The sequence below is a fragment of the Halichoerus grypus genome, chromosome 9 (genome assembly GCF_964656455.1).
Source record: "Halichoerus grypus chromosome 9, mHalGry1.hap1.1, whole genome shotgun sequence".
Classification (NCBI taxonomy): Eukaryota; Metazoa; Chordata; class Mammalia; order Carnivora; family Phocidae; genus Halichoerus; species Halichoerus grypus.
In genome coordinates this window covers 16,814,717-16,958,895 of record NC_135720.1, presented here as the reverse complement: position 1 = coordinate 16,958,895, position 144,179 = coordinate 16,814,717, and the positions used below count along the sequence as shown (strand labels likewise).

The 144,179-nt window shown below is 38.4% G+C and overlaps 1 protein-coding gene across 8 annotated transcripts; it reads left to right on the top strand.

The window, feature by feature from the left end:
* The first annotated feature begins 31,643 nt into the window (after window positions 1–31,643).
* TAB2 (TGF-beta activated kinase 1 (MAP3K7) binding protein 2) lies at window positions 31,644–124,533 on the top strand. 8 transcript variants are annotated; one of them, XM_078054587.1, is made up of 9 exons: window positions 31,646–32,018; window positions 58,105–58,253; window positions 65,079–65,165; window positions 77,572–77,762; window positions 87,871–89,371; window positions 110,152–110,312; window positions 110,524–110,617; window positions 111,930–112,010; window positions 122,575–124,533. In XM_078054587.1, the coding sequence occupies exons 4-9, from the start codon at window positions 77,661–77,663 to the stop codon at window positions 122,715–122,717; spliced, it is 2,082 nt and encodes a 693-aa protein (XP_077910713.1). In that variant the 5' UTR covers window positions 31,646–32,018; window positions 58,105–58,253; window positions 65,079–65,165; window positions 77,572–77,660; the 3' UTR covers window positions 122,718–124,533. The 8 variants fall into 8 exon arrangements, with proteins under 8 accessions (XP_077910717.1, XP_077910716.1, XP_077910713.1 ...); XM_036075042.2 differs by lacking the exon at window positions 65,079–65,165; XM_078054586.1 differs by lacking the exons at window positions 31,646–32,018; window positions 65,079–65,165 and adding an exon at window positions 51,464–51,609.
* Window positions 124,534–144,179: the final 19,646 nt, after the last annotated feature.

The following is a 144,179-nucleotide window of genomic DNA, read 5'->3' as shown; positions in this document are numbered from 1 at the left end:
CAACAAATTAAGTTAGAAATTAAGGAAATGGGGCACAAAAAAATTGTCAGTATTAAATGTGTGATATTAAAATGTTACTCACCGCATTTCAGATCAAATTTTAGGACAACAATCAAAACAGATACAAATTCAGCAGGAATTGACTCTCTTTCCACAACAAAGCCCAAGACTGTGTCTGAGTCACGTGAATTAGTCACACACTGAAGGAGTTCTGGTTGCCACTGCTCTTAGAGGAAGCAGCTTTTGCCATGCACAGACAAAAAAAAAAAATTATTGCCTGCATTAAAAAAAATCTCTTCCCACCCACATAAGGCCATAATACATCACAGAAAAAGCATTCTTGACTGCTGGTTCATAGTAAGTTACCACTGACTGGGACTACTTAGGGGATCTTGGGGGTGGAGAGGCAAAAGAGAAAGAAAAAGTTATGTGAAGATTTTATTTTCTACCTTAATAAACAAAAGTCTGACAAGTGACCACATAGAAAGAGTCATCCAGCTCTTAATAAATTAAACATGTTGATAAATTAAACATTTCTCCAATGAACAGTCTTGAGTGGCTGTATTGTGGGAGGCCTCCTGGCTGGGTTGTTTTACCTGCGGCCCACTCTTCTCCCACTGGGCTCTGTTTGCTCCACTTGGCTGATGCTAAGTGGGTGTAGGTAATAGAAGCCATGGATTTCAGGTCATGACCTATGTAAATGGATCGGTAACCAATAGAGGAACTAAAAACATGATACAGATATAATGTGAACTGAGAGGAGGGGAGACAACATGTTATATCTTTGTGTAATATGACAAGAAGTTTACTGATAATATCTGCAGTTGATAAATCACAACATGGGGCAGAAGAACATCATTTCGTGGTATAGAAGTAACCACAAGAAGAAATAACTAGAAGACAAGTGCTGGATTTTGTACAAGAGGACTAGAGTTGACTAAGGGACAACAGGGGGCTGGTTAATAACTGTGTGGTATCTTTGATTTTTAAAAACATGTTTAAAGTATAACAAAAATCCTTAAAATTAATGGGGCAAAGAGTTCCAGATTTCAGAACACAAATAATGACAATCTTGTAGGTGTGTGGTCACTAGGATCTACCAACAATTAACTGCAACTTCTGTCTCTCTCATTTGGTTTCCTCAAACTTAACCCTCATTTGCCAGATCATACACCTAAAATGCAAATTGACCTATGTCATTTCCCATCTTAGAGCATTTAATAGCCTCCTATGGTCTACAACAGAAAGGCAATGCTCCTAAACAGTGTTTAAGAAATTCGTACCTCTCCTGTGAAGTCTTTTTACCCCTTGCTGAATCCCCACTAGCTTCATGCTGAAACAATACCAAAATGCTTTATCTTCCCACAAACCCACGTCTCCCGCTCTGACTTGTATCCACTCTTTAAGAATAAGCAACGGGTTACTTTCACCAGCAGGAACCCTTCTCTGACTTCTCCCAAGCTGGGTTGGATGCCTCTTTTCCGTAATTCTGTTCCACAGTTCTTTGGGAACATATCCATCACTCTTCCACAACAATGTTTTATAATGTTCTATCTCTAGTTCCCCCACTAGACTGTTTCTTGAATTCAGTTTTTATATCCCAATGCCTATCACTGAGTACATAGTAAATGCTCAACAAGTATTTTTTAAGTTAGTTCTGAGAATGCTAATCTCACTAGGATTAAGAAGAGAAACCATAGAACAAAAAATTAGGTCCAATTTTCATTCTAGATTAATCTGCATCTGCCACAGAACTATCCCTTTACACACACACACACACCCCAAAGCATATATACATCTGTCCTTACTCACAGTCAGGGTAGACAGTTGGCTGAAGAGCTTGATTTAGGAAGTTCCCCTTAACCCACTCCAAAATACCTTATCCATTAGCTATACGGGGGAGCAAAATTTGCCACTCTAAAACGTGTCTCGGGCATGTAGATTACTTTAGGCTGATTATTTTTAAGAAACAGGAGGCTCAAGAAGAAACTTTGACCTTCTCCCTAACTGCCTTAAAGAATTTAGATAGAGGACCTACTCCTGGAAGAGAGTTATCACCATAGATCACTACATTATGATACGAAGTAGGAGTGGTAGACAAGGACGAACTTAGCAAAGTCTGTCTGTTAAAATTCCTCCCTGGAAAGATTTGTTTACCAAACATTTACTCTTTCTACTCTTTCTGTGAATTACCTTCCTTCCCTTTGAAGCCCTAAACCCCTATCCCTTTCTCCTTAGTCCGGAATGATATACATGTCTCATTTTGCCTAATTGTCTTTGGAATCTCTCATATTTATGTGGATTCCCCGTACGTATGTAATTAAATTGTATTTTCTCCCGTTAATCTGTCTCATGTCAATTTAATTCTTAGACCAGCCAAAAGAACCTTAAAGGGTAGAAGACAATTTTTCCCCAACAGCTGCTATACTGCTAGAGAGGCCACCCCAAACTGTTCACAACTAAAAAGCTACCTCTCTGAGCATTCGCTTTTCAGACACAAACAATCCTGAAAGAGGTTGCTGAATTATGGCTGCTACCCCATTTAGATAGCCACTTCCCCACACGCACTGCCCCCACAGAGCCAGGAGCAGCAAAGATCACAATTTGAGTGGAAGGTGACTAAAGGGAGGAGGAAGGCACTGTTCTGGAATCTGGGGCACTGCTCAGAGACACTGTCGCACAGAGATAAAGAGCATGACCTTTGGAATCAGGCAAGTCTAGTTTGACTTGTCTCTGACTCTTCTATTTCTGATTTGGACAGATTATTTTACCTCCATGAGTCTTGTTGTTTATAAGAGGCCACATTCTCCTGGGATCATTGTGAAATTAAATGGTACAATGCTCATTGAGCTCTTCAAGTAGGTGCAAGATAGGCTCTCAGTTAATGTGAGTTATCACCCACACAACCGAAGTGGGTAAACCAAGAGCACGAGACCCCTGGGAGAGAAAAACAGTAGACACTAAAGACAACTCTCAGATATTTCTCAATTGTGCCTGGAGACTTGTCTCATACAGTTCCCAGAATCTCTTTATAGAGGAACAGCTTCCCACACCTCCCAGGGGTAGCCTTAGCCTATCTCAAACAAAGTGATCCACCTCCTTTTCTTAACTTTTTCTGCATTTCCACCTATTATTCCTATTAACCATATGAAGTCTGGGAGGAACAAAGAATCTTTCCTTCCATAAGGTAAGAAATGGGGAAAAGGTCTAAAACCTGTATTTTAATATACTTACATACCCTCTTTTTTTTTTTTAATTTTGTACACAAACCAACATTTTATTAGGGGTTATTCTCATCTGTAGAATGAAAATTCTATCTAATGAATTACCCAGGAGTTAGTAGTAATACTTTGAATCTTACTGGAGCCACTCTCCAACTGTATATAGAGTAACTACAATTCTAAACCCTTTTATTTTTTTATTATTTAAGTTTTTAATTTTAATCCCAGTTAGTTAACATACAGTGTTATATTACTTTCAAGTATAGAATTTAGTAATTCAACACTTACGTACTTCACCCAGTGTTCATAACAACAAGTACACTCCTTAATTCCCATCACCTATTTAAACCATTCCCCCCAGCTACCTCCCCTCTGGTAACCATCAGTTTGTTCTCTATAATTAAAGTTTGTTCCTTGGTTTGTTGCACTCTCTCTCTCTCTCCTGTTTTATTTTTCCCCTTTGCTTGTTTATTTTGTTTCTTAAATTCCACATAAGGGTGAAATCATATGTTATGTTTATCTTTCTCTGACTGACTTATTTCTCTTAGCATATATTCTCTAGCTCCATCCATGTTGTTGCAAAGGACAAGATTTCATTCTTTCTTATGACTGAATAATATTTCATTGTATATACTTACATACCCTCTTAATCACATACACTCATGTCATAAGCACATTGAGTGACATCTTCAAACACATGTCGATAAGCACAACCTGTAAGGCAGAAATGTCCCTTATACACGTCTGACTGGTTGCTACACAGACTCACGTGGAGGTGGTTGGGGAGGTGGGCAAACTGATTTGCTTTTAAACCCTGAATCAGTGACTCTCAAACTTGGGAATGTAACCGAATCACCCGAAGAGCTTGTTAAAACACTTTGCCAACCCACCAAGCACAGGGCCACTCAGCCTGCTACTGAACTCATTTTCATTGTGGTGGTAGGCCTGGTTTTATTTTCTATATGGGTTAAAATAGAGACATTGTGTTCACTTGAACTGCCAGTTAACACTAATCCCTGTAGACAGAAATTCGGGAAAAGGTAGATTAGTCCTGAACACTTTCTGAAGTGGAATAGTAAATAAAAGACCCAAAAACCTGTGTATTGGGTGTATTATTTACAAGGAGGTCTTAAGCACTAATCTCACAAATCTCCACAAAGTGGTTTCTCACTGGATGACATTTGGAGCCTTGACGCTGTCATAAAAGTGTGTGCCATGTTTAGGATCAATCATCAAATGACGTTAAGCCAAAGAATAAAATATGGTTATGATGAATTACATTAAATATTTCAGTGTTTAAACATATAATCAACAAACCAATAGTATAACAATAAATATTTTTTAAGTCCTTACTATGTGTCCGGTGCTATGCAAAGCACCTTATGTGGATTATCTCACTTGTCCCAAACTCACTTTATAAGGTAGGTACCTTTATCTCCAGATGAGGAACCTGAGGGATAAAGATCCTAACAAAGTGGTCCCTGTGTCATTTCCATCTCACACCATTGGCCGCTCAGTAGAGTGGGTATTTTTCTGGTTCCCTCTTCTTTTTGTCCCACCTCTCAGCAAAATAGCAAAGAAAGGGACTGTCACCAGCTCAGAGACTACTGCGGGCTCCTCGGCCGGAGCCTGGGCTCTGCACACCTCAGGGCTCAGCCCACACACGCACGTGAGCCACCTCCCTGGCTGCATCACACCCCACCAGCGCCTTTCCTCTGGTCCTGCTCATCTCCAGAGCCCCTGAGACATGAGTCATGAGGGAGAGGGATGTGACATGATAACCAGAGAAAGAAAAGGGCCTTCTCCTCTGAGCCCAGCAAAACCTCTCTAACCCAGACCATTGCAGAAAAAGCTAATCACATATGATTTCCAGCATCCTTTTAGAATGATGCAATTGTATTATGCATGAAGGGACCTGCCATATACTTTATCTGTACTCAGCATGACTAAGACAGTGCTGATAATGTGCTGATAGAGTATCTTGAAATCACCACAGTTCTTTGTAAGACTATTTTTCTTAAGTCAATTGTTTCCCTGCCTCTGCCCTTGCACCTCAACACAGGAACCAAAATGATTCTTTTTAGAAGATAGGTCATGCCATCTCACTCTAAATAAAAGCCAAAGATGGAAACAAGTGTCCCTCCGGGGATGAATGGATAAAGAAAATACAGTGTGTGTGATATATAGAAATATTATTCAGCCGCAAGAAAGAAGGAAACCCCGCCATTTGTGACAGCATGAATGGACCTTGAGAGCATCGTGCGAGATGAAATAAGTCAGAGAAAGACAAATACTGTATGATATCACTTGCACATGGAACTTTAAAAAACTGAACTCATAGGAACAGAACAGATTGGTATGGCCAGAGGTGGGGCTGGGGGGTAAGGGCAATGGGTGAAGGTGGTCACAAAGTACAAACTTCCAGTTGTAAGATAAGATCCGGGATGTAATGTACAGCACAATACTGTATTGTAGATTTCAAAGTTGCTAAGACGGTAGATCTTAAATGTTCTCATCACAAGAAAATAATGTGTAACTATATGAGGTAAAGGATGTGAAGTAAACTTTCTGTGATCATTTCATGGTATGTATATGTGTCAAATCATGATGTTGCACATCTTAAACCTATGAGATAGTACATGTCAATTATATCTCAATAAGACTAGAAAAAGTTAAAAAAAAAAAAAAGAAGCCGAAGTTCTCGGTGGATCTTCAGTGGATCTTCAGTGGATCACCTGGGCAGCCTTAGAAAACCAGAGTCTCTGGGTTGGGGCCTAAGCTTGAGTCCTTCAAATCCTGATTCATATCCGTGCTGCAAATCTGGGAGTTTTTGAGTAGCCAGTGTGGAGAAGCACAGTCCTACAGGATCTGACCTCGTGTTCCACCCCTCACCTCCTCACCCAACCCACTTCAGGCCGCGGGGCTGCTTGCTGGTTCCAGAATGAGAATCAAATTTAAAGCATGTTCTTCTTTTGGGGGGTTTCGTTCCATTTTATTAAAATCAAGCACTCTTTGCTGCTTTTTACACATGCAGGTTTGCCCATGACTCAGCCATCACCTGCTGCACGTCGTTGTTCAAGCATCACCTTCGCAGGTACACTTACCTAACCACCCTCTCTGTGCTTCCCTCTCATCTTCTCTCTCCTCCCTCCTGACTTTATTTTCCTGAATAGCAACTGGGACTATCCAATATGTTTACTAATTCTTTTAAAGATTTATTTATTTATTTATTTATTTGAGAGAGAGAGTGGGGAGGGGGCAGAGGGAAAGAATCTTCAGGCAGACTCTTCGCTGAGCGCAGAGCCCAATGCGGGGCTCAATCCCACACCCCTGAGATCATGATCTGAGCCGAAACCAAGAGCCAAACACTCAACTAACTAAGCCACCCAGGCACCCCCATTTACTAACTTTTAATTGTGTTTCTGCTGTACTCCTCTCCACTAGAATGTGAACTCCATTTGGGCAGGAATACTTGTGTGTTTTGCTTTCTTATATATCCCAAGATCCTAGAAGAGTATATGGTACACAGTAGGTACTAAATAAAACTTCTTTATGAAAATAATTTAGCAGGTAAACCCTATTTTCATAGCTTCAGCCTGGGCCTTTTTTGACAACTCATCACAAAATCTAAAATAATGAGAACCAGGGGTACCTGGGTGGCTCAGTCATTAAGCGTCTGCCTTCGGCTCAGGTCATGATCCCGGGGTCCTGGGACCGAGCCCCGCATTGGGCTCCCTGCTCCACGGGAAGCCTGCTTCTCCCTCTCCCACTCCCCCTGCTTGTGTTCCCTCTCTCACTGTGTCTCTCTCTATGTCAAATAAATAAATAAAAATCTTTAAAAATAAATAAATAAAATAAAATAAGGAGAATCAAATTTAAAGCATGTTCTTTTGGGGGAGTTTCATTCCATTTTATTAAAATCAAGCACAATCCCTAAGTTCCTCTTCTATGCAGAACACCACATAGTAAACTTCCATTTATTCAGAATGACCGGGGACAGCGTGCTCTGTGTACTGACAGTGACTGCATGCATTCGTCACTCAGAGACTGTCAAATTTCAAAAAATCAGAGTACAGGGTGAAGCTCAGTTTAAACTTCCTTTGATAATTCAGAGGCCACTTCAGAATTTTAGTGTGACTTGATGTCATCATTGGGAATATTATTTGAGCTTTCTAGGTGAATGAGTGCTAGTCTCAGCGATGTTGCTGGTCATATGAGCAATGGAAGACAGGGTCTATCATCAAGGTCTACAGTCTAACTATGAAGATAGATCATAAGAACTAAATCATCAGAAAACAAGTTATAAGGCAACATACCAATGAATGTTACTTAAAATTACATAAATTTAGAACATAAATCCAGAACATAAATGGGTAATCACAGCAGCTCAGAGGAAGTGACTGGCAACTGGGTTTTTCAGAATTGAAGAGTAGAGATGGGGGGCGCCTGGTGGCTCAGTCGGTTAGGCGTCTGCCTTGGGCTCCCCGCTCAACGGGCAGCCTGCTTCTCCTTTTGCCCCTCCCCCCAGCTCACTGGCACCCGTGCACTCTCTCTCTCTCAAATAAATAAAATCTTTAAAAGAAAAAAAAAAGAGTAGAGATGGCAAACAGATTGACTTACTAGACAGAAGCATGATGCTTCTGATTAAAACAATGTCCTGTAAAGAGTGAGGGTTTTAGTAAATTTTTGACAGCATGGACCAATGAAGCTCACTTCCTAGTACCTTGTATCACAGATTAAACTCTATCAACGTTGGCATCAGAAAACTTTCTTCTTTTTTTTTTAAGATTTTATTTATTCATTTGAGAGAGAGACAGAGAGAGCACAAGCAGGGGGAGAGGGAGAAGCGGACTTTCCGCTGAGCTGGAAGCCCAACATGGGATGCGGGGCTCAATTCCAGGACCTGGAGATCATGACCTGAGGGGAAAGCAGAGGCTTAACCATCTGAGCCACCCAGGCACCCCCAGGAAACTTTCCTAATCAGGAGTCCATGAGTACTGGACAAGTCAAGATAAAGAGCAAAATTTTAGAACCAGTGATTGATGCAATTAAAGTTATTAAGGGTTTGGCTATAAAGTAGCAAGTTTAAACAATGAGACTATGCCCGGTAGCATTTCTAGAATTTTTGCTTACTTTAAGAAAAAGCATAAAATAAACCAAGTAGGTTCCTTTTAAATAGAGGAAAAACCAATTATTAAAATTTATTTTTGAAAGAACACTAAACTCTGTTATTGACAGTGTTCCAACAGGTAAATTAAGAAGCACAAAAGTTACATAGTACGAAATCCAGCATATTTCTGATTTGGACCAAGAACACCTCTGAAGTTTCTACAAATCAATATACCTTAATTAAGCAACAATGAGCTTATTCAAAAGTTAGTTATTTCAGAGCGAATCATATGACCTATTTCCTTAACATTCTTAACCTTAATTAAATTCCTTTGTTTTTCTTTAATAAAAATATCATATAACTCGAGTTAATTACAAAAGTTTTCATTGTTACTCAATATATGAGAATTAAATGATAATTTTTTTGAGCAGATGAATAAATTAATTTTTCCAGGCACATATCTTTATTAGTTTCCCTGATTGAAAAGTTGGCAGGTTGGGAGTTTCCAACCGAGTTGTACTTCCCAATGAAAACAACCATGTGAACTCCAGAAATTGCCTTCTCAGGCTAGGCTTCCTGACCGCGGGGCCTCCTTTTGGAGGCTTACTAATGACAATACAGCATTTGAAAACTTCTGAATTGTCCTTCTTTCTCTTAATTTAGAACTGGAGACAGAGAGGATGAGGGACGGGGAGGAGAAATTTGTGGTGAAAAGTAAATGGAATCATTTTATTTAGGAAAAAATCATTGACTATAAAATGTTCTGAAACATTTTCTCATATGTAATGTAGTGTAAATTTGTTTTGTATAAATCTACCGTCTCTTTCAGGATGATGAGTTAACCCACCTCTTTTAATCCTAGAAGAAGTCTGGAAAATGCAATTGGATTTTTTTCTTTTTTGAGTCATCTCCAGTAGGCTGTCATTAATTCACTTCTTATGTGTGTTGCTGTTGTTTATTTGCATGGGTTTTCTGGTTTCAAAATAAAACTTGTCTCAGATGCAGCTGTCCTGGCTTGTTGTTTGAATCTTTGCACATTCCAATAGCATTTTCCACTGGAATGTTGAATTTAATGAATGAAAGACCAGATGTTCCAGGTACATTCAGCCTGAGTTGAGAAGGGCATATATGGCAGGGCCCCAATACCTTTTCAGATAGTTAATAAATTAGTATTCATGTCAACTCTTCAAATTTATTGTCCTTTAAATATAAGCTTAACATGTTCTCTTAAAGAAAAATTTATGATATCTTTCAAAATGTTATCAGGTCCCTTCACAGACAATATGACTTCATTTATATCATCTGATAATATAAAAAGTCATCATAAAAGTGTTCTACTATAGGGGCGCCTGGGTGGCTCACTCAGTTAAGCATCTGACTCCTGGTTTTGGCTCAAGTCATGATCTCAGGATCGTGGGAATAAGTGGATTGCTTTATAGACAATTGTTAATAAAATGTATACCATAGTAAAAATGCCTACAAACTAGAAAAGCTCTTAAAGAGTTAGTAGACCTGAGTTGTCACGCAGGTTCTATTACCAACCAGCCTTGTGACCTGACCTCTCTGAACCTTCCTCATAGAATTAGGATGATCAAATTATGACCATTAATGTAAGACAGCATTGAAAATCATAAAGTGCTATTCAAATACTGTATATGATATTTTTAACCTTGTTAGATTGAACTGTAACACAGATACAGAAAAGTGAATAATCATATTATCTAAATTTCAATTTAGTTTCTTCCTTTCTAGTCATTATACTTTTATTTTTTCCTTCTCACTTTATTGTGTTGCCAAAACCTCCAGTAAAATGTTGAATAGAATTTTCATCATGAGTGAGTGTTATGGTGGACTCTAAAATAGACTCAAGATTCTCTAGATGAATTTACGAAAGATCTGATTTATGTCTTTCATAAATGTTTAGTAGAGCTGCCAGTCAAGCCATCTAAGACTTTTTAGCCCAACTATCTCTCCTTTGAAGATAATCTGTCTTTTTTTTTTTTTCTTCCCTGTGCTTGCCTTTAAGACTTTGTTTATGTCACTGATCTTCTGCTATTTCACTATAATGACTTTAAGTGAAGGTTTGGTTTGGTTTGGTTTACCTGGCTAAGGAATCTATAATCTGTGGATTGTATCTTTCATCAGCTCTAGGAACTTCTCAACCATTATCTCTTTAAATATTACTCTTTCCTGTTGTCTTTCTCCTCTCCTTCTAGAACTCCAATTAAATACAAGTTAGATATTCTCTAGGCATCCTCTGTATTTCTAGTTCTCTTTCTTCCTATTTCTCCATGTTGGTCTCAGGATAATTTCTTTTGACCTATTATACAGTTTACCAATTCTATCTTTAGCTGCTTTTGATCTAGTATTAAAACCATCCACTAAGTTTAAAATTTTCACTTATGTAATTCATCTACTTCTGGTAATTATATTTAATAGTTTCAAATCTGCCATGATTGCTCTTCTCAGTTATCTCTGTGCCTGGTTATCTTTGACCATGTACTGCATTTGTATTTATAGAAATAATTTGAGGCTTAAAGTGAAGGCACTTTTCTCCAGGAAGGATTTGTGCTTGCTTCTACTAAGAGTGACATGCTACCAACCCAAGACCACCTTATACCAAATTCAATGTTAAATTCCTGAAGATCAAAAGGAATTCAAGCTGACCAGAAGATTTCAATAGAGCTGGTTGTCTCACTTGGTGTTTGCTCCAAGTTTGAGATCTCAGCTTATGGTAGGTACCATCACTGGTCTGGCTCCCCATCTTGAGCAAGCTCTAGACTTTGACATTTGTCTTTCAGGTCCTCAAGTCTGTTAAAATGAGTCTGTTCTAATTTTCCAGGATCACAAAATGACCTCAGGCGAAATTGACTTCTTTCTTGCTTTCTTTTCATTGTCCTTCCATGTTTGACCTGACCGTTTCTTACTGTCCTGTCATCTCGTCAATGTTTCAAGTAGATCTTTTAATTATTGTATCCCCTTTTAGTTGTTTTCAGCTGGGAGTTTGTAGACATTTTGACAGTTCACACCTAACACTTCATCATGTGTCCCCTAAAAACAAGGACTTTTTTTTTTTAAGATTTTATTTATTTATTTGACAGAGACAGAGAGATAGCTAGAGAGGGAACACAAGCAGAGGAAGTGGGAGAGGGAGAAGCAAGTGCCCCAAAACAAGGACTTTCTTCCACATCCGAAACAATTATCACTCTGAAGAAAGTTAATATTGATATAATACCATTATTGATATAGAATCAATTTTAAATTCCTAATCATCCCAATAATACCCTTTATAGCTTTTTTTATAGACTTGCTATCCTTTTCTCTTATCCAGAATCTAATCAAGGATCATGCATTATATTTGGTTGTCATGTCTGGTCCTTTTTATTTTAAAAACAAATGACTAGGAGAAGATCTGACCAGATACAGACATACAAACAATGATTTGGAGTGTGAATAGGAACGTAAACTTTTTAGTTCATATTCTGCTGCATTGTTTTAATTTTTTTCAGTGAGCATGTACAACTTACATAATTTTTAAACCAAGATATTTTTTAATGAAGGACTACACTTTTAAATAATTAATGTTGTTCATGAAATTCATGATACTTCTGCTTAACATTTTTTCTTACTATACTACATATTCCCTATTTAGTTAAACGTATGTGGCTTTTTGTGGCAATACATTGGACAATGGAAATTCTGAAAACAATTATTTTATCTTTCACAATATGATTATCAATTTACTTTGTTTTTTCTAAAAACTAGGGCCACCAACTTTCAAAACACCCAAAGAAACCATTGGTACTAAATCACAATTTATTTGAAAGACCAAATTAAACAATTTTAGGGGGCTTCAGGAGATTATGTCCATAGCTGCTTTAATATTTTGTGCTAAAATAGCCACTGTTCTAGATATCTCTAGATAACATATGCATGTTATTCCTTGGAAATGCATTTTCTTTAGGGGTAAGACATGTAGTTTTAAAATCAAAGACATCATTTTAAATCAATATTCTACTACTTACTACATGTACAACCTTGAAACAGTCATTTAAGCTCTTTGAACTTAATGTTTCTTATTTATCAACTGGAGATTATGGTATTTACTCTTCAAGGTTATTCTAGGGAAGAATTCAAATGTGAAAGACATTTTACAAAGTCTAGGACACACACAAACACACAGGAAAGCACTAATTTTTCTCATTTCAGGAGCAAATCCCATACAATGATATTATATTCTCCCACCTGACAGAGCCTGTTTGAGAATTTTGAAGATAATCTCAGCTAGAAGGATTAATTCCATAACTGGCTAAATACACTCCTTCTACTTATGTTGTTTTTTAATTTAAAAAAATATGCTTAGCTCCATTATTACTATCACTCATAACTTTTCCTTAGGGATTTGCTTAAAGAATTTTTTTCATGCTAAATTCATGCTAAATGAATATAGGGATTTTTTTTTCCTTGACTGAACAGCAAACCAAACATTTTTATGTATTTCACACAAAACAGAAAATGAAAAGTATCACAATGGAAGGAAGAAACTATGTTAAGACTGTCTGATTTTAGTGGGAATTCTCATCTATGAATATAATATTGGTTTGAAATATTTAATTCTGGTCAAGAGAAAATAGTTATTACACTGGTGTCTATTGTCAGCTGCCATTATAATTCACATCAGAAAGGAAGTTAATAAGACTGATGATGCAGTGCAAATTAAAGGGAAATTATATCTCCTATACCCAGGTTTTTGCTAGATAAAAATGAAGCTGGGTAAACTAGATAATGTCTTTGCTAGATAAAGATGAAGCTTCTGGATGAAGATGAAGGTTTTTTTTTTTTTTTACTGCTGAAAAATTTTGGTCTCTAAGTATTAACATTATAGGAATAGTATCTTGTATAGAACTAGGAAGAGAATAAATTGAGGATAAATCCTGTAATTCTGATAATTTGTGAGTGAATCAAGGAAGAGGAATCCATTCTAAAATGTCTATGTGCTAATAATTACTCCAATTAAATTTTTAAGCCCTTATCTATATGTTTGACTTGAGGGAACTAAAATGCACTATTTCCCTCACATGTTAGGAAAAATCAGACAGAATAGCTTTGATCAGTAAGCCATGTTGGCTGAATCATTGACACAAGATTGCCTAGAGTCAGATATTCTTGATTGTAGAACTGGTTCTACCAATAACTCTGACCTTGAGCAAATTGCTTAGTTTCTGCACAGGTAAAATGAAGAAGTTGTATGAAATGGTTTTTAAAATCCCTTCCAGTTATAAAATTCTGCAGTTCTGTGGATTATTCTAAAATTCAATACAGGACTGAAAGTGACTCTTTTTAGGATCATTCTCTTTCCTTCAACCTCTTCCTGACTGAATGTTAGTCCTTGAGAATAGAACAGAACTGTTTGTCAGTCTCAGGTCTGAAACCACGTCACCCCCCACTACCACATTCACCCCACCTCACCCCATCCCACTCCACCCCCTCCACTGACTTGGGTTAAAAGTCAGACCCAGTGTCAGACCAGGGGCTCTGGCAGGGAATTAAGGAGACAATGACAGGGAGAAGTGGGTGGAAGGCTGAAAGAGGGTGGAGGGAGTCAAGACCCAGGATCCTTAGCTTCAAGGCCTACGTCATTGGGGTGGAATGTTCCAGACTTTGCATCCTGCTGCATGAAAAGGAAAGATCCTGATTTAGTCACCCAAGTACATTGGATGCACCTTGGCAAAAATGAACCCATGCTTGGGAAGTTTTGCCATGAGCTAACCAGGGTAGAGACTGAGTGAGGACAAGAGGCCACCTTCCCCTCACTCCCGAACTCATCATGAGTAGGGTTAACTGGCAAAGGTCCACAGTGGGGTTGGCCAGAGCCACACCTCTGTGGGACAGTGGGGACTCTTGACAGGGTGGTCAGCAATCATAGAAAATCACCAAAGACACCAGTGGAAAAATCTCTGGCATTTGAGACAACCAAAACCAGAAGGCATGGCAAGAAGCCAACAGTTACAGTTTAACCCCAAAGGGCATTTGAGTTCTCTCTCCTCTAGTGGACAGTAACAGGGAAACTACAATAATCTGGGGGTGGGGCGTGGGCAGTGGGGGAAGGCTGCTAATGAAGTTCCAGGTTCTTGGGACCATTATAATTTAGAGTATTAAGGTAATTGTAACTTATTTATACATTGAGGTTGTTGAAGGCTGCTCTACATAGATTATGTTTTCAACTTTTGAAATTTCTTACAATGAAGGCCAGCAGGAAGTTAATAAGAGGATGAAATGGTCATTTCTGCATATTACCCTTAAATATTCATCAAGAAAACATGGTCAGGAGAAATAAGAACCCATGTTCTTACAAGAACCCTAACTCAATGAATGCCAGTCCACATTTTAAAATCTCCTTTTATTTATTTGCCTTATCACCTGAAAGTCATTCTGTGTCATAAGAACTGTATCTTTATTTGAATGTTTCCATATAATATTCCATCTTCAGTCATGTACATTGTGACTAAAAAGAGTGTATGTATTCAAGGAATACTTGTCAGCAAACACTATACTGAACATATTAACATTCTTTAAAATCTTATTTTTACGATTTCAAAACAAATCACTTTTATAAAGCTATTACATGAAGTAGTCACTGAGCCACTGTTTGAGAAAACGGAAAGAAACTTTCAAGGATTAAGGCATATTTTCCCATTATATTCATATATAATTTAATACAAAGCTGTAAGTGCCATTTGTAAAACAGTTTTGACTAAGACGTATAAAAGGAAACTTATTTTCAAATCCAAGAAGGAAATCATTTTGGCACATATCATGTCTTAAAGTTGTGTATGTTGCTAACCCATCAGCTTCTCTGAATTTGCAGCCTATTCTGTTTCATACAGTCACTCAAAGATCTGCCCAAGACAGGCTCCAGAGCAGATACCATCATTCCCACAAATGCTGGCAAATTATGATCATATGTATATGTGCATATTTTATGCGTGTATGTGTGTGTATACGTATACATTATACATACAAATATATAGGCATATATTATATATATACATATAAATAAGAAGACACATTTTTTAATCTGAAAAGGCATACATCAAAATGTTAATCGTGGCTAATTCTAGGTTTAGAATTATTCAGTAAATTTTATGTTTTTTCAGCTTATTTTCCAGTGTTCCAAAATGGCCAGGTACTACTTGTGAAATAGAAATATTTATTAAAACACTCTAGATGAATATTTTGTGGTTTGGAAACATGTTCATAATGAAGGGTGACTATTCTGACAGCAAACTTTCAACTTCAGGAAGTATAATCGATGAAGGGTCTCGCCTGCTGTGCTCTGAAATATCGTAACATTTGTCCCAAGGCCACTCTCTCCGTGTCTGCTCCCAGCCGGTGACAACCTGACAGGGTGACTAAGACATGGGACTCCTCTGATGGCCAATTTTTATGCAAGGACTCCCTCAGACACTTACTGAACTTTCCCTAGACTACATGGCATGGCAGACCCAACCTCCTGTCCCTCTCTCCTTCACTGGACACCACGGTCTGATGCCTTGCCCAGTTCCTCCCAGCTCCCTCCCCATTTTCTCTTAGAGGTGTTTTCCTATGAAATTCATGTGTATTTAATCCTATCTTGGTGTCTGGGGGCGCCTGGGTGACTCAGTCAGTTAAGCATCTGCCTTCGGCTCAGGTCATGATCTTAGGGTCCTGGGACCAAGCCCCGGTGTCGGGCTCCCTGCTCAGCAGGGAGTCTGCTTCTACCTCTGCCCCTCCACCTACTTGTGCTTGCTCTCTCTCTCTCTCTCTCTCAAATAAATAAATAAAATCTTCTAAAAAATCTTATCTAGGTGTCTACTTCTAGCAGAACCTGAAATAACACAGGCTTCAAAACAATATAGCACATTATTATATTTTGGTTGGAGAAAAAATACACATGTGCATATAGGTGTATGTGTGTGCACGTGTGTATACATGATGTATATACACATATATCTAGGTGTATTTATAATGGAAAAAAGTAGGACGAGTGGCTCTCTCGGGATAGAACGAGTATATATAGGCAATTTTTGGCTTGTCTGTATTTTCTTAAATTTCTACAATAAGTAGGTATTACTGTGTAATATAAAAAAGTAAACCTTTACCTGTTACTAATTCAGTTGAATCAGTGACAGAGTCATTTATACCTAATTTTACACTTTACCTGATTGGTTAAAGAATCCATCCGTTTGTTCATTTCTTCACAGAAACATTTGCTATGCCTGCTCTGTGTAAGCCCTGTGCTAGGGTCCATGGCAGGTACAAGGGTAAAGAGGAATCAGCGAAATGAAGGAAGCAGGAATCTGAATGGAGAGGAGTGGACCTTGGGAAGTGCCTTGAGAAAGGCACAAAGCAAGTGTTAGGATGGTGAAGAAAGGACACCTGTCTGGAGGACCAGGGAAGTTGGTACAGAGGTGGCATTTCATCTAGACCCTGAAGGAACGGGCAATTTTTTTTTCTTTTACTTTGGAATTTTATTAAAACAGTCTCAACTGTTTGGATCACAGTTTGGGAGTGCTTTAAAGTTTGAGCCCCAGTTTTTTGTACTCTCTCATACGTCCTGGTGCAGGTAACATTGTTCATGGTACTTTCCACCCCCACTTTTCCCATCCACCAACTTTCTCCTTCTAGGGGTCTTCTTGCCAGCCCAGGCCTGCACCTGAATCAAGGAGTCATTATCTAAGGTTACTGTACTCTCAGTTTTCTGGCCAGCTAGTGTGGTTTCTTCAAATTCTTCTCTCAGCTTAAAGAAGATCTCATTAATTCAATTTAATTTAATTTTTTAAGTAGGCTCCATGCCCAGGGTGGAGCGAAACATGGGGCTTGAACTCACGACCCTGAGATCAAGACCTGAGCTGAGATCAAGAGTCAGACGCTTCACCGACTGAGCCACCCAGGTGCCCCAAGATCTCATTAATTCGAAAGATGCTTTTGGTTTTTATAAAAAAGTGATCACATCTCCATTTGTACCAATGGGCACAGTGGGTTTTACCAGACAGCCTAGTTTCTGGCCGGCTTTTCCTATTCCTTCCGTAACAGAAGTCTGAGCATCCAATCTTCAAGTATCTGTTTCAGTTGGATCAACTCTCTTTTTGGAGCTTCAAATGTTGGGCATATCCTGTGCATCAGAGGCAGATGTTATAAAACAGGTCCCTTTTTGATAAGTAAAGATGGGGAAAAAATGGTAGGCACAAGAGCAAAAGGCTAGGTCCCGATGCTCTACCTTCAGCTCATGGAAGCAGTCGACTTTACAAATTAATAACATGCACCCGGTTTCTCTGTGGAAAACAGCACAGCTTTACCATGATCAGGAGGAGCTCACCAGATTTCTCATCATTTCACCTAAAGGCCTAGACTCATTTGTTTCAAAGTGGCTTAGTATGGTAGTCTTTCCAGATTCGGAAACACCCGTGAAAATGTTGAAAATTATTTTGTCGTGAACAGAACATCTTTCTTCCTGTTCAAGTATGGTTCTGAAATGTTGATGATTAGTATAAGTGGGGTGGAGTTGGGCAGGAGTGTGCATTACTAACATCATCCAACGTCCAGTTCTGCGACCTGAGCCCACAATGTCCCTTTGGCTCACCACAAGTTTGCAATTCACATACTGCAATTGCTTGTGGCCTTGAATGTATTTCCTTTTTCTAAGAGTTCTATCCAAATCTCACAAAACCGTCCAGACTCGGAACCAGTAAACGTATAAAAGCACCTCCTAATCACTTCCTTATCTCCAACGTCCTGCCTGTTCTTTGTTCTTAATAGATGAGCTGTTAGAAACTAAGAATCTTGACATCACGTGGAAGGGAAAGTAGTTCGAAGAAAAAAACAATAGAACACAAAGTTCATGACATGCTGACTTTGAGTGTAACATAGACAAAGCAGTTATTCATAAATCTGAGGTAACATTCTTTTAGATTTTATTTAAAGAACTGCTATAGTAGCTGAAACTGGAGTCTACAAGTATTTCCTTAACATGTCATTTTTTCCTCTGATTCAGATACATAAACTTATTATTATAAAGTTCTTCGGCATTCATAAGGTTTTCCATTTTATAATAGCAAGCATTTCAACGTTTATTTTGGAAAAAATGCTTAGAAAATGTCGTGAATTTTTCTAGTAAGTAAACCAATCATTAGGTCTAGGAACATGCAGAGTATCCATCTAGGGCCTCTCCTCACCCACAACCACCCCCCCCCCCGCCGAAATGTCAAAAGTTAGTTTTCTTTCTGTTTTTGAATTTATATAGGAATTTTGCATGATGAGAAGGTAAGAGGAAGGGAAAGAAGAGGGGGTACTCTTCTATAGGTCTATAAAATTCGGACGAAATTGTCTTACTGAAAACTTACTATGTGCTTGGCGTCACATTTCTGCTGGGCTTCTCCAGGGGAAGGAAGCAGAGAGGGAATGCCTGCACTCTGCATACACAGACATATGAAGCCTGGAGAGACCACACAAAGTTTATTATCTGAATTTTGTCATTTGTAAACTTTTTGAGAATAAGAACTCCCTTTTAATTGAAGTGTCTTAAAAGGTGGCCCTCTACACAACAGCAATTATACTTTTGTCTGTTTCATTTTCAGACCATACTTGGGACCTTTGTGAAATCATTGACTCTTTACAATCACCCCACAGTCCCCAGAGGACATCCCCTCCTCCTGCCCCAAACTCTGAGGCTGAGACACAGGTCTTTTCTGTTCATTGATGAAAAGCATTGTGAGTCACAGAGCGATTCTGTCGCAAATATGATAAGCATTAGGGCCCTGAGTCTCAGAAAAGAGTGGGTTGAATTAAGGATTTTCAGCCACCTTAGTACAATAATGGCGGCAGAGTGGAGAGGACTTAATGTCCAGATACTAGTGCAAATAAGATCAGGTTCAGCAAGGATGGGAGAAGAGTGACAGGGGCAAGGGGAGGAATTCTATGGCACCCTAAATCCTGATTTATGTGGAAATTTACACACGTTGGGCAAGATTAAGGCAGGATGGCAAACCAAGGAAGAGGCCAACTCTCCACCTCTCTCCCATTCCACTACACCCCCAGCCCTGCCAAAGAACCTACTGCAAATTAAGGCCAATGCTGCTCAGACTTTTTGTCTGCTGCCCTGTCAAGATTCCTTTTTCTTCAATTCTTTTTCACCATCGTGGAATGAGGTCAGTACTCTGTGATTGTCATTTCGTTCCAAATTCTTGAAATATTTTATTATTTACAAAAGATTTCCCTACTGACTTAGGACAGGAAAAAATATGAATGTGCAAACCCTGAGAGTCCCAATAATAAAAATTTCAATTGTCATGGCTTTAGTTAAGCAAAGATTATTCCTGAAGGACTTTTGAAGGAAAATATTTAGGAAACATGGTTTAATTTGTTTGTTTTTATTGAAGAGTTTTATTTTGTTTGTATGTGTATGAGTAACATATCCATTGTTTAAAATTTAGAAAAATACCACCAAAAAAAGTATAAAAAATAAAATGAAGATTATATCTAATGTCACCACCCAATGTTATATTTTGAAGTCTATCTTTCCAGATTTTTTCTAAACATACCCACATTCAGGCATGTGCCCACAGTTTTAAATGTGATCAGAGTATTTTTCATAATCTGGCATGCAGTCTATCTACCTTTTTCACTATTTATAATATTGTGGCATCTTTTGGTTTCAAGGTATATAGATCTACATTATCCTTTTTAATCATTGCATTATATTCTATTGTGTCAAAGCACCAGCTCATTACTTATTAACATATACCAGGGTTGTTTTCTATTTTTTTACTATCATAAAGAAGGTTGAAGTAAACATCCTTGAACATACATCTTCAAATATATGTCCAATTATTTCTTCCTAGGAGCAGAATTGTTAGGTCAAGCAGTTTTCGTATTTAAAATTCCAATACATGTTGTTAAACAGCCTTGTGATGCTTATACCAATTCTACTCCCACTCCTAGGCTATAAAAATACCTCTGTCTCCACTGTGCCAAGGCTGGGGTTTCTCTTTTTTTTAAACTGTAGCATTAATCAACAACAAAAAATTAAATCTCATTGTTTTTTAGTGCAATTGGCTATTGAAAATGAATTTATTTTCTTATATTTATTGACCATTAGCAATACTTCTAAAAATAATCTGTTTATGACCTTTGTCCATTTCCTGCTGGCCTGTGGGGTTTTCTCCTTATGATTTTTAATAACCTTTTGTATGCTAGGGATAGTAACATTAGTCTGTAGAGACTCTAAATTCTGTGAGGCCCAAGACTATCTTCAACACCACACAGCCAGCATTTTAGTGTGATGCCTGATGCAGGGCAGACCCTGCCCATCATATATGTTGTAAGTAAATTCCCCCAGTTTATGTTTCTCTTCATATTTTCTTAAGAATGTTTTTTCTATCCAAAAGTCTTTAAGCTTCATATAGTAAAAATCTATCGATATATTCCTTATGATAGATGAATATTTGAGTCATATATTTCCCATATGAAAATTATAAAAATAACAACAAACATTTACATACACACTACATGTGTCAAGAACTGTTGCAAACACTTTACATATGCTCATTCATTTAATCCTTGGAACAAGTCTTTTGTCCAGTAGAGTATGTCCCAATCTGCTCCCCACCTAATTACTCATCCTTTTAAAAACTATTCTAGCTATTCTTCTCAATTGATCTCATTAATTTTAATAAGCAATGCTTTCACATTTTTCTAAATCAGAAGGAGGAGGAGGGACAAAAGGAGATTTCTTGCTCATTCCCCTTTACTTCAACTGCCCTCATTTTCCTCCCCAGTGCATGTGTGTGATTTTCCCTTTCCTTTACACAAATTGTAGCATGATATACACACTATTCTGCATCCTGGTTATTTGATTCACTTAGTAAAATCTCCAACTGCTCTTTAAAATCACTTTGTCAGGGCACCTGACTGGCTCCTTTGGAAGAACATGCAACTCTTAATCTCGGGGTCATGAGTTTGAGCCCCATGTTGGGTGTAGAGATTACTAAAAATAATAAAGAAACCAAAAAAAAAAATAAAATAAAATCACTTCGTCAACTTTTGATTGTGATTGAATTAAATTTATAAGCTTGGGGACAATTTTCATCTTTAAAATATTGTCTTCCCACTCAAGAATATATTATTTCTGGTTTTTTCTGATTTTCTTTTGTGTCCTTCAGTAGTTTTTAATTTTCTTCTTATAAATCCTATATATTTCTTACGTTTATTTCTGAATAGTTGGTCTTTTCAATCTTTCTTTATCTGATAGGCCGGAAAAAAAATGTCTCCTTTGTTTTTTTTTAACTTGTATTTACATTATTACCAATGAGGTAATACATTTTCATACATTTATTGATCATTATAGTCTCTGTAAGTTGAACTTCTCATCCTTATACATCTGAATTATAGAGAAAGCTTGAGAGGGTCCCCAGGACAACTGAAATAATTGTTCAACACATTAAAAATCTAATTCACCATTCCCACAATGCAATTTCTCCACCTTGTTTCTCTGTTTCTGTTAATAGGATGATAATTCTCCGTTATTCAGGCTCAGAATCACAACACCTTCTTTGATAACTTTGTTCCCCTTCACCCCCATCTTATCTCATTTGCCTAAAGTGATTTTTAAAAATCTACTGTTGCAATTTCTCTTGCTTCTGACTCTTCCTTTTCATCGCCACAGGTTTCTTCATGTTCTCTATCCCTTTACCCAGAAATAGTCAGCTTTCTGGTCTCCCCACCTCCCTCTCCCCTTCCGGTACCTGAGAGAATAGACAAAGTGCGGACCAATTATATTCCGTTGTTCATAAAATTTGAATGGTCTACCTCTGCCTCCTGTATTTGTCTCCTACCACTATCCTACTTTTTTCCTACAGCTCAGCAAAACCAAACTACCTAGTATTCCCAAAATATTCTCTATGATTTTCTGACTATACTTTTTCTTCTGCCATCACATGCACAGAAATGCTCTCCTTTTTTTTTTTTTTTTTTTTTGCAAACCCATTGTTTCCTCAAGGCTCTGAAACATCATCTCCAAGAACCTTTCCTGTGATCTCCAACTCTTCTGAACTCCCAGAGTAACTTTGTTTCTCTTAAACTACTCACCCTATTATTATCACCACTATAAATTGTTTAAGCAAAGAGAATATGTCTTATATGATGGTATGATGAAAAAAATCCTGGGATATGTGGTCAGAGGATCTGTTGAAAGCCTCACTATTCACTTACTAATTGTTTTAGATGGGGTACGTCATGTAACTCTTACCTTAAGATCTTTAGTTGTGAATTGGTGGTGGTACTAATAATGTATATAACAAAAGAAGCTGTGAAGAACAAAGAAGATAATGTATGTGAAAAAAACTGTAAATTGTAAAGCACTGTATAATAAATATTGGCTTAGAATTGATACATTTAGTGTGCCTTGAGTTCCTACCCGTTTGCACATCACGCAATGTATCAAGGTGCCATATTCCATATAAGATAGTAGGAATAATTTGTAATAAGATTTTGCATCACAATCTAGTCTCAAAAATAGAAACTGTCATTATTAAGTGGTTGAGAAAATAACAGACTTTTTAAACACTGGTTTTATTAAAGGTAAAGAAGAGCCTTAAAAATACTGAACACCCATGCCCACGTTAAAGATAGGTGACTGCTGTTACAGATTGTAAACAATTGCTAATCATGCTGACAGAAATCTTTCTGAATGACACATATTTCTATTAAAGAGTCTATGATACATGGGAGAGATAAAGATGAGATTAGCCATTCTAACTCTTGTTTTCAGTTCTAGTCCTGAGGCAAAGAATAGCTGAGTAAATGAAGAAGACTGTTGATTTCCCAGGACTTCATTGTTATTATTTTCCTGAAATAAATTTTTAAATTGTTCATAGTAACAGTGTCTGGTGCTTCTCCCCACAGGGGCATCACACAACACATACCTACTGTATTTCATACACATAAGAGCATGTGCACATAAAGCCACCTTATTTATCCTAAAAGAGATAAGACAAAAATGGATGAGTGATTCTCTTCCTTCATATCACCATCTTCTTTGCATGAATTTGTAATCCTTTATCCAACACTCTGACTCGGAGCAAAAGACCTTGCTTTCCGCATATCTGAAAGGTTGGAGAGCCCCACAACCTTTCTACTGTCCCTCTCTCTCTCTCTCTTTTTAAGATTTATTTATTTATTTTAGAAAGAGAGAGAGCATGAGCGGGAGGGGTAGTGGGAGAGGGAGAGAGAATCCGAAGCGACCTTCACACTGAGCACAGAGCCCAACACAGGGCTTGATCTCACGACCCTGAGAGCACAACCTGAGCAGAAACCAAGAGTCGGACACTTAACCGACTCTGCCACCCAGGCTCCCCTGCCTCTCTCTTTCTGAGCTTAAGTTCTCTACATTGTCATCCATATTTCTTCATTGTTGTAAATGTTTTTATTGAAGTAAAAAATATATTCAGTAAAGTGACAAACTCACACTTAATTTTAGTTGTATAGCTCAATAGATTTTTGCATATGTTTGAATCCAAACAATCACCAGTTAAAAAACCCAGATCAAGATGTGGAACATTTCTTGTACTCCAGTAAGCTTCCTCATGACTCCCCATAATCAAACTCCTTACCCAGTGTCCTCTAGAGGTAACCACTAGTCTGACTTATATCACCATCAATTAGTTTTGCCTGTTCTTAAACTTCACGTGTATGGAATCAAACAATGTGTACTCTTGTGTCTAGCTGTTTTCTCTTCCCAGAATATCTATGATACCTATTTTGTTAATCAGTAATTCATTCTTTTTACATATGTAACAGCTTTATTAAATATAATTCATATGCCATAAAATTCCCCCTTTCAAAGTACAAAATTCAGTGGGTTTTGGTATATTTAGAGTTATGAAACCATCACAATATATAATTTTAGAACATCTTTATCATCCCCACAAGAAACCTTATACCAATTAAGTCACTCCAAATTCCTCCCCTTTCTCCAGCTCCTGGTAACCATTAATCTACTTTCTGTCTATGGATTTGCCTATTGTGGACCGTTCATATAAACAGGATCATACAGTATGCAGTCTTTTGTGAGTGGCTTCTGTCAGTTAGCATAACATGTTCAAGGTTAATCCATGTTGTAGTATGTATCAGTACTTCATTCCTTTTTATTGCCAAATGCTATTCCATTGATGGAAATACCACATTATGTTTATCCTTTTACGGGCTTTAGAGTTGTTTCTATTTTTTGGCTATTATGAATAATGCTGCTATAAATATTTATGTACACATTTTTGTGTGAACATATATTCTCATTTCTCTTGAATATATTCTTAAGTTTCTAATTTTTATGAAGTCCAATTTACCTGTTTTTATAAGTGACAAAAGAAATAATAGTAATTATGGAGGCTGTCAAGTTCAAAATTCTATAGGATGAGCTGGCAGGCTGAAGACCCAGGAAGAGCCAATGCCACAGTTTTAGTTCAAAAGCCATTAGGCTGGAGAACCAGAAAGAGCTGATGTTCCAGTTCAAGTCAGAAAGCCATCTGCTGGAGAATTTCTCCTACTTGGGGGAGAGTTGGTCTTTTATTCTATTCAAGTGTTCAATGATTGGATGAGGCCCATCCACATTATGGAGGGCAATCTGCTTTACTTAAAGTCCACCAATTTAAATGTTAATCTCATACAAAAACACCCTCCCAGAAACACTCAGAATAATGTTTGACCCAGACAAGTGACACATAAAATAAACTAACACAGTTGGGTCATACAGTGGGCATATGTTTAGCTTTAGTAGATACTGCCAAAGAGTTTTCCGACATGGATAAACCAATTTACACTCCCATCTGTATGCATGAGAGTTCAGGTTGCTCTCTATCTTTCTTTGTCAACACTTGGGCACTGTCAGTCCTAAATTTTAGCCATTCTGGTAGGCAGGTAGTGATTTGTCATTGTGTTTGTAATTTGCCTTTCCCCTATAAGAAATTATATTAAACACTTTCCTCCCTATTGGCCATTTGGAAGTCATCTTTGTAGTATACTTCTTCGGGAGCTTTTCCTCATTTAAAAAATTACATTGTTTGGTTTTTCTTATTGATTTACCCAGAAGTTTGGTTTTTTTTTACATATTCTGAATGTGAGTCCATTGTCAATATATGTACTGAAACATATTCTCTCTTCCTTACCACTCTCTTGATAGTGTCCTTTGATTAATAGAAGCTTTTTTGTTTTTAATTTCCCATTTAGGTCTATGATCCATCTTGAATTAATTTTTATATATGGTGTGAGGTAGGAATCAAGTATCTTTTTTTTCCATATGAGTAGCCAATTGCTCCAGCACCATTTGTTGAAAATATTATCCTTTCTTCACTGAATTGCAGCAGCGCCTTTGTCATAAATCAAGTTCTATTTCTGGATTCTCTATTATGTTCCTTTGGTGTATTCATGTATCCTGGTGCCAATACCACACTGTCTTAATTACTGAGTCTTTTAATAAGTCTTTAAATTTGGTAGTATAAGTCTTTTAACTTAGTTCTTGTTTGAAATTTATCTTGGTTATTCTAGGCCCTTATATTTCCATATAAATACTAGAATCAACTTTCAATTTGCATGCACACACACGCATACACACACATTGGGGGAAATTTTCTTCCTTTCTTATTTATTTTTGTCTCAGAAAATATCCCTTCTCCTAAAAAGTTCACACTCTCCTTTTGTGCCTTCAGTGTTAATCTTCGAGGCTTCTCTTGCATGCTCAAGCATCATCACCTCATTCTTCCATCTTCAGTCTTTCACTGTCCTTTGAATTGTTCCCTTCAGCAGATAAACACAGTTAAATGTCTCTTATTTCCTGCCAAAGCAAAACAAACAAGCTAAAACAAATGTTTTTCAACCTTACATTTCCCCCATTTACTGTACTGTCTTTGCCATCTAATATTTTTAAATATATGCATATACAGCTTTAATTATAAAACGCTGTAACATTATACAAAATCTGGAAAACTCATTGTTCAACCAGTCCAAGACAATTATGATTATTTCATAGTATCTTTATATACATATGCATGTATGCTTTTTGGTGTTGTAATCTATGTGTGTTTTTTAAAAGTCTTCTATCTTCTTCCTTCACTTAATATTATAAAAATTTTTCCATACTGTTCCATAATCTTAATAATTACTTTAAATAACTGCATCACACACAATTGATTACACAAATCCTGATTCTTAAAATTATAGTATATTCAGAAATTTTTGTTCCTTCCAATTTTTATTCATGTAAGTAAATATTGCTATAAACATCTTCATTCATGTAGCTTTCCCTTTCATGACTACCAAGCCTTTGAAAAGAATAGTCTGTGTTTCATACTTCTAACCTACCTATCTGCTCATTCCTTGACTCCTGAAATCTACCTGCTCCTACATTACTATTAAAAAAAAACAAACTCTCTTAAAGGTCACAGTGACCTTCTAGTCAGCAACCCAATGCCTCTAAGTCTACATCATCCTGAATCTCTTCATAGCACTAAACACTGTTGGCCTTTTTGAAACTCCATCCATTCTCCTTAATTTCTGTACTATATATAGTCCAATTTTGCCTACTTCTCTTGCTTTCCCTGTTTCTACCTCATCCTCCAGGGTGGTGTTGTAGATCCTCCCCACTCCTCCTCTCCTTTGACAATCTCATGGCTTCATTTATTTTCTCTCTGCAGATGACATCCAGTGTATATCCCCAACTCTGATCTTCTTTTTGAACTCCAGTCTCATGTTTTCAGATGCTGATCATCTCCATCTAGATATCTCTTTAGCATCTCAAATTAGAAGGACTATCGCGAAGATCATCATCTTTCCTTCCACTTTTCCTCTTCCTATGTATGTAGTCATTTAGGCTTAAACCCTGAGTCGTCTTTGACTCTCATCTCTCTGTCTTTGATTCCTCAATACTTGTTCCATCATATAAACCAGGAACTGTTTCATGAATGGGCATGGGATTCAATTATGGCCTAAAAGATGGGGTATGGGTGGGAAAGTGGTTCTGGGAAACATTTTCCCTTTCTTAAGAAGACCTCTCCTCTTCCTCTGGACATTATGACTTCGAGATATGATCATTGGGACTTCCATTACCATCTTGCCATCAGCCACACAATGATGCCAACACCCAAGACATCAGAGCAGAGATGGAAAGAACTTGGTCTTTGGTAATATTATCAAGCTTCTGGATCTTTTAAACCTGAAGTCTACTCTAGTTTACAATATCCAAATTTACAAGATCTAAATTTCCTTATTGCTTAATCCATTTTAAATTGAGATTTGTTACATGCCAGTGAGAACATCCTTACTGATAGACCACTTTATATCAATTCGTCATTATCTCTAATTTGGGCTATTGCAGTGCTATGTGATCTTTATGCCTTCAAACCTAATCTATTTCATACACCTACTGCTAGATGATCCTTCCTAATGAACTATTTGATCATGTCCTTGGTTTTCTCCAAAGACCTTTAGTAACTTCCTATTGCCTAGAGAATAGTTCAGACTCAGCAGCTCAGCATTTGTGGTTTTATGCTTTCCATACCTCGTGTAACAGATACACAGAATTAAGTGCTATCCCTCAAATGTACCTCTCCCTTTCCTGCTTTTTTCCTGCTTTTCTTTCCCTGGAATACTCTTGTTCCACCTACTCCTGTCCATATACAATTTTCTTCTTGAAGCTATCCCTTCCCTATTTCCACTCCCTGAAAAGTAATCTCTCCTTCCCCTAAACTTCTATGGTCTTTATTACTATCTTGAATTGGTATTATTTATCTAGCATAATCTCTTCTACTACCAGTACTGTTCCATGGAATTTGCTGTGAAGATGGTTAATGAGCACTTGAAATGTGGTTAGTGCAACTGATGGCCTGAATTTTTCATTTTGTTTCAATTAATTACTTTGAATATAAATAGCTACAAGTAGGTAGTGGCCACTGTATCAGACAGCAGAGTCCTAGACTAAGAGGCTCTTGAATGGAGCACAGGGATTTTGTCTCTTTTCTCTCTAATCACTACAAAGAGCATTGGAAAGGCACAGTATATTTTATTCTTATTTTCTTCACAGAGCTTTGTGGCCAATAGACACTGTTATTTATTAGATCGTTAAATTTGGAAATCACATTTACCAAATACAGTATATAAGTAAGAGTTCCGAACTATTCTTGTTCTAAATTCAAGTAGATTAAATGGGGGAGAAGGGTAAGCTGAATGGACAAAACTCTCACCTGTTACTGAGATACAATGGCTAGCCCATACTAAAAGGATCTATTTCTATTGACCTGTCTACCTTCCAACTTTACTCTCTTCGTCAAGCAGAACTCTGTAGTTTAAAGCTCTTTGTTTTTGAAAACTTTTAATTTTGCAGTAATTTCCAACTTAGTGAGAAATTTCCAAGAACAGCACATAAATTTCCATATTCACCAGGTTTTTAAAATATTTAAACATTTCTTAGAATTTAAAAATACTCCTGCAGTTGCCAAGGGCTGGGGGAGGGGAGAGGGATTTAGTGTTTAGTTGGGTATAGAGTTTCAATGTTGCAAGATGAAAAAGTTTTACAACTCTGTTGTACAATAATGTGAATATACTTAACACTATTGAACTACACACTTAAAAATGGTTAAGATGGTAAGTTTTATGTTATATGGTGTTTTTACCACACACACAGACAATACACTCCACCACCTTCAAGCATGAGAACAGTTAAACCATCTTTGAAAAATAAGTTATAATTCTATTATAGACCCCAAAAAAGAAAATATCTTTTCTTTTATCCTCCAGAAATCAATCTGTTTTGTGTTTTCAAATCCTTGTATTTTCAAATTCCCTATGGCTCATTTTAAATTCTTTATTTTATAAGGGAACCCCTTTTTCATCATATTCCAACCTCAATAGAAATAAAATTGATTCTTTAATAAAAATAATAACCTAGATTCACCAATCTTTAAATTTTTTTTTAAAGATTATCTGTCTGTGTATGTGTATGGAAGACATGAGAGATGTGTCTGTGTGCATGTGTGTGTTTGTGTGTAATTTCTTTTTTCTGAACCAGTTGGGAGAAAATCCCATACATAATGTCCACTTACCCTTTAATATTTCAGTGTGTTTTCTTAGGAATAAGGATATTCTAGGACATACCATATTCAGGAAATTTAACATTGATACAGTAGTTTTATCTACTCTGCAGTCCATATTCCAACTGCACCAATTATCCCAATAATGTCCTTTATAGCAATTTTCTGCTCCAGAAGAGGATCCAGTTCGGGGTCACATTTTGCATTTAATTGCCATGTTTCTTTAGTTTCATTTAATCTGCGGCTTGTTTTGTTTTGTCTTTTATGACATTGACAATGTTTTAAGGATACAGGCCAGTTATTTTATAAAACTTTCTTCTTTTGGGGTTTGTCTGATGCTTCCTCATAATTAGACCCAGGTTAAAGCTCTTCAATGTATGTTCACACCTAACATACTCATAAGTTTATAAAGCATTCTGTTTCTATTAAAATACACATTTATTTCATTAAATAAGTTTCTAAAAATATTTTTGTATAAAACACACAATTCTACTATTTCAAGACGTTGTTGGCTTTGTGCTTTTTAGTGGTTTCAAGTGAAATTTACTTAATAATAGATCCAATTTCTCTAAACTCATTTATTCAATTACTTTAACATTAAGTATGGAAATAATTCATCAGACAGGACTACTAAAAGTATCAAGGTTTGGTGATTTTTTATTACCCACCAGTGAATAAATTAAAACTATAGCATTTCCATTTTTTATTTCTACATCTCTTAATGATATCAACAGGAGAGAAAATACTTGAATTCTGATATTGTAAATAACAAGTACTTTTGGCTTTTGACACGATAAAGGTTTTGAGTTGGTTCTTTATTCCAAGATTACAGGTATTTTTAAATGATGAGTGGGGAAAAAGGAACTGGGAAAAGTCCCTTAACTGTATAGAAACCTGTACTTCTTAAAAAATATTAAAAAAAAAATTCACTACAGCTATAGCACTCATTCTGGAAACAAAAATAAAAATGGTCCTTCAGGATTTTTCTGGGGAATAAGTAAGAATTGTTTCAAGGAAGAAACTGGCAGGGATGTGGACATTTTGGACAGGGACAGAAAAATGCCGTAGTGTTTTGGACACCATGAAAGTACTAGAATCTTTAAATAAATATTTTACATTGTGAGAAATGTCTGAGTGTTAAACACGTTCCCCCCCCCCCAGGGGAAATTAAACAAATATTTCTTTAAGAAGATAGAAACAAGTCTCCCCTTCTCCCCCCAAGTTAAAGTGTCTTTGGCTCTGCTTCTAGGACTTCTAGGAACGTGCAATTAAAATAAAATCGAAACAACAAAACCCTTGCAGCATTTAGATTTTTTTTTTTTTTTAAGCGCTCTAGAAAATTTAAAGTCCGACCCTTTTCGAGTCTCGACGGTGGGAGTGCCGAGGCTTCCAGGACTTCTCCCACATACTCTAGAGACTCGGGGCTCCGGCCCCACTCACCCCCGTCAGCCGGCAGCCTCGGCGCCGCCGGGCTCCAAGGGGGTGTGTCCCGGCCCCACGGCGGCCGGACGCCGCCTCCGCCGCGGGCCCACCTGCTGCCCCGGCGGCCCGGGCCCACGGGAGGCGCGGAGCGACCGTTGCGCCGGGGCGCCCGCGGCCCCGAGCACAAGGCCCCCACCCGGCGGGCGCCGGTCCCGCCGCCCGCTTCCGGACGGGCCGTGCAGACGGAACTGGAGCTCCTTTCGCCTTTCAGCGCGAACTGCTACCGGCCCCCGTGGAGTGGGGGAATTTGCACTTTCTCCGCGCACACACACACACACACACACACACAGCCCTCCAAAGTATGGGAGGTCGGGATTTAAAAACGTAGGATCCCGGGCCCTCCCCGAGCCCCTTGAGCCAGCGGCCCCTCTTGCACTGCCCCGGCGGCGGCCAGCGCCAATTCGCGTCGCGGAGCAGGGTTCTCCCTCCGGCCTTCGCTAGGCGGGCGTGGAGTCTGCGAGTGTCGGGGGAGGGGTGCAGGGCGGAGAAAGAGCATCCCCGCGCCGCCGCTGCCGCCACCGCCGGCCGGCTGGGGGAGGCCTCGTCACAGCCGCCGCCTCAGCAGTGGCCACAGATCTCGCGGTGTTTGCCGGCGGCTGTGCCGCCATATTGTGTGACAGTATTTTGATTTGCACTGGGCTGGCGGAGCCGCGGCGAGAGCGAGCGAGAGCTGGGGGGGTGGGGGGAGGGCAGGCGAGCGCGAGGGGGGTGGGGGCAGAGGGAGGTAGGGAGGCCGAGCGAGCCGGAGCCGAGGAGCGGGGAGCGGCGACGCCACCCAGCCAGCGTTTTTGATCTGCAGCAGCCGCCGGCGGGGCGACCCAGCCCGACCCCCTCTCCTCCCCTCCCCCTCAGCCACGAGCAGCGGCGGCAGCGGCCGGAGGGAGTTGGCGGCGGCGGCCGATCGGAGGGGCTGAGCGGGGAGGGAGGGAGGGCTGAGGTGTCCCCCCTGCCGGGTGGAATCGGAGGCGGCGGCGGCGCTGGCGGCAGCCGTGGTGGTGGAGGCGGCAGCGGCGACGGTGGAGACGGCTGCCCTAGTGGGAGAGGCGGCGGCGGCGGCCGAGGAGGAGGAGGGGGAAGCGGCGGCGGCGAAGGGTAAACGGACAGCACTGCCGGGCCTCGGCGGGATCCCCAGTCCCGGCTCTCCCCTCAGCTCCCCGCACCCCCCCCTTCGTCTGGAAGGGGCTCTGCTGACTCGCAGGGCCCTTGCGGGGCGTCCGCTTCTTCCTCTCACTCTTCCTCCGTCCGCCTCCTTCCTCCCCCAGTGGCGAGGCAGAGTGGGAGGCCCCCCAAGTCCTCCCGACGGGGTGGGGGTGGGGAGCCTCGGGCCGGGCCTGGGCTCCGGGGAGTATGTGTGTAGGGGGAGGGGGGCATTCATTGGAGTCGGGAGCTGGGGAGAGCCCCGGGTAGGGGAGGGTGCCAGGGGGTGGGGAGGGCCCCTGCCTGCACCGGTGCCCCCGGCCCGCCCCTCAGGCATGTGTGAGATGGGGGTGGGGGAAAGGAAAACTCCTTTTTGGGGAGCCGTGGTCCAGATAAAGATGACTTAGCGAGGGTGTTGGGGGGAGAGACTGAAAGAGTTGTGCGGGGACGCGGGGAGAACTTCGTTCCCTTTGCAGTGTTGGTTTTCTGCAGCCTTCTTGAAATGGGGAGCAAGCCCCGCTGTGATTATGTGGCCCCCTCGTTTTCACTGGATAATTCTAGTGTTCTGTCCATACGACCTCCAACCCTAAGATTGTGGTTGTAGCAGGGAGGCTGAAAGGGTCTGGATATTGCTGAACAGGTGACAGGTGTATCTTTCTGTTGCTGATGCTGTCGGATTGCCCGGGCAGAGTTGTATACCAAAGTCTCAGAGACCGTGTGAGTTTGTATTTATGTGTTTGGCCACGTTTCATTCCATATATAGTATATTTGAGATGTTAGGTTTCCATTCTTCAAGTCCGCTTAATTGTTGTGGAGAAATTCTTCAAATGTTTCTGATAAGAGGGGTTTCCAGGAGAGCGGAGGGAATTTGCAGCTTCACAGGGGTTTCTGAGTAGTTCATGAAATTCAGTCCCCAGTGCGAGGCTGTTTTCAAGAGCTTTTTATTCACTGGAAAGTTCTTGAACGCTAAGGTCCTATTCGAGGCAACAGTGAGGTAGTATAATTTTGCATCCATTTTGTCTGTTTTAGGTAAGTTTGTAAAGTGTCAAATTTTAGGGTCAGGTTGATTCACTTTTTATAAAAGGAACTGGTCTGTGCTTTAGCTCACTCAGAAGAGAATGTTGCTCATTATGCAATATCAGATTTGGCTGGGAATTTTGGTGGGCATGGAATAGAATTTTTGCTTTCAGTTTTTACAGTATTAACTGGTTGCCACACTTTTCTTCGTACAGTAGCAGAGTATTGGCACCCTTTTTTTGTGACAGTGAAATAGTGATTGGTTTTAATAAACCCTGCAGTTTGAAACTTTAGTTTGAAAGCATTGCATTTTCTAATAAAGGAAGACATGCTTTTCATCTTATTGTATGTTTTGGCTGAGCACTTAAATTAGAAACAATGGAAGGAATTGTCAGATAAATGAGCTACAAATTAAATTAGGGCCAAGTTAGTTTAAAAGGGATCCTGAAGCATTTAAAAACGTGTATGGAACAAATATATTGAGTGATGGTACCATCAGTGTGTTAACAGGAAATAGAACAAAAATTCCAGTGATTCAGAACTTCTGTTGGGGTTTTTTTTTTTTTTTAATCTAATCAGTTTCTAATACAGGGTCTTATGATTTAAATCTTTAAAGAATCAACTGAAAGTTGAATGTGTTCATTAGATGAGTAAGTCATTCACTGAATATACACCATTATTTCATTTCTTCTCTTGGGTACATGGAATAACTTTCTGAGTTTAAAAATATTCTCAGAGGACACTGATGAACTGCAGTTATTCACCCCTCTTTAGTGAACTGTCAAGTAGTAGAGCCTGTGCTTTTGTAACTCATTACGAAGTGGGTAAGGGGCACCTGGGTAGCTCAGTCGGTTAAGTGGCTGCCTTGGCTCAGGTCATGATCCCAGGGTCTTGGGATCAAGTCCCGCATCAGGCTCCCTGCTCAGTGGAGAGTCTGCTTCTCCCTCTCCCTCTGCCTGCCACTCTGCCTGCTTGTGTTCTCTGTCAAATAAATAAAATCTTTTAAAAAAAAAAAAAAAAGGTAAATGATGGGAGTCTCATCTGATAACCAGTTTCCTGAAAAATACATTTTGACTTAAATCAATCCTGTTTGATTGAAATAACATCTATATTTGGTCCTCTCTTTAGTGGAAAGAAGGATTTGCCTTCAACTAAGGATTGTTTTAAGACTTGCATACAATTATGACATCTAATGAAATGAGGCTTTTAAACTCTGCAGAGTTAGGTAGACACTAACCAGATCCCCAATTATGTTAATGAGTATTCCTTCGTTAGTATTAGTAACATGGGTAATTGTCTTAACATGATACAAATAAAAGTTTATTCTATTTGTCATTTTCTCTGTAAGGAAAATTCTTTTCTCAAAATACTGTTCAGGATGAAATGTACACATATATCTGTGAACACACTGCATTTTGAAAAATAGGTATAATGTAGATCATTTACATGAAACTAAACATTTCATGCCAAAAATTCCTTGAGGGATGTCTGAATTTTCTAAACATTTTTTAAGATACATAAACTGATTAAGACTAAAAGTTTATTTTTTTAACAATCATCAACATAACTTTAAGCGGGAATTTTTGTCTTTTATAGATCGTTTGGAAAAAAGTATCTGATAATCTTTCCAATATGTAAAGTTTGTAAATTAAACTGTAATTCAGAAAGGCTTCAATTCTGTTATATCTCTACCTGGCCAGCCTCCCATGACCCAGAGAACAGTGGTAGCACTTCTCCTTTGTTTCACTTATGTCATCTTTATTTGATCCATCTGAGATTGGGACTATCTGTAATAGAAGGATTTTGAGGTAGTTACAGAGGCAAATGTGAAGATTGGGGCAAAATAGTAATGAGGAGAAGAAAAGGGATTATTAGATGAACAGTTTTAGGTAGCTAGAAATATGTAGATGTGGGTAGTGGTGGCTGCCAAGCATAGGGAAATGATCATGCTGAACTGTACTAAGGAGATTTGCTCTGAATCTTTTGAAAGACTCTGACCATATGTATGTCATCTTATTTGAAGCCCTCTGTGTCAAGGGATGCCTGGGTGGCTCAGTTGGTTAAGCGCCTGCCTGTGGCTCAGGTCATGATCCCAGGGTCCTGGGGTTGAATCCCGCAGGGAGCCCGCTTCTCCCTCTGCCTGCTGCTCCCCCTGCTTGTGCTCTCTCTCTTTCTCTGACAAACAAATAAATAAAATCTTTATTAAAAAATGAAATAAACCTGTATCAAAGTGGTAAGGAAATTATGTGAAATTTAAATGTATGTATGTTCATATTATTTACCTCTGGCTCATATTTTGAAAACACTTTACAGTAGTTTAATATTTCATTTCTTATGATTCTGGTCCTTTAAAATCAAGGACACTTGCTTAATCAGAAAGCTAAAAAACCTGAGAAAGTACTCTTAGGGTAGCTAGTATTGTACTTTCAGCATTCTCTTTTGTTGACCACTGAACCTGACTGTGATCTTGATGGAGTCATAGATTAAGAATGGCTTTCTTTTTCTTTGTTTTCTAAATATTCCATTCCTCAAAACACAATGTTTAATATCAAGTAATACTACTGACCTTCTAGCATTAAATTTAAGCATTTCATTTACACTTTTCACTCTGATTTTTATTGAGTCACTTTACAGAATATGCTTAGTTTCTAATTTCTTAATCCTCAAAAAAGGAATGAGCTACTGTTAAAAGCACAGTAAAAAGTGTCAGCTGACAAGTTGATATTTCAGGAGATCCAAGTCAGAATTGCCACAAACTAAAATCATAGATGTTAATATCAACAAAACATACCTATGAAAATAGATTAAAGCTTAGACACTTAAAAGTGCATTTTTTCAAAATACAATTTATGTAGACCCCCCCCTTATCTCTTGATGCTTGATAAATTGCTGAATGTCTTTTCTATTTGCTTCTTAATATTTTTAATGTAAAATTTTAATCTATTGTATTTCTAATCACCTGTTTCAGTTCAAAATTTGGTTATCAAGGGAGCGATGAATTTTTTTTTGACCTTCAAGAACTTAATATCTTTTTAGTGTTTCTTTCATAGTAAAGGAAAGAAAAAGACACTAATATGTACCAAATGCCTACTGGGTGCCAAGCTTTCATTCACTTCACAAATATTGATGGAGCACTTACTATGTGCCAGGGACCTTTGCGATGTTGGAGATGGCAGCAGTGACTGACATAGACCAAATTTCTGTCCTTTGTTTACATTTAGTAGTGAAAAACAAATGAGTAAAATGTAGTATGTCTGGGATGAAAAAGTACCGTGGAGAAGAACAGAAAAGTGGGTTGGAGAATGGACATTGTTTATTTGCTGTCTTCAGAACTGACTGATATTATCCTTGATTTCAAAAACAAAAACTTACATAAGTTTTTTCTTTAAGAATATACTTTATAACTTGGGAACACAACTGTGTTTGTACTTTAGAGTTATAGTTTCCAATGATAGCAGTTTCCTATTGTTAGTACTTCAGAAAACTGCTTTGTCCCTCAATAGAAAATCGAGTCCGCTATCCTGGTTTTGCCACTGACTAGCTTTGTGATTTGCAGAGGATTACAATTTTGTAGCCTCTCTGAACTTGTTTTCGTCTCTCTAAAAGGAGTGTAATATCAATAAGATTGATGTGATTACAAATTATACATTTTGTATCAATTATCTGCTATATAGAAGGGCTTGGGTAAGTTGTCACATTTTTGTTTACCGCTTCTCAGAAAGTTCTGTCAAATAAACATAGTTAAAGTTGGTGACCCTTCCAAGAAGCTCTCCTAACACTGTGGGTCATTGTTTAATATATATTTCACTTAAACTAAAACATTCTTGTCTGATAGCATAAGGTTAATTAAAATGCACCTGTAACTTATAGTCACTAGTACTGTCTGGGAAATTGGTACACTTGCCTAGTCAATGTGATATCAGGTGTAAATCTACAGTGTTTTTCTGGTGACAGCATTGTGACATAGCTTATTAAGGTTGATGAGCTGGATCTCAGCATCTTGACAAATACACACAATAGTGTATTAAGATTCCAATTTATGCAAATAGTTGTGAAACATTTAGTACAGCCTGGCATATTGTAAGCATTCGATAAATGCTCTTTTCATTATTTATTACTCTCTTGTTGTGTGAAGGGGGTAATCCAAAGAATTCACAAAGTATTAAGGAAAACTTTTACAAAGATAAAAGTGCAAATTGTTGATGAGTTTTTTTGAGGGGAGAGTAGCCAATCAAATTGAAGTATTTGTTTTTCATTTTTATTCTGGAAGATTACTAACTGAGCTTCTTAGGGACAGACCATGGCTTATTTTCATTTCAGTCTTGACTTCACCATATCTTCGGTGGTTGGTCTCTGCTTAAGAGCTCAAGAAATATTGTGTGTTAATTGTTGAATGGTTCTTAGTTTTTCTGTGTATCACAACTCATTTTGGTGGTAAGCCCCTTCTGAGTTTGAAAAGTGACTACTGGGCTTAAGTCTTTGAATCTCTAGTTTAAGCAGAGACTGAGGTGTCAGGCAAGGTCTCCTGAATGCCATTTTTTTTAATCTAACCAAAAATTAGAAAAATACCATAGAAATTGAAAGGAAGAAATCCGTTATTTGCAGCTAGATTGGCATTTATTAACCTATTCCTTTGAAGTTGTTCACATTCAAGTGAAAAAGTGAACAGCACTGTTTATAAAAAGAATAGAAAAAAAATTCACGCATAATTATATGCCCTTAACTGTTAAAAGACAAGTTTATCTTTCTCTTTAAGGCACTTTCAGTGAAACTATAGAATTATACTGGCTTTATGAATTAAATGGCTCAGTCACGTTGTTACATTCTTATGATGTGGGGAATATTGGTGTTTTCACAGAAAAAACATCCCACCCCACCCTACTTTAACAGTAACCATTTTTCATATTTAAATCTTAGCATCAGCCAGCTTTTTCCTGTTCTGTGGCAAGTTATCCTCTGCCTAATGAATAGTAATTTTAGCTTTCTTAAAACCTAAGATTTCCTCAAGTTCTAAGACATGCAGTCATTTATATAAAATATTTCTTGGCTTTTTAAAAAATGTTCTTCAAAGATATATAGGAGCAAATTGCTTTATATTCAAATTTGATGTGTTACAATACTGTTTTAGAAATGAGATAGAAATACATACAATTGAGTATTTCGATATTCTTGTGGTTTTTTGTTTGCTTGTTTTGAACTGTAACAACCTACCACTAAAAAGGAATATTCCTACAGAGTGTCAGTTTGAGTGGCTTCAGAAAGAAAGTCTGATTTATCCAGAAACGGAGAACATAGATGAGGGCATTGTAAGAATTTATAGTATTTTAATTGTGTTGTTAAAGAAAGTGGCATCGTTGTTTCACTTAAGAAAAACAAAAACAGTCCTAGTATAAGTCACAGAAGTCAAATAATAGAGGTTGGGAAAGTCCTGCAGAGAAAGAGACAGGAGAGAAGCAAGAGTAATGTAGAATTTAACAAAGATTTTGGTGGAAATATATGAATGCTGGTTGTAACTAATAAATTATTCAAAAGAATTAATCCATCAAAGTGTGTGATGCCTGCAACCGGTCCCCCCACCCAATCTTGCCAAAACAGTAAGTCAAAGCAATGCCACATTCCTAGATATATTACAGAGATTAGTGCTACCAGGAAAGTCTTGAACATTTCTGGGGGGGTAATTCGGACCATTTAACCTGCCTGTTTGGCTGGTGCAGAAGACAGGTTCTGGGAGAATGATAGCAAATTATTGCCCCCTCCCCAAAAAAAGTGTGTGAAGGAGTCCTTTTGATTACTAAATTCTACTTATTCCCTGGTTTATTAACCATACTTCTTTTTTTTTTTTTTTAAAGATTTTATTTATTTATTTGAGAGAGAGAGAATGAGAGAGAGCACATGAGAGGGGGGAGGGTCAGAGGGAGAAGCAGACTCCCTGCTGAGCAGGGAGCCCGATGCGGGACTCGATCCAGGGACTCCAGGATCATTACCTGAGCCGAAGGCAGTCGCTTAATCAACTGAGCCACCCAGGCGCCCTATTAACCATACTTCTATCTGAATTAATAGATAATATTATTTTGAGTTTTAGCTTAAAGTTTTACTCTTAACACTTATATTAAGGAAAATTTCTTTTGGCCTATCTTAATGTTAACCTTTTAGGTGTTAGCAAAACTGAGCACGTCACAGGTTTGCTTCTTGTCATTTTGCCAGCTGGGCAGGCCGGAGATACTGCCTGTTTCATCAGTGTAGAGCCAATGGCAGTTCGGTGAATGATTTTCCATTCCCTATCAATGAGAGAAAATACTTGCCAATACAAACAAAAACTTGAAATCAGCAACGTGACCTTGCAGAGAACATGGGTCTCACACCAGGCAAGTTTTGCTTAGTCAGACAAATCAACAAAAACAGTAATTCTGATATGAACTGGAGAAAGAGGAGATGAGGGGAGTTTACTTAGTTTTAATTCTGTCAGCAACTGAAGAAAATATTACTTTTGATTTTGAGTTGGTCTCTCTTAACTTGTCAACTTGTCAATCTCTACCCCTTTAACTAAATATCTTAAGATTACCATGGTGAGGTTCACTGAAGCTTAATAAGAAAAGACGTGGGCTTTAAAGTCAGATGAGCCCAAGTTCAACTGTTGGGTTGTATTGCTGGCTATAAGTATGCGGCCTTAGATTAATCACTCAAACTCTTTGAGCCTAGGACTTTTCTTTAGAAAAATAACGTATACTAATACATGTCTTGAATGGTAGTTTTAACTACATTATCTGTATTTCTTATGTTAGTACGGTACCGACATGGAACCTAGTAGGCGTCAATAAATAGTCAAAATGCAAAATATATCCTATGATATCCTGTGCTTTTCAAGGTAGCTTTTCTTCCCTGTAACTTTTTCATGTTAGCTTCATATTGAGCACCTTCTGTTTAGTCAAGTTTAATTTTTTGAAGTATTAATCTTTCAAATAGAACAAGGCAAATTCTTGTTGTAGTTACATTAGACATATAGCTTAAATAATTGGTAGTAATTTCACGTTTGGAATTTTGCTTTGTTAGGTTTTTTCCTTGGGGGTACTTACTTTATTTTTCCTCAACAAATAGAATGAAAAGGAAATAATTTCTCTACTGTTTAATTTACTGTTACTCTTTAGACCAAGGATGAAATAAACAAAGCATCATCATTTTTCATCACAAAGTAAACATGTGATTTCTTTGTATTTTCCTTACCCTTTCCTGTGAAGAAGCCTACATTTTCTATTTGAAAGTAGTCCGTGCTCATAATTAAGTTCTTTCTAATTAGAAAATTGGCATGGGTCATATTTGAAAACACCTTAAATATGAGGTTAAATATAATACCATAAAACTGATGCTACTTTATGTAAAATGATCTTTGTACCTTTTCTGTTTTAAGTTCCTAGTTAATATTTTTTTTAGTTACTTTGATAATACTCTTCTGTGTCTGTATTTCACGTTCAAAAGGAATATAGTGCTAATTTTCCCGATGTTTATTACTGGATTAACTGTGACTTTTTGCTTTGATTTTTCCTAAAAGTTTTTTATCTTAATCTATTGAGTGAATTAATGTGAATGTTGTAGAATATTTTGCTCTACTAATTAGTATTAAGTGCTATCTGCATAAATAATATTTTAACATATTAATAAATACCATTTGTTTATCAATCACCCAGTGAACTTCAGAACTTTTCCTGGTATTATAAGTAATACAAATAACATTACTAAAATGTAAATCCAACTGCTGTGGTTACAGTTAAACAGTATGAATGAATGAATGAATGAATGAATAAAAAGTATGTTTAGAACATTTTGTAGTGTGTATATGAAATCTCTAACCCGAGAGGTAATAAATACACTTTACTCTTACACACATGTAGTTTTTGTGCAGTTTGTATAATAAAGCCAGAAGCACAAAGAATAATGGAAACCTAACCATTAATCATTAGATAAATAACATTATTGCAAAGAGGATTATGAAGTATAGGTCTTTTCAGTATTGTTTCTATAGCTAAATAGTTCTTCTTTTAGCAAAGTCAATATGTAGTGTGTAGGATTATTTATATACTTTTTGTTTTCCTCAAAGACCATTTTTGTTTTGCTCAAATACCATTATTTTAAAAATTTAACATTTTCAGAACCTTTCAGGTGGGTCACCTAATGCCAGTAATAATTAGGTCAGCAAATTAATTTTGCTTTTTTGCCCTTTGCAACAGAGTTCATCTTACAGGTAGCAGATCAATAATTCCATAAGAATTTAAATTGAAGAAGTCTACCTTTAAAAATTACATTCAAATCTATGGTATAAAGATAAGACACTTGCTTCCATATTCTCGACTTTCTATGGGCGGTTCTGTCTCTCATACTAGCATTTCCTGATCATAGGTTTTTACTGGTGCTAAGTCATCCCTAGAAAATAGTTCTAGAGAAGACAGTAATATAGGCAAAAAAAACCACTTGTTTTTTGAAAGGAATTCAGAACACAGTGTATGTTCCATTTTAATCCATTGAGCACAGGTTGTATAGTTGCAATTAGTGACCTGATAAACATGAACTGAAGCAGATGTATGTAGGCATCACAGTTAAGTCGTTGCTAGAATTGAAGAGAAAAAGTACTTAAGGAGATAACGTAAGATATCATTGTCAAACAAGTTGGTGGAAATACAGATACTAAGAGCAACTTGCTGTTTACCTTATAACTAGCATTTACCAAAATGGTACTTAACTAAGTACTGTTTGCCACTTTATGATGATTTTCTAAGGAAATGGAAAAATAAACTTCCATTTGCACATGGACAATTCTGCTTTTTTACATAGGAAAATGTATTCACATGTATGGTTAAGCTTGCCAGCTTGCCTTTTCCTTCCTTCTTCCTTTCTTTCTTTGAGGTTTGGTTTTTGGGTTTTTTGTTTTTTTCTTTTTTTCTTTTTCAGGGTTTTTGTAGGTGAAGTAATTGGTCAGCCTGAGTGAGACATCCTCATTCTCTTCAGGAGATTTTCCCCTCATGAACAATGGCGTGAATTTACAGGATTGCTGTTCAGAGCCATTCCTATAGGTCTGCAAGTGGAACAAGAAGTACTCTTTTGAGGAAGGTAGCTGGTTCATGGGAAAATTGAACTGGTGATCTTAGCCAAACCAAGCTACACGATTAGTACTTCCAACTTTTATAGGCTGTCACGTGATCAAAGACAGAAAGACACTCCACAGAATTTGTTTCAGATCCTTCTGTGACACACCTGTGCAGAATAGTTGGCTGACCCAGGGAATCTTGCCTGACTCATTCTCCCACTGTGTCTCATCTCTTCATTGTTTATAAGTCAACCTAATTCACTTATCCGATAGTTTTGAGTTAGTTTTGAGTTTCTGCTATGTGCTAGATACTTTGCTAGGTGACAGAGATGGAAAGATGAATAAGATATAGAGGTCTTGCCTTCAGTAGACATGTATACAAGCTGATAGGCTGTTCTGTAACAAATGCAGTGGTAGTGTTAAACATAAAACCCTTAAGGAGTCTATGGGAGGAGTGTTTGACTCAGTGACGGATAAAGGGATACGACAATGAAATCTTCATAGGAAAGGTGATGCTTAATCTGAGCGTATGTCAGACAAGGAACACGAGCTGGGAGAAGAGAGGCCATTTCTGTCAGAGAAAACAACATGTGTGAAGGATGGAGGGAGGAAAGTCCCCACACCTTTAGTAACTGAGTAGTTTCACCATGCATAGGCACTAGTGAGGTGTTATTTGGAAATGAGGTGGAAAATTAGAAGACAGAGCATGAAAATACCGTATGCTCTGTAAGGTAGATTTGCCTTAGTCTAAAAGTGATGGAAGGCAAGTGCTTAAATTAACATTCTAAAAAGATATTTCTGGCTGTAGTGTACAGAATATTTAGAAAAGAGCCAGGCTTGGAAGGGAGGGGCAGGCCTTATAACTACGTATTTGGATAAGGAACTGGATTAATGAATTAAGGCAATGATTAAAGAGAGGAGTAGGTAATGAATTTGAGAAGAGAATACTGAGTGTGAATTAAAACAAGGTAATGGTCACACATGCCCTGGCTTGAGTACCTGAGTGCATAGTGTAATGCCTGTCGTTTACCAGCATAATAACATACCAGGGCAATAACAGGTGAGGAACATATTTGAGTTCTTTTTGTTCGTTTCAAGGTTCCTATGGAGAGAAAAGAGAAGGAAGATATCACTTTATTGGGGAAAGACTGGGAAGACTTCTCTGATTAGATGACATTTGAGTAGATACCTGATGATGTGATAAAGGGAAAGAGCTTTCCAAAGAGAGGCAATAGCAAGTGCAGAGGCCTTTAGGTGGGGGCATACTTGCCATGTTCCAAGAGCAAGGCGGCCACCGTAGTTGGAGCTGAGAGAGAGGGGAAGGGTAGATGAGATCCAAGGATGTATTTCATGTAGTATCTTTAGATTGTAATAAAGAGTTAGATTTTATTCAGGATGTGATAGGAAGCCCTGAAGGGTTTTAAGACATGATCTATTTGCCTTTTTTACCCTCATTTTTTAGAACATGTTTATTTGTTCACGTTGTATATGTATGGCTGTATGTCATTTATCATATGTAAGATTCGTGTAGCCATCGCAGTCAGGATATAGAACTAGAACTGTTCCATCACCATAAAGAAACTCCTTTGTGTTACCCTTACATAGTTATACCTTTTCCCCAACCTTAACCCCTGGCAACCACTCATCTGTTCTCAATCACTATAATTTTGGTGCTTCAAGAGTGTTGTATAAATGGAATCATCCATTATATTATCTTTTGAGATTTTTTTTTTTACTTAGCATTATGCTCTTGATCCATCCAAGTTAATGTGTGTATCAATAGTTGATTCTATTTTAATGCCAAAGAAGTATACCATTGTATGGATCTACCACAATTTGTTTAACCATTGATTGATAGAAGGACTTTTGAGTTTCTAGTTTATAAAAATAAAACTCTACAGGTTTTTGTGAAAATACGTTTTCATCTCTAGAGTAAGTCCCCAGGAGTGCATTTGCTGGGTTGTGTGGTAAATACATGTTTACCTTTATAAGAAACTGCCACTTTTCCACAGTGGCTATACCATTTTACATTCCCATTAGCAATATATGAAAGATCCAGTTTCTCCACATCCTTATCAGTATTTGGTATTGTCAGTATTTTTTATTTCAGAAATTCTACTAGGTTTGTAGTGGCAGCTCATCAAAGCATCAATTTGCATCTCCTTAATGGTAAATGATTTTGAACATATTTTCATGTGCTTTGCTCTCTATATATCCTCTGCAGTAAAGTGTCTGTTACATCTTTTGCTCATATTTTAATGGGATTTTTTTTTCTTCTTGTTTAATCTAGCAAGTTCTTTAAATATTCTGGATACAAATGCTTTGTCAAGTATACGATTTGTAAATACTTTCTCCTGGTCTGTGGCTTATCTTTTAATCTTCTTGGTTAGCCTTTGCAGAGCAAAAAAAAATTAAATCTTGATGAAGTCAAACTTATCCTTTTTCCTTTTGTGGATTGTGCATTTGTTGTCAAGGCTAAGAACTCATTGCTTAACCTTAGATCCCAAATTTTCTTCTCTAAGTTTTCTGAAACCTTTACATTTTGGATATATAGATCTATGACCCATTTTGACTTAATTTTTATTTAAGATGTGGTTTTTTTCTTCAAGAATTTTGTTTTTAACAAAAGATTTTATTTATTTGAGAGAGAGAGCACACAAGCAGGGGGAGGGGGAAGGGCAGAGGGAGAAGGAGACTCTGCTGAGCAGGGAGCCCAATGTGGGACTTGATCCCAGGACCCCAGGGTCATGACCTGAGCCGAAGGCAGATGCTTAACCAAACCAACTGAGCCACTTAGGCACCCCTCAGATGAAGTTTAGATTCAGGTTCATTTTTGTCTATGGATGTCCAGGTTGTTCCAACACCATTTGTTGAAAAATTATATCCTTCCTCCATTGAATTGCTTTTGTACCTGTGTCAAAAATCAGATGGTTGTATTTGTAAGGGTCTATTTCTGGATTCTCTGTTCCGTTCCATTGATCTTTTGTGTCTGTACCTCCATCAGTAATTATCTTGATTACTGTCACTATATATAGTAAGTCTTAAAATCAGATGGTAAAATTTCTTCAGTTTAATTTGCCTTTCTTCAGATTTTTTTTAGCTATTCCAGTTCCTTTCCATGTAAAATTTATAAAATTTTACAAAAATCTTGCCAAAAATCCTGGGATTTTGGTCAGAACTCCATTAAATCTATAGATCAATTTGAAGAAAATTTGCATTTTTACTTTGTTGAGTCTTTCAATCTGTGAACACAGTATATCTATCCTTACATCTAGGTGGTCTTTGATTTCTTTCATTTCAGCATTGTGTAGGCATAAAAGAGAAGTCAAGGATGACTCCTAAGATTTTTGGCCCAAGCAATTGGAACTATGGAGTCGCTGTTTACTGAATTGGAGGAGACAGTGAAGTAGCAGGTTTGGGCTGGGCAGTCAAGAGTTTGTTTTTGGACATGTTAACCTGAAACCTTGTACATGTTTTGTTAGACTTATACCTATGTACATTTTTTTGGAGCATTTATAAATGACAGTGTTTTTAATTTTGGTTTCTAGTTGTTCGTTGCTAGTTTATAACATTGATTTCTGTTAGTTGACCTTGTTTCCTTAGACCTTGGTAAACTAAACAATTTTAGAAGTTTTTTTTTTTGTAGATTCCATGGGTTTTCTAATGTGTCTGTGAACAGAGACAGTTTTATTTCTTCTTTCCAATCTGTGTGCCTTTTATTTGCTTTTCTTGTCTTACTGCTCTGGCTAGTACTTCCAGTACTGTGTTTAATAGGAGTAGTGAGATCAGGCAACCTTGTCTTGGCCTGATCTTAGAGGTAATGCATTCAGTCTTTCACCATTAAGTATATGTTAGCTGTAGATTTTTTGTGGATGCTGTTTATCAGATTGAGAAAGTTTCCTTTCTATTTCAAGAATTTTTATCATGACTGGGTATTGAATTTTATAAAGTGCTCTTTCTACATCAATTAATAGGATCATATTTTTCTTCATTAAACTGTTAAACTGATGGTAACTTTTTCTAAAGATTCACTGAGGCTGCTGTGTGCAATAAACTGTGGGAGTGGGGCAAAGTTATAAGCAGGGAAGCCATATTGGAAATTATTACAGTAGTCCAAATGAAAGATGATAGTGGCTTGGACCAGGGTAGTAACAGGAAAGGGTGAGAAAAGGTCAGATTTTGGATATGTTTCAAACCTTGTGTGGGCAGGAATTGGTGATGAATTGGATCTGAGGCATAAAAGAGAAGTCAAGGATGACTCCTAAGATTTTTGGCCCAAGCAATTGAAACTGTGGAGTTGCTGTTTACTGACTTGGAGGAGACAGTGAAGTAGCAGGTTTGGGCTGGGCAGTAAGAGTTTGTTTTTGGACATATTAACTTGAAAGGCCTATTACACTTGTAAATATCAAGTAAGTGATTCGGTATATAAAATAGAATTCCAGGAAGAGATCCAGGCTAGAAGTAGAAATTTGAGAGTTATCAATTGAGTTGATGTATGAGAAATTTATAGTCATATTTATTAAAAACTGTACCAGTAACCTTTTTCTTTTTACTGTCTGTTATCTAAGGTTTATTTGCAAAATGCCATATTTTCCTACCACATGAAGAACTTTTACCAAGTTTCAATATGGATTGGTTCTATTTATTAGCCTGCTGTTGTGTATCTGACATTATTATGTGATTGGGCTATTTATTTCCTGTAATGATGTATTTAACCATGCTTATTTGATAGGAAGATGACTGTAATAGCAGTATAGACACATGTGTCTTACTTATTTTCAGAGGTTTGTCCTGAACCTTTATAAAAGGAAATACTTCTATGTGTATTGTGAAAAAGGTTTGACACTATTATTTAAATGCCTTATAGGCTTTCTGTGGCAATATTTCTCTTGTAGGTAAAAACAGGACAGCCAGAGAGACAGATCAAAAACAAAAATTGAAAACAGGGATGCAAAATAGCTAGCAAGGAAGAGACTTCGATTTCTGACTTGGACCCAAAAATAAATCAGTAAAGGGAGAGGGTGAGCCTCAATTTACAGAACTGGTAAAAAGACAGATCTTCTGAGTTCCATTCAGATGTGTTTACTTCATACAAAGGTATTTCAGAAAATACTTCTTAAATGTCACAGTCTTTTCTGTTGTAACTAATTAACTTAATATTTTCTTATCAATAACATATATTTCTAGCACTTTGTTTTAGTTCCTCTATTGTAGGATTTACCATATTGTGTTATAATATTCTGTTTACTTTTCAGTTTCTCCCACTAAATATAAGTTTTTACAGCATTAGTACAGTGTCTTGGCACTTAAGCTTTCTGTAAGTATTTGTGAATGAATAAGTGAACACACATACACACGACTAAAGTTTAGAGCTAGTAATCTTGCTTGCTTTTGAAAGTAAATGAGTTTTTGAGTTTCCGGAGTATGGGTTATGGTCATATGTCTCTTCCGAGTACCACATTTTGAGTTGATGCTTTCAAACGAACGTTATACCCCTCAGTATACTCCTACAGAATGCACATAGCAACAATACTAACTAAAGTTAGTGAGGCACAAATTTGCCTATTATTATCTGTTCTTCTTTTCCTTGTGGTAATGGATTTATGCAAAATCATCTCAATTTTGGCCCAGACTTCTTGTATTGAATGGGGCACACATTGCGAACAGTAGGCTGAGCTTAGAGTTTAACCCAAAGTAGCATGTCTCATAGGAAATTCCCTGCACACATTTAAAAAATCTGTCTTTTACTAGTCCTTCTCCCCATTTCTAGGTAGATGGTAGATTTATAGGCCAACTTTCTCTTCAGTAGTAATTATACTTTCAAAAGCATTTTCATATACTTTTATTCCTTTAAGCTTTACAAGACAAAAATACCCTGAGCCTTTATTGTTCCAATACAGATTTAAGTACCCTGAGGATATTTATTTTTGCAGTGATGTATTTTATTTCCAGATCCATAGTGTGTTTGTACATGTATGTGTGTATATATGTATGTATGTATCTATATATACATATATATGTCATGTTAGTTCATAACAAATTAATAAAGTTTATAGGAAGAAGCTTCTCTGATATTGTTGATGCAATAATAAGTGCTTAATAAATGTTAGCTGTTTATAGAAAATTTTTACATTATAAATTACCCAAAAAATTATTATCAAAAAAATATTAAAACTCTATAATCATTATTGTTATGCTTATTTTCATTTGGCTTTCTTGACCCCACTCCTTCCTGAATTTTATCTAACTCTTCTGACTCTTTTGTTGTAAGTTCTTGGTCTTCAAGTCTCTTTTCCTGGTTAGCACGTTTTCCATAATTCCCTAGGTCAGTGTCACCACCTTCTACTGAAACTCAATACTGTCTAATTCTGCAAAACCTGTTAACCTCTCTTGGGGAGGAATGTGAGTAATCCAGTTATGTTTTAAGAGCTAGAAAGTTTGTTACCACTATGAAATACAGCTTAGCAAGGTCTAAGAATAGAATAAGCCATCAGATAAGAGACTGTTGTGTTACTGTGATTGTCCAGGTATCAGACACCTGAACAAGGACATTGCGGATATAGAGAGGGGGGTGAATGCAAGAAATATTTGCGGGAGTAATCAGTGGAACTTTGCTATTGATTGTATACAGGGAGGAAAACAATTGAAGACCCTGAAATTGCCAGCTTCAGAATCATGCTCTGTTATTAAGAATTGACATAGAGGTACATTATTGGATGGAAGGCAGTGAGCTAAGTTTTGGACGGGATAACTCTGGGTGCCTAGCATGGCACTGTCAGCCTGTTAGTTTTACTTGTTCCAGTCCTTCCGCACCTGGCTCTTGCTAGCCTTCGCCCTCACTCACTCTGCATTCCACTACTATTGGTCTAAGAACTTCCCTTTAGGAAAAGTAATTTCTTTTTGTTAAAATCAACAAGAGAAATTGTAATGTGTGGAAAGCAATTCCTTGTTTCCTACCCACATTCCCATTATCCTCATCTTTTGACCCTTCCCTCCAATGAAAAAATTACTTAGAATTATATTTACCACCATCACTACTACCACCTCACCCCACATCCACCCAACCTCTTGGATATTGGTACATAAGTTTTTATATTTTTTGAAATAGTGAGTCAACTTGGTAGAGATCTTTGAAGAAAAACAAAACTTTATGAAGTGTTTGTGAATAAAACATTAATCAATGAGTAGAGTAACACCTCATCTGGTTTCATTAGGTAATAAATATGCTACATAAGATAATTGAAACTTAACCCAAAATATTTTTATAGATTTTATGTACAGAGATTTTTATATTACTTATATATACACTACATAGTTTTACTTACATATGTGTTTGTGTATACATTTAATAGCTCTAAATATGTTTCTTTATAATGTTTTATATGATTCACTACCTTCTGAAATAGGGAACATTCCCCTTGCTCCACACTTAACCTGTTCTGAAAGATAGAAGTAGCTTTTTGTTTCAGAGCTTCAGAATGAGAGTCAGGAGCCCTAGGTTCTAGTCCAAGGTCTAACAGTAAATTCCTACGTGAGATACTTTGTTTTTTTACCATTGAATCTGTGGAATCTGGAATAGTGCCTGGCATGTAGTAGGTGCTTAGCAAATATTTTTGAAACAAATCATTGTTTTATGTCTACTTTAGCACTCCTTTCCTGATTTATGACTTGGACTTCATTACTACTTAGTAAATAAGCTTCTGAGTTTTTAATATAGTAGGGGTATCTAGGTTTTGATTGAAGTGAACTATTAAACTTAATTTATGTTGTCTTTTAGCTGCTTAGTGGAATTTTTGGCCTCCTTGATGTATTTTCTTGTATACTTAAATTTTTCAAACAGATGATCTAATACTCAATTTATTGAGAATAGTCTCCTTACTGAGTACATTCTATGTGCCTTTATTATATGTAAGCAGTGTCTTACTTACAAGGATATATCCTATTACAAGGACATATCCCATGTCCCCAGGGATCTTATAACCTAGATAAAGAGACATAGAAGTGAAACTGTAAGAGAAAAATGTTGGATCGTGAAGCGTTGACCCACAGGTGCAGTGGGAATTCTAGGAATAGAGCGATCCATGTGGGCTGAAGCAGTAGCAAAAGAATTCAAGAAGGAGATGAATCTTGAATTGGTTTTGGAGAGTAGTGAAGATTTTGATAAGCATCAAGATGGAGAAATGACATTCTAAGCCAGGGCAATAGCGTAATCAGGAAAGAAAGCTGGGTTAAACATGTTCAGACAAGCCTGACAGGATTCCTATGGGTGTGAGGACTAGTGGGAAATGAAAGTAGATGGACTTAGTATGAGTTTTATTCCAGGCTCCATGAAACTAAAGGGGTCTGAGGATAGAATTTAACGGAATCCCTCTGTTTAGATGAGAAAAAAAAAAATCGCCTTTATGTTTTCACTAACAGGAACCTGTAACTGAAATTTAGCATTTCCTTCTACTGATAGTCCCTATTTAAAATGGTTCAACTTAAAAATTTTCAACTTTCTGATGGTGCAAATGAGATACACATTCAATAGAAATAATACTTCAAATTTTGAATTTAGATCTTTTCCTTGGCTAGCAGTATGCAGTACTGGACTCTTGTATGCTGGGCAGCGGCAGCGACCCACAGCCCCCAGTCAGCCACAAAATCATGAGGGTGAACCACCAATATGCTTACAAAACCATTCTGCTCCCAAACAGCCATTCTGTTTTTCACAATTCAGTACACTATTCAATAAATTACATGAGATACTCAATACTTTATTATAAAATAGGCTTTGTATTAGATGATTTCGCCCTTTTGTAAGTGTTCTGAGCACATTCAAGGTAGGCTAAGCTAACCTGTGATGTTCCGTAGGTTAAGTGCATTCGATGCATTTTTGACTTACAATGTTTTCAGTTTACAGTGGGTTGGGACGCAACCCCATCATAACTCAAGGAAGATCTGTATTAGGATTTTAAGCAGTAAAGCACAGTAGTATTAGCAGTGCCTATGTACTAATAGTAAAGCACAGATATTTTCATATTACTTTATAATTGTTGATATTTCTGAATATAGTTTATGTAGATTACTACTTCAAAATTATGGTTATTAGACCTGCTAGATTTTATTTTGTTGAGTGCTAATAAAGCAGCATATATATTAACATATCACAGATATAGGTTTTAAAAGAAACTTGGTAATTTTCAGTATAATTACTTTTCTTTGTAATCATTTATGCATTTAAAACCATATTTTTTAAAAATATATTTTTAGTAAAAAAATATATATATATATATTTTTAGTAAAATTGACTTTCTTTGTAATCCTGTATACTGTATTTAATGCATTTAAAAATATTCTGAGAGGATATCTGTAGCCTTCTTCAGACTGCCAAAGGGGTCAGTGACACCAGATCTAGTGAAACCAAATGGGACAAGGCCTTGAAAACCATACCAAAGAGTTTTAGTTGAAATGGTAAGTAGAGAAGGAGTCTAATTAAGTTTTTCATTTGTTTGTTTTAATTACAGAATAAATACAAGTTAACTTGAAAAATTTTTTAATTTCATTAAGTTTAAAAAAGAGAAAGTTCTTTATTTTACAGCTATTGATAAAGTTTACAAGGTAACAAAAACTTGTCTATAATCCCACATTCGTTACCCTTATACTCTTCATGTGTCTGTTCCAGTTTATTAAGTTGTTATGCCAAAGAGTGAAATATTTATTAAAGTGGTTATATAGGAGCATTTTTAATCTGCTGTACTATACTTGATAGGTCAAGCAGGAAGACTGTGGTGGCAGGGAGGTAAGCTATGGGTCTGGTCATTTAGATGTGGGATGATTGGGTAGCGGTAGAGGTGGAGGTGAATTGGCGATACCAAGAGGTATTAAGAAAGAACTTAAAGGGCTTGGTGGTAAACATGGGAGCTGAAATGCATGGAGTGGAGTAAGTGAAAGTAACAAAGTTAAGAATAGAGTACCTAAATCAGGATTCCTGGAATAATACTGTATAGGTTCACAATACTTTATCTGTAACCCGAGGCCATTTGTGTTTTGGAATTCAAAATTTTTTTGGATTTTAGAAAGGAAACATGGTATTTATATTGTATATTATTGTAACACCCCCAGCAAGGTCTGAGGCATCGCCCAGTAATTAAACACTAATATTTCTGCAGTGAAACATGGAAATAGTCACAGTCAGTAGGCTAACTAAAGCCTGTAAGTAGCCCCAAGTCAGCTCAAAGCAGGTTTTTTGCCACTACCAGATGAGGTTTTGTTGTTTGTTTGTTTTTTTAAGATTTTAAGTAATCTCCACACCCATCCTGGGGCTCAAACTTACAACCCCGAGATCAAGAGTCACATGTTCCTCCGACGCCAGGCACCCTGTCCAGATGAGTTTTGACATGAAGTTTCATGAAAAAAATCTTTTAAGAACTTTTTAGATTTCAGAGCTATGGAAGTGATTGTAGACTGTATTGACTAATACATCCAGTGAGGAGAGTCTTAGGAGTTGTGTTTTGAGGAATGTTGATTATGAAATGGTTAAGATTGGAAAGAAAGAGGGGTATAGAAAGGCAGGAGAAGAATTTAGACTAGTTTTCAGGCTAAAAAGAGAATTACTATTTCTGATAAAAATGGGAAGTTAAAGAAGGAAACTATTTTGGTGAGGAGTTTAAGTTTAAACTTCCCTTTTATTTTTCAAGTATTCAAAGCTTACAAGTGGAATATAAAATTTCCTTTTAAAATGATCTCTTAATTTTCACAACCTATGACTGTGGTGTTGAGACATGAAAGTACTTCAAGGTTGAGAGTGGTTGAAGAGGGGTTCCTAGATATTTAAGGGTTGTGGCCCTGCTCACCAAAACAAAACCTGGAAAATAGACCGAAAGAAGTAGAGTGAGGTACTTGTACCGCATGTGGTTGAATCATTGGTATGGCCATGTTTCTAATGATGTGTCTATATACAGTAGTAGTAACTGTTACAGCAGTGGTGGTAGCGGACATGTTTTGTTTGAATGCTTTCCGCATGCCTGGCACTGTTCTAAATGCTCTGCAGCAAGCAGCCTAGTGGTATCTTTCTTCCTCGTAGACTGGGTCATGACCGCAACTAGGAGGGAAGCATTAGCATAGGCAGAGGTATGATTTTGATTCCCAGTTCACTTTAAAAATCTGGAATATAGATAATTCATGGATATATAGAATTGAGTAGGTTGTAACTATTGCCATTCTGTGATTTTTTTTTAAATCTACTTTGATAAATGGACTCATATTATTGTTATGTAAGTAAAATCTCTTAGAAATAGGGACAGAAGTCTAACAAAAATGAAATAAGGTTCAATAATTACTCTTAAAATTAGTTTAATTACTTTAAATCTATTGTATATAAATGTATACGTTTACTTTATGGTTCATAGTTTCAAAAAGGCAAATTTTGTCTTCAGCCTTTATTCAGATTCTGCTACTGACTTAGATAATTCGAACTTCGTGTTTTTATTAAATAAGGATGTCGGACTAGATAATACATAAGGCTCCTTTCAACGTCAATCTCTACGATTCTGAATGTTTAGGTTTCATCAAGTAGAAGAGAAAGATTAAACTAGAACTTAAAGGATACTGTCCTTCGATTCTGCTGTGAGTGCAGCTGAGATGCCTGAGGAAGACAAGCGAGGATGAGTGTCCCACTGCACCTGCATCCTTTTGACAAACGTTAAGAAGCCTAGAAATAACAATCCTAGGAAACTAGGAGAATGTGTACACTGTTGACCAGAAAAAATTTTCAAGAGAAGAATGATCAGTAATCATTCAAGTTAGTAATCAATCAATCAAGTTAATACAACATAGAGGAGGGAACTCTGGACCAGAAATTAGAAAGCCACAAATACATTTCTGGCCCTCACTCTGCCACCGATTGAAGTTTTTGATAATTAGTATATTGCTTAATTTTCTGAACCTTGCAGAGTAAGAGGAATAATTACCTAGCCTTCTCAGTGGTTTTTCATGAAGATCAAATGATACGATGAATTAGAAAGTACCCAATAAAACTTAAAATATTCCATGGAGTTACTGCAAAATGGTGGATGAGGATCCTGAAAAGATTATTGTATTTGATGATCTGAATAAAACGATTATCAAGGGAGGAAACTTGGAGGCAGATTAAAACAAAATTGAAGCTATAGTATAACTACTCAATAGAGAAGTTTCGCAAGGCATGAATGGTAAGAGACAGATGGCCTAGCATAGCATATTCATTGCTTACATTGCTATTGCAGTTTTTTGTATGTTTGTGTTTCTCAGTTGATGAGGAAGAGGCAGAGGGCAGGAACTACAGCTCATTCTCTTTCCTCAGTGCCTTGAATAAAGTAGCTATTTTCATAAATAGCTTTGTGAATAAGTACTTGCTGGACAAGACTTAACTGGTAAGGAAATACTTTGTGGTATGAGTATATACGTGGATGTATGTTTAAGATGGTTAAGACTTAAACATGTTCATAGGTTGAAGGGAGAGATTGAAAAGAAAGGTGTGGGTTTCCTCAAGATGTGAACGAAGGGGGATAGGATCTGGAGCCATAGATGAAAATGATGGTCTTACTAGTAACGGACTATTCCCTGCAAAAAGCACCAGACCCAGGAGGTTTTACCATTGAATTCTTAAAACTTCAAGCCCTAGATAACTATTTGAGAGTGTAGAGAAAAAAAGGTAAGATTCCCAGTTCTTTTTACAAAGCCAGCATAACATGATAATAAAATATGAGCGTAAAAGATTATACACCAGTCTCACAAAAGTTGGTTCAAAAAATGCTTAATAAAACTATCAGATAGAAACTACCATTACATTAACAGAATAATACTGTAATGAAGTAGAATTCAATGTATAAATGTAGAACTGTATTAATAACTTCATATGTTAGTAGGTGAGGAACTGGGTTATGAATATCTTGAGGGTTAACAAAAAGGGGAAGATCAGCATTTATTCCTAATAATCCTTTGTGAAACAGGAATAAATGAATAGATGTAAGATTTTGCATGTCTCAGACCAGAAGTCTACATTTTGTTATTAGAAATGATGAAATAGGGGCACCTGGGTGGCTCAGTCGATTAAGCGTCTGCCTTCAGCTCAGGTCATGGTCCCAGGGTCCTGGGATCGAGCCCCGCATCAGGCTCCCTGCTCCGCGGGAAGCCTGCTTCTCCCTCTCCCACTCCCCCTGCTTGTGTTCCCTCTCTCGCTGTGTCTCTCTCTGTCAAATAAATAAAGAAAATCTTTAAAAAAAAAAAAAAAAAGATGAAATACTAAATTCCTTTTTAAAAGTCATGAATCAAAAAGGTCTGGCCGGCATTAACTATTCTGTAACATTGTCTTTGGAATACTGTCCAATGTAATTAGACCAAAAAACAAAATAAATATTGAAAGGGAGGAGGCAAATTTATTTATAGATGACATTGTATATCTGGAAAAGACAAAAAGAATCTACTTACACTACTGTGTAACCTACTTACATTACTGTGAGTAATGAGATTTCATTATGACAGCTAGTTATAAAAACAGTAATTGTTTGAAGTATTTTTCTTGATGGTCTTTAAACTGAAAGTCCATCTATATGGATTAATGAATGGGGATCCTCATTCTTAAATACTTTTTTTTTTTTTTTGGCCTTCTAGGGAATACACAGACTGAATTTAATCTTATCATCTCTAAGTAGATTATAGTGTGTTTTGAATGAGATACTTTCCATGTTAACTATTTTTTTTAAGATTTTATTTATTTGAGAGAGAGAGAGAAGCAGACTTCCTGCTGAGCAGGGAGCCCAATGTGGGGCTCCATCCCAGGACCCAGAGATCGTGACCTGAGCCGAAGGCAGATGCTTAACTGACTGAGCCACCCAGGCGCCCCTCCATGTTAACTTTTAAAAACTGTTTTTGAAATAAAGTTGTAGCAGTGAATAGAGTGATTTTAAGGAAATCTTTTTTTAAATCCTTGTTACTTTGATACTTGCTGTATTACTTGGTAATGCTAGGGAAGGTGTAATCTGATCTTTGAGCCATATTTGGTAAATAATAATTTTGTATGGAACCCACAGTTCTATCAGTAAGAGGAAAATTATTGCCCAAATGTAAGCTTTTCTTTGCCCTTAAAGCATTTCCTGACTTAAAGACCAAGTTATATCATGCATGGAAATCGTTTTGTTTTTTAAAGTATAGCATATTCCAGATCTATAACTTTTTTTTTTTTAAGATTTTATTTATTTATTTGAGAGAGAGAGAATGAGAGAGAGCAAGCACATGAAAGGGGGGAGGGTCAGAGGGAGAAGCAGACTCCCTGACGAGCAGGGAGCCCGACGCGGGACTCCATCCAGGGACTCCAGGATCATGACCTGAGCCGAAGGCAGTCGCTTAACCAACTGAGCCACCCAGGCGCCCCCAGATCTATAACTTTTTAACAAGAGTGTGTGGACAAAGATATTTTCTACTTTACTTGTAGGGAGAAGAATTACATGTCTCCTTCTTTACCACTGATTCTGTTTATATCCTAAAAGTAGATTGTTTTATTTTTATTCATCATCAGCTCTTGACTTGAGCTCTCTCACACATCTCCTTTATAGCTGTTCTGAAATCAATGTTGATAAATCAGTTATATCTCTTTGGATGTGATGCTGTTATTTAAACCTACAGCGTTTTACGTAGCTGTTGCTTTAGCATATATAAAAATGAAAACTTAAGTATACCCATATGTTTAGAATAAAAAAATGTGTTTCATTCTGTAGTAATGCAGAAAAATGTATTGAATACCCACTATGTGCCAGGTTGTTAGGTACTTCTATACTTTAGCTAATTCTCTTAACAGTCCAGTAAGGTAGGGTGTGGTATCTCACTTAATAGAAAAGAAATTTGTTTAGAGTTTAGTCCAAGGCCATCCTGAAACCAGATTGGAACCTGAATCTGTCCCTTCCAGAAGTTTTCACTGACAACACGCCATCACAAAAGATGGGAAATTTACATTTTTCTTAAAAACTACTTCGATTCTGTTTCACTTTGTTGTGTTGCTAGTCACAAGAAATGCAGGGAGTTAAGTTCTTTGAATCCTCCTCTTCACTGTTTTTTTTTTTTGTCCTGTTACAGTTCTCACAGTCTGCCATCATTTGACAGTAGCAGAGGCATTCAATTTATTTCGACTGCTATGACATTTGTTTCTTAGAGAAATTCCTACGGGTGCCAATTCACCAAGCATAAGGACTTCGTTTCCAGGCCCTTGTACAACAGTCTACTATTTCTAATATCTTACCATTTCTGTAATCTTTGTAGTTACAGTGTTCTTTTTTTTTTTTAATATGGACCTAACGAATTTATACGGAAAAAAAAAAATTGAATCTATTTTGGTAATGGAAAAAAGAATTTCCAGTGTGGTTACGAACCACATCTTATGAGCTGTGCTTTGCCTCCCACTTTAAGAATTACCAAGTATTTTTAAAAATTGGAACCTGAAATTCAGTTCATTGCTTGGATGCATTTCTTAAGAAACCTCTGAGAATTGATTGTAGGAAATTAGGGGAGCAGTTAGAAGATGATTGGAAATAAGATAGTGAGAGAAGAGCAAAATGACCTGAAAATGAGGACTTTACAATTTTAATTTTACCAGTGAAAGTGGATTTGTTGTTTTTCTCTTTCTGTTATACTCTGTGGTCCCATATTGGACAGTCTGTTGCAAAAAGCCATTATAGATTTCATATAGGCCACTGTTGAGTATCTGCAACTGGGAGTCTATAGAGTAGAATTGGGTAAAGTAAGACAATGACGTAACTAATGTAAATAGCATCTTCTGGTATCTTGGAACTTAAGAGATCCTTTTTCCACCTCAGAATATTTTATGTGAGACACACTGGGGACTACCTCACTGCTATTAGATCTCATAATGTTATCTGGTCACATTTCTTATTCTGCCTACCTCTAGTTTACTCTAGTTTCTCTTCTGCTTTCAAGGCTCCAGACCCAGTTCCTGGACCTGCCCTGGAAAAGAAGTATCCAGTAGAGATGAGCTCACTGCAGTTACTTAATTAAAAATTTGTAAGCTACAAAAATGGCAATGGGCCAACCAAGAACAGCTACAATTTGAATTTTTCTATTTCCAGGTATGCTAAAGTCCATGGCACCAGTCAAGCTTAGCCTGCATAACTGCCTTACTATGACATCTATAATAACCAAAACTTTACTTTCAACATCTGTGGTCCTCTTGCTTTCAAGTTTAGTAACATTCCTAACATCTAGGTAACATGCAGCTACTCTTGACTTTAACATACCTTTTGCCTGACTATTTCTAATTTAACTTGTTTGCTAGTAGTAGCAAAGTAATGAAAAAACGATTTAAGAAAAATAAATTTGAAATGCTATTGAGTTAGGCCCTGTAAATGTACAAAAAATACTCTGGTCTTCATTGAAAAGTAAACATTAATGACAACAAAACTGTCTTCCTTTAAGAGGTTCACATATAGTATAAGTAGTACAGGGAATTAAATAAATGATCCTAGTTCTCTCAACTATTGTACACTACAAACACCTTCACATAGAGTTAATATATTCTTCAGTAATTGGAAATCATAGGATTTCTGAATAGAACCAGATAATGTATTATATAGTACTTTTTACCTGAAGAATTTTAAATGTAAGTATATAACTAATATTTGCTGTATTTTTACTTAATTGTTCAAAATTAACCAGATAAGAAAGTCATAGTAGTTGGAATTGTCCTGGAATATAACAACACAACCAAAAACTGAGGTTTCCTGTTGCCTTAGATTTTAATGGAGTAAAAACTACTTATGGATGGTTAGAGGTCAGAGGGCAGTTAGCTTTTAAAGGCTTTTACTGCTTTTACCCATTTGTATAGATTTAGAAACAGGATTAATCCATAAAAGGTGACTTTATTTACTAAATGGGTGGATAGCCATACATACCTTTTGTTTTTATTTTTTTTATTTTTTCTAAAGATTTATTTGAGGTGGGGGGCAGAGGGAGAGAATCTCCAAGCAGACTCCCCACCAAGCATGGAGCCTGACATGGGGCTCAATCCCATGACCCACGAGATCATGACCCAGCTGAAACCAAGAGTTGGACGATTAACCAACTGAGCCACCCAGGCGACCCCCATATCTTTTGTTTTTAAAGTTCAATTCAGAGGAATTGAACAGAGGAATTTTATATCCCAACTGTGATTTTGAAAGATGATTCTAATATCCTAACTTGTGCTTTAAAAATTCTCTCCTCCATTGTTAATGTATAATGAATTTAATATCAGCCAGTGTATTCAGCATTGGGTCACTGATTATGTCCCACATGATTTGTTTGGTATTGAAAGGATTGTATCTCATGGAGTGTTGAATTAGGACTGGGAAGGGAGCTACTGCCAGAGTTACTATAGGATCATTACTGCTGTCAGGGGAATTGGAGGGGAAATTCAAGAGAGAACTGCATTTGAATTTCAAGTCTTATTAGTTATCACTAGGGCTATTAGTAATGGTGAAATTTTTCTACATTCCTGAATGCAATTTTTGTATAAAACACTGTACTAGGTACAGTAAGTATGCAGAAATGAATAAACCTGGTTTTCAGTGACCTTACAGACAAGTAATACCAAAAAAGTACCATAATAGTGGTATGAACCATGTACTGGAGAATACCAGAAAGAATCAACTTTGTGGGGAAGGTAACATTTCTACCGAGCCTTGAAGAATAGATAGAATTCTTCCGAGAGAATGGCAAGAATATTTCTCAGTTATGGAAATGAAAGTATATAACATGTTCTAGAAATTGTGAGCAGTCCAGTGTGCCTAGACAACAGTGTACAGGATATGATCGAAGTTGGATCTATGTCATGCATGCTTTCAAATGTCAGGTGAAAGAGTTGGGACTTCAGTAGTAGGTAATGGAAATCTATTGAAGATTTCTTAGCATTGGTGCACTTAAGTAGGTGAGTCTTTTGAAAAGCTGACTGGTAGAGTAAGGGTTGACTTGATGAAGTCAGATTAGGCAGTAGTAATACCTAACTAAGGACAACATTTATTGTTATATGTACCAGACACTATGTGTGAAGAGTTTTACCTGTAATTTCTCATTTAATCCTTATTACGGGAATGTGAGAAGTAACTGAAATAATACATGCTAGGCATTTAGCACAGGACCTGGCCCAGTAATGCTAAACCATAGTGATTATACTATAAACTCAGAGAAAAGTGTTCTTGTCCACCTTTATGTATGAAAACTTTCTACAAGAGTGTTGTGTTTATTGAGGGACTCTTAAGAAAATAACAATAAACCTTTTTTTTTTTTTTTTTTTTTACTACCCCTACCTCTTTCTTTTAAGCAATTAAACTATCCCATTGGTGGATGAATACTTCTTACTCAGTTTGAGAGCTGAGTATTAGTTGACATTGAGTTAGCCTTTGGTCAAAAAAAAAAGGAGGGGGGGTCTGACTTTTTTGTTTTAACAGGACTGAGCATAGAGATAGTCATGCACCTAAACATAAAGCCCATACATAAGGTTTAAATCAAAGTGTAACTGTAGGGGCGCCTGGGTGGCTCAGTCGTTAAGCATCTGCCTTCGGCTCAGGTCATGATCCCAGGGTCCTGGGATCGAGCCCCACATCGGGCTCCCTGCATCTCCCTCTCCCACTCCCCCTGCTTGTGTTCCCTCTCTCACTGTGTCTCTCTCTGTCAAATAAATAAATAAAATCTTTAAAAAAAAAAAAATGTAACTGTAGATCTCATCTGTCAAGCATCTGGAAAAGTGATAATTGTTGCAGCTGTTAACTATAACGGTAACAGTTTTAGCATAGATAACATAGGCTCGAAGTTATTTGGAAGTATATATGGTTGGCTAAGTACAGTTACTTTCAAATTATTCTACTCACTCTTACTCTCCTACCCATGTAGGAATACAAGTAATGATGGATCGTCTTCCATTCATGTGTCCCTTTACCTGGCCCCCTCTCCAAAATAATTAGTGTGTGTTCTTTTTTTTTAATTAATTTATTTAGAGAGTGAGAGAGAGCATGAGCAGGGGGGAGGGACAGAGGGAGAGGGAGAAGCAGACTCCCCGCTCAGCTGGGAGCCCTAGATGGGACTTTATCCCAGGACCCTGGGATCATGACCTGAGCCAAAGGCAGACGCTTAACCAACTGAGCCACCAGGCGCCCCCAATTAGTGTGTGTTCTTTCAGAACCTTTCCTATGCATTCATATAATAATCTTTTTTAATCTATTTTATATCTTTTTTTTTCCTAACCACAAAGGGTATCCCTATACATGGATTCTGCATCTTTCTTTTTTCATTCATTAAAGTCTTAAAGGTCTTTCCATTTAATTGTTTGGAAATCTTACTCCACTTTAAAAAAACCAAAACAGGGGCGCCTGGGTGGCTCAGTCGTTAAGCGTCTGCCTTCGGCTTAGGTCATGATCCCAGGGTCCTGGGATCGAGCCCCACATCAGGCTCCCTGCTCCGCGGGAGGCCTGCTTCTCCCTTTCCCACTCCCACTCGCCCTGCTTGTGTTCCCTCTCTCGCTGTGTCTCTCTCTCTGTCAAATAAATAAAATCTTTAAAAAAAAAAAAAAAAACAGCTGCATGGTATTCCTTCATATTGCTCTGCAATAATGTACTTATTCATGCCTCAGTAGAGGTTGTTTTTAGTAATACACACTAAGGTGACTGTATGCTCCTCTTTAAGCATGTGTTTGTCTCTAGATTAAATGCTTTAATTTATATAGATAAAGAGCTAGACCTCACATACTTTATTATTTGTAACAGATTTCATTCAGCCCACCTCACAGCTGATTGCAGTAGCAATGGTGGTGACACCCCAGTTGTGAACTGCTGGCTTAGAATACTGATCTGCAACTGACTTAGTGGGAACTGTGTGTTTATCCATGATTCTCTTCCGTTAAAAGGAACGGTATTAACAATTGTCCTCTCTCCCTCGCATGTGGGAAGGATAAAGTGAGATAATGGATATGTGCTTATGGGAAATCCAGTATAAATCTGAATTTTACTAGATTATAATCTTCTCAAAAGCAGGGGCTGTATTTTATTCATCTTTGCATATTTAGAGCACATTGCCTGGCATGTCTTGGGCAGTTTTTGTGGAGTGGATCCCAGACATGAATGTGACCAAAAAGTGGTTCGGGCCAGTAGAATTTTCTTAGATGTATTTTCTACATTACTAGGAATCTGTACAGTTTTCACTGAAAATTACCCACCTTTTCAACCTTATCTTATTTTTCTGCTCCACTCAGCCATAATTCTTCAGATTTGTCATGTTCTTTCATGGCCTTTCCCCCAACACAAACAGTTGTCAGAGATATCCTGTAAGACCTTTATTATTCCTAATGACTAAACTCAAGCACAACATTCTTTGTGATGTTTCTCCTGCCTTTCCTTAGTGTCTAAGTTTTAGGCACTTCTTCCCCTTAACCTTCACTGCAGCTTATACACCTGTAAATGGCACAGTGTTTGTTGCTGTCTGAAGACATACCTGCCCCTGGGGCATGGCAGGGCCTGGAACTTCAGAGATAAATCACCTGCATCGAGAAAATGAGAGGCATGTTGTTTTTGCTGACTTGTGGGATGCAGCGTGTATGATGCAGAGGAGGGCCATTAAAATCTTGTGTGATATGCCCCTCCTTACCCTACTTCTTCAGCCTCATCTTTCATCACATGGTCTGTGAGTCTTTCTCCCTGCACTTCAATGTTAGCCAGCTACCTGTGGCTTCCTGAACTTGCCACGCCATTTCACTCCTTTAAATCTTTCCCTAGGCAACTACCTATGCCTGAAATACCTTTCCCTCTCACCTGTCTACCTAGTGAACACATTTTATCTTCTAAGACCCAGCTTAGGTATCCCCTTGTTTAATGAATCCTTTCCTTAAATCCTCCCCTTCCCTCAAAATTGGCCGGCCCCTCCTTTGTCTCCCCTGTTTACTGCACATTATATCTGTAACCATTCAGTTACTACATTTATTTATTGAATGTTTATCTTCCCCTACTAAAATGTAAATTTCTTAAACATAGGCAACTGTGCTTTTATTAATTTTAATATTTTCACCCACTATAGTGTAGAGTAAGTAGCAGGCACTCAACAAAGCTTGAGTAAGCAGTATATCATACATATGAAAAAATATAAAAATGATAAATTAGAAAATGGGTTATCATAAATAAAAATGTTAAGTGGATCATCACTTTTATATATTTTTCAGTTCAAATTTCCTATTAGGAAAGTCTTTGTTGATTTATGGATAAGTATTTATAGGATGAGATTTCTCGTTCTTTATTTAATTACATTATACAATTTAAAATATTGAATATTCTCTAAGAGTATCTAAATTGGAGAATTGTGAAATAGATTTATATATAATAAATTTGCTGATAAAAGTTTCCGTACAGTTCTGAGATTATTCTTTTTTTTTTTTAAAGATTTTATTTGAGAGAGAGAGAGCACATGAGCAGGGGGAAGGGGCAGAGGGAGAGGGAGAAGCAGACTCCCCACTCAGCAGGGAGCCTGATGTGGGACTTGATTCCAGGACCCTGGGATCATGACCTGAGCCGAATGCAGACGCTTAACCGACTAAGCCACCAGGCACCCCCTGAGATTATTTTTTTTTTTTTTTAAGATTTTATTTATTTATTTGAGAGAGAGAATGAGACAGAGAGAGCATGAGAGGGTCAGAGGGAGAAGCAGACTCCCTGCCGAGCAGGGAGCCCGATGTGGGACTCGATCCCGGGACTCCAGGATCATGACCTGAGCCGAAGGCAGTTGCTTAACCAACTGAGCCACCCAGGCGCCCCCCCGAGATTATTCTTGACTATCTAATTAAAAAATTCATTCACCATTACTATAACAAGACTAATAGCCAACTATATACAACAGTTTCAAAGTGTAATATTTGAAAGACGAGCATATACTAAACAAAATTATTGCATTGTGTTGTCTTTTAGAGACTTGATTCAATTTAATACTGTTTTACCGATTTCACGTTTGCTCATTTTGAATTCTCTGTAATTTCTTTTTAAGGTTCTGAGTACTGTTATAGTAATGAAATATTTTATTTAAATGTTCTTTACAAATAAATTTTTATGTATTTTCTCCATTAGCAGGCTTAGCAGTCTCCATTCAGCACAGTTGTATTACCAATCAAGTGTATGTGTATAATTTTAAAATTGCCAGTTTAACTTATTGTTAGTTCTTAAAACTTTTTGTTATTAAGAGATCACTGATACCTATCTATTTACACTATGTGTAATTCATGAACATAATTGACACACACCCAGTGCTATGACACACACCCAATGCTATGACACACACACACCTCTAGCACCTGGTCAGGAGTCCACTCTGGGGAAAAGTCAGTTGAGGGCCATGACATTAGAAGGAAGATGGGTGAAGTTATATGCGATGTACCACAAAAACATGGGGCCAAGTAAGTGTTTGGAACTGCATGGGAATTAGTTGATGAAACTTCTCATAACTTTCTCTGAATCCTCATATTAAGATGCCATTTTAGATTAATATTTTAACCAGATTATTATAATCTTCACATGCCATTGAGTTCACTGGTTCATTACAAATGTTTATGGTTGATATAAGATGCTAACCGGTCCTTCCAAGTGCTTTCATTTTCTTTTATCCTCTCTTTTTCCCTCTTACCCATAATAGGAACTTATTGTCATATCATTTATTTATATCATGTTTTCTTTTAAAGATATTTATGCACAGGATGGATTATCCAAAAATTACAGTAAAAGGGGGGCACTGAAAAATAACTTTGTGTCTCCCATCTTAAAGCCCTAATGTATTGGGGAAAAAATGAGATATGAATTGGAAAATACACCCAAGGTAGTTAGTTATATAATATGTTTTGATGAATTATAACCATTCTGTCTTAGATTTATTGTGCTTTTCTTGATCCTTAGAAAATGGTAGCACTCACCACAAAACCACAATACATAAATTGCCAAGTGTGGCTGACTTTCACATTCCTTTAGAAGAACTTGTAACTGGTAAGCCTTTTAACCATAAGAAATGGCCAACATTCATGGACTTGATGCAATGTATTAAATGAAAAAACTGGGAAGTTTTCTTTTTAGGAGGAGGTAGTATGGATCATTATGTACTTTAGCCTTTGATGTTTATTTTTTCCTTTACAAAGTAAATTATTGCAGGGGTATAAAGTTGAGGAATCGATTTTCTGCTAACATGATTCTTTGCTCCTTTCAAGCTTTTAAATAACACAAAAGCTGAACATGATAGCTAATTTAAAGTAGTAGCATTTAGATGACTGATTTGGTATGTTTCTGTTACTTTATTTTTGTAAATAACTGGCTATGTAAAATGACTCAATATTACCACTGTTTCATGCCGAAATTTATGCTAAAGATGGATTATAATTATCTTGTTTTTAGGCTTAAATGGTGATAGTATTTGAATTTTAGATTTTTAATTACATAGCTATAGTTACTGTTTTTTTTTTTTTTAAAGATTTATTTATTTATTTATTTGACAGAGACACAGCAAGAGAGGGAACACAAGCAGTGGGAGTGGGAGAGGGAGAAGCAGGCTTCCCGCGGAGCAGGGAGCCTGATGCGGGGCTCGATCCCAGGACCCCGGGATCATGACCCGAGCTGAAGGCAGACGCTTAACGACCGAACCACCCCAGGCGCCCCTATAGTTACTGCATTTTAACTATTAGGAAAATAACTTGATATTATATATTTGGTTGGGGGTGGGGTCTGCTTTGCCTTAGTAAAGTTGTAACATCATGTTCCAAGAAATAGAATTCTAATAATTTGCTGTTAAAATTTTTTTTTAATTTTTCATGTTCAATTAGTGGCATTTGCAAATTCTTTTGAGGTTAATCAGATGTGAAGTGCATCAGCTGTTACCTAACTAGCATTTGATGAGATGCTTAGGTAATGTATCACTAAAGTAAAAGGTATTTAAAATAGTGTATGTAATTAGGCAGGGAATATATATATATATATATATATATATATATTTTTTTTTTTTTTTAAGGTTTAATTCTGAAATCATATTGAGGCTAAAAGGTTTCAAAATCTGCTTTGATTTTAAAAATTATAGCATCTTTCAGCTATTACTGCCTATCAGTGCTTCTTTCTCTGATGAAGATACTCTTTAAGAATAACTCACTGCACAGTCTGATAATGTCAGCCAATCCACAGAAGACACACAAATTGTAATTAGTTATGAGAAACTATTAATATCATTTTGACAACAAAGAGATAAGTTGAAACATTCTGCCTTTCCAGTAGGCATCCTGGGGAAGTTAGTATTCACAGTTGTTGAGGTCAGAGGGGCTTTGCAGTACAGACAGTTCTGTTAAAATTTAACATACGTGTTTCTAAAAATCACCATGCTATGCAAATCATGGGGGAAAAAACCACAGGGCTTAGGGAAAAAGCAGAATTTGGGATGCAACACTCAAAAACTTTATCAGAGAACAATTAAAAAAGATAGGAACCTTAAAAAAATGACAGAATAGTTTTACACATGTTAACGACTGAGCCACCCAGGCGCCCCAGTTTTACACATGTTAAATGATTAAGAAGTATGTACTCGTATACAATATACAAACAAATGTTGTACTTTGAAAAAGTTCTGAAGTTTGCTTATGGAAATGAGCATAGATGTGGCAGCTTTTTATTGTGAAGTGGTCAAGGAAGGGTTTTCTGAAATCAGAAGGAAAGTTGTAACACAAGATGTGGATAAGTGGGACCATGCGGAGATAGGGTGAACTGAGGTGGCTGGCAGATGTTTAAAGTGTGTTCATATTTACATTTTGTTTATTCACACACAACTTGTTTCAGCTGAGTGTGGTTTTTCTGTGTTCAGCTAGTGTTTCTTGCTGGCGAAATCACAGCAAAATTCACTTAATGCTCAAATTGTTCCCTATTATATCAGTTGCATTAGAACAAATTCTGAATTTCCAAACAAGTACAGCAGCATGAACTTAGAGCTGAAGGTAAGGGAAACACTTGTTTGGACAGACAGATGCACTTTTTGTAGTAGTCTTCAAAATCTAGGCATTTTCTGATGGACAGAGATTTATTGCAGCAAATATTTACTGAGCGTCTACTATTTGGCCTACACTTTTTAAGTATTTAGGATACAGCAGTGAACAAGGTCGTCTTTCCACTTTGGGACTAACGGGACTTGTGTAAAGAATTTTGTTTGTCATCAAGGTTTGGTTTTAAGAAATAAAATTAGGTAGATGAAAGAGAAGTCTAATAAAGGAGTCTACTGGGCAACAGGCTTTTCTCTAACTTTTTAAATTGTATACTTTTACAAGATAATTTCCTGGGATCCTGTCCCACTCAAGATTCCATTGTTCACAGAAAAAATTACCATCTCTCGAGGTTATTAAGCAGAATTAAATTTTGAGATGGTACATATGTTAAAATGGGAAGACCTCCTTACCTTCTGGTCCATAAGCTAAAGGAGAATCCTAATGCAATTGAGAAGTGAATTGTAGTTGTATATATTTCATTCTATTTCTTTTTGATATTCAACATGAACTATATTCTTCTTTGTTAGAATAATTAAATTTGTTCCAGTAAAACTCAATCATGTAAGAATGGGGCAAAGATAAAATATGTATATAGTTTTATATAATAATAATAAAACTTTAGTGTTATTGTCTCTCAAGGAAGGTCTTCTATAATAAAGGCCTTTCTCATCTTCTCCTGTAACTACTCCCCACCCCAAACTCCTGCTTCAAAATCCCCTTCTTCCCTTCTGTCCCTCCTTTCTTCTAGCCAGATAGGTGACTGATTCACCATCTCCAGGATCTGCCTCCTATTTGGTTGTCTTGCCTCATACTTTAACTTTTTTAAAAAATGTTAATTTCCGTTTAGTTAACATACAGTTGGATTAGTTTTAGGTGTACAATATAGTGATTCAGCAGTTCTGTACATTACTCAGTGCTCCTCACAATAACTGTACTCTTAATCCCCTTCACCTATTTCACCCCTCCCCCTCCCCACTGCCCTTCTGGTAATTACCAGTTTGTTCTGTATTGTTAAGAGTCTGTTTTCTGGTTTCTCTCTTTTTTTCTTTGTTCTTTGGTTTCTTAATTTACACATATGAGTGAAATCATTTGGTGTTTGTCTTTCTCTGACTGACTTCATTTAGTATTATACCCTCCAGATCCGTCCATGTTGTTGCAAATGGCAACATTTCATTCTTTTTTATGTTCTTAAACTTGTTAAGTACCCATGATTCTAGAGCCTCCCATTCTCTCCCTCAGCCCAGAGAGCCCTTTAAACACATACAGCACAGTTTATACCACTTATCTGGCACTCATGTACAGCCTAGTACTGTTTGCTTTCTCAGGGAGCTTTGCCTGAGTTTTAGTTACACAAGGTATTTGTCCATATACATGGAAGGGGAAGGCTTCAAAGGTTCAGTCAGCTTTCTCGATATTCTACAGCCAGGGTAGCATGCAGCCGTGTTTTTGCTGAGGTTTTGTTCCTTTGTACCTTGTGGGAATTCATGGTATTTAGAATGAAAATTACTACCAGTGTGTATTGTTTGCTACAGGTCAGGCAGGTGCAGTGCAATTTACTTTCACTGTGTTATCACTAATCCTTAAAATTCCTTGAGCTGTTTTCCCCATTTTACAAAGAAGAAATGATAGTATTAGTGACTAGCACTTACATAGGCTACTTTATTGTGCACTTACTCTGTGCTATTTTTAATTATTTTACATGTATTATTCATTTAATTTCATAATAATATGAGATAGCTACTCCATCATCACCATTTTATAGATGAGGAGACTGAGACACAGAGAAGTTAAATGATTTGCCCAAGAAGACACTATGTAAGTGGCAGATTCAATTTCATAAGTAAGTGAGCACAAATTATAGCATCCTGGAATTTATACTTAAGCAGCCACCACTATGTGTCAAATGCTGTGCACTTTATGTACATTATCTCATTTGTTTATCTCATTAAATGGACAGTGCCCACTAATACAGAATTCAGGTTGAAATATTTAGCAGTGTTATCTCTGCCTTTAACCATTAACATGCTCTTTTGCCTGAAAATTTTAGAAACAAATGGCTAAAGTGTAGAATACGGTTTCTTGAAATTCTACTTTTTGGGAAAATTTTAAGCCTATCTCAGAGTGACATTTAATTTATTCACTGATGTCTTTTTTTGATAAGACTTCAATAGTAAAAGCCAGTACTTTGATTGTCAAGCTTAAATTATACAAGGTACATTACGAGTTACTCATTTTATTTTAAAAGTTGGATCTCATCATTTGTTCCTTTCATTTTAAAAGTTTGCTCCATCATTGGGTGCCTGGGTGGCTCAGTTGGTTGGGCGACTGCCTTCGGCTCAGGTCATGATCCTGGAGTCCCGGGATCGAGTCCCAAATCGGGCTCCCTGCTCAGCAGGGAGTCTGCTTCTCCCTCTGACCCTCCCCCCTCTCATGTGCTCTCTCTCATTCTCTCTCAAATAAATAAATAAAATCTTTAAAAAAAAAAAAAAAAAAAAAAAAAAAAGTTTGCTCCATCATTTACTTTGGTACCTCCTGGTCAGGAACAGTCAACCTTAATCTTTGATACACTTTTTCATATCTCCATAGTCATTGCTTTAGGGTTTTTGTTTATCTTATCAAGGCAGTTTGCTTGCTAGAAAGTAACATATCTCATCTAAATCTGTAACTTCAGTAGAATGGTAGTGTCTCCCCTTCATCCCACCTCACCCCATTTCACCCCCTTTTCCTCATTTCCTGTGGGGTGAGAATTGCAAAAGCTTTGTTTATTGTACTTGATGGAAAACTAGCTTTTGGTCACATATGATTAATATTCTACAGTTTTTTTATTAAGAACTCTCACACTTTTCTTCCCCAAATGCTAGTGTGGGAAAGCACCTTGGAGATAGAGCTCATCCCCCATAATAGACCAAGTGGCTAGGCTAATACTACTTACCAAAAAAAGTAATAGAAACACTAAATACGGATTTAAGCAAAAATTGTGAAATAAGTAATTGGGCAGATGGGCATAGGATTCGAGAAGCACGGTTGTGTGTGTGTATATGGGAACTGAATTACAAAGCTAAATCTTCATTTTCCACAATAGGAAATCCATAGATAATGTGTAAAATTGGAAAATCAAGAAATAATCCTCTAATCACCTTGTGTAGGAATGTGGAGAAACAGCCCAGTGTTGACAGTGATTACTCTATAGAGTAGAATAAGAGTAGGAAGGCATGACGTAGGGAAGTTGCTGGTTTCCCTGATAAATTTTGTAGTACTCTTTGGCTTTTAAACTGTGTACATGTTTTTGTCTTTACAATTTTATTTAAATTTTTCATTATAGGATATGTCATGTTAAAATATTGCCTGGACAAATGATGATTAAGATTTTTTAAAATCATTTTTTTGTATATACTGTTTAGTTGTTGAGGCTGGAAGGAATGTTGGCTTTTAGGGAAAAATTAATGACTGTATAATGTTTTATACTTAATATAACCAACAATATTTTTCTTCAAGTGTTCTTAAATTATATGGTAGGATTATCTACACTCAGATTTTAATTAATGTCAGCACCAGAGATGCCTCTCAAATGTTTATCTGCAGCCCAGACCTGCTCTCTGAGCCCTAGACCCATCAATCTCTACTCCATCTGTGATATATCTATTTGGATATTTTAAAGGTGCCCGAGACTCAACGCATTCAAAACCAAACCTGTAATCTACCCCCTTGTTTTCTTGGTCCTGTTCTATCATTTACACATCAGAAACCGGTCGTGACACCAACTTCTTCACCCCAATATTTAATCCATCAACAAGTTCTATTAATTTTTACTTCCTAAATAACCCTTCAGTTTTTCCTTCTCAGCCTCCACTGCTGTTTCTACAGGGATGAGCTATTAGCATTTCCTAGCTAGCCTCCAGCAGTGGTTTCTAACAGGGCTTCTCCTATATTTTACCCTTTTCTCTATACTGTAGCCATTCTTCATACATACATGATTTCTAGATCAGGTCTCCTTCCCCGCCTCTGAGCCTAAATCTGCAGTGGCTTCCCATTACTCTGAAAATAAAACTTCCAAATTTTAATGGCCTCTAAGGCACATCATGACTTGGGCCCCACATTTTTCTTGCTCTCTGCTCTCTACAATTTTTCCTCATGTACCATGCTCCCTTCCAATCTCTTGCTGAATATGAAAGAGGCGAAACAAATACGGTAGCAACAAGCTAGACTGAGCTAGCAGCAGGAGGCAGACAGAAGGTAAATTAGTGCACAAGTTCAAATAGCTATCTGAATTAAAAACTTGGGTCAGTGTGCCTCTAATCTAGGAACCTCTGTGACCTGGAGAACAAGGGCACGACTCCTACTTGTATCTTCAGCACAGTTATCTGCTGCATTCTAGGCACTCCTTAAATGTATGGGTTGTGGATAATTAGAGGATGATTGTCTGATTTTAAATACTCTTCATATCTAGTTGCCTCATAAATGCCCAAATTTTGATCAGACCTGTAAGTCCTGTTGCTTTTCTCTTTGTTGTTTTTTTAATTGGGAACTCCCAACTACAAACTCTGGGTACAATTAAACAGCTGTGTTACATACTCTTACAGTCCTGGAAAAAATCACCATGACAAATGATGGTGAACGTGAAGACTTGCTAACTATCAGAGCTTGAGGTGTCAGTGAGCCATGTTCCCATACTTGGTACTCTGCACTGTCATAATTATTGAGGGGTCAGAAATAAATTGTTTACGTATTCTTTAAGAAAGGAAAGAATAAGGCACATTTTATAAGGCTTTCCAGTATATTTACTGTTAGATTCTGTAGTAGTGTATATATTCTGCTACTATTTAGAATTCTTAAGAAATTAATCCTCCTACATCATTTGAGGTGGTGACAGTTTAGGTGCCAAAAGTTTGCACCTGATGCTAGAAACATTTCTAGCAAATATGATTTCTTTATTTTCTCAAAAGAGCAGTCATGTTGCATCTTAACTATAGAAAATATGTTTCAGGGCGCCTGGGTGGCTCAGTCGTTAAGCGTCTGCCTTTGGCTCAGGTCATGGTCCCAGGGTCCTGGGATCGAGTCCCACATCGGGCTCCCTGCTTGGCAGGAAGCCTGCTTCTCCCTCTCCCACTCCTCCTGCTTGTGTTCCTGCTCTCGCTATCTCTCTCTCTGTCAAATAAATAAATAAAATCTGTAAAAAAAAAAAAAAAAAAAAAAAATATGTTTCCATTTATTATTAGAAATAATTTTCCAGATTAAGTTATATTGCATGGTTTTCCTTTTGAAATTAAATACCACCTGCTGTTTGTTTGTTTCAGCAATGAATTTATTTGTAAAATTTATTTACTCACCACAAAGGCTACATTAAAAACAGTTATCTTGCCATGTTCTTAAAGTTTCCCTTGCTGGATATAGAATGTGGGTTGATGTTTTTTCTTTCAACACTTACATTTTGTCATTTGACTGTCTCCTGGCCTCCACAGTTTCTGATGACAAGTCGACATTTGAATTATTCCCCTCTGTCATTTCTTTTGCTGCTTTCAACATTTTCTTTGATTTTCAGCAGTTGGACAGTTATGCCTATGTGTGGTTTTCCTGGGCTTTTCCTGTTTAAGGTTTGAGTCTAACCTGTTTAGGTTTTGATATTCTTCAGTAGGATCTTTGTTTGTTTTTGTGTTGTTGTTGTTGTTTCAAACAAGCTCTGGCCGGTTTTATTAAACATTTTGCATGATTTACTTTTCACCAGTGTGTTCTGACATGCTTCTAGTGATATCAGAATCACCTGGATCAGTGATAGCCAGCGCATACTCGCAGAATGTTCCACATGCTATGCCCAATCCAGTAGTATTGCCACTGTAGTGACGGACACCATTTTTGGCCTGTGCGGCTTAGTACAATTTCAGATTTCCTCAAGGCTCGGGTGGTTGTTACAGATGGCGACCGGTTTTGCTTTGCCTTGCTGATAGTCTTTAGAGTCTGCTCCTGCCCCAGCGAGGACTTTCCACTTTTCATGAGAAGTTAGAGCCTAGAGTTGATTGACTCCAGCAACTTTTTTGTTGTCTTTGCAGCCACCATCTTCTGCCTTATGTGTGGGATGATCCCCAACCAAAAGCAGTCACCGAGGTGTCTGGGGAGGTGATCAAGATCTTCTTGATCTGTAAATTTATATCTTTTACTAACTTGGGGAAATTTTTAGTCAGTATTTCTTCAAATAGTTCTTTTCTACCCCATTGTCCCTCCCCTATCCTTCTGGATCTCCAATTACAAATACTTTAGACTTTGTGATATTTTCCCACAGGTTCCTGAGATTCTCTTCCTCCCCTCACCCACCCCACCCCCGGTCATTTTTTTTTTTCTCCATCCTTCAGGTTGGAACAATTTCTATTGCTTTATCTTCAAGTTCACTGACTATTCTGTCATTTCCAATATGCAGTTAAATCCATCCAGTGAATTTTTTATCTCAGACATTTTATTTTTCACTTTTGATTTGAGTTTGGTTCTCTCTCTCTCTTTAAAATATAGTTTCTGTTCATTTGCTTTTTTCTATCTGAGATCCAAGCATATTTGCCCTCACATCTTTCAGCATAAAGTAGCTGCTTTAGAATCCTTATGTGCTAATCATTCTACCATCTGGGTCATCTTGGGCTTGCTCTCCCTTGGTTGCCTTCTCTCTTGAATATGGGTCAGTTTTTCCCGTTCCTTACGTGTTTCTTAAGAAAAGGACGTGTAGAAACTCTGGATTCTATTGTGTTCCTCCAGTAGTGAGCATTGATGTTTGGTTGGTTTGCTTGCTTGCTTGCTTGCTTGCTTGCTTGCATTTAGTAGGCAGTTAACTTGGCTGAACTCCCAGCTACAAACTCTGAAATCTCAGTTATTTTAGCTTTGGCCGGGCTGCTTGGAATCTCACATATGTGTAGTTTGGGGATCAGAGATGTGTGCAGAATTTACACATAGGATTTGGTGCTCCTCTCTTCCTGTGATTTACCTTACTAGGTTTTCAGCTGGTGTGGTTATGCCAAAGTCTATCCTTTGGTTCATTAAGCAAGTAGGGCTGTAGGTTTTCTGTCTAGGTTTCAGCTACCAAACCAGCTGGGGCCTGCTCTCTGGCTAAATGCCATTTAAAAAAGGGAAAATCACCCCATGCTGTTACCTTCTAAGTACTGACTCCCTTCTCCTCCCCACCATCCCTCTGTTGCTGTTTATGCTTTCTGCCCTCAAGTAGTTGTTTTTATACTTTGTCTAGTGTTTATAGTTGTTTATGAGAGAATTGATCTAGTAGGAGCTACCCAGCCATTACAGGAAGTGGAATCCCTAAAATACAGTTGTACATTTGAACAAAGAATCTTGGAAATTTGTTTTAATGATGGAATCAGTTGAAATTTATATTCATGATTCATCCTCCTTTAGTAAAGGGGGTCTAACTCAATTAGAGTGAAAATTTATTTGCCTCTCCCTCAAATTGTGTAAAAATTTCCAAATCTAGATCATTTGAAATGTGTTTTAGAAGCAAAATAATATGAAGAAACCATACAGTAAAACCTTTTCATCCAACAAATGTTGCATCTTTGACCTAGGTAGGTCCTGGGGATGTACCAGTGAACTTCAGAGTTCTTGATCCTATGGAGTTAACGTTTTGGGAATAGATAGATAGGTAATAAATAAATACATATCAGGTATTGACAGCTGCTATGAGGAAAAGCAGGGTATGAGGATGTGATCGGGGGAGACCATTGTGGCATTATTTTAGGGAGATGGGTCAAGGAAGCTGTTTCTGAGGAAGTAACATGTGATCAGAGATCTTAATGAAGTAAGAGAGGGGGGCCATGCAAGTATCTGAGGATAAAATGTCCCAGGCAGAAGGAGCAACAAGTGTAAAAACCCTAAGGGAGGACAGAGTGGCTTTTTTGCGAACTAGCCAGAACTGAGGGAACTGGGAGAGTGACAGAAGTGAAAAGTCTGAGGGGTGGGAGTTAGCCAGGGGCCTTGTGTTGTAGGATTTTGAGCAGGGGATTTTGCCCTGATTTACTTTTCACAGAGATCACCTCGCTCAACAGAGTGAGGGGCGGGGGTGGAGCAGAAAGTGAAGGCAGGGAGGAAACCAGTTAAGAGACCTTTGCAGCGGCATTCTAGGTGACTTACAGTGCTGGCTCAGACAAGAGCAGTAACAGGTGGGGGAAAGTGGTCAGATTCGGAATATTGTTTGCAGATACAGTCAACGAGACTTGATGCTGGATTAGATATGGGATGTGAAAGAAGGATCAACGGGATAAATGCTGGCACCATTTACTGGGATGAGAAAGACTGTGGAGGGATTGGTTTGGATGGGGGGAATTAAGAGTTTAATTTTGGACATGCTAAGTTTGAAGTGAGTTTGAGATGTCAGGCAGGTAACTGGCTATATTAGTGTGGAACTCAAGGGAGAGAGCTCCCTTGGCCTTGCAGAAATAAATTTGCAAAGCCTCTGTGTAAAGCAGTATATTTGGATGAGCTGACCCTGCAGAGGAATGTAGGTATAGTTGAAAAGAAACCCTAGATCTGAACCCCATTGTCCGCCAACATTTAGATGTCCAGAAAAGGAAGATCTGACAGAACTGAGAAGGAGCTCCCGGTGGGTGGGAGAAACACCAGAAGAGTATGAATCTCGGAAGCCAAGTGAAGCCCTTGTTTAAAGAGGGATTGGTTGACCAAGTCCTAAGCTATCACTGGATGAGGACTGAGGACTACTTGTTAGGTCTGACAACCTGAAGTTCTCCGACAGCTTTGATAAGTATAGTTTCAGTGGACAAAAACTGGGAAAGCCTGATTGGGGTAGGTTTAAAAGAGACTAGAAGGGAGGAAAGGAAGATACGTATAAACAACCCTTTCAAGTGGTTGTAGCCAGAAGAGGGAAGGGGCAGAGAAATGAGCTGACAGCTGAGGTGGAGTCAAGGGGGGCTTTCTCAAGTTGAACAGTCTTCAGTTATTTTTAAGTATCATTTACTAATTTTCAGTACTTCTCTTTTTTCCTCTAACCCATTGTAGCTCTTACCTATGAGAAGTCACATAGATGAACGAATCAAGGAATTTAATTAAATAATAATAAAAAGCTGAAAGGCTTTACTATGCATATCTAAATGAGCTTCTATTCTGTTGAAAATTCAGGAGTTCCGCCATGACTAAATTTAGTAAAAAATACTTTCGTATATACTGTTGCACTGAATACTGCCGACACAGTGCTAGCTACACAAGAAGGGACAGAGGGCCTGATTGCTATATTCATGGAGTTTACAGGTCTGTGTTTTTTTTTTTTTTTAAAGATTTTATTTATTTGACAGAGAGAGACACAGTGAGAGAGGGAACACAAGCAGGGGCAGAGGGAGAGGGAGAGGGAGAACAGGCTTCCCGCGGAGCAGGGAGCCTGATGAGGGGCTCGATCCCAGGACTCTGGGATCATGACCTGAGCCGAAGGCAGACGCTTAACGACTGAGCCACCCAGGCGCCCCTGTGTTTTTTTTAAGCTTATGTTAGCAAAATTAGAATACCACACATAAGAAATCTGTTTGAAAGAGATTGTCTTATTGTTAAATTTATCATAAACTGAAATGATTAAGAAAATAGCATGATAGTTAAATATTTTAATGTTATTTAGGTTTAATATACTTACATACTCTTTATATCCCAAAGAGGCTTTCAAGATTAAACATGGTTTGCATTAAGAATAAAAACAAGTTAGGTAGGTCTCAACTTTGGCCACACATGAGAATTACTTGGGGAAGTTTTAAAAATCCATATGCCCAGGCTACTCCCCAACCAATTAAATCAGGACCTTTGGGGTTGAGGCTCAAGCATTAGTATTTTTTAAATATTAATTCTATTAAAAACAGGGAGTAAAATGCTACTAATCTCCTGAGGATGAATTCATTGCATATTTAAGGATTAAGTATATCTGAAAGTTAAGGTATCAAACATACTGGGTTATAGATCATTTTTAGACAAAGCATGCAAAGTCATTTTGTAGAACCAGACTTTATCAGGATCCAAACTTTAAAAATGTTAAGTAGAGTAAATAAGATTATGCACCTCAGGCTGTCCTCAGATTATTAAGAAAAATGTCACAAAGTTATTCATTTTCCCCTTTTAGAAGAATGAGGGAAGACATCCTTGACAATAATTTCTTAAAAGCCTTTTGGAACAGCCATCATAAAGCATACAAATAGATAGGAATTAGTCTAAACGTTTGCCAGCAAGAGTTATAAATCGAAAAGACATAACCATCTGGAAGGCATTATAGGACTAAATAATTTTTTGATAACTTATATTAAATGTTAGTTACTAAAGCACGTACCCTATGTATTGAAATTTTAAATCCACAACAATATTCATTCTCTAATCAGTTGTCATTAAAATTTTTTTTCTTTCTTTCACAGAAAATGCTTGGACAGAAGAGATGAGTACTATTTCCACTAAGGCCTAGAATTGCCTACTGTATAAATAGTCCTGATCAGGCAATATACGAATGGCCCAAGGAAGCCACCAAATTGATTTTCAGGTTTTACATGACCTGCGACAAAAATTCCCTGAAGTACCTGAAGTTGTTGTATCCAGGTGCATGTTACAGGTCAGTGTGCATCGATTTCTGAACTCATTCATATAAACCTGGGTGGTGGTTTTTTTCATATTGGAAGAAAACTCTTTTATCTTCTTGTTGGCATTAGTGTGCTATGATGAAAAGAAATGAACTTTGGTGTCTCATAGTTAGGTGGCCTACTTAAATGAGGTATTTCGGCTCTCTGGCATACAGATAATACCTACCTTGTAAAGTAGGTATGAGGACTAAACAGGAGCCCAATAGAAAGTGTTGGTACGTGGTCCATACTTACTGTGAGCTTGCTTCACTTTTCCCCCACCTGTTTTGCCAGAATGTTTTTAAATTCCACATCTTCATATGAAAGTGAGAAAATCATTAAATAAGGAGTCAGGAAACATGGGTTCTAATCCCAAATGAGCACCCCAAGCTGATTTGGCGAGTAATATGCCTTCTTTATGCTCTAGTTTGCTTGTCTGTAAAACAAAGGAATTTGACCTCGACAATGCCTCGGGTCCCAATTCTAAAGAAAAAAGTTTGTTTTTATATTTTTTAATTTAATCTGTAGGTTTTCCAATTACTGTCACTAACCATCTAATAAATTTTTACTTTTTTCTTGTCTGTACAATTTTAGAAATCCATAATTCTAAATATTTAGTGATAGTTGTGCCTTCTCATTTGATAAACTAGAAATCTTTCCATCAAAAACTATCTTTCAGCTTGTTAAAATAGAGATATAAAAAAGTAACTTGGGCTCAGATATATTTACTTGACAAATTGTTTTTAAAGTTTGAAATTATATGAAATTTTTAAAGGCTCAACACCTGTACTTGATGCCAAGTGACTACATTTTGTTCATACCCTTATCACCTTTTATCTGTACATTTTAATTACCTGCCTTTAGTCTAATCCAGTTTTGGTCTCTCCAGTCTATCCACCTCACTTCTGCCAAGGTGTCTTTCTAAATGCAGATTTTGTCATGTATTTACCTGCCTAAAAACCTCATGATTGTTTTCCGTACCCTTCAGAATAAAGTTCATATATCGTGACTAGGGCATACTAGGTCTGTGATCTGGAATCCTGCCTTCTTCTGCAGCCTGGTCTCTTGCCTAGTCCTTCCTCTTCACACCCTGTGCTGCAGACGTCCTCAACTGATTGGAATTCTCTGAATATGCCTGGCTTTTTCTATAGTATAGTGTTTAAGAGAATATGTTTTGAGATAATAATACTGTATTGTGTCCTTGAAATTCGCAAAAAGTGGATCTTAAGTGTTCTCACCACCACTGAAAAAACACTTGGTGGGGGAAGACTGTAAAGTGGTGGATGCATTGATTAACTTGATTGTGGTGATCATTTCACAATGTATAAATATATTAAGTTGTAACATTGTATTTACCTTTAAAGAATCACATTGTACAGCCTAAATATATACCGTTTTTGTCGATCATACCTTAGTAAAACTGGCGAGAAATAAATAAGTAAAAGTAATATTTAAAAATAAATAATAAATAGCATATGTTTTGGTGATAAACAGACTGGAGTTCAAGTTTTAACAGTTACTAGCAGTAATTTAATTAACCTCTCTGACCCTCATTTTCCTCATCTGTATAGTGGGAATAAAAAACTTCACAGTGAATTAAATATGATGCAGATAAAACAACTGGTAGGATACCTGATTCATAATGAGTGCTCAGTAAATGTTAGCAGCCATTACTAATAACAATAATAATAGTAGAAGACCTATAATCAATATTTGGTGAATGAATCAGTAGTCCACATTAGTTGATATAGTATGTAAAAGAAAAAATGAAAAGTTAAAAAAAAAAGTAATGACTGGAGTCAGAAGTATGGGGAGGAGCAGAGATAGTGGGGGGGGGGGTGTTTTCCCCGTAGAACCCAGGTACCTCTTTCTAACTTTTCAAATAGACTTTAAAATAAAATAACATTATACCGAGAGAGTTCAGTGAGTCACTGAAAAATAGAAAAATAATATAGGTTCTTCAATAAAATGTTATAAGACTTGATATGAAAGAACTGTCCAGAACACTTTCCCAGTAGCACAGCTGTAGAGATTTTGAAGAACCTTAACTGGGAGCATTTTGTATAATTATTTAAATTATTTTCAAAAAAATAGAGTGCTGCAGTATGGTTTTCAGGGTGTATTAAATTAAAACAAAATGCAGGGTAGTATGTATAAAGGAGGATGGGGGTGCGCCTGGGTGGCTCAGTCGGTTAAGGGTCTGCTCCTGATCTCAGGGTCCTGGGATCAAGCCCCACAAGGGGCTCCCTGCTCGGCGAGGAGTCTGCTTCTCCCTCTCCCTCTGCCCCCTGCTTCGTGTGCGTGCACGCACACAGATTCTCTCTCTCTTTCAAATAAAATCTTTTAAAAATAAAAAAATAATAAATGAGGATGGGGGAGTAAATATTCACATGTATATTTGCCCTTGTTTGCATAAAGAAATACCAGAAGGATTAAAAACAAAATTAATAAAAGATAGTCACCCATAGTGAGCAAGAGGGAAAAGGCCAGATGGAGATGGAGATAGAAGTGAGACATCTCAACATATATCTTTCTCTACTGTTTTGATCTGTATAAATGAATTACCTACTTTTTTTAAATGTAATAAGTAAGCATGTGTTCAGTTTTACCAAAAAAGAAAATAAATGATTTTGAATTTCTTTTGGGTACCTGGTAATAACACTTTCACCATGTTTATCTGGTTTTACAAAGACAGACCTTGCTAAGGCATGCTTCCCAGCATCTAGTGATAACTAAAATGAAATCCATTTTGCTTGCAAATTACCATTCTTTTAAATTGAGTTGATAATCATTCTGGGCATCTAAGTAATGTGGGTTTTAGCTGATATAACAAGAAATGTTAAAGAAAGGAATGGGGAAGGCTCCTCTGGGAATACAGCTAGGGTGTACATCTTCCCAAATTTGGGGAGATATTTTTAAAGTAAAAGTAAATTTAGCTACCTCTAAATGTACTTCCAAACATCTCTTACTTGGTGACAGACTTTTCTTTTGGGAGCTGCTCTCCCTTCCTCAGTTGGGTAGGCTTCTGTCCTTTCTCTGGAGAGAGCCTCCCTATAAAATACTGGTTCCGAACTTTTCTAGATGAAAAAACCATGGTATAGAAAATATAAGAAATTTAGTCATCAAAGGATCATGCTGTGCTGCCACTTGGTATATTTGCTCTTAAATATCTTGCTTCCTAAGAGAAGAACAGAAGTATCTACCCTGTGTTCTCTTCTTGACTTTATTTACTGCTCAGATTCTTCTGTTTGGAACTACTTATATCATTTCCTTGTGCTGTGGATTCTCTAAGATGGCAATAATATCAGCAGGTGTAACTCATATCTTTAAATTTTATTTATATTTGATAATTGAATCTTAGAATAGTGTAAAAATATTGCATAGTTGACACTCTGACTTTTTTCCTTTTTTTTAACTGAATTTTTCAGTTCTCTTAAAGTGACAATTTAATCTGTAAGTTTAAAATTTGCTACTCCTTTTCAAAGCAATGTGTTAGTTGTGTTCATTCAGTATTTGTAAGACTTAGTATTTAAGTACCATATCCTTAGTTGAAGCCTTTTCAGATGACCTCCACCCATAGTCCTTATCCATATTCTTATTAAAACACCTGTCATTCTGTATTATATTTATTTGTGAACACATTAATGTCCTCTACTAGACCATGAGATCCTTAGCAGCCGTTGTATTCCTTCCTCCTTGCCTAATGGAAGCTCAGTAAATTGGTTGAAGGAGTGAATGAATCAGAGTTAGAGAAGGATGATCGTAGGAGATATTTTGATACTATCTGTAATCTCTGTGTCTGTGCAAGAAGCTTGGGGAAAAATGCAAGAGGAACTGGAAATAATGAGTCAGACCTTTTGTAGCTTTGAAGAGAATGAATGCAGATTTGCATATATACAAAAAAGCAATGATTTTCAACCTTTTAGAAACTTATCCCACGCCTTTTGTTACACTTAAAGGGAGTCTCACTGAAAGTAATTGGGGTGTCTTTGAGAAATAGATGATTCCAGGTCTAGGGTAGGAAGTGTACAAGATGATTTTGGACTTCTTGTCATATCAGAAAACAAAGAAGCTATGAGAGACTACTAGGTTCATGTCATATGTACACATGAGCCAACTTGAAATCATTCCCACTAGCCTAAAGATAGGATATAATGACCATAATCAGTTGATACACATCAAAATGTTAAAGATAACTGGAGTTTATGAGGATACTGAAAATAAATCTTAGTAACTTTTAGAGGTTGCTAAGGGCATCAATTCGTTATTCTAAAAAACCAGTAGAGAGAATTTATTTATCCTTTTTCTTCTGTGCAAAGAGTACTAAATAGTTGAAGAGAGCAAGTTCTTTAGGAGGAACTGCAGCTCATACACAAAGAAGGAATCTTATAATTGGGATATCACCAATATCACCATTTTTAACCCCTAATGAAATAAAGATTCTAAAGGGATCATCAGTAACTGCTTGAAATCATTAGCTGGATCAGGCTGATAACATCAGAATCTGCCCGTCAGCTTTAAGATCACAGAAGGACAGACAGACATTATTGTGTCTCCTTGTGTGATGCAGTAAGAAACAGACCCTATAAAGAGTCTTGCCAAAAATTCATACATGAACCTGCTGACACTTAGAGTTACAACTACTAGTTCACAATGAAATACAGCCGATATTGACAGCACAGAGTGCACCTGTCCAGTCGAGATGGGAAATGCTGCTGCACAAGTGATCAAGTTTTTCAACAAATGACCAGAAAGTTTTTAGAAGAGGGGAGGATTAATTATTATTAGAAATTTAAGAGACATATCAGCCAAATTAAATATGTGGACCTTCCTTAGATCCTCTTTCAGACTAACTAAAAAGACATTTATGACACAATCGGAATTTCAACACTATTTAGATATTAGTTGATATTAAGTATTGAATATTTTAAGGTATGATACTGTCATTGTGGTTATGTTTTTATAGGTCCCTATTTTTAAAAGATACATACTGAAGTATTCACAGATAAAAATGAAATAATGTCAGAGACTTGATCTAGCTTGGTGGGGGGAGAAGCTGGGGCACATCCATTAGATGAAAAAAGATTTGCCATATATTAATATTGTTAAAGCTGGATGATGAATATAGGTGAGTTTATCATGTTTACTCTTTATTTTTGAATATGTTTTAAATTTTTTAAATAAATTTAATAAAAAGTACATTTTCTTTTATCCTATTGTGGCTAAGAAAGTGATGTCTGTAGAGGGTAAATAACCTAAGGCCATGTGAGTTACTGGCATAACTGGGACTAGAACATACTAGATTTTATAAATCAGATTTTATAAAGGATTGAAGGGATTTTTGAGAGCTCAAGAAAATTAAGGAGGAAGACTTTGTAAATATGAGTATCTGCTTTTAAAAAGGAAGTGTGGGATTGGATTAAGTAGACAATACACATTTTAATTTGGGGATGTTGGCCGAGAGGAGGTGAGAAGATGGGGTCTTTGTGAGCTTTGGTTTAGTAGGGAGAATTTACAGAAATAGCAATAAAGTTAGCTTGAAGCAAAAAGCACCAATTAGGTTTGGCAAGAGTCTAACTATAATAACAGTAATTGGTTGATAAAGATTGTGGTGAATTTTTAAATTTTATTTCAAAAACTAATATATATCAATTCAGAGTTAGGAATAGGGTAAGAGAATTTTTATAGCATGAGAGATTTGAACTGTTAGCTTGGGAGGAAAAAAGTCAAACCTTACTAACTTTGTTTTTGCATTACCCATTCGAACTGCGGACTATCATTTCTTAACAAGACTTCAAGATGCCTTTTGTAGTTCAGTTTCCTTTAATTAGATTTTATCTCCTATCAAACCACCTATAGACATTTTAACTTGGCTATTCATCTTTTTTATGTCTAAAACTGACCTCTTTCTGTCAGACTTCTAATCTTCCAACCCTCTTTGAAGGCTCTTTCTCTCTCATAGCCAAATTGTATCCATTGTTTATTTGTCGTCTTTCATAATTTGTGTCCACTATCAAACAGTCATAATTTCATGTCTTCCAGTGGTGGTCTTGTCAAGAAATTTTCCCTTTCCCATTCATCTCGAGTATCAACAGACTGCCTCCCCAAAATGCCCTTGTGTCTTTACTTCTCGGTTCATTCATGTTAAGTGGCTTCTCCCCATTGTCACTAACATCGTGACTCATTTTTCAAAATCCTTAATTATAGGCATACCTTGGAAATATTGTGGGTTTGGTTCCAGACCACTACAATAAAACGAATATCGTAACAAAGCAAGTCAAGTGAATTTTTTGGTTTCCCAGTGCATATAAAAATTATGTTTACACTATACTATAGTCTATTGATAGTGCAATAGCATTATGTCTAAAAAGACAATGAACATACCTTAATTAAAAAATACTTTATTGCTAAAAAATGCTAACCATCATCTGAGCTTTCAGTGAGTAGCAATCTTTTTGCTGGTGGAGGGTCTTGCCTCCATGTTGATGGCTGCTGACTGATCAGGATGGTGGTTGCTGAAGGTTGGGGGCTGTGGCAGTTTCTTAAAATAAGACAGCAATGAACTTTGCTACATCAACTGACTCTTTCACAAACAATTTCTCCATAGCATGCAATGCTATTTGATGGCATCTTACCCACAGGAGAACTTCTAAATGGGAATCAGTCAAATCCTGCCACTGCTTTCTCAACTAAGTTTATGTAATATTCTGAATCCTTTATTGTCATTTCAGCAATCTTCACAGCATCTTCAGCAGTAGATTCCATCTCAAAAAGGCCACTTTTTTTTTGTTCATTTGTGAGAAGTAACTCCTCATTCATTAAAGTTTTATCATGAGATTACACAACTCAATCATATCTTCAGGCTCCACTTCTAATTCTCTTGCTCTTTCCACCACATCTGCAGTTACTTCCTCCACTGAAGTCCTGAACCCCTCAAAGTCATCCATGAGGGTTGGAATCATCTCCTTCCTCACTTCTGTTAATGTTGCTATTTTGACCTCTTCCCATGAATCAAATGCCCTGAAGGTTTTCAGTTTACTTTGCCTGGATCTATCAGAGAAATCACTGTGTATGGCAGCTATAACCTTACAAAATTTGTTTCTTAAATAACAAGACTTGAAAGTCTAAATGACCCCTTGATCCATGGGCTGTCAAATGGATATTGTGTTAGCAGGGATGAAAACAAGATAAATCTCATTGTACATCTCCATCAAAGCTCCTTGGGTGATCAGGTGCATTGTCAGTAAGCAGTAATATTTTGAAAGGAATCTTTTTTTCTGAGCAGTAGGTCTCAATAATGGGCTTAAAATATTCAGTGAATCACGTTGTAAACAGATGTGCTGTCATCCAGCCTTTGTTGTTCCCTTTATAGAGCAAAAACAGTAGATTTAGCATAATTGTTAAGGGCCCTACGATTTTTGGAATCGTAAATGAGCACTGGCTTCAATTTAAAGTCACCAGCTGCATTAGCCTCTAACGAGAGTGAGCCTGTCCTTTGAAGCCAGGCATTGACTTCTTCTCTATAGCTATGAAAGTCATAGATGGAATCTTCTTCCAATATAAGGCTATTGTATCTACATTGAAAATTTGTTACTTAGTGTAGCCACCTTCACTAATTATCTTAGCTGGATCTTCTGGATAACTTGCTGCAGTTTCTATATCAGCACTTGCTGCTTCGCCTTGCACTTGATGTCATGGAGATGGCTTCTCTCCTTAAACCTCATAAACCAGCCTCTGCTAGCTTTAGACTTCTCTTCTGCAGCTTCCTCACCTCTCTCAGCCTTCAAAGTATTGAAGAGAGGTTAGAGCCTTGCTCTGGATTAGGCTTTGGCTCAAGGGAATGCTGAAACTGGTTTGATCTTCTATGCAGACCACTAAAACTTTCTCCTATCAACAATAAGACAGCTTTGCTTTCTTATCATTCATGTGCTCACTGGAGTAGCGCTTTTAATTTCCTTCAAGAACCTAAAATCCTTTGCATTTACAACAGGCTCTGGCCTATCTTGGATTTTGACATGCCTCACTAAGTTTAATCAGTTCTAGCCTTTGATTGACAGTTAAGATAGGTACAGCTCTTCCTTTCACTTGAACACTTAGAAGCCATTGTAGGGTTATCATCATCATCATCATCATTATTATTATTATTAATTAGGGTCATTTCGGTATTGTATCACAGAAAATAGGGAAGTCCAAGGAGAGGGAAAGAGATGGGGAAACAGTCAGTGGAATAGTCAGAATACACACATTTATCAATGAAGTTCACCATCTTCGTGGATATGGTTCATAGCACCCCAAAACAATTAGAGTAATAACATCGAAGATCACTGGATTGGGTGCCTAGATGGCTCAGTCAGTTGAGCATCCAACTCTTGGATTTCAGCTCAGGTCATGATCTCGGAGTCATGGGATCGAGCCCCAAGTCAGGCTCTGTCTCCCTCTGCCCGTCCCCCCACTCGCGCGCTCCTGCATGCTCTCTCTCTCTCTCTCTCATATAAACAAGTAAACCTTTAAAAAAAAAGATCAGTGGACCATGGATTGCTCTAACAAATACAATAGTAATGAAAAGGTTTGAAATATTCTAACAGTTACCAAAATGTGGCACAGAGACATGAAGTGAGCAAATGCTGTTGGAAAAATGGTGTCAATAAATTCGCTCAATGCAAAAAAAAAAATTCACTCAATGCAGGGTACCACAAACTTTAAATCTGTAAAAAACACAGTATCTGCAAAGCGCAATAAAACAAGGTATACCTGTATTTAATCCCAATCTGCTTTATTAATATTTGTTCCACAAAATCTCCGATACAAACCTTTAACTCCAACTAAATCTGTTCCAGTTAACCTTGTTTAGAATATGCTTTTACTTATTATCACACTAATATCTGTCTTTACTCATGCCGTTCCCTTCACTAGGAGTCCTTTTTCCCTCTTCAAGTCCTGCATATACTACTGTGTATGAAGCCCATCAGACTATGCCTCCCTTATTAACACAGTTCTTTGTACGGTAGTCTACAATACTAACTCTCTGTTGAACTTAGAAACTTATTATTTGGCACATAGTCATGTTTTAATAGTGTTACCTTTTCATAAATCCATGGTTTGTCTAATTGAGTTGCAAAACTTTTCTAGGGAAAATTTTGGTTCTATATGTCATTGAGTCTTTCACAGTCTCAGAGTCCTATGCATAATTTAGATGTTCAGTAAATATTTTTATGGATGATTTATGACTGGTGATTGGTCAGTCTCTTGAGGATTCTTTAGAAATAATCTGGTTGCTTTTTTGTTTTTATTTTCATTTCTGTGGAGTAGATTTATATGGTGCTATCTAAAGGCAGAGATAGGAGCTCAGTTGCTCTAGGTGCTACCTTGAGTTTAGAGGAAGCATATAAGGAATTGAGATGACTTTGTTGTGTTATTTTAGGACTTTTTCTATTTAAATACCACATATATAATTTTTTAAAGAGTTTATTTAGAGAGAGAGAGCGTTCACGAACAGGGGCAGGGGCAGAGAGAGAGGGAGAGAGAATCCTAAACAGACGCTGTGCTGAGTGTGGAGCCCGACACAGGGCCTGATCTCACAATCCTGAGATCATGACCTGAGCTGAAACCAAGAGTTGGACACTTAACTGACTGGGCCACCCAGGCGCTCCCTACATATCATTTTTTAAAAGGTCATTAATTTAAAACAATTCATATAGCACTTGAATGTGCAAAACATTTCATTATATAGTATTATATGCCTAATGAATATAATACTTGAACGGTTATGTTTTGTTCAGCATTCAAATCATGTTTTTAATTAGGTTATAATTTTTACTGTATTTGCATGAATCCATTTTACTGTAAAATAGCTCCTTAAACAGAACAGTGACTTGGTTTGCTGTCAGCTATTGCTAGTTAGAGGGCTTTTCCACTATGTTAGTAGTGAGGATTTGTAATTCAAGCATTTGCACAAAAAAATAGTTCTTCTCAATAAAAAGGTTCAAATATGTTCGAATTGTATTAACTAATCACTCGTTAATCACGTACTATTTTAGTAGTGATGAGAGTGTAACAACCAGAAGGTTGTTAACATCAAGCTATTTTTATTTTGTTTTATAGAATAATAATAACCTGGATGCTTGCTGTGCTGTTCTCTCTCAAGAGAGTACAAGGTATCTTTATGGTGAAGGAGACTTGAATTTCTCGGATGACTCTGGAATTTCTGGCCTCCGAAATCACATGACTTCTCTCAACTTGGACTTGCAGTCACAGAATGTTTACCACCATGGAAGAGAAGGAAATAGAATGAATGGAAGCAGGACTCTGACGCACAGCATTAGTGATGGACAACTTCAAGGTGGTCAGTCCAATAATGAACTCTTTCAGCAGGAGCCACAGACAGCACCAGCTCAAGTTCCTCAAGGCTTTAATGTTTTTGGAATGTCTAGTACATCTGGTGCTTCAAATTCAGCACCACATCTTGGATTTCAGTTAGGCAGCAAAGGAACATCTAACCTTTCTCAGCAAACTCCCAGATTTAATCCCATTATGGTAACTTTAGCCCCAAATATCCAGACTGGTCGTAATACTCCCACATCTTTGCACATACATGGTGTCCCTCCACCTGTACTTAACAGTCCACAGGGAAATTCTATCTATATTAGGCCTTACATTACAACTCCTAGTGGTACAGCTCGACAGACGCAACAGCATTCTGGCTGGGTATCTCAGTTTAATCCTATGAACCCTCAACAAGTCTATCAACCTTCACAACCTGGTCCCTGGACTACTTATCCTGCATCTAATCCTATGTCACATACCTCAGCCCAGCAGCCAAACCAGCAAGGCCACCAGACCTCTCATGTCTACATGCCCATCAGTTCACCTACTACTCCACAGCCACCAACAATTCATTCATCTGGTAGCTCACAGTCTTCTGCCCATAGCCAATATAACATTCAGAATATTTCAACAGGACCTCGAAAAAACCAGATTGAAATCAAACTTGAACCCCCACAAAGAAACAGCTCTTCAAAATTGCGTTCTTCTGGACCTCGAACCTCCAGCAGTTCCTCTTCAGTCAACAGCCAGACCTTAAATAGAAATCAGCCCACTGTTTACATAGCTGCCAGTCCCCCAAATACTGATGAGGTGATGTCCCGTAGTCAACCCAAGGTCTATATTTCAGCTAATGCCGCCCCAGGAGATGAACAGATCATGCGGAATCAGCCCACCCTCTTCATATCCACAAACTCTGGAGCATCTGCTGCCTCCAGGAATATGTCTGGGCAAGTGAGCATGGGTCCTGCCTTTATTCATCACCACCCTCCCAAAAGTCGAGCAATAGGCAATAACTCTGCAACTTCTCCTCGAGTCGTGGTCACTCAACCCAATACAAAATATACTTTCAAAATTACAGTTTCTCCTAATAAACCCCCTGCAGTTTCACCAGGGGTGGTGTCCCCTACCTTTGAACTTACAAATCTTCTAAACCATCCTGATCATTATGTAGAAACAGAGAATATTCAGCACCTCACGGACCCTACTTTAGCACATGTGGATAGAATAAGTGAAGCACGGAAGTTGAGTATGGGATCTGATGATGCTGCCTACACTCAAGGTAATAATCCTGAAGGTGGGGTCACTTTCCATGCTGGGCTTATTGGTGTACATTTGATTTTACTTGTAGAAATGGCTATCAGTATTATTATTTCATCTTTTTTTAAGTGTCAAATCATATTACTTTTAAAACCTCAGAGTATTCCTACAAATTGTGAATTTCATTTTTACTATCATATAACTTAAAAGTTTGAAGGATAGGGTTATTACATCTTCAGCATAATCCATCCTGGTATGCTTACTTTCTTAATGTTTTAACCCTTCCTTTTCAGTGAATTCTCTTCTCTGTGGTGATGTTGACTTGCTCTTTAAAATTTTTGTGAATAAAAATTCATAAAAACACATCTTAGTAAGATATTAGTGGCCTCGTATAGTCGGTAAATCTGCCTTCTTTGACCAGGCGATTTCTCTATTCTTCAAGTATTTTCGTTTTTCTAATATAACATTGTTAGTCTTATTTTATATCAAAATCTAACTTCTTACAAGTCCTAGAATAATTTACCTCTAAGAGAGATTTTGAGTTCTGTTCTCAATATTTGTTTCTTTCAGCCTCCCTTAAACATCAGTTAATGCAGCCTTTATCTTTATTTGGAATTGTGGATAAAAACATTAGTTAGTCTATCTCATTTGATTATCCTCTTCTGAAATAGACTAGTTGATATTGGCATAATACTAAATTATATCTGTATTAATTCAAGTAGAGATAATTTCTGTCATATATGTTTTATTTGGTCCCTTAAGTTACTTAATCTTCAGTAAGAAACCATTAAACTCCTTCAGATATGAAAGTGGAGGTTAAGTGTTTGTTTTCTTGAATATTGATGCAGGTTTGTAGATTGGCTGGGAGTCCTTTAGAGCAACAACATATCGTAGTCATCTTTGTATCCGCAGTGAGCTGTTCCAAGTATTGTAGGTTGGAAAATAATAGATTATCACCCCCTTGCAACATGCAGCCCTTTACGACCACTAGTACCACTTGTCCTTTTAAAAATTTCTTAAAATAGTGATTTTACTGCTGAGTTTCTCAGAGGAGCCTGATTGTTATGTTTTAAACTACTATATTCTTGTGCTTCTCAACTCAAGCTGGGCTGTGATGCTTTCAGATTTCATAAACACCTATGGAGCTTTCAAATAAGGATGCCCAGGGCTCATCCCAAACTTGCTCAGTTAGACTCTCCGAATGGTGAGGTCTAGGTGTGCATGTGTGTTTTAAAGGTCCGTGGGTGATTCCGATTGCACTAGAAATTGTGCTAAAACTGGACCCGTTTTTGTTTAGTTTCAGGCAATACATGAATTTTAATATACCATTATTTATTTCACTGATATTTAATTCCTGTTCTTCTCCCACAGTCCTCTTCTCCTTCTCTCCTTCCAGCAGATAGCAGATTTCCTGTATTTAGGTAGTTGCTGTTTCTTAAATGGAGAGTAAATTGTTGTATGAAGATAATTTGATAAAGGGAATTTTCAGTTGAAATAGACATAATCACCTTTAACTGGAGTGTGAATATAAAGTGTTGCTTAAACTTGCTATCTCCAGTTTCTCTCATTCTCTTTTGAATCTAATCCAGTCAGGATTTTATCCACTCTAGTCACCCAGAACTGCTCTTGTCAAGGTCATGAGTGACAGCATTGTTACAAAACCCACAGTCTCCTTTCGGCCTTCATCTTCCTTGATGTATGTATCAGCAGCATTTACCAGTCAAGCACCCTCTTCACTGTGAAACATTTTGTTCATTTGACTTCTAGGATACTACTCTAGAATTTCCACCTCTCTTTTTATTCTTAGCTGGTTCTCCCTCCCTCATCTCTTACCTCTTTATCCTTCCACTTCTCAAAGAAATGAGATCAAAGCCTCAAAGCTTAATCCTTGGGCCTTTTTTCTGTCTGTACCATTCTGTAGGTGATCTCATTCAGCCTCATGACTCTAAATATTAGATGCTAATGGCCAGAGTGCATGGGTGGCTCAGTTAAGCGTCCCATTCTTGATTTCTGCTCAGGTCATGATCTCAGGATCATGGGATCAAACCCCATGTCAGGCTCCACGCTCAGCGCAATCTGTCTAGATTCTCTCTCTCCCTCTCCCTCTGCCCTTCCCTGCGCGCACACACGCGTGTGCTCTCTTTCTCTCTCTCTCTAGATAAATAAAATCTTTTAAAAACAATATAAATAAATAAATAAATATTATGTGCTAATGATTCCCAAATTTGTAACTCTAACCTAGACTTACTCCCCGAATTTCAAGCCAGTTTATTTAACATCTCCATTTGAATGTTTACTAGGCATCTGAAATACCTTCTGACATTCCCCCAGCTTACTCTTCCTATGATCAGTCCTCCCATCTCAGTTAATGGCAACTTAATTTTTTTAGTGCTTAGGCCAGATACTTCAGAAACACGCTTGACCCCTCCTTTCTTTCATATTTCACATCTAATTTGACAGTAAAATCTGTCAACTCTAACCTTCAAGGTGTATTAAGAGTTCTCTCTCTTCTTACCACCTATGGCCACCACTCTGGTCTGAGCTACCATCATCTCAAGTGGATTATTGCAGTAGCCTACCTGCTTTCACTCTTGCTCCCTTATGGTCTTCTTTCAAATAAGCAGCCAGGGAGACACTGTTAAAAAACATAAGTCAGATTATATAATTCCTCTGCATATGATGGCTTTTTCGTTCAGAGTAAAAGCTGTGAAGCCTTGCATGACCCACTGCCCATCCCTCAGCTCTTTTCCTTCTGCTTACCAGCCCTATTGGCCTTCTTGCTATTCCTTAAACATGGAAGGCATGCCTTAGGATCTTCGTACTTGCTGTTTTCTCTGTCCAAAATTCTCTTCTCCCAGAATCCACAATTAACTCCCTTCAGATCTTTACTCAAACGTCACCTTCACCTTTTCCATGAGATTATCTCTGGTCTTCGTGTCTTAATCTCCACCCAGCATTTCCTATCTCCATTTTTGCTTATATTTGCTTAGAGAGGGGGGAAATGAATAATCTAATATTAAGACATATAATAACTAATACATAATACACTGAAAGCTTACTATTTGCTAGGCAGTTTTCTGAATGCCCATTTATTTCTCACAACCAACTATAATATAGACACTAGTATTATTACTATTTTCAGATTAAAATATTTAGGAACAGGGGCTACCTGGGTGGCTCAGTCAGTTAAGCATCCAGCTCTTGATTTCAGCTCAGGTCATGATCTCGGGGTTATGAGATCGAGCCCCACACTGGGCTCCACACTGAGCATGGAGCCCACTTAGGATTCTCTTCTCCCTCTGCCCCTCCCCCTGCGCTGTCTCCCACTGTCTCTCCCCCACCCAAATAAATAAATAAATAAATAAATAAACAGACTGGGTAAGTAAGAACCTTGCCAAAGGACAAATAGCAGAGTCAAAGATTCTAACCTAGGAAGTTGCCAATGGAGCCCACACTCAACCGCAGGACTGTAACATCTTTCCACATTTGCAAAATAAGCCCTCTGGAAGGATGCTTTAAGTTTGTCTTGTAGCTTCACATAACCCCTGGTACATCATTGTGGGGGCCACATGTTCCCCAGTTTAAGAAGTGTGAAGCTAAAAGATCACTCAATAAAAAGAACAGGCAGCTATAGGGAAAGAAATCACAACATACAGATGTAATTAGGAAAACAACTTGAAAAATAAAGTAATACCCTGGAGTGGTATGGGGAGCACCTTCCAAAGGCACCTAAAGGTGAAAAAAAAAAAAAAAACGCTGATGAGTGAAGCCTCTGGTTTGAGAGCTCAAAGCCTACCCAAATAGCAAATAGCAGGGTTCCTCAGAATCTGCCACTCAAATTACTTCTCTTCACTAACAGCCTTCAGACAGTTTAAACAACTACACTCACTTTCTTTAAACATATCTACATACCTGTGGAATTCCATAACCTTCATGTGGCTGTGCATCCTTGTATTATCTCTCTGCGTGCACTCTGTATTGGGGGAGGTGCTGTTTTGCAGCCTTTCATCTTGTTTCCTTCTGTTTCGTATGGAACTGCTGTTGTTGACCCAGATTTATGCATATCCAGTGACAAAGTCTTGATGGAGTGTTTCTTTGACTTGGTTCTATTAAGATCAAAGGATTGTTCTTTTCTGAAAATGCATCTTTTATGATGTTACCTTACATGTGTGTGATGCTCTACAGTTTACATAGCACTCACTACCGTACTTCATACGGCAACCCAAATAATACTGATCTTTAAGCAAGCATCTTTTCTCAACTCTGATTTGTGTGGTGTGGGTAATAAAGAGAAAAGAAATCTCTCTGCCTCCTGCAGTGAAATTGATCTTTCCAAAGCTCCTGGAACATACTGTTTCTGAGTAGGAAAAGAAGCTGAGCCACGTATAGAGTCATAGGAAAATATTTTTCTCAAAAACTGAGGCGGGAACATAAATAAATTTGGTAAACAAAATGCAGTATTTTTCATTTATATTTCATCTAACATTTAAAATCTACAATAAAACATTTCAAAAATGAGAATTTATGTTTATAAAAGATACATTGTTGGATATGCTCTCTGCTATAGAATGAGCAGAGGAAAAAGAGGTAAATTAATGAAACTTCTACCACTCTCCTGCTCATTTCGTCACCAAGTCTCCCACCACCACTGCGAGAGGAAATAAATTACATTTGAGTCTTTAAACTACCACAGGAATCAGAGACACCAATGAGTGCCCAATAGAAAAGACAAATTCAGGTTAGAGAGAAATTCCATTTCATAGTCTATGGATATGAAGAAGACTCTTATTTTACCTGCTAAGAAGAACAAATATTGAAGCGAAAATTTCTCAGCAGTAGTAAAGGTTACTGTGTGGCCAAATAGCTACATCTCCCCGCCCCCCCCACCTTGAGTCACACTACCTGACTCTACCTAACTTCTGAAAGTACCAGTAAATACCTGATCATCCACTGTATTCTGAGACTCTCTGGTGTTTTCTGTTCATAGAAGTATGCTTTTAGTAACACTGGCAATTTCTATGGATATGGAGAACAAATGCTTCACTCATTCAAACCAGTTTTCATGGCAGGGGAGGGAAAGGGCCTGCTTTCTATGCCAGAAGCTCTTACAAAGTACCACTGCTGCCAAAAATGATTTCTTCTCTGTTATTTCTACAGAAATCCATCTGTGCAGTGTTAAAAATTACATACATAAGGTCATAAACATTTTTAATGATACCTCAGTACTTTTTTTCCAGTTATATTTATGGTCCTATCATATTGTTTTTTTTTTTTTTTTTTTTTTTTTTTAAAGATTTTATTTATTTATTTGAGACGGAATGAGAGAGCGAGAGAGAGCACATGAGAGGGGGGAGGGTCAGAGGGAGAAGCAGGCTCCCTGCCGAGCAGGGAGCCCGATGCGGGACTCGATCCAGGGACTCCAGGATCATGACCTGAGCCGAAGGCAGTCGCTTAACCAACTGAGCCACCCAGGCGCCCCTAGGTCCTATCATATTGTTAAGCAGTAGCCTTGACTTTGAACCTAAATTAGGAAAATAAATAGGAAAACTTACGACATGAAAATTAGCTTCTTGGACTTTGTTTCTCATTCCTTGTCATTTTTTTTTTTCACCAATGCTTCTCTCCGAATCACAACACCTTCCTATCTAACAAGATTTAATAAAAATGCTTAATCATGACAAAAATTGAGAGGGCTAAATATTCTTTTCAAGAGGAGATATAACTTCAATTAGTTCAAATTTTTTAATTTGCATTTTGCCTTTATGCATCTGCTGATTGGAAATGCCTTTTTTTTAGAATGTTGACTTACTATGTTGACCTTGAGATTATGTTAAGTAATTAAATCAAAATTAAGCTTAATTGATATCAAACCTGTACAGAATTTTCATAGGTTCTTCCCAATCTCAAGACTAACTGCCTTTTTTAATTTGAAATAAATCTCAGGGTTGGAAGAGACTTTAAAAGTGATCTCAAATTCTGCGAAGGTTATCCAGGCCATTTGCCCATCCAACACTTGGTCCTGCAAGGTCCCTAGTAAGTGTAAATCCATTATGTACATGCTTGCATACCTGAAGAAGCACACTCCACACTCTGCCTCCTAGCAAGTTATTTCCTGTATTAAACTGATCTCTTTAAAAAGTATTATGCAACATACGCATATGATGAAAGAAATTTCAACCCCCCAAAAAAGGAAGATAGAATAAAAATGTGTCTCCTTTCAGCCCCTGCCTGTATCTTCCCACCAACCCTCCCACTACTAAACTCTCAGAGGTAACCTCCATTAGCCATCTTTATCCTCCTTGTCGTCATAATCACATGCACACACCCCTTCTATAATGCAGATACACTGTCGATATATGGGCATATGTAAATACACATATGCAGGGTTTTATAATCTATACATACTCTATGGTATATATAATGAACATTGTAGAGAGACATACACAGTTTTTGCTTAACATCTTAAGATCATTGCATTTCAGCATGTACAAATCTATTTCATTCTTTTTTAAAAAGTTTAGTCGTGGGGCACGCCGGTGGCTCAGTCAATTAAAAAGTTTAGTCATTATTTTAATAGCTTTAATAAAATAGAGTTAATCCCATGAAGTTCACTTATTTACAGTGTACAAATCAATGATTTTTGGTATAGTCACTTACGTGCCACCATAAACACAATATTAAACATTTTTGTCACCTCAGAAACTCCACACCCTTTAGCCATCACCTGCCTATCCCAGTACCCCCAGCCTTAGTCCTAAGCAACCACTCATCTACTTCTAGATTTACATCTTCTAGACACTTCATATAAATGGAATTACATAATAGTTTTCTGTGACTGGCTTTTTTCACCTAGCATAATGTTTTAGAAGTTCGTTCATGTTGTAGCATGTGTTAGTACTTCATTCCTTTTTATAGCCGAATAATGTGCTATTATATAGATATATACTATGTTTTTGTTTGTTCCTCATTTGATGGACATTTGGTTGTTTCCATCTTTTGACTATTATGAATACTACTGTAAACATTCATGTACACTTTTTTGTGGACATTTGTTTTTATTTCTCTTGAACATATGCTCTCTGGGAGTGGAATTCCTGATTCACGTGGTAATTCTGTTTAACCATTGAGGAACTGCCTGACTGTTTTCAAAAGTGACTGCACCTTTTGGCAGATTCCCCCAGCTGTATATGAGGATTTTGATTTCTCTACATCATCAACAATATTTGCCATCGTTTGACTTTGAATCTTGCCATCCTAGTAACTATAAAGTGGTATCTCATTGTGGTTTTGAGTTGCATTTCTCTGATGGCTAATGACATTGAGGATAACTACATGTGTTTATTGGCCATTTATGTATTTTCTTTGGAGAAATGTCTATATCCTGTGCCCCTTTTAAATTGGGTAATTTGTCTTTTTATTATTGAGTTGTATGAATTCTTTGTATATTCTAAGTGTAAGTCTCTTATATGATTTGTAATTATTTTTCCCATTCTGTGAACTTTCTTTTTTTCTTTTCTTTTTTTAAGTAAGCTCTACGCCCAGTGTGGGGCTCAAACTTACGACCCCTGCAGTCAAGAGTTGCATGCTCTACCAACTGAGCCAACCAGGCACCCCTGTCTTTCCATTTTCTTTTTTTTTTTTAAGATTTTATTTATTTATTTGACAGAGAGATAGCACAAGTATGTAGAGCGGCAGGCAGAGGGAGAGGGAGAAGCAAACTCCCCGCTGAGCAGGGAGCCCGATGCAGGCCTCGATCCCAGGACTCTGGGATCATGACCTGAGCTGAAGGCAGACACTTAACCTACTGAGCCACCCAGGCGCCCCATGTCCCCATGTCTTTCCATTTTCTTGATAGTGCTCTTCGAGGCACAAAAGTTTTTAATTTAGCTGCAGTCCAACTTACTTATTTTGCTGTTTCTCCTTTCATTGCTCATGTTTTTGGTGTCATATCTAAGAATCAGTTGCCAAATCAGAGGTCATGAGAATTACTCCTATGTTTTCTCCAAAGAGTTCTATAGTTTTAATGCTCATATTTTGGTCTTTGATGTATTTTGAGTTAATTTCTATATAATAGTATGAGGTAAGGACCTAACTTCATTCTTTCACATGCAGCTTATCCAGATACCCCAGCACCATCTGTTGAAAAGACTTTTATTTCCTCATTGAATGGTCTTGGCACCCTCACAGAAAATCAGTTGATGATAAGCACATGGGTTTATTTCTGGACTCTTAATTATTTTTCATTGATCTGTATGTCTGCCTTTATTCCACAGTCTTGATTATTGTTACTTTGTAGTAGGTTTTGAAATTGAGACATGTAAATTCTACATTGTTCTTTTTCAAGAACATATAAATTTATAATAATAATTTATAAATTCTAGAATTAACTTGTCAATTTCTACAGAGAAGTCAGCTGGGATTCTGGTAGGAATTGCACTAAAATATTTTTCTACATATACTTGATTTTTTTTTTTTTTTTTTTAAAGATTTTATTCATTCGAGACACAGAGATAGAGAGAGAGAGAGAGAGAGCACGAGCACGAGCAGGGGGAGAGGCAGAGAAAGAAGCAGGCTCCCCGCTGAGCCAGGAGCCAGACATGGGGCTCGATCCCAGGACCCTGGGATCATGACCCGAGCCAAAGGCAGATGCTTAACCATCTGAGCCACCCAGGCGCCCCCTACATATACTTGATTTAAAAAAAAAAAAAGCAATCAGAACAAAAGGGTGTATAGTGAAAAGTTCCCCTCACCAGAGACAACCAAGAGCTATTCACAAATATTTCATTTTCTATTCTTCTAAAAACTGAAACTGTATATCAAGTATATATATATATGTATTTATATATAAGCATATATTTATATACAAGCATATATATATATATTTACATCTCTTTTTATATAAATGAAATACAGCATTTTGTTTTTATCCTTTTCTTGTCTCTATCTCTTTGGGAGTATTCCATGTCAGCAGATGCAGATAGATCTCTTTTCTTAAAAAATGACTGCATGGTGTTTTGTACCATAATCCGTAACCAGGCCTTTCTTGATAGATAGACCTTAAGTTCTTGTTTTTACAAACTGCTGCAGTAAAAATCCTGTACATTCATATTTATGCCCATGTCCAAGTATGTTTGCAGAAGAGATTACCAGGAGTGGAACTGCTGTGTCAAAGGATATGTGTATTTTTAATTTTGATAGATACATCATTTAGGCTTGGTTATGCTTCAGTAACAAACTGTCTTTAACAACCAAGATTTATCTCTAGCTCACTTGCCACTATAGATAGCTGGTGGGCTCTGTTCTTTATCACCCTCACTTAAGGACCCAGGTTGAGGGAAGCTCCATTCCATGCCTCCATGATTGTTCAGGCAAGACAAAAGAAATACAGCAAATCAGTACTGACTCCTTAAGCTTCTACCCTGACATGTTACTCTTTAGTAAAGCAAGTTACAGAACCACACCTAACCACATCTGATTGCTAGAGAATGGGGAGGCATAATTCTACCATACATACCTGGAAGGCAGAGAGCCAGAAATATTTGGTGAAGGACACCGATGACTACCACAGAACATGTTGCCAATATTGAGACTCTTTGTCTACCAGTTTATACTCTCATATTTGTAAATAGGGAACACTTTCGGCAGCATTTATAAGAATGTTCTTTTCCTTCTTCCCTCCCCTACCCATCACTATGTAGGTGATTGAAAAAAAGAATACATCTTTGTCAGTCTGGTAGGCAAAAATGTATTGTTTTGGATTTTAAAAATTTGCATCTTTAAATATGAGTGAGGTTGAGCATGTTTTCATGTATTAATTTTTAAGCCGTTTGTATTTTGTGAACTTGCCTGTTGTGGGATATCTGGGTTTTTTTTATTACTTTTGACTTGATAAATTTTTTTGTTTTATAATTTCATTTTTACTTTTGTATATTCAGACTTATCAATCTTTTTTTTCTTTCTGGTTTCTGGGTTTTATGTCTTATTTAGAAACTAGCCCTTCACAACATTCCAAGTTTTCAAGACCAGAAATCTTGCACATATCTTCTCTTAAATTATAGCGATATTCTTTGAAACTATATTGAACTGGCCTTCATTTCTCTTTCCTCTGGCAACCCTTCAAAAACTTGAAAATAATTTCCATATCCCCCTTTAAAAGGATAAGCCTTTCTAAGCTATAAATGTCCCCAGTTCCTTTAATGGTTCATCCAGTTGTATTTCTTGGAGGCTCTTTTGGTATCTCTAGGGCCTGGTTTTCTTTTTCTCTAACACAAAAATTTTAGACAGTATCTATATCTTAATGCTATAAGATTGCATTTAGAATCTTACTTATATACAAATTAGGCCAACAAGGTGTTTATCTAGCAGAAGCCTCATACTCACCTATTATTAATATGAAGTATAAATAATTTAAGTTTCTTAAAAATAATTACAGGAGTTAAGCATCATTCCTCATAGTTTTGTTATTTCTGTTGCCCAGATTACAGGCCCAGTTGCAGCACTGTTGAAAGATCTGATTTCAAACTCTCTTTAAAAATGACAAAATAGATGAAAACATCAGGATGTTTAATTTAATGAGTAATTGCCATCTCTGAATCCTTTGTGACTCCATCACTAAATAAGTGACAATAATTACACATTGGCGTATAAAACAAATACCCCTGCTGTCAACAGTTACAGTCTAGAAAAGTCTTGATTTATTTTAGAAGCTAACATTGTACCTCGTTGGGTAGAGTGACTTAGGCATGTACCTGACTTAGGCATATAAAATTGTCACGACAGACAAAAGTATAAAAGACATTAGAAATAAATACCTATTATGTTTCCAGTGGCAAATTCCTCTCTCTCTCTCTCTCTTTATAATAAGCCCAAGATCTTTGTATCCATAAGTAACTGTTCATTTTCCAGTGGCAAAGGTATTTTTAATATGCACACTGCATCCTCCCTTTTTTTTTTAACTTTTGGAGAAATTAGATGTTATTTACACTATAAAATACCTAAAATTAGTAAAGCTAACACCATCTGAAACTTGAAGTGTGTTTTTCTAATTACAAATAAAGTTGAGTAAGAAATTGTTTCCATCGTTCACTGGAAGTTGACAAAAGCTGGGTAAAGACTAAGCTTTCTCAAACTGTGGCTTAAAAAAAAATGCCTAGAGGAGTGGTTTAAGGGCCCTAGTATTTGAATTAACTAATATTTATTTTAACAACCACAAGAGGGAGTTGCATGCTTAAATTACCTTTATCTATTAAAATGTAATTTTGACTGAAAGAGGATTTAAAAGATACTGAATTTTTTTTCTCCATTATTCGTCCTTCCTTTTTGTGTATTTCAAAGGTAAAGTGGATAGGCAGGTTTAGAAAACAAAGTCAGTGTGTGATCAAGATGTTAAATACATCAGTTATTTTATTTCCTTGGTAGAACTAGCATATTAAAAAAAGCCACCTTTCTGCATTGTGAGCAAACCTAAAAGTCTTGCCATATTTCAAAATGTATTCAGTTGTGCTAAGTGATAAATACTAAAACTAAACAAGGAGACTCTCAAATAAATTTCACGTTTTTGTTTTATCAGTATTTCTATTTCTTGGACCAAAAGTTAGTATTTTACTCTGTCATTCACTAAAAGTCAAATTGTTGTCATTATTTTACATTTAACAGATATTTATCAAGTGCCTACAATTGTCAGGGTTTAATACTAGATACCCCGTGGTACAAAATTGCATTCAGTGTTTACTCTCAAGGAGCTTGAGGTTTAGTTGAGAGATGTACTTAATGAAAAATCTAAAATGCTGAATTTTTCCAAGTGTGAAATGAAATGAACTCATCTAACAAAGTTTCTCCTTTAGTGGGATACTGATTCATAAATACAAAGTAATAAAATATAAGCTCTTGAAATAGTTCAACTTTGTTTCCTTCCTTCACACTTTACTCATGGTATTATTTAATGCCCTTTGAACAGGTAGTATAGAAATTAACTTAAGCTCCTTTACTATTACAATTATCTTGGGAGTGCCTGGGTGGCTCAGTTGGTTAAAGCATCTGACTCTTCAGCCCAGGTCTTCATCTCAGGGTTGTAAGTTCAAGCCCTGCACTGGGCTCCACATCCAATCCAGAAAATCTTGGATTCCAGAACAGTAAAAATTTAATTAATGTGTTTTTGGCTGAATGAAATACTGTTACAAGGCAAATATCACAAATAAAATTAAAGCACAGTCTTTACTGATGCCTTATTATAGTTTACTCATATATGATGATATTATTTTATCAAGGTATACATACTTATATACATACATTTATATATATTTTATAACATCTGTATATTATAAAATATATACTTTATAACATCTATATATTATATATAACAGATACATAAATAATAAATACATAACATTTTGTAACAGATATAAAATATATATGTATCTTCTATATGTAGACACAATTATTATTTAGGTTTAGGTTTTTCTTTAAATTATCCTTGTTCCACGTTCAGTGAACTCCTTCAGTTTAAAGGCTAGTGTCTCCCTTCAGTTCTGGAAATCCCCTCCTGATTCCCAGTTTCTCCATTGTCTCTTTCTAGAACTTCTCTTATTCAGCTATTTGACATCCTAGACCAGCCTTCTATTTCCCATCATTATATCCTCAAATATTCTACCTCCTTATTGTTCTTATTCTGTAATTGAGTATACTTCCTTAATTTTTGTTCCAACCCATGTATGAAATTTTCATTTCAGCAATAATGTTTTTAATTTCTAAGAGCTAGTTCTCTAATTCCTTTCTCAGAGCAGATTGTTTTATGGGTGTATGAATATCTCAGATCTCTTAATGATGCTAATTAGGATTTAAGTTTTTGTCTATCTCCTGAATTATCTGTGATTAATCTGGTTTTAGTCTTTCTCTTTATCTAGATCTTTTACATGTCAGGTGTTCCTGAAATGTATGGTGATCCATGGCTATTGGTTCATACGTAAGAATGAAGGACTGAAAGCTAACTCACTGGTGGAGCCTGATTCAGAGCAAAAGTGTCTTTATAAAAACACTGTAATTATGTTTCTTCATTTTGAGTCCAATAATGGTTCTTAATGGATACGTACTGTATAATGGTTTATATGGTAAAGGTTAAAATTGGGAGACCACAACTAGAGAAAAAGAGTTCATTGGCTTTAGCTGTATTTTCGTAGTGATTCACCTTGACACCCCTCTTTTCTTTGTCATTCATCTTTCTCAGATTTCTATCTAAAAATATCAAGCCACAAATGAAAGTGAACTAGACACATAAAAATCCAGGCACTTAGAAGAAAGAATTGCTAAGAAATAGAGGGTCATATCTCTTTCCTACTATCTTCAGAGGACTTTTTATTTTATAATTAACAGACATACTTAAGAAATCCTGAATAGTCTGTAAACTACATTTGTCATTTCTAAGTAATATAGTCATTATAACTCTGCTCTAAGATTTTGTTTTCACTGGAAAGAAATCTCTCATAAATTCTGAGACCATGGATTCACAATATTTTACTTTAGGGCTTCGGTCTAATCATAGGATATATCTTGCCATTTTTCCCAAAGGCAGGCCATATCTTTAGCCATTGTAAAAACTCCTCTCTTTGTAAATTCCCAGGGATGTAATATTTTTCTTATTTCAGAAACATTTTGAAGAATTTACTCTTTAACTTCAAAATATCCCACAACCTTCAGCAGCTCTGGCTCCTTCTTTTCTCTTGTCTTTTTTGAATCAGATTTCTGCCTGTTGTTAAAGGATATCTCCTACTAATATTGGTCTTCTGTGTAGCTCTCAACTCTGTGGTTTACTTTCCTATTTTGATAGAAACATTAAAAATATCATATTGGGGATTACTGATGGAGTTCTCTGTGACTGGGAGAGTGTTCAGCCCCTGTCCTGGAATGTATGTTCTGAGATGCCTTCATTGGAAAATAAATTTGAATGTTCTTCTATGGTTTTCAAAACTAAGTTGGATGCTAGCTTCCCCCCCCACCACCACCCTTTTATCATTAAGTAAAGAAGCCTTTTTATCTCATAACATATTTTGCCCTAAAGTCAACTTTTTTTTCTGAAATGAGTATTACTACACTTGCTTTATTTCAATTTTATATTCACCTGGTATGTCACTTTCAAGACTTGTCTAGTGGGGGCACCTGGTCACTCAGTTGGGTGGCTGGCTTTTGATTTCAGCATAGGTCGTGATCTCTGGGTCCTGGGATCAAACTCCCTGTCAGGCTCTGCACTCAGCAGGGAGTCTACTTGAGGATTCTCTCTCTCCCTCTTCCTCTGTCCCCCTCCAAATCGCATACATGCGCGCTCTCTCTCTTTCTAAAATAAATAAATCTTTAAAAAAAAAAAAAGAAAGAGAAGAAAAAACACTTGTCTAGTGGCCTTCAAGATTTTCTCTGTATCTTTGGTTTTTAGTAGTTTGACTATGATACGTCTAGTTTGTTTTGTTTTAATACTACTTGAAGATCTCTGGGCTTCTTTGATCTGTGATTTATTGTCTTTCCTTAATTTTATCAGATATTTGCCCATTATCTCTTCAAATATTTCTTCTGACTTGTTTTTCACTGAATACATGTATATTAGACTGTTTGATATTTCCTGCATCTCTTGGATGCTTTGTTCTTTTTTTCACTTTTATCTTTGTGGTTTGGGTAATTTCTGTCTTTCAGGTTCACTGAGTCTTCTGTGTCCAGTGTGCTGGTAAGTCTCTTGAAGGAATTCTTTATCTCTGATGCCGTATTTACTTTCTAGCATTTGACTTTTTTTTATAATTTCCATTTCTCAAATTATCTCTTTGTTCCTGCCTGTTGTCCACCTTTTTAACTAGATCCTTTAACATATTAATCACAGTTATTTTTAAATTCCCTGTCAAGTGGTTCTAGCATCTGGGTCATCTTTTAGTATGGTTCTATTGATTGCCTTATCTCTTGGTGATAAGTTGGATTTTTCTCTTGCTTTTCTGTGTGTCTCATAATTTCTTGTTGAATGCCAATTACTGTGTGTAAAAAAAAAAACAAAAAAAAAAAAAACCAGAAGAGACTAGGATAAGTAGTATTTACACCCAGAAACAAGAACACATCTCTTTTCTGCGGGTTATTAAAGGGCTGAGTCCCTTTAGTCAGGAGCGGAGCTGGGTTCAGGTTTTGATACTGCCTTTAGTGTACCACAAACTTTGAATATCCCCAGCAACTGGCTGCTCTTACTTTGTGTCTCTTAAAGTGGTACCCGAAGCGCAAAATATTTATTTTACTTTAGTCCTTTACTCCTGACCTTTCTGTGCTACGATGGGTCCCCTTTTACTCAAACTTCCTAATATGATCAAGTCTCCACATGATCTGATAGAGGGCCAAATAGTAAATAAACTATGTATGATTTTGCAAGCCATGCAATTTCTGTCACAGCTATTCAGTTCTGCTGTTGTAACACAAAAACAGCCACAGACAATAAGTAAACAAGTGAGCTTGGCTGTACTCCAGTAAAACTGTTTTCACAGAACAGGCAGTGGGCCGTTTTTGTCCAGTGGTCCATAGTTTGCTGAACACTTGTTTAGAGCCTTGTTCTTGCACGCACACACACACACATACCCATCTCTCCTACCTCTATAATGTAAGCTCCACAAGGGCAAGGATTTTTGCCTGTTCATTGATTTCACAAGTAGGCTCTCAATATATTAAAAGAATGTGTGAGTGAATTGTTTTAAATGTGTTTCTTATGAACAGCATAGAGCTAAATTTTAAAAATCTAATGTGCAAATCTCTTGTATCTAAACAAATACATTTAACTAAATTGCAGTTGTGATTACTGATATATTTGGAATTATTCTTGTCATAATTTTTTTATTTTCTATTTCTTTTTTCTTCCTTTCCTGCCATCTAAGTTTAATCAGATCTTTATTATTTCTCCTTTTGTTTGGTCTTATAATTTAGAAACTGCATTCTATTTAGCTTTCTCTAGTAGTGATTCCTAAATATTTAATGTGTGTGTGTGTGTGTGTGTGTGCGTGGTGTATTTTTTTTTTTAAGTAGGCTCCACACCCAACATGGGGCTTGAACTCAACAACCCCAAGATCAAGAGTCACATGCTCTACTGACTGAACCAGCCAGGCGCCCCTAACATGTATATTTGGTTTAGCAACATTTGAGAGTATTCTTCCTAACTTCTAAGACCTTAGAATGCTTCTCTGATCTTCATATTTCCAGTTTCTTGTTATTTTCTGATGTTTTAGTTTTACTTTTTTCTAAGCAATTTATGCCACCCCACCCACTGCCGTGGTCTTTCTCCTTTGTTTTAGAGTTAGAACTTTATTTGGATTTATCCATCTATTCTTTCCTTTTGTATTAATTTCCTTCTTACCAAAAACATCATTAGTAGTTCTTTCAGCAGCAATCTGTGGTTGATAGATTCCCCCAAACTTTATCTAAAAATGTATTTATTCATCCATGCTCTGATAATCTAGTTAAATCAAATTATGCCGTGATCTTCTGGATTCTGTTATTTCTTTAGTTTTGGAAAATTTTCAGCAAGCATCTCTTTGAATTTCGCCTCTCCTCCGTTCTTTCTGTTGTCTCCTTCTGGAACTTCTTTTTAGATTTATGTGAGATTTTTTAACCCCTTTCATGTTTGCTGTCGCTTTATCTCTATGTGTCTGGGTAATGATCTTAGATTTATCTTCCAGGTCACTAACTGTGTCTTTGACTGTGTCTAATCTGCTGCTTAATCTGTTTGACTTTTTCATTTCACTGACTATTTTTCATTTCTAGAGGTTGTTTGTGGCCTTTTTCCTTTTTTTTTTTTTTTTAAAGATTTTATTTATTTATTTGACAGAGAGATAGAGAGAGAGCACAAGTAGGCAGAGAGGCAGGCAGAGGGAGAGGGAGAAGCAGACTCTCCACTGAGCAGGGAGCCCGACGCGGGGCTCGATCCCAGGACCCTGGGATCATGACCTGAGCCGAAGGCAGCCGCCTAACTGACTGAGCCACCCAGGCGCCCCTCCTTTTTTTTTCTTCCCGAATTTTTATTTAAATTCTATTAGTTTAATACATAGTGTAATATTGGCTTCAGGAGTAGAATTTAGTGATTCATCACTTACATACAACACCCAGTGCTCATCACAAATGCCCTCCTTAATGCCCATCACCCACTTAGCCCATCCCCCACCTACCTCCCTCCATCAGCCTTTCTCTGTTTGTTCTCTGTAGTTAAGGGTCTCTTATGGTTTGCTACCCTCTTTCTCTCTCTTTTTTACTACCCTCTTCTCTCTCATATGTTCATCTGTTTGTTTCCTAAATTCCACATTAAGTGAAATATGGTATTTGTCTTTCTCTGACTGACTTACTTTGCTTAGCATATCCACTCTAGCTCCATCCAAATCATTGCAAAAGGCAAGATTTCATTCTTTTTGATGGCTGAGTAATATTCCATTTGTGTGTGTGTGTGTGTGTGTGTGTGTGTGTGTGTGTGTGTGTACACACATACGTATATATATACCACAGCTTCTTTATCCATTCAGTAGTCGACGGACACTTGGGTTCTTTCCATAGTTTGGCTATTGTTGATAATGCTGCTTTAAACATCAGGGTGCATGTACCCCCTTCGAATCTGTATTTTTGTATCCTTTGGGTAAATACCTACTAGTGCAATTTGCTGGATTGTAGGGCAGTTCTACCTTTTTGAGGAACTTCCATTCTGTTTTCCAGAGTGACTGCACCAGTTTGCATTCCCAGCAACAGTGTAAGAGGGTTCCCCTTTCTTTGCATCCTCCCCAACATCTGTTGTTTCCTGTGTTAGTTTTAGCCATTCTGACAGGTGTGGGGGTGGTATCTCAATGTGGTTTGATTTGTATTTTCCTGATGGTGAGTGATGTTGAGCATCTTTTCATGTGTCTGTTAGCCATCTGGATGTCTTCTTTGGAAAAATGTCTATTCATGTCTTCTGCCCATTTCTTAACTGGATGAATTATTTGTTTTTTGGGTGTTGAGTTTTATAAGTTCATTATAGTTTTTAGATACTAACCCTTTATCATATACACCATTTGCAAATATCTTTTCCTATTCTGTAAGCTACCTTTTAGTTTAAGTTTGGGGGGCTCTTTCTGGGCCACTGATTCTCATGGTAGATCATTTTCTTTTTTGGTCATACTTTTCTGTTGAGAGCTTCTCTTCATTGAGGTTTTTTCTGTATGGATCCCATAGTAATAGCTCCCTGGTAGTGGAAGTGGGTTGACAGAGCCGTTTGCATTTGCTTCTGCCAGGCACTCCAAGGAAATCACTAGCCTGGGATAATTGTCATAATAATTTCTCACCCTGAGGTTCTCTCTCTGCCCTTACAATATAAATTTTGATCACTCAGATGTGTTATAAGTTGGATTTCAGTTTCTCGGGAAATCTGTTCTGATCCCTGCTTCATAATATAATATTGAATAGTACCACAAATGTGTATCTTGTTTTATAATTTCAGCATAAATATAAACCATCATTTAGTCATTAGAGAATATTGAATTTAGTCATTAGGGAGAAAATCTTGAGTATTAATTTTAAGAAATGCTACTTTTAAATAAAATCACAAATTCGAACAAATTTCTAAGTAATGCCACTTGAGACACATTGTTGGTAGATGGTTGGAGTTTAGAAATGAAGGGAAGTATATTATTCTTCATCTTCCTTTGCCTTGTCCTTCATTCTTACTGCAGTCCTGCCTCCAGTTTTTCTTCTCTTTGTGTCCCACTCAAAAAATAACAGCCCACATCCTCATCTTCTTTTAGGAGAATGAACAAACCCTAACATAGAATTCTTATATTTTGGAAATAGAGGGATAAAACTGCAGTTCAGATAAATAAGCCAAATTGATTAAAGCTTGACAAAACAAGCTTGATAGGAAAGTAACAAAGACACAGCCAGTTTTCAACCAGGAACATGTTTATCTCCAAAAACACCTCTCTGCAGTCACAGAATATATATTAAAATGGGAGGAAGGTTAATTTATGCCCTAGTATTTATTTTTTCCAATAAATAAGAAAGGAGAATTACAGAGGGAAGCATCTATGGATTATAACAGTGTCAGATTTTGTTGGGAAAAATTATCTACTATTTAAGGTTAGTTTTTAAGTACTTGAGCCTAACAGCCTTTCCCACTCCATACCATAATTCTGGTTCTAGAATACATTACTAGATTGAATGGCCCAAATATACCTTAATATGCCATAGCCTTTTTCTTATTTTTTAGATTCATCTGACTGTTCAGCATTAACCTAATCTGTTTAATCTACTTGAGTTTTACATTTTAATAACTAGTTTTCATTTTTAAAGGTTGTTAATTGTACTTTTCTAAATCCACCTGTTTTCTCATGGTAAAATCATCCCACGCTGACTTTTTATAGAAGTAGATACAGGTATCTTCACTTCCAGTTCAGTGTACTAAAAAAGAGGCCTGCATTGTCCAAGGATTAATCACAAGAACATACACTGATTTTTATGGCTTAATAAAGTTTCCCAAGCAGTTTATCATTCATGCTACAAGATTGATTGCATAATTTCTTTCTTTAAAAATCTTAGGAAAATAAGGACACCCGGGTGTCAGTTAAGCATCCAACTCTTGATTTCAGCTCAGATCATGATCCTCAGGGTCGTGAGATCGAGGTCCATGTCATGCTCTGCGCTGAGCATGGAGCCTGCTTAAGATTCTCTCCCTCTCCCTCTGCCCCTCCCTACCCTGTGCTCGCTCTCTCTCTTTCTAAAAAAAACAAAAACAAATCTTAGGAAAATATTTTCATAAAATATAAGTGATTTCTCTAAGTGGTATCATTTTTACTTTGTGATTTGAACAATTTAATACTAACGTTTCACAATTTGGAGAGCCTGGGTAGCTCAGTTGGTTAAGTGTCCAACTCTTTTTTTTTTTTTTTAAGATTTTATTTATTTATTTGACAGAGAGAGACACAGCGAGAGAGGGAACACAAGCAGGGGGAGTGGGAGAGGGAGAAGCAGGCTTCCGCGGAGCAGAGAGCCCTATGCAGGGCTCAATCCCTGGACCCGGGGATCATGACCCGAGCCGAAGGCAGACGCTTAACGACTGAGCCACCCAGGCGCCCCAAGTGTCCAACTCTTGATTTTGGCTAGGGTCATGATCTTGGGGTCTTGCGATTGAGCCCCACATTGGGCTCTGTGCTGAGTGTGGAACCTACTTAATATTCTCTCTCTCCCTCTGTCTCCTCTCCTCCCCCACCCCTGCTCACATGGTTGCATTCTTTCTCTCTTAAAAAAAAAAATTAACAATTTAATGTTAACATTCATGTGGATTGAAATCAGTCTGTTTTATTTGTTGCATACATCAGAATGGATTTAGCTTAACCCACATTCCCTTTTGAAATGTCTATAAAGTGTTCATATTAGAATACCTTATGCAGAGTCCAAACACGTCAGGCTTCTTATCCTTTCAGAGGGTCAGATGTGAATTAAATAATAGTTAGTAGATTAGTTGACTAGACTACTACCTATTACTTTAGAGAAGTAATAGGCTACTAAAAATACTGTCCTTAGCCATAAAGTGAGTTTATCTGAACACTTTTTAAAAAATATTTTAAACAAGTAGCAACATTTGTCTGCTTGAATAATTAAAATAATTTTCAAGTTAAAAATTTTGAAATTGTAAACATTTATACTCAGAATAGTTTGTTTTAAGGTATCTTGACATGCTCTTGTTTGTAGCAGAAATATTTACTTGTTTTGTTTTACCAAGGCTGCTTAAAGGTTAATTGACTAAAGTGGGTGGGTCCTCATGTTTACTAATATGTGTTGCAGCTCTGTTGGTACACCAGAAGGCCAGAATGGAACGACTTCAAAGAGAACTTGAGATTCAAAAGAAAAAGCTGGATAAACTAAAATCTGAGGTCAATGAAATGGAAAATAATCTAACTAGAAGGCGCCTGAAAAGATCAAATTCCATATCCCAAATACCTTCAGTAAGTCTTTCTATAACTCTTGTGACCTCTGTGCTTGAACATGAGAATAGGCAGTCTGTCATAAGTGTAAAAGGTTGATCTGGTTTTCTAGAAATGCTCTTAATTCACACTTGTTTCTTTGCCCTTACCCTCCCCTGCCAAACTCCACTCTTTCTTAACTAATGACAAGAGAATTCAACGTAGATCCTTCTCACACGGAATTATTTTTCAGCTCGAAGAAATGCAGCAGTTGAGAAGTTGTAATAGACAACTCCAGATTGACATTGACTGCTTAACCAAAGAAATTGATCTTTTTCAAGCCCGAGGTAAAGTTCAGTGCATTTTCAACTGAAATCATTGTATTAATTTATCAACTCTTTTCCTGTGGCTGAAAACAAACTTATCAGTTATAATCTTATTGTCTCAGATTTGACTTTGGAGCCAGAAAGTACTAAAAAACTATTGGGTTTTTCTCCCTGCCCCCTCTTCCAGAAGAAACTATGTATTTGGTTTATGAATAATTTGATAAAATTTGTATTATTCAAACCTGCTTTAGTTTCGTGTTAAGGAAAGACAATGATTAGTATGGCTGTATTGTCAGAAGTATTGCTGTAATATATTAGTAGCATGTATAATATCTATAATATTTGTTATAATATTTAATAAGGTTAAAATATAGGTACTCATGTCTTTTTCCTATTTCCCTTCTTTCCTTTTACCTTTCAAGAATCATGCTTTTAAGATCATAGTTAAAAAGACATCCCCACCCTAATGGCACTATCTTAATTGATAAAATAGAGAAGGGAATAAAAATATGGCTTATACATTTTTAGAACAATGATAGTTTATTAGGAAGCTTGAGCTATTAGTGATAAGCAGTACTTGGTTATTGTAGCAAAACATCTTGACAATTTAATTCAGTTCCACAGACAACTAAAAGGAAATTTTATAACTTAAACCTAATTCTGAAGTTAGGGAAATAATGAAATACATGAAATAGAAAAGACAGGATAAGAGAAGGAAGCCAACAAAAAAGAAGTCCTTAATTACCCTTTTAAGTGTGTGCCGAAAATCCATCAAACTGAAAGATTATAATGTTGTATTTTCTTTTAAAACCTTAATAAATCATGTATCTTGAAACATTCACTGAAGATGCCATAGTTTAAAAGTATTGGTCTAGCAACTACAGTTCTTGAACTTGTTCCTTTTGTCATCTGAACCATTATATTAAATTAGTGCAAGGTTTTTAATACTTATTTGGGGCCAAGGTATTTAGTTGCTAAAGACCATGTTTGATCATTTGAAATTATATTTTAAATTGTTAAATTTTAAGTTATTTTAACTTGTCACATAGAACAGTGGTCTAGTTGTAATTCTGTTACTGTGTTACTAACAGTTTAATTTGACCTCTTCCTCCATTTACCACTTAGACTTCTGTTGTGAGTACTGTATTATACCTACCTCAGCTGTTTTGACATCTTTACATGTAATTTAAGATTAGAGGTGCAAAATAAATAAAAGCATTTCTTCTATTTATACTGTGATCTTTTTTAGAAAGAAAATATTTGCTTTTTAAAAAATAAAATTAAATATTTTTGAGCTATAAACATTGATATATTTACTTTTTATATATTTCAGGACCACATTTTAATCCCAGCGCTATTCATAACTTTTATGACAATATTGGATTTGTAGGTCCTGTGCCACCAAAACCCAAAGGTTAGTGTACTCATTAAGTGTGAAAACCATTACATTTTAAAAAGCAAGATTTTAGAAAATTTTGTTTTTAGCAACCTTCCACTCTAGAAGTGCTTCAAACTTTGGCATTCGTGGATGAATTCATTAGGAAGATAGTTGCTTATTTTCACTTACATGCTGGGGATGGGGGAGGATGCAAAAGTCTAATGTACTTAGCTCTTTAAAAGTAATATGCATGTCCTTAGGATTCATTATATACTCCTAAAATAGCAAGTCTTAGGAAAAAATGATCAGGTGCAAAAATTTGTACTCCTTAAAATTTAGGTAACTGATGAGAACAATACCTTAGGAAAATTTATTTTTCGTGAGCATTCTGTTTAATTTATGCAAATTCTGTATAATCACAATACTCTGAATTTCAAACGAATGATTTTTGAAAATTATTACCTACTATCATTTTATATCATTGATAATCAGATTTGTATGCACGTGAAACTAAGGTATGTCAAAATATGTGTGTGGATTTTTTTACTCTAGGAATTAAAATATAGAGAGAAATGAGAACAAGAAAGAATAGGTATGTTACTAACTCTTTGGTTCGTTAAAAGACTTTGCACAGTCTCAGTATCCTTTTCTCCTCATTCCCTCATTTTTGTTTAAATATAAAGTGATTAGGACTAACTGTATCTTCATGGGTTGGTTGGTTTGTTTGTTTTTTAATTTAAATGTTCCTAAACATAGTTAGCTGGAATGCAGTGAACTATTATTACAGCAGAGCCAAAGTGAGATTAGGGCATTTGTCACAGTAAGCAGTGGTTAAAATACTGGATGCCATTTGGATGTTAATTGAGTAAAGGAATAAAGAAAACAATGGCATAGCCTAGCTCCTTAAAATAAGCAAAGTGGGTATTTCCAGACTCTGAATGAGTTGCTTTAATATAACCTTTTCAGTCTCTCAAAAACTAGAATTTTTCTTATAAAAAGATTCCTGTTTTACTTCAGCATAATCCAGTACTTATGTGTTGAGTGTAGGAAGGAGTATATAGATGGAGGGTAGGTGGAGAATAGATGAAATAAGATTGGTCTTGACAATTTGAAGCAGGATAAGAACATGAGGGTTTATTTTACTATTCTCTCTGTATAAATTTGAAATTTTTCATGGAGATAAAAAGTAAGGAAAGGTAGAACAGTAGAACGCACAGATGGAAGCCTTTCCTTAAATTTAGTGTGTCAAGGGAAGGGATCCAAGATGGTGTCATAGGAAGAACCTAAACCCACCTCTTCCCATGGACATACCATATCTACACCTACATATAGAGCAATTCCTCCTGAAGCACTGAGGGCTGATTGAACAGCTTTTGCACAACAAAGGATAGAAGGACCACATAGAGATTGGAAGGAGAGATGGAGACACAGTAACCATGGGACCCCCACCCCCTACACTGTGAACTGCAGAGGGGAGAGAGAACATTGAGGGACCCATGCACAGATTTGCCCACCCCCCCAAAAAAGCTGTGATTTAAAGGGCAACTAGTGGGGTGCCGGGGTGGCTCAGTCAGTTAAGCGTCTGCCTTCAGTTCGGTCATGGTCCTGGGGTCCTGGGATTGAGCTCCACACTGGGCTCCCTGCTCAGTGAGGAGTCGTCTTCTCCCTCTCCCTCTGCCCCACCCCTACTCTGTCTCTCTCAAATAAATAAATAAAAATCTTTTTAAAAAATAAAATAAAGGGCAACTAGAATATAAGTGAAGAAAACCCATATACCAACTCTAGGGCATCTACCAAATGGTGGGAAAACTGCTGGAACTCTCTCTAGGGTCAGAAGTGCAAAGCGCTATGTTTACCTTCTCCCACCTCCTTGATAGCATAAATGGGAGCAGAGTCTAGCCACTGTAGCCAGCCTGCCTTCTCAGCAAGAATTGCGCCTCTTCCCCTCCGTCAGCTCCAGCCATTCTTCCAAAACAGCCCCCTGCACCTGTGCCCACCTGAGCTCCGGCCATCCCAGCAAGGTGGCCCACAGTGCAGTGCACACTAGTGCATGCTCAGCCTATACCCACTACAGCTCCAGCCATCCTACCAGGGCATCCCTGCATGGCGTACCCTAGGACTCAGCTCACACTTGTTACAGCTACCACCAGCCAGCCAGAGCTGCCAGGCACATGTAGTCTATACAGGGACATTCCTACACAGAGCCTCTCCTTCATGACTGGGAGAGGTAGCTCTGTTGCCTAATTCATAGAAACAAATACAGAAAGTCAAACAAAATGAGACAGAGGAATGTGCTCCAAACAAACAAAAAAATTCAGAAAAAGAACTAAATGAAACAGAAATAAACAATCTACTTGATAAAGAATTCAAAGTAATGGTCATAAAGATGCTCATCAAACTTGAGAGACGAGTGGGTGAGTTCAGTGAAACTTAAGAGATATAAAATATAAAAAGAATCAGAGCTGAAGAATACAATTAGTGAAATGAAAAATACACTAGAGGGAATCAGCAGCAGATTAGAGGATGCAGAAGAACGGATCAACCATCTAGAGCCAGGGTAATGGAAAGCACCCAAGCTGAACAGCAAAAAGAAAAAGGAATGTTAAAAAATGAGGATAGGTTGGGGCGCCTGGGTGGCTCAGTCGTTAAGCGTCTGCCTTCGGCTCAGGTCATGATCCCAGGGTCCTGGGATCGAGCCCCGCATCAGGCTCCCTGCTCGGCAGGGAGCCTGCTTCTCCCTCTCCTACTCCCCCTGCTTGTGTTCCCTCTCTATGTCTCTCGCTGTCAAATAAAATCTTTAAAAAAAAAAAAAAAAAATGAGGATAGGTTAAGGGATCTCTGGGACATTAAGAATAATAACATTCACGTTACAGAGGTCTCAGAAGGAGGAGAGAGAAAGAAAGGGGCAGAAACTTACTTTAAGAGATGATAGTTGAAAACTTTCCTAACCTGGGAAAGGAAACATACATCCAGGTTCAGGAAGCACAGAGAGTTCCAAATAAAATGAGCCCAGATAGGACCACACCAAGATAGAATGTCAAAGATTAAAGATAGACAATCTTAAAAAGTAGTAAGAGAACAGGAACTAGTTATATATAAGGAAGAACCCCATGAGACTGTCAGCTGATTTTGGGACAGAAACTGCAGCCAGAAGGGAGTGGCATGATATATTCAAAGTGCGAGAGGAAAAAACCTACAACCAACATACTACTTGGCAAGATTATCATTTAGAATTGGAGAGCTAGAGTTTCCCAGCCAAACAAAAGTTAGAGTTCATCACCACTAATCCAGCCTCATAAGAAATGTTAAAGGGACAAGAAAAGGCCATAACTAGAAATAAGAAAATAATGAAATGAAAAAATTTCCCAGGTGAGAGCAAACATATGGTAAAGATAGTTGATCAATTGCTTATAAAGCTTAGTATGAAGGTTAAAAGACAAAAGTAGTAAAATCAGCTATATCTAAAAAAAAAAAATTAGTTAAGGGACTCACAAAATAAAAAGACATAAAATATGACATATACATAAAACATAGAGGAGAAAGTAAAAATGTAGTGCTTTTAGAATGTGTTTTTACTGCAGTGATCATCAACTTCATATGGACTGCTGTATACTTAGGGTGTTACATATGAACTTCATGGTAACCACCAACCAAAAACCTATAATAGATACACAAAAAATAAAGAGAAAGGAATCTAAGCATACCGTTAAAGAAAGTCATCAGCACAAGAAAGGAACACAGAAGAACTACAGAAACAACCAGAAAACAACAAAATGGCAATAAGTACATACCTATCTACTGATACTTTACTTTAAATGTAAATGGTCTGGGCGCCTGGGTGGCTCAGTCGGTTAAGCATCTGCCTTCGGCTCAGGTCATGATCCCAGGGTCCTGGGATCAAGCCACATATTGGACTCCCTGCTCAGTGGGGAGTCTGCTTCTCCCTCTCCCTCTCCCTCTGTGTGCTTGCCCTCGCTCACTCTCTCTCAAATAATAAATCTTAAAAAAAAAAAAAAAATTTAAATGTAAATGGTCTGAATCCTCCCGTCAAAAGAGATAGGGTGACTGGATGGTAAAATAGCAAGGCCTATTTATATGCTCCCTACGAGAGACTCACTTCAGACCTAAAGATACTGACTGAAAAGAAAGGGATGGAAAAAGACATGCAAATAGAAGCAAACAAACTGGGTAGTACTTATATCAGACAAAGTAGACTTTAAAACAAAGACTGTAACGAGACAAAAAAGGGCATTACATAATGATAAAGAGATCAACAAAAGGATATTACAATTGTAGATATTTATGCACCCAACAAAGGAGGACCTAAATATATGAAGCAAATATTAACAGACATAAAGAGAAAAATTGACGGTAATACAATAATAGTAGGGAACTTTAACAGTACACTTATATCAATGGAGAGATCTTCCACACAGAAAAAAAAGGAAACAGTGGCTTATGAGCAACCCATTAGAATACATGGACTTAACAGATAAATAGAGAACATTTCATCCAAAAACAGCAGAATATATATTGTCAAGTACACATGGGACATTCTCCAGGATAGATCACATGTTAGGCCACAGAACAAGTCTCAATGAACTTAAGAAGACTGAAATCATGTCAAGCATCTTTCCAACCACAATGCTATAAAACTAGAAGTCATTACAAGGGAACAATTGGGAAAAAACACAAATATGTGGAGGCTGAACAACATACTAAACAACCCAATGCATCAATGAAGAAATCACAGAGGAAAAACCTGGAGACAAATGAAAATGGAAGCACAGGTTCAAATTCTTTTGAATGCAGCAAAAGCAGTACTAAGAGGGAAGTTTATCGTGATAGAGGCCTACCTCAAGAAACAAGAAAAATCTCAGATAATCTAACTTTACACCTACAAGAACTAGAAAAAGAACAAATCCCAAAGTTAGTGGAAGAAAGGAAATAATAAAGATCAGAGTAGAAATAAACAAAATAGAGTCTAAGAAAAATAGAAAAGAGCAATGAAACCAAGATCTAGTTCTTTGAAAACATAAGCAAAATTGATAAACCTTTAACCAGACACATCAGGAAAAAAGAGAGGGCTCAAATAAATAAAATCAGAAATGAAAGAGAAGTAACAACCAACACTACAGAAATACAAAGGATTATGAAAAGCTTTATGCCAGGATTTCAACAACCTAGAAGAAATGGATAAATTCCTAGAAATAAACACTATTCCAGGACTGAATCAGGAAGAAACAGAAAACCTGAACAGACCGATTACTAGTAACAAAGTTGAATCCAGAATCAAAAAACTCTTAACAAACCAAAGTCCAGGACCAGATGGCTCCACAGGTGAATTCTGCCACACATTTAAAGAAGAGTTAGTATCCTTCTCAAACTATTCCAAAAAATAAGAGGAAGGAAAACTTCCAAATTTATTCTACAGGGCCAGCATTACCCTGATAAACAAAACCAGACAAAGACACTACAAAAAAAAGAAAATTACAGGCCAGTATCCCAAATGAACATAGATGCAAAAAATCTTCAACAAAATATTAGCAAATGCAATTCAACAATACACTCATTCGCCACAATCAAGTGGGATTTATTCCAGGGATGCAAGGATGGTTTAATATCTACAAATCAATCAGCATGATACACCACATTAACAATGTGATGCAGAAAAAGCATTTGACAAAACTCAACATCTCTTCATGATAAAAACTCAACAAAGTGGGTTTGTAGGGAACATACCTCAACAAAATAAAGGCCATATATGACAGACCGGTAGCTAGCATTATAATCATTGGTGAAAAACTGAAAGCTTTTCCTCTAAGATCAGGAGCAAGACAAGGATGCCCACTTTTGCCATTTTCATTCAACATTTATTCAACTGGTAGTTCCTAGCTGCAACAATCAGACAAGAAAAAGGAAAGTATCCAAATTGATAAAGAAAGAGTAAAACTGTCACTATTTGCAGATGACATGATACTATATATAGAAAACCCTGAAGATTCCACCAAAAAAAACTATTAGAACTAATAAATGAATTCAGTGAAGTTGAATTTTATTATATATACAAAATTAATATGCAGTAGTCTGTTGCATTTCTATACACTAACAACAGTGTAGGAGAAGAGAAATTAAGAGAACAATCCCATTCATAGTTGCATCAAAGAAAACTAAAATACCTGTGAATAAATTTAACCAAGGAGGAAAAAATACCTGTACTCTGAAAACTATAAGACATTGATGAAAGAAATTGAAGACAACATAAACAAATGGAAAGATATACCATGCTCATGAATTGGAAGAATTGATACTGTTAACTGTCTATACTACCAAAGCAATCAATTACATTGAGATTCAATGTAGTCCCTACCAAAATACCATGGTATTTTTCACAGAACTAGAATAAGCCTAAAATTTGCATGGAACCCAAAAGACCCCAAATAGCCAAAGCAACCTTGAGAAAGGACAAAGCTGGAAGTATCACAATCCCAGATTTCAAGATATGGTACTGGCACAAAAATAGACACATAGACCAATGAAACAGAATAGAGTGCCCATCAATTAATTTACAACAAAGGCAAGAATATACAATGGAGAAAAAAAAAACAGTCTCTTCAATAAATTGAGAATATTAGACTGCTACAGGCAAAAGAATGGAACTGGACCATTTATATCATACACAAAAATAAGCTCAAAATGGATTAAAGACCTATATGTAAGACCTGAAACCATAAAACTCTTAAAACACAGGCAGTCATCTCTTGGACATTGGCCTTAGGGACATTTTTCTAGATATGTCTCCTCAGGCAAGGAAAACAAAAGCAATTATCAAACTAAAAAGCTTTTGCACAGCAAGGAAATCATCAACGAAACAAACAGGCAACTACTGAATGGGAGAAGATATTCACAAACGATATATCTGATAAGAGATTAATATTTTAAATATATAAAGAACTCATACAACTCAACACCAAAAAAACCCCCAAATAATCCAATTTTTAAATGGGCAGAGGACCTGAATAGACATTTTTCCAGCGAAGACATGCAGATGGCGACACATGAAAAGATGCTCAGTATCACTCATCATGAGGGAAATGTCAGTCTCAAAACTACAATGAGATATCACCTCACACCAGTCAGAGTGGCTAGTATCAAAAAGACAAATAAAAATTTTAAACTTAATTAAAAAAAAGACAAGGAATAACAAGTATTGATGAGGATATGGAGAAAAAGGGAATCCTTGTGTACTGTTTGTGGGAATTTAAATTTGTGTAGCTGCTATGGAAAACAGTATGGAAGTTCCTAAAAAATTAGAAATCCCACACAGTCCAGTAATTCCACTGCTGGGTATTTACCCAAAGAAAATGAAAACACTAGCTTGAAAAGATACATGCATGCCTGTGTTTATTGCAGCATTATTTACAATAACCAAAACACGGAAGCAACCTAAGTGTCCATTGATGAATGAATAAAGAAGATGTGGGGTGTGTGTGCACGCAATGGAATATTATTCAGCCATAATGAAGAATGAAATCTTGCCATTCTTAACAGCATGGATGAACCTAGACAGTATTATGCTAAGTGAAATAAGAGAGATAATATACCATATGATTTCACTTACATGTGGAATCAAAAAAACACAAACACAACAAAACAGATGCAAACTAATAAATGCAGAGAACAAACTAATGGTCACTGGGGTGGGAAGAGATGAGCAAAATAGGTGAAGGGGATTAAGCAGTACAGACTTCCAGTTATAAAATAGGTAAGTCACAGGGATGAAAGGTACAGCATAGGGTATATAGTCAATATTATAATAACTGTACGGTGACATAGTAACTACATCGTGGTGAGCATTGTATAATGTATAAAATTGTTGAATCACTCTGCAGTACACCTGAAACTAATATAACATTGTATGTCAACTATACTTCAATTTAAAAAGTTTATAACATGTCAAATATGAAATATGGCAATTATTACCCAAAAAAAGGGAAAAAAGAAAAAATCTATTAAAAATTTCCTCACAAAAGATAGAAGCTTTTGTGTGCTTCTATCTATTTATGCTATTTTGGAGAAATAGAGAATCAAACATTTTTGCCTTCAGCTAAAATAGAGAATTATTAGTTTCATTTATAGAGATTTATTTAGTTAGAAAAAATTTTGCAGTTTTGCTTTACACTGCAGTGTTTTGTTTTGTTTTGTTTTGTTTTGTTTTTAACAGCTAAAATTAGTGTGGAAATCACAAGCCATCCTTTGCAGTCTAACTTCCTCTTTAAATTCTGGTTTCCAAATACTTCTAATAAAAAGATTTGTAAGTTTAAGTACCAAATGCAATTGTGCAGATATAAGAAAACCATTGGAGATTTTTCATTAAAAAAAAAAAATGTAGGTCCCCTATTGATTACCTTAGATACTACTTAAATAACGAAGAAGGTGCTAGTATTTAATAATAGATTAAAGTGTTAATACAAATAGTCCACTTTCCTAAAAACATTTGTAGTTAAAAAGGATAGATGAAGTTTTTTAAATGTGTCAGGTGGGAATGTTTTCTAACACTTAAGTGAGACCAAAATTCTATTAAGTAGGATGGATCCCCAGATTAAAACAATCATTCGATAAAATGTTTCACAAGTATGAAGTGTAAAATCATTTTATATGGTAAAAAATCAAAATTTTAACTTTTTTTTTTTTTTTAAGATTTTATTTATTTGACAGAGAGACACAGTGAGAGAGGGAACACAAGCAGGAGGAGTGGGAGAGGGAGAAGCAGGCTTCCCGCCGAGCAGGGTGCCTGATGCAGGGCTCGATCCCAGGACCCTGGGACCACAACCCGAGCCGAAGGCAGACGCTTAACAACTGAGCCACCCAGGCGCCCCTTTAACTATTTATTTTAATGTGGTTTAAGAAATATTACCTAGTATTGTCAGATCCTCGATTTTTCAAATATTTTAACTTACATAAGCCTTAGATATTTTTAAATTACTCAATTTAAAAAGAAAATTTATTACTCAATTATATTACCCAATTAAAGAAAGTATTTGTTCTATAAATAGCATTCTCAAGTTGCTCTTGAATGTGGCAAAAAGTGTCATGATGCCTAAAAATTGTGACCAATGCCTAAAGTTGATAGTTTTGCAATAAAGTGTTCCTTAAGACTAATCAGTAAATAAGATGCTGCTAAAGGGGGGCAGAACCGACTGGGTGGCTCTGTCGGTTAAGCGTCTGCCTTCAGTTCAGGTCGTTGATTTCCGGGTCCTGGGATCGAGCACCAAGAGCCCCAAGTTGGGCTTCCTGCTCAACGGGGAGTCTCCTTCTCTCTCTCCCACCCCCCCAGTTGTGTGCACATGCACACGTGCTCTTTCTCTCAAATAAAATCTTTAAAATATATATTTTAAAAAATAAAGAGGGCAGAATACCAAACATCACTTAATTATTTTAGATTTGTTATAAAAGCTTGATTTCCTCTATTTTGCCTACTAGATACAGTAAGTTTATCTTTTAAATTATCAGAAAAGATACCATTTAGTTACCAACTCAGTAGAGTAGGTGGAATTTGCAAATTAGTATACAGTGTTTTAACATAGTTTGAATCTTTATATTGTAAACCTTGACAAGAGACCTCCAACAATGCATGCTCCTTTTACTTTAAGCCTCCCCAAACTAATTTGTAGGAATATTATCCTAAATTTCTAATGGGATCCCCCCTCAAAAAAAAGTAGTTTCATAAATGTAATTTCATCTTAGACACAGCCTTGAAGGAATGTAATTATTCCTTATATTTAATATACATTAATCCTTTCAAACACTCTAGAACATTGGCCTCTTAAGGCTGCAGTGGCTTCACTTTATAGGAGAGTTTAGACCTGAAGGGTATGTGGGTTTATCTAAGATCACAGAACAGAGAAGTCATGAGTGAGCAGCAGAGCCAGCTCCGGAACTCCATTCTCTCAGCCCTCAATCTAGTGTTCTTTCTAAGTGTTCTGTAATAAATACAGTTTTAAAATAAACTGAGAAATAAAGAGTGGTAGAATCTTTACACTGATTTGCTTCTCCAAATCTATTGTTGATATATAGTTAAGGTTTTTAGAAATTAGCTCATCTTTCTATTTTTATTTGTGGTGTTCACGGCTTACATTTTTAGCAAACAGGGAACATTTGACAAAAATGTCCATTCCTGGTAGAAAACAGAAATATAAGTACTTCTTCAGTGGGGAACGCAAATCTAAGTTTAATGAGACACAGGCTCACTGTCAGTATGGCGGTAGGACACCTTTCCACAGTCCTGCGGTGACATTACGGGAATCTTTGCTGTTGGGTCCCCTATGAATTGATTTCCCTTTTCTCCTGTTCTCAACTGGAGAAAATGACGCTCTCTTCCCCCTAAAGGAGACAGTGAGGTGACGCCATCGTGTCCGTGTTGGTGTTCCCCAGCAGAGAAGCACCGGCTTGCTAGAGGTGGGGGGACCCGAGCGCGCGTGTCATTTGGTTAACAGGCTGCTCCGTGCTGTGCAGTCCAGATGGTGCTTCACATTGCCAGTCATTTATGACTTTGCCATTTTTTTTTTGCTTCTAAGACAATTCGTTTGCTTCCTTACAGATCAAAGGTCCACCGTCAAAACACCAAAGACTCAAGACACAGAAGATGATGAGGGGGCTCAGTGGAATTGTACCGCCTGTACTTTTTTGAACCATCCAGCCTTAATCCGCTGTGAACAGTGTGAGATGCCAAGGCATTTCTGAGCCAAAAGGCCCTGTAGCTCTAAAACCACATTGGAAGTTCAAGAAATGAGTCTGTCATCAGGGGAAAAGTTTCACTGCTACATAGGATTTTGTCAAATTGAAGGTGTGACGAGATGGTGTTGTGCTAATGTTAAATGTCAGCCCACAGAGCTAATGATACCTCAGTCTAATGTCATGGGCAGTTGAAATTCATCACATGAAAGGGAATCTGCTGAGAGACCCGGTTGCCTGCTGCCTAACCACGTACAGTGTTACCAGTAGCCCGTTGTGGATAACTCTCAATATACTAATGCCTAGGTGTGCCCAGGACCTTTTCCCCCTCATGTCACTACTGAATTTTGACAGGAGGAAGGAATAGAACGATGGCTTTTTTTTTTAAAGCTTTCGGTGAAACACTACAAACATGAAGAAAAGGAACAAGATGTAACTATTTAAAAACTGTTTGCTGCCGCATGGTGCCAATGGATAGGGGAAGAACTTCATGAATCTGTGGTACTCGTGGCCTCGTCTTTGTCTTCCCTGAAACGTCTCCACTCTGTGAAGCCAGCATGTGGGGTGTAAAGATGACAAGGAAAGCAGCATGCATTGTCTGTACAAACGTGCAGTGAGATATCCCAAAGCTTTTCCTACTGTACAGATCTCTCGAGTCTGCTTTCAGTGATTTCTTTTCTTTATTATTTTCTTATATTTCTATATGTATAGTGTAATAGTCTTTTGTTAACTAATTTTCTTTTCTCCTTTTAGTGATTAAGCACGATCATGTCCCTTTTTAAGCCTTACCTGAAAGAAGCAATGCCTTAAAATAAAAAAGCATTAATGAAATGAAACTGTGCACAAAATAACTTTCCTCTACTTACGCTGTACTCTGCCCTCATGAGTGCCGATGTTCTGTGAAGACGTGGGGATGCTGCACACTGACTTGCAGGAAATGTACTACAAGACTTGCGTCTCTCTAAGTCACACTATATCTGCCGACTTCAGCAGTGGGTCGCACAGCACGCTGATCTTCCACAGGGAAGCTTAAAACGAAAGGTATTTTTAACCCACTGACAGAGCAACAAGGTTAAGCTTGCTTCATCTGCCTGGTGTCCCACAGAACTGTCACAAGAGATTACTATGGGGAAAGTACAGTTTTCAAAACCAGCCACAGCAGCAGAACCTACAGCCCTGGTGTGGGGAGAAGCGTAAACGCTTTACTGTCGGGGCAGTCCATTTCTAAACCTGACTTGGTGGCAGTATCATGTGTATTTATAAAACGAGGCTAGTCATATTTAGGACAACTGAAGGAAAGCTGGAAAAAAGAAAAACAAGCAAACTTGAACACTGAAGCAACCTCAAGCATCTCTTTATTTTGATGATATATTTTTATAAGGAAAATAAATATTCAGATGATCGGGAATGTATATAACTAAATGAAATCAAGAAAAAGAAATAACAGTATGCATTTAAAAAACAGAATTATGAAATTATATATCAGTGCTTAGAATGGGGCTAAGGGAAGTGCTGAAATATAGCAAAAGGTAGGAGATAATGTTGACTGTCACCCATTGTAAATGTCTGCAAATGGATATTTTTTAAATAAGCAGGATTATTACAGGTGATCTATATGAATGTCAAAGCCTTGACTTCTAGGCTTTGCATCTTGTATATGGGAAGAAGTATGACAATCCTAGTTAATTAGACCATAGACCCAAAGCCCTTACATTTGATGCATTTTGTTTTAAAACTAGGCCTTGTTTTTCAGCTTCATCTGCAGTTCTATGTGAAGATTGATAAATCAGTTTTTACTTGTTTTATTAATAAAACGTAATTTGGATATCTTGAGTTGATGGTTTTGTGATTTAGCTGGGTAAACTATCTTTGTAACAGATAAGTTATTTATAAAAATTAAAAAACTTATATTCTAATGTGGATTTTGTGACTTGTTTTTAAAGTTTGTGGGATAGAAGACAATTTATACCCCAGCAGCACATTTGATAGCTAATTGAAATCAGAGAAAACTCATTCTTCTCTAGAGTCTTCTCGTGACATCATGGCATTCAGCTGCATTTCTTGGATTATTTTTCTCAGTTCCCCCAAGCTTTTTAACTAATGAAAGAGAGCGACCGTGTTTCAAACTGAGCCAAAAATGATGAATGTTGCTTTTTCATAGTTACTGCTTTTCCTTTAGTTTCTTTTGGGGGTTTTAAAGTTTACCTCGTTGAAAACAGGATATCTTGGGCCATTTGGCCTGGGGAGTCATTCAGTTAAGATCTGTTTTATTCCATGTGTAGGTGCTGGGGATCTCAGTGGTGCTTCTCTTGGAGAGAACCTTTATATTAAGAATTTTCAAAAAACATCACTCAGCTTTTCTGAGCTTGAAAATGGCAAAGTAGCATTCACTGATTTCTTTAACTGTGGAAAGCCCTGCCTTGCCTCTGTTGGTCTTTTAAACTTAGTGGGACAGAAATATTCTTTGCCAAGGAATATGAGGCTGGTGGTCTGGAAACCACCTTCAGGAATTATTGCACTAAAATAGAATTACAGGTACGAAGAACCTCAGAACGATTAGACTTCTGTTTCTCATCACTAATTATCCTTGGGTGCTGACATTCTCTATATTTAAAGGTGAGGTGGGCAATTAGCAGTTCATGTAACCTGGACTTCTCAGGAAAACTTTTATATTAACAGAACAGTGGCCAGTATTGCTATTATAACTAATACGTCCTACAAAGATGCATGTTGTATTGCAGATTTTTGTGGGAAATACGAAAATTAATTTTTCTTTTAAAATTTCCACTTTTTTAAATGACTGATCTAGATCAATCTGTAGCCTAATATTAATTGACTTTATATTAGAGAATTGAAATTGTGCAGAAAATCAAATCCATGGACAGTCAAAACCGTATTAGCTGTTAGCTTCAAACGTATTTCAATTGAAGCGTTATAAATAGCAGACTTCACTGACATTTCATCAATTACCTCTATCCCAGCTGAATGTTGATGGGACAGTCCAGTGAGCGTTGATGGGACCGTCCAGTGAGCAATGATGGGTTTAAGAAGTGAGTGGTGTAAGGTGTAATAATGTCCAGTCCATGAGTAATTGAAGTCGGCTGAATTGCCTTAGAAAAGACTGTTGGATCTGTAGTGGCACCAAGGGCCATTCCAGATTTAGTATCTTCATGCTGGGTATTAGCATAGTTTCCCTTACAATATTACAAAATACTTACATTTCTCTGACAAATGAACATATTTTTGGCTCCAGTTTTTAGAAGCTACAATTATTATAGCCATATTATTTGAAGATGAAATGGTTTAGGGCTGCATTTTAATTTTTATTACTTCCATCTGAAAATAAGGCAACTTGAGAGAAAAGACTTTTAAAGAAAACAGAATTTTGTAGCTTTATATTTGTTAAAGTGGGATTCCCCCACCCTACCCCAGTGTGTTTTGGTAGTTTTGTTTTGTTTTGTTTTAAGGGAGTGTAATCATACAAAAATGCTTGGTAATGCATTGTCTTTGCAACTATAAATTTTTTCCTATATTATATGTTCAAAAATAGAACTGCCATGTTACATTATAATAGTTCACTGACTTGCCTAGTTATTTAGAAAGTTTGTGAAAGCACTTGCATTTTTTTAATTAATTTTTTAAATTCCAGTGGAGTTAACATATGGTGTTATATTAGTTTCAGATGTATAATACAGTGATTCATCAATTCTATACTCAATGTGTTTGCATTTTTAACACCCTGGCACCTTGTTCCCTAGATAGACCACTCAAATCGTTAAGAATCAGGACAGTTGAAGTCCAATTCGGGCATCTCCCTAGATTTACCCTGTAACCCTAGATTAGTTCTTTGCTTTTATTTCTCGGCCTTGTTAAATGAAGATAATTATATTAATTATGTTCAACCCGCCTCACTGTGGCACTGAATGTGAAACTAGCTGAGCCAACCCCTTCTCACTAGGAATTTTATTGTCCTTAAACTGGGTTATGTTTTTGAATGAATGGGCTTTGATGCATTTTTCTCAACAGTATCAGTAAATGAAACGGTAAGTTTGCAATTATTTCTCTGAATTGGGCTAGGGACATCTCAGTGGATCAGAATTTGGTATTTCAGTCACTGCGATTAAATCCTTGCCTTTTAATGTCAAAAGGTTAGTTGCTTTGCAAAGATTATAAAATTATCAAAGGCTGACCTGAAGATCAGGTGTGTTTATATTTCTGTTGTATGTCCAGCTATCCAAAGAATGTACATTTTATGATGGAGTATAACAAATTATTTCTCCAGGAAAATAAATAATTTCTTCAAAGACACCTCTCAAATTTTTTTTTAATCTCCCAATTGAAGCAGAGGGATATGGGAGAATATTTTTTCCTGAGAAAACTGGTCAAGAGGGGCACCTGGGTGGCTCAGTCGGTTAAGCATCTGCCTTCGACTCAGGTCATGATCTCCAGGTCCTGGGATCGAGCCCGCCATTGGGCTCCCTGCTCAGCGGGGAGCCTGCTTCTCCCTCTCTCACTCCCCCTGCTTGTGTTCCTCTCTTCACTGTGTCTCTCTCTGTTAAATAAAATCTTAAAAAAAAAAAAAAATGGTCAAGAGAAGAAGGAAAAAAGAAAATTAAATGCAAACAGTGTAATAACCCTCTCCTCCCCTTTAGCAAGAAAGGTGAGAAGGCAGCCTTCTGACTAAAGGAGTAATAGCAGAGACCAAGACTTCCCGTGTGATGCACACCATGAAACAAGCGTACATTTTATACAATTCGGCTTGGAGCCTAATGATGACTACCTTTTTGGCTTTTAATAGAATTATTTCACAAGCCCACATGCTGAAGAACCAGATACGTATCACAGAACAGTCTAGACATTCTTAGAAGGCCACTAACCTAAGCAACCAAGCTCTACTAGGCGACTGAATGAGAAGCAAGCCGTGCAACCTCATTGCAGTGAATAATAGGTATTCTTTGTTAAGATCGTGAAGTATCCCAAAGTATATTTAATATCAAATGGCAAGAACATACAGCTAAGTTTCTGAACCTTGCCACTTGTATTTCTCTCTCCACCACAACCTCTCTCTCCTGCCGTTCATAACCATTAATAACCTACAGTTAAATGCAATGGGTTCACATTACATGAAACAAATGGCCCCCACATTCTAAGGCAAGTGAAATAAAGAATAAGGAGGACTCGCTGAAAACTTTAGACCAACTGTCATTTTTTTTTCTCTGAGCATCTGTGCTGTGGAATCTACATTTGCTGCAGTGCGGAGATCTTGAGACCCCCTTGGAGTTGTACAAGGCTCTCATTTTCATAGCATTTTGACAGACTCATCCATCCACAAGTAAAAGGATTTCGTTACTGTAATGAGTCTCACTGATTCCTCGTTCTCAGTTTTCTACAGGCATGACGCTGAGAAAGAAATGCCCTGTCATTCTCAAAAAGTGCAGTTTAGTAACATTTCGGCCTCGTCTTCTCTAGACAGAATAACTACTTCCAGCCGTTCCTCGTTCCTCATACACGTTCACATAGCGGCGAGCCTCCTCTAACCATGTTTTATGAATTACGGTGGGACATGGGACCTTTGGCATCCTGATGCACGTAGGGAGCGGGCTTCATACTTGTCTCCTGGCACTTGCACGTCCTGTGCTTTCGCGGATGTGTTGGGGGCACACGGGAGGTTTCCTACCGTGGTACTCAGCACAGCACCCTGCGTGCGCATGTCAGAGTGATTCCACGGAACCTCGCTGACCTTGAGACGATGCTCTCCAGTCACTCCCTCTGCTCTTTGCTCTTGTTGTCTGTTTTCAACCCATCAGTGCTTGTATCTCCTGACTGTTGACTTTACATTGTTTTTATAGAACCATTTTTTGTAATGGTTCTATAAAAACTTAAATTAACGTAAACTTTTATTAACCTTAATTTCTCTTTCAGTGTTAACAATCCATCCTAAATCAGTCCTTCTCTACGTATCTGGGCATTTTTTCCAGTAGGTTTGTCCCTCACTCACCAGAGGGCTGAGCAGAATGGCCGTGCTGATTCTCGCCTCAGGACCAACCGTGGTTCACGCCCGTGGGGTCAGGACATCTCGGCACACCGTTGAGTGGCCAAGACCGCATTTTCCTAGCCACACACAAGTAACTACCTCACATTCCACTTCTCGGTTTCTCCAACAATCAATCAAATTGATCTGACGGGACCTGCTGCTTCAGCAGATAAATCGGATGCTCTGCATCTTAGATACGACAACACGCGCTTGCTACATGAGGCACGCTCCGCAGTGCTTCACAGATGTGAGCTCGTGGGATCCTCAGAAGAGCCCAAGTGGTGGATGTCACGGTATCCCCATTCCACAGACAAGGGCCTGAGGCAGAGGAGGGTAAGTGACTTGCCCAGGGTCACACAGCGGGTAAGACGCGGGACCAGAAGTCCACATCGGGCAGTCTCACTCCGGTCCTGCTTCCAACGAAATTGATGTTTATTCCTACTTATTCCAACGTGGCTACAGTGAGTGATGAGTTCTCAGTCTCTGGAATCGTCTTCCTATTTTAGGAGACACTCTACCTTTCTCCCTCCTTTGCCAGTCTTCCTAATCTTACTCGGACGGGGGAGGCCAAGGTCTCCCTCCGTGTTCACCTCCGTGCAGCCCGCTCCCAACGTGGACGCGGCATGCACCAGACGCACAGTAAGTTTTAAGTTCACCTTATACATTCAGCGACCTGGGGTAACTTCATTTTTCTGTTACTTCCCTCAAACGCTTCTCAGGAGCACATTCCTGCCACCGGCCAGGTGGCGTGTCACACAAGGGAGGGAAAGCCGCCACCTTGGAGCTTACCAAGAGGAAACAGGTGCGCACGCACGGTCAGTCCTCACTGTTCTCGGATTCTGTGGCTTGTGAATTTGCCTGCTCGCTAGAGCCGTTCGTGCACGTGGGCGGGGCGGGCAACATCCGGGGCCTGCCCCTCGCGTTCCGGGCTGACGTCAGACCACGTGCCAACGCTCCGCCTTCCTGCTTCAGCTTTTCCGGCTGTGAACGAGGGTCCGTGTTTACGGTCTAGTCAGTGCCGCGCTTTCCGCATCGGTGTGCTGCTTGTGGGCGGTTTGGCTGTTGAAAACGGTCCCCAAGCCCCGCGCCGAGGTGCTGTGTAGTGCTCCCAAGGGCGAGCCCGCTGCCATGTGTCTTCCGGGGAACATGCGCTTTGTTCAGCCCGAGTCCTAGTGTCGTGGCCTGTGAGTCCAGTGTTGGTGAATCAATAATCTTTTTTAAACAGAAACACATATAAAGCAAGGTCATGTATCGACTGGCTGATGAGAATGTGACCAGAGGCTGTGGGAACCTCACCCTCTACTTGCCCTAGGAGCAGTGGTTTAGGACTTGCTCATCCAGTTGTTTTGATAGAACCATTTTTTCTAATGTTTGAGATTAAACTTTAGTTTCTCTCTCAGTGTGAACAATCCATCCTGAATCAATCCTTCTCTACCTATCGGGGCATTTTTCACTGTGATGACTTCACAGGACTTTATAGGGCGTATGGAACATAAGGCAAGGGCTGAACACAGAGGGTCAAAGCTCCGTGGAGTGACAGATGACTTCCAATGGTTGAGTCCAGGACGATTCATAAAAGGGAGGCATTTGAGAGGGGTCTCAAATGGCGGGTGAGAATCGATAGAGGGGGGAAGATGCTCCACAGGGCAGAAAACCGTCTGAGCCCTGGCAGAGCCCAGAAACCACAGGGGCCCCACAGAGATCCGCAGGCTCACTTGGCTGAAAGGGGAGTACAGGAGGGAAGGGTCATTTGAACCATTCCGTGAAGCAAGAGTAAGTGTGTGCTTGATTTGATAAGTAAAAAGAGCCATGAAAATAATTTGAGTAACTGGCCCAAGAGAAATGAAAATGTAAGTCCATGAAGTTGATAGCGGCTGTATTCCTAGTAGCCAAACAGTGGAGACAACCCACATATCCACGAATAGGTGAAGGGATGAACAGATTACGGCCTCTATGTTGGGAATACTCAGCATTAAAAAGCAACAAACACTGTGCAGTGGTATCAATGACTCCCAATGCCTTATGCTGGGTGAAAGAAGCGAGACACAGGAGAACATCTGCATGACCTCATGTGCATAACATTATAGAACGGGCAAAACTATAGTGCCCCAGGAGCAGTAGGATAGGATTCCCTGAAAAGGGGCACAAGGCAACTTTCTTGGGGTGATGCATATGTTCTGCATCTTGATTATGGCAAGCCTCCATGGGTGTCTGCATTTGTCAGAACCTTGAAAAATGGATGCATTTGGGGGCGCCTGGGTGGCTCAGTCTGTTAAGCATCCCACTCTTGATTTCAGCTCAGATCATGATCTCAGGGTGGTGAGATCGAACACCGCACACTGCGTTGGGCTCTGTGCTGAGTGTGGAGCTTGCCTAGGATTCCCCTTCCCCCCCCCACCCCCACCCCCCACCCCACCCACCCCCCGCTCGTGCAGTCTCTCTCTGTCTCTGAAATGGATAAATCTCTAAAAAGACAGAGAAAGAAGAAGGAAGGGAGGGAGGGAGAAAGAAAACATAAACATATGGGAAGGGGGAAAAGAAAAAAAGGAGAGAGGGAAACAAACCATAAATGCCAACAATAGGGAACAAACTGAGGGTTGATGGAGGGAGGTGGCTGGGGGATGGGCTAGATGGGGGATGGGCATTAAGGAGGGCACTTGTTATGATGAACACTGGGTGTTGTATGTAAATGATGAATCCCTGAATTCTATTCCGGAAACCAATATTGCACTATATTTTAACTAACAAAATTTAAATTAAAAAAATAAATGGATGCATTTGTTACATAAGAATTATGCAATTTATATTAATGTATTTTATTGTATGTAAATTAAAATAACAAATTTGTTTTAAAAGAAGCTTTAGGAGGGGAAGCATCTGATACATATTTCAATACCTTTCCCCCATTCTGATGAACAAACACCCATGAGAAAGGCAAGTAAGTGGAAAAGCAGAAACACAAAACAAATTACCAACTAGATGCTCCCTTAGTAATTATCAGGTGTAAGGTAAAACTTTGTCATATCTAAAGCATCATCCTACTGGGGAATTTCCATTATCCACACTGTTGCTAACTAGTATTTGACAACTTCCTATTAGTAGTATATATACCAATTCCTCTCTATCACCACTATATACCTGATGACCAGTATATCTGGTTGGTTTTCTTCTCAAACTGTAATACTATTGAATTAAGGTAACTGCGTGAGGTCATCCTGGGTTTAGGAGCATTGTGTTGTCATCTTGTTCTTCTAGGGAGCTCAGTGTGAAATTGGTGCACACTTATGTACTGTGAAGAGGCCTTCTTGTGGCTTGAATTCTGCAGTACAAATAGAATTCTCCAGGGAGCTACCCACCTTTAGTTTTCCCAGTCTTAAGTGTGTTTTCATTAAAATATGTTTAATTCTAGTAATTCTCTTATATGTAAAGTTAATGCCTCTGCTTACACTATGAAGCATCTTATGCGAACAAATCCCAAGCAACTATCAGACGTTCCGACTTTCTCAAGTTAAACCTTGATTTAGAAATTTAATTTCTTTTTTATTCATTCAAAAAATGCAGTCCTATGTGCCAAACATACTGGGTTTTGGTATGTAAGAGTGAACAAGACCCAGTGTTACCCTTGGGATCTCCCAAGGCTCTGGACTGTCATGCCATCTGCCTCATTATGTCTCTCCTGTATATGTTACCCACTTGTTTTGAGAGTGGTCTTGTTATATTTTGTTTTCAGATTCCCTCTTAAATAGCATATGCTGAAATTCAGAAGAATAAATTTGTGTAAGTGAGCAAGCATTACCTTTATTGAAAACTACACACTTTAATGCTCTCTGGCTTCTGCTTTTGTGATATAAGAGAGACCTCGTCAGTCAAGGGATGTTACTAAATGCCCAGAACATTAGCTTTTAATCACTTCAGAACTGGTTTTAGTGGTATATTGGTGAAGTGGGAGGGAAAGGGAAATGGGCAAGTAAGGAGCATTGACCTTATAGTTCCCTAAAAGCTGGTACATTTTCCTCTCAATAGTGCACTCTTTGTATCTTGCATTTGTGGTATGCTGAGCAGCATCTGATTTTCTTTTTTTTAAGTTGGATGGATTCCTAAATCTGACATCAGTTTTTTTTTTTTTCTTTCTCTCTGTCTTTCAATCAATATTCTCTTTAATAAGGAAGGGAGTGTGGAGGGTATCTCAAAAAGTGGGTTCCTCCCCACCTAATGCCGCATTGGGGAAAGCACATGTGTGGTTTCTTTCCTTGGGCTCCACGTTCTTGCTTTCTAAGCACATCATGAGGGCGTCTCTCATCAGCTGAGCCCTATGTGGCACCGTTCCTAACTGCTGAATAAACAGAGGCATAATTACAAGGGAACATTTTTAAGTTGAAAACATTGCTCACCCGGAAAAAACTTTACAGAGAGAAGTTTAAGCTGTTTTCAGTTTTCCCTTCAGAACTATTCTCTTACAGGGCTGATAGTTCCATTGCTCTAAAGAAACTAGTAGAGCAGAGGATTCAAGTTGTGATTAATTCCAAAAGACGGCACAAGCATGGTCTGGTGGGCTCCAAAGCACCTGATGTTGATCACAGGCCACGAATGCCGAGCGGAGGAAGCCACGGTTGGTTGGGGGGTGGGGGGAAGGGTCCTGGGCCCCAGCCGAGCCGTCAGCATCCCCCCCACCGCCCCCCAGCGGCCCCTCTCAATTCCATCCCAGGAGGGACTGCTTGAAAACCCACGTGAAGCCATCACCTCCACGGCATGCGAATACAGGCCTTCCGGCGGGGGGCATCCACCCACCACTTATGTTAGCTGTGCTGGGGCCTTAAACTTGAGTCAGACCCCTCCCCACCATCCTCGCGAACAATAGCAACTGCAGCAAAGCAAGCCCCGCTGAGGGCCTGCATCCCGCCCAGGAGCGGCCAAGGAGCACCAGATGCCAAGCTCCGAGCTCTCCTCCCCCGCCACCGCCCCCCCCCACCCCCAATCCATCACCGACTCTTTCAGGGATCCGGAGCACCGAGAAAAAACGAGAACAATGTGCTGAATTTGCATAAAGCAAAATCGATTTCGGTTCAAAGTCTGCTTTTTGTTCTAACATCCATAAACTTCTTTATAGACCGTCAGCCCCTTGAGAAGTGGCCGAAGAGGAGGGGCGCCTGAGTGGCTCAGTTGGTTAAGCGACTGCCTTCGGCTCAGGTCATGATGCTGGAGTCCTGGGATCGAGTCCCGCATCGGGCTCCCTGCTCAGCGGGGGGTCTGCTTGTCCCTCTGACCCTCTTCCCTCTCGTGCTCTCTCTCATTCTCTCTCTCAAATAAATAAATAAAATCTTTAAAAAAAAAAAAAAAAAGAAGAAGTGGCCGAAGAGGAGAGCTGTCCCAGCCCGGGGCGCCCGGGTTAGCCCCCAGCCTCCTAGGCGCGGGGAGGCCGGCGGGGCTGCGGGAGGCCGGGGCCGGGAGCGCCGGGAGGGGCCCTGCGCACGTTCCAGGCGGGGCCGCCGGGAGGCCGCCCGCCGCCAGCCGCCGCCGCTGGAGGAGCGTCCGAGGAGCCCCGCGCCCCCGTGGGCTGGGCCTGAGGAGCCGGGAGACCGGGGGGCCGGAGAGCAGCGGCGGGAAGCGTCCCTGCGGACGGGGCGGCGGGGCGGCGGGGCGCAGAGGGGCCGGAGCGCCTGCCGCCGTCAGCGGCCGGCCGTGCGCGCCGCAGTCCGCCGTCCCCTGGCTCCGAGCACGAGGTCGGCGCCCGTCCCTGCGGAGGCCGCGGGGGCCGCAACCAGGGCTGCCGCCTCCCTCCTCCGCCGCCGGCAGGTCTTCGTGGGGGGCCCCGGCGGCGCGACCCGCACCTCCTCTCCGCGGGCGGCGGACGTGCGCGGACCGGCGCGGCGCTGCGGGCGAGGGCCCCGAGGCGGCCGCGGGGATCATCCGGGCCCCACGCACAGGACCTCCCTGGGCCCCTCTTCCCCCCGCGGATCGGGAGGGTGCCCCCTCACCCGCTGGGCCACCGCAGTACCTTACAGGTCAGTGGGACTTGCTTGGACCTGCAACCCCGAAGGGCCCAAAGTTGGGGGAAGAGTAGCACGCAACCTCCCGGCGGGTCGTGGGTGGGGATGGTGAGTGGAGCCACTTGTGTCCCCCCCCTTGTTTCCTAGCCCCAGCTGCTCTTGCTGGGGACACTGCCGGTCGAGGTTTCTGACTTAACGCCTGAGCTGCTTCCCGAAGGGTGGCCCCTGTCCCTTCCGAACGCTATTGCTCAGCCAGTGTGTTAGCGGGGCTGCCGGGGGTGGGGTGGGGGGGCTTCCACAGGCTTCTCCCGGGCCCCCTGCTTCCGCCGGGTGCAGTACGTGACCGCCCTGCGGAGCTCATGCTCCAGGCTCGCTCCTGCACCCCTCTCTCCGGAAGAGGAGCCCCTTGTCTTATGTTGGCTGTGTGGGTTCTGTGCTCATGGGTAAGGCATTCAGGAAGCCCCCAGCAGTGATGCCGGCTGAAGCTCTGTGGGCAGGAAGGAAAGGCAAACAAACCCACACCAGGACTGCCTATCTATCTTTATGAAGAACGCTGGCCCCTCCATGACAGAATGGGCCAGATGTAGTTGACTTGCTACCAAGGGGTTGGTTGTCGTCCTTAGGGAAAAGGACCAGACCACATCAGGGGATCGACTTTGGCCTCCAGTGCTGACAGGTTAGAAAGAGGCAGTCAGTAACTCCATTGGCCTTGATGACAGTTTCTCTGCTGGGCATGTGCATAACCTCCATCATTGCCTCCCTATCCCTGCTGCGCATGTGCGTAACCTCCACCCTTGCTGCCATAACCACTCCATTCGTGTGCCCCTCATGGCAGTTCCGAGGGGTCCATAACAACATCTGACCATGTCAACTAAGTCGTTTTGTCTCTGTGGTCGTTCAATGCCTCTTCTGTAGTGATGCTTTCCAGTGGACATAATGTGTGATGCAGAAATCTTATTTCGTGCCCCCTCCCATGTAGCCATCACATGCCTCTACCCCACACCCCCTTCTCTCCCATTGTCCAGTTCTTTTCTTTCCAAGCACCTGATGAGACAGCCAGGCCATTGGCTACTGCCCAGCGATCAGTATGAGTCTCCTTCCACTCAAAGTGGATGGCCAGCTGCACTGCTCACAGTTCCACACACTGGAAGATTTTCCCTCTCCACTGTCTTTCAAGGTCACCCTGAGTGCAGCTGTAAAGTAGCCACCCGGCATTTTCAGCTCACGCCCACGTACCAAACGGACCCCATTCATAAACCAAGCTTGGGCTTTTTCTTCCTCCTTTGCTGGTCATATAGGACCCACCCCCATTTTAAGGCCCTAAGTGTGAGCTGGGGAAGGGCTCCTGGTGGTGTCATGGGGCCTGGCTACCTGCTCACGTAGCCTACACGTGCCCTATGGTCCTGCTTGGCCTTGATCCTGGATGGATTGCTTCCACCTAAAAATGGACGATGGCGGCCCGTTCGATTTTACGATTTGATGGGTCTGACAGAACCCAGCTTATAATGGACAGTTCTAGATGCATGGTAGGTTCGATTTTACGATTTGATGGGTCTGACAGAACCCAGCTTATAATGGACAGTTCTAGATGCATGGTAGGTTGGTGCCCCACAACCAAGGCCCCATGCTATTTCTCAAAAGAGGTATAATGCTCTGCTGTGGATAACATAGCCTTGCTCCAAAGTCTGGGGGTCTGTGTTGGGAGTCTCCCGCTGCGGCTTGCCATCAGCTCTACCTTGCGTCTCGTTCCACCACTGCCACCTTCAACACCGCAGGGTCTCGTAGATCTTATGGTCCCGGCAGCAGGGCTGCTTACACTGCCTCCCAGGCCTGCTACAAAGCCCTTTCCCGCTCCTAACCCGACTCAAGCTGACAGCCTTTCATGTCACCTGGTGTACGGACTGGGGGAGTCTTTGTGTGGAATGTGCTGCCTCCAAAACCCAAAGGAGCCCATCAGGCGCGGCGTTTTCTTGGGAATAGATGAAGTAAAACACAGCAGTTTGTCCTCTGTTTTGAAGGAGACATCTGATCATGCCCCTGGCCAGTACGAAAAACTTCACTGAAGTGGTAAGTCCCTGAAACTTCATAGGGTTTATCTCCCACCTCTGGGGAGCCTGTCTTACCGAGGCTTCTGCTTACTGGTCACCTCTTGCTCTTCCCCTCTGATCAGCATGACATCATCAGTGCAGTGGATCAGCGTCTCAGATTCCTTTCGACTGAATCATGACAGAAGGCAGGAGAGCTCACATAGCCCTTAGGCAAAACGTAAATAAGTATTTTCCATCCAACATGACTACAAATTGTTTCTGATCCTCTTTCCTAACTGGAATAGAAAAGAATGCATTGCCAGCTCAGGGACTGCATACCATGTCCTTGAGATCTTACTAACCTGTATTGCTATGGCGGAGTATCGTATGTGACAGAACAGTTGACGTCAGGGCTAGTACTCAGCTGAGACTACAATGGTCTCCAGTCAGACTCCAGGATCCAGCCAGTTTCTGCAGGAACCAGACTGCTAAGGAAATGCAGCTAGGATGGGGACCACCATCTCTGCACTCTAAGTCTTTAATGGCTTTACTAATCTCCACCATTTCCCCCAGGATGCAATATTGTGTTTTATTTACTTTCTTGGCAGGGAGTGGAGGTGGTGAGGATGAGAGGGGAAAGTCCCACAGGCCAAGGACCCAATATGGTGGTGACTTCAACCACCAAGTGTATCGATTCCAATTATATACTCAGGGCCTGGGGAGATGATCCCTGGATAGGTCCGTAGACCAGACTTTAGCCAGAACTTCACTAATTATCTGACCTCAGTGAGTCACATCTCTAACAGAGGGTCACAATGACACTTCAGATCATGCGTATTAAAGTTAACTCAGACCCTGTGTCCATAGTTCTCAAAATGTCTGGGTATTGTTCTTTCCCAGTATACAGTCACCTGAGTAAATGGCTACAGGTCCCTTTAGGGAAGGACCAGGAGAATATTACTGTATATATTTGTCATGGTTGTAGAGGATCCTTCTTCCTAGGGACATGGCCACTTCTTCAGTTAGTGGGTTGAAAATCTGAAAATAGACTCTGTTCCAGGAACTGAAGAAGGGGCCACGGCTTTATTTAGGCAACTTCCCTTAGCTTTCTGCTCTTCCATTCTTGACTTTTTCTCTTACAGATGTTGAGCAGCAACCCTGTTGGCTGTAGGGTCATTGTGCTCTACCAGCCATCTCCATGATTCCTTGCTGGCCAAGTCCCCATGGCCACCCCTTCCCTCTTGCTGGTCACTGTAGTCATTGCAACCTCCCAGCTTCTGGTGGTTAAGTGCTGCCATTGACCTCTATTACTTCATGGGGCTGGAAAATGAATACTAATGAGCCCAGCCCTTTTACCATCCACCCTAGGCTGCAGAGGAAAGCCACCACTGAACTTCCTCGTGACGCTGAGTCCCTGTCACCAGGGCATTCCTGATGGCCTTGGGGAACCCCAGAGCGCTCCCGTGAACATGGTCTCTGGCAGGTCTTCTGGCCTCACATAAGATAGGCTTTCCAGCATGACCAGTTCCCTCTGTCTCTGTATTCCTTCCTTTACCATCTGGGGCAACTCAGGCATTTTCACTTCACTCAGAGTTGGCCGCTCCTAACAGCCACTCAGCAGGACTTTGCCCCCTCCTCTGGAGGCCTTGCTAGGGTGTTAAATGTGTCCAATAAAGCACCTCCAATCAATAAATTCTACTTATCCAGTCTTAAATCCTAGCTCCCTTAATCAAACCCCCGGAAATCCAATGGTAGGGATCCTCCCTAGCTCCTGCCAGTATACTAGCTGATTCTTGCAGCTCCTGTGGGATACAATCATCTTCCTCCCTGGTGAAGTGCAGTCTGTAGACAACCAGATTCCGCTGGGATTGAACCGTAGTTCCCAGGCAGGAGAAGGGGTGAGGGTGGCTCTGTGGGACAGAGGCCTCTGCAGTGTCTTCAGCACAGGGACATGTCATTTCTCACTAGGGAAGGGCTGGCCACCTCTGCGAGCCCAGAGGGTTCAGGGGAGTCCGCAGAGCCAGCATCCTGGGAGACATCCCTCCCGGTGTCCCCACCGCATGCTTGTGGGCCAGGTTCTCCAGCCACAGCGATGATCTTGGCAACATGACCGACCTGCCTGGACCAAGTACTTCAGCATCTCTGAAGTTATGTGACTGACAGGTCCCGCGTTCACCGTTCGGCAGTGTCAGTTCCTCCTCTACGGGAGACAAGGAGGCGCTCTGGCTCTCACGCCCGGCCTCCGTCCCTCATTAAGAGCCTCTAGTCCTTGGGATCTCTCTGGAAGGCCTCGATATGATGCGCCCCCTGTAGACATCGTTTTCCCGTCTTCGCATCTGAAGGACAGGTTGACCGCCAGGACCTTCTCCTCGTGTCACCACTGGTGGGATCTTTAGCACCTGGGCTGCCACCACATACCAGGGTCTCTCTGCCTCACACGCCACTCAGAATGGCAGCCTCTTTGCTCGCCGGGAGTGCGCCACCTTGTCCTTAACCGCCTCTCATTTCCCTGGGCCTCTCCTGGCAACACTTGTGTTGGTTCAGGTCCTCTGAGAAGGAGGTGCTGAGATGGGTGAGAGAGGCAGCCGGGGGCAGAGCTGTGGAGGATAAGGAAGGAAGAAGCAGGAGAAGGCAGGAGAACCTCTGGACGGCAATGCAGACCTCGTTCCCTGAAGGAGAGAGGGGCCGGAAGGAGGGCTGCGCCGGGCTCAGTACTTGCTCAGGGTCCTGGAAAGAAAGCTGTGGAACAGAGGAGATCTGTCTCTCAGGAAAGGGGCTGAATGAGTGCTCCCGTCATGCTGTCCCTGGCCGGGAGCAGCTCGTCGGAAAAGGGGCCTCAGCACAGACACAGCGGTGGACCCAGAGGGGAGCAGCTGGGCCCGTCACTCATCTGCGCTTCCGGCAGTGAGGGCTCTGACGGTGCGTTTCCCCGGCTGTCACAGCCAAAGCCCCCTCCCACCTCCCCTGTTAGCCCCCAGGATGGCTGACTCTCAAAGGACAGCAGGTTTCCGAAGCTCCCACAGGAGGTGCTCCGGGACCGTGACCGTCAGACTGCGGCTCTTCCTGGCCAGTGTGGAGCAAGGTGATTCAACACGGAGCCCGTCTAGGTGAGGTAGGTCAGAGAAAGGCAAACACCCTACGATCTCACTTACATGTGGAATCCAAAAAAGCCAAGCTGGCAAACTGAGCCAAGGAGGGGGTTGGGGGAGCTGGGGAGATGCTGGTCAAAGGGCACAAACTTCCAGCTATGAGATGAAATAAGCTCTGGGATCTAATGCACAGCGTGGTGATTCTAGTTTACAAGACTGTGTGGCACGCGTGACGGTTGCTCAAAGAGTAAATCTTTAATGTTTTCACCACACACAACAAAAAAAAAGGTAAATGTGTGAGTAGAGATGTTAACCAGCCCTACCGTGGTTATCATTTCATACCATATAAGAGAATCGAGTCATCATATTGTGTAGCTTAAACTCACACAATATTCTAATATCTCAGGAAAGCTGGTGGGGGGGACGCCGAGCAGGTTGGCAAAGCTGCATTTATGGGGGCGCCTGGGTGGCTCAGTCGTTGGGCATCTGCCTTCGGCTCGGGTCATGATCCCAGGGTCCTGGGATCGAGCCCCACATCAGGCTCCCTGCTCAGCAGGAAGCCTGCTTCTCCCTCCCCCACTCCCCCTGCTTGTGTTCCCTCTCTCGCTGTGTCTCTCTGTCAAATAAATAAATAAAATCTTTTTTAAAAAAAAGCTGCATGGTTTTCAGGCTCTCTTGGTCTAGTATTAATCACACACACCATGATTTGACTTTTTCTGTTGTGAAGCACAGTGTAGATGAGATTTAATAACATTCTGAGAAAGTTGTCTTCATTAGCCATGAAAGAGAACGGCAAGTAGTCTGGTACCTCAGACAGCTTTGGGGCGAATATTTGTCATTATGTGTATTTTTAAATCTCGTGACAGCTTACAGCCTTGATATATTTAGAAACGGTATCTTTTCTTCCCAACTCTGACCCACTTGAGGCTTGAGGAAATGGGGCTGATGTGGCCCCCCCGTTTAGTGAGGGGAAAGAGGAGGGGAGAGATCTAGCACCTGTGAGCCCAGGGCCTTGTCCTGCCCTAAACAAGACAAGCAGACTCGCAGGATTTGGATTCACGGGGTGGGGTGTGAGGACCCGGGAGGAGGGAGGCTGCCACCAGGGCAGTGACCGGTGAAGGAACCCTGAAGCTCCATGCTGTTCTGAGCGTGGAGAATTTCAGGAGTTTGGAGGGGATGTGGGGCATGAGCAGAGAAATGTGATGCAAAGGCCCTGTGGCAGGAAAAACCTGACATATCTGAGGAACTGACAGAAGTCCAGGCAGCCTGGGGTCCAGAGAGAGGAAGGGAGTATGGCCTGCACGAAGGTCACAGTGGGAGGTGCTGGCTGGATGTGCAAGTCTGAGGCCATGTTATGAGTTCGGGGCTTAGAGAGGCCCAGGGCTGCTAAACAGAGTGGGTGTCTGGTCAGAACTGCCTTTTCTAGAAGCTTGCTCTGGCAGCAAGTGTAAAGAATGGATTAGAGGGGTAAGAGGCCCTTGTTGGGCAAAGGTCACAAACAGGCAATTCTCAGACATGGAAAACACACAGCCAAGGCTCAGCAGAAAAGAGCTAAGCCTCACTGTAAACAGGAAAGTGCAAATTAGAACCACAGTGACATCAACAAGAGAAAGGATAAGAACCATATGATCATTTCAATAGATGCAGAAAAAGCATTTGACAAAGTACAACATCCATTCATGATAAAAACCCTCAACAAAGTTGGTTTAGAGGGAATATACCTCAACATAATAAAGGCCTTATATGAAAAACCCACAGTTATACCCAATGGGGAAAAACTGAGAGCTTTTTCCCTAAAGTCAGTAACAAGACACAAGACAAGGATGTCCACTCTCTCCACTTTTTTTTCAACATGGTACTGGAAGTCTTAGCCACAGTAATCAAAGAACAAAAAGAAATAAAAGGCATATAAATTGGTAAGGAAGAAGTAAAACTTTCACTATTTGCAAATGACATGATACTATATGTAGAAAGCCCTAGAGATTCCACCAAAATACTTCCAGAACTGATAAATGAATTCAGTAAAGTTGCAGGATACAAAATCAATATACAGAAATCTGTTGCATTTTTATACACTAATAATGAAGCAACAGAAAGAGAAATTAACAACCCCATTTACAATTGCACCAAATATAATAAAATACCTAGGAATAAACTTAACTAAAAAGGTAAAAGACCTGTACTCTGACACTATAAAACACTGATGAAAGACATCAAAGATGACACAAGAAATGGAAAAACATTCCACACTCATGGACTGGAAGAACAAATATCATGAAAATCTCTATACTACTTAAAGCAATCTATAGATTTAATGCAATCCCTATCAAAATACAATAGCATTTTGCATAAAACTAGAACAAACAATCCTACAATTTGTATGGAACCACAGAACACCCCAAATAGCCAAAGCAATCTTGAAAAAGAAAAACGGAGCTGGAGGCATCACAATTCCAGACTTGAAGTTATATTACAAAGCTGTAGTCCTCAAGACAGTATGCTACTGGCACAAAAATAGATACATAGATCAATAGAACAGAATAGAAAGCCCAGAAATAAGCCCACAAGTATATGGTCAATTAATCTTTGACAAAGGAGGAAAGAATATGCAATGGGGAAAAAGTCTCTTCAACAAATGGTGTTGGGAAAACTGGACAGCAACATGCGAAAGAATGAAACTGGATCACTTTCTTACACCATACACAAAAATAAACTCAAAAGGGATTAAGGACCTAAATGTGAGACCTGAAACCATGAAAATCCCAGAAGAGAGCACAGGCAGTAATGTCTCTGACATCAGCCATAGCAACATTTTTCTAGATAAGTCCCCTGAGGCAAGGGAAACAAAAGCAAAAATAAACTACTGGGACTATATCAAAATAAAAAGTTTCTGTACAGCAAAGGAAACAGGCAACAAAACCAAAAAAGACAACTGACAGAATGGGAGAAGATATTTGCAAATGACATATCCAATAAAGGGTTAGTATCTAAAATATATAAAGAACTTAGGCAACTCAACATCCAAAAACCAAATAATTCAATTAAAAAATGGGCAGAAGACATGAACAAACATTTCTCCAAAGAAGACGTGCAGATGACCAATAGACACATGAAAAGATACTCAGAATCACTCATCATCAGGGAAATGCAAATCAAAACCACAATGAGCTATCACTTCACACCTGTCAGAATAGCTAAGATCAAAACTCAAGAAACAAGTGTTGGCAAGGATGTGGAGAAAAAGGAACCCTTATGCACGGCTAGGGGGAATGCAAATTGGTGCAGCCTCTGTGGAAAAGAGTATGCAGTTTCCTCAAGAACTTAAAAATAGAACTACCCTTAGATCCAATAATTGCACTACTGGCTTTTTACCCAAAGAATACAAAAACACTAATTCAAAAGGATATATGTACCCTGATGTTAATAGCAGCATTATCTACAATAGCCCAATTATGGAAGCAGCCTAACTGTCCATTGATAGATGAGTGGGAAAAGAAGTGGTATATATATATACAATGGGATATTATTCAGCCATAAAAAGAATGAAAACTTGCCATTTGCAATGACATGGATGGAGCTAGAGTGTATAATGCTAAATGAAATAAGCCAGTCAGAGATAGACAAATACCATATCATTTCACTCATATGTGGAATTTAAGAAACAAAACAAACCAGTGAAGGAAAAAAGAGAGAGAGAAATAAAAAAACATACTCTTAATTCTAGAAAACAAACAGATGGTTACCAGAGGGGAGGTGGGTGGGGGGATGGGTGAAATCGGGGAAGAAGATTAAAAGTAGGATTATCTTGATGAGCCCTGAGTAATACATTGACTGTTGAATCACTATATTGTACACCTGAAACTAATACAACACTACACTGGAATGGAAATTTTTTTAAATAGTTAAAATGTAAAAATAGAAAAATAGATAGATAGATGATGATGATAGATAGATAGATAAATAGATAGATGATAGATAGATGATAGATGATAGATAGATATAGATAGATAGATAGATAGATAGATGATAGATAGATAGATAGATGATAGATAGATAAAACCACAGGGAAATGAGATTCACACCCATCAAGTTAGCAACAGTGGAAAAGTTGCCAATACCTTTTTGTTGAGAATGTAGGAAAACTAGGTCTGAAACCCGGCAGGAGGAGGAGTCAGTAGAATCTAAAGAAGTTGAGGATGTGTCCTGTCTGCAATACTACTCTAGGGAGATGCCCTGTGGGCGCTCATCCCCATGCCAAGAATGTGAATCTAAGAACGTTTATTGAAGCATGCTTTGTAATGCAAGAAGAACAGAGGAGATAACGTAAATGTCCA

Coding starts and splice junctions, on each gene's coding strand:
- TAB2 (XM_078054588.1), top strand. CDS start 77,661: ATGGCCCAAGGAAGCCACCAAATTGATTTTCAGGTTTTACATGACCTG. Junction 89,372..110,151: donor TGATGCTGCCTACACTCAAG/GTAATAATCCTG, acceptor TATGTGTTGCAG/CTCTGTTGGTACACCAGAAG. Junction 112,011..122,574: donor TGTGCCACCAAAACCCAAAG/GTTAGTGTACTC, acceptor GCTTCCTTACAG/ATCAAAGGTCCACCGTCAAA.